Source organism: Meriones unguiculatus, chromosome 15 (assembly GCF_030254825.1).
Source record: "Meriones unguiculatus strain TT.TT164.6M chromosome 15, Bangor_MerUng_6.1, whole genome shotgun sequence".
Classification (NCBI taxonomy): Eukaryota; Metazoa; Chordata; class Mammalia; order Rodentia; family Muridae; genus Meriones; species Meriones unguiculatus.
Genome location: NC_083362.1, coordinates 28,512,752 through 28,656,930, shown reverse-complemented (window position 1 = coordinate 28,656,930; position 144,179 = coordinate 28,512,752).

The following is a 144,179-nucleotide window of genomic DNA, read 5'->3' as shown; positions in this document are numbered from 1 at the left end:
AACAATTAATAAATGGGACCTCATTAAATTGAAAAGCTTCCGCAAGGCAAAGGACAAAACAAGAGCTTATAGAATAAGAAAAGATCTTCATCCACCCTACATCTGATAGAGGGCTAATATCCAAAATATAGAAAGAACTCAAGAAATTAGACATCAACAAACCAATTAAAAAATGTAGGACAGAGCTAAGCAATCAGTTCACAACAGAGGAATCTCTAACAGGCTAGAATCCCTTATAGAAATGTTCACTGTACTTAGTCATCAGGGAAATGCAAATCAAAATGACTCTAACATTCCATCTTACATTGATCAAAATGGCTAAGATGAAAAAAACTCATGACAGCACATGCTGGTGAGGATGTGGAACAAGGAGTATACTCTTCCACTGCTGGTTAAAGTAAAAACATTACAACCACTGTGGAAATCAGTCTGGAGTTCTCTCGGAAAACTAGGACTAACTAGATCCACCTCAAAACTCAGCTATATCACACCTTAGCACATACCCAGAAGAGGCTTCATCATACCCCAAGGACACCTGTTAAACTATTTTATAGCAGCTTTATTCATAATAGCCAGAAACTGGAAACAAACTAAATGTCTCTCAACTGAACAATGAATAAAGAAAATACGGTACATTTACACAATGGACTACTACTCAGCTATTAAGAACAAAGACATCATGCAATTTTCAGGAAAATGGACAGAACTAGAAAAGATCCAACTAAGGTAACCCAGACCCAGAAAGACAAACATAGCATGTACTCACTTATAAATGGATATCAGCCATAAAGTACAGGATAACCACGCTAAAATCTACAGATGCAAAGAAACCAAAGAGGGCCTAGAGAAAGATGCTGAATCGCACTCAGAAAAGGAATTAGACAGACATCTGAAGTAGTTGCTGAAAGGAAACCGAATGAGAGAGACAGTAGGAAGTGCGGGGGTGAGGGAATGGGGAAGAGGAAAGAGAACAGAAATCGGTAGGAGAAGCATCTCTGGAACAGGGAAGACTCCTGTGAGTATATGGGGGTGACCCTAGCTGAGACTTCTAGCAGCAGGGGCTAAAGATTCTCAAGTGGCCACCTCCTGTAGCCAGGTAGGAATTCCAGTGGAGGGAGGAGGATACGATCCATAAAACCTTAGTCCCAATTTTTTTCCTGCCTACAAGAAATATAGGGGTAAAGATGGAGTAGAGATTGAGGGAATGGCAAACCAATGACTGGCCCAACTTGAGACTCACCCCATGAGAAAGAGCCAATAACTGTCACAATTGATGTCACAATAAATGTCACAATTGATATTCTGCTATGACTGCAGACAGGAACCTAACATAGCTGACCCCTGAGACGTTTCATCTAGCAGCTGATGGAAACAAATGCAGAGACCCATAGTCAAACAACAGGACAAGCTCTGGGAATTCTGTGGAAGAGTGTGAGGAAGGATAAAAGGAACAGAGAGGATAAAGGACACCACAAAAAACCCTAAAGAGTCAGCTAACCTAGGCCGAAAGGGGCTCACAACCAACCAACCAAAGAGCATGCATAGATTGGGTCTAGACCCCCTACACATATATAGCAGTTATGCATCTTGGTCTTCATTTGTGTCCCCTAACCATAGGAGTAGGGGCTGTCTATGACTTTGTTGCTACACATTGGATCCCTTTCCCATAGCTGGGCTGTCTTGTCAGATCCCCTTTGGAGTGGATGCAGTTAGTCCTGCTGAGACTTGAGGTGCCAGGGAAGATTGGTACCCCTTGTGGACCTCCCCTTCTTGAAGTAAAAGGACAATGGGAATAAGGGAAAGGGGCCATGAGGGCATGACCAGGAGAAGGGGAGGGAGAGGACTGGGATAAAGCTGTAAAGAGATTAAATTAATAAATAAATAGAAAAAATTAAAATACCTAATCCTCAAAATAAAAAGTATCATTCAGAAGTATCAGCTTCAAATATTGTATTTTCTGATGCTCTTGATTTTATATAATTGTCATACCTAATAGTATGTCTTTTTGAATAATATGTCTTTCAAAACACCTTTTCAATTAGTATTATTAGTAAAAAGCATAAGAACTATAAGGCTGAATTTTAAGAGTCACCTTGAAATAATCTAGAATCACTTGATGTTCTAGTTTACTTCTCTTTGCTGTAATAAACACCATGATCAAAAGCAACTTACTTAGTGGGGGTGGAATGTAAAATTTTATTTCATCTTATATTTTAAGAGAAAGTCAAGGCAAAGATACTAGATGCAAGATGAAGCTTCTCAGTGGTCAGCTATGTTAGGCTCCTGTCTGCAATCATAGCAGAATATCAGTTATGACAGCAGTTATTGGCTGTCTCCCATGGGGTGAGTCTCAACTTGGGCCAGTCATTGGTTTGCTATGGAGGAACATTGAAGACTGTATTATCTCTATGGCTTATTTATCTTGCTTTCTTATACAACCCAGTACCACCTGCTCAAGGAAGGAACCGCCAGCACCAGGCTGAGACCAATCAGCAGTGCTAGTACTAGCACATCAATCACTAATCATGGAAATGCCATCTCCTGGAATGGGCCTTCTATCAAATCAGATATTGATTGGTTACTCTCATAAACTTTGTGCCACAACTGCACTAGCATACCTTGTAGACAGAACACCACTTAATATTAAAAAGGTTATGGTTTGTTTGATGTTTATATTTCACCTTTGATTTTGTGCAGAGTATTTTCCTATACCAAAGATGCTAGAACATAGAGATGAAGGCTCTGTGTAGGCACCAGAATGACTTCTCGATGTTCAATGAGTTGTGGTGGTGCTGTCTTCAGCAATGGGGTCCTGTCATCAGTTTAGATACAAATCTGGGCAATAATCTAGGTTGTTTGTCTAGTGCTCTGTAGGGCTGGATTTGTAGACAGATACTGCTTAAATTTGGTTTTATCATAGCATGTCTTATCATTTCTGTCTGATAATTGTTATCATCATCATCACTATTATTATTATTATTTTACAATTTATTCAATTTATATCTTGGTTGTAGCTCCCTCCTCATTTCCTTCTGGTCCCACCCTCCCTCCCTCTTCCTCCCCTATCCCTCACCCCTAGTTCCCTGAGGTGAGAAGTCCTCATCCCCTACTATCTGACCCTAACCTATCAGGTCCCTTCAGAACTACCTGGATCCTCTTCCTCTATAGCCTGGCTAAGTAGCCCCACTAGGGAGAAGTGATCAAAGAATACAAAACCAACTTCCTGTCAGAGACTGTCTCTTCTCCCCTTACTAGGGGATCCACATGGAGACTGAGCTCTCTATGAGCTACATCTGTCCTCTCTATACATGGTCTTTGGTTGATGCACCCATCTCTGGAGTCACCCTGGGCCCAGCTTTTTTGGCTTTGTAGGTTTCCTTGTGGGATTCTTGTTCTATCTGGGTCCTTCTATATATCCCCCTTCTTCCATAAGACTCCTGTGCTCTGTCCAAAGTTTGGCTGTGAATATTCTGCATCTGCTTATATCCCCTGCTGGGTGGAGTCTTTTAGAGGACATCTGTTGTAGGCTCCAGTCCTGTTCTCTTTCTTCTACTGTTTCTAGTGCCTATCCTGTTTTCCCTTCTGAGTGAGAATGAACCATCTTCCCTCCTTAGTGTTTAGCTTCTTTAGGTTTATAGATTTTAGTATGTTCATCCTATATATATGGCTAATATATACCATGTGTGTGTTTCTACTTTAGGGTTACCTCACTCAGGATAATCTTTTCCAGTTCTACCTATTTGCCTGCAAATTTCATGATTTCCTTGTTTTTAATAGCTGAGTAGTGTTCCAATGTGTAAATGTTTCACAATTTCTGTATCTGCATTCTGCCTGGGCTGACATCTGTGTGCTCTCTTGGTCTATAGAACATTGATTGATTCAGATTCTTTTGGATTTTTAGAATCTTCTTCATTGAGGAGTCAGATGTTATTCTAATATATCTGCCTTTACATGTTACTTGGTCTTTTCATCTTTTAATCTCTTACTTTGTTCTGTATATTTGGTTTGGGGGACTTTAAGTGCCAAGGGGACTTTCTTTTCTGGCCCAGTCTATTTGGTGTTGTGTATGCTTTTTTGTGCCTTGATATGTATCTTCTTCAGGTTACGGAAATTTTCTTCTATGAATTTGTTGAAATATTTTCTGTGCCTTTGATCTGGGTTTCTTCTCCTTCCTCTTCCTGTTATCCTTAGATTTGGTCTTTTCATACTATCCCAGATTTTCTGGATGTGCCAGGACATTTTTAGATTTAACATTTTCTCTTAGTGCAGTATCCATTTCTTCTTTCTTGTTGTCAATGCCTGAGATTGTTTCTTCCATATCTTATACTCTGTTGGTAAGGCTGGCCTCTATGGTTCCTGTTTAAGTTCCTAAATTTTCCATTTCCAAATTTCCCTCAGTTTGAGTTTTCCTCTTTGGCTCTTTCTTTCAGGTCTTAATCTGTTTTATTATTTTTTTTCCCTGTGTTTTCATATCCTCTTTAAGGACCTCTATCACATTCATAAAGGCTATTTTAAAGTATTGTGTGGGGAAAAGAAGAGAGCAATTTTCAGACAGGGTTTCTCTGTGTAACAGCCCTGGCTTATTTGTAGACCAGTCTGGCCTTGAACACACAGAAATCTGACTGTCTCTGCCTCCCAAGGTCTGGCATTAAAGGTGTGCACTAAGGTTATTTTTCTTATGCTTCAACTATGTGGTAATACACAAGGTCTGGTATAGTAGGGTTACTGGGCTTTAGTGGAGACATGTTGTCCTGGCTGTTATTGTGTTTTTATGCATGTTAGTATTTTGGAACACAACCTGCTTCTCGGTTGCCCAGCAACCTATGATGGTGTCATGTGTCGCAGCCAGCCAGCCAGGCGACCACACCTGGAAGGCGTGGTTACCGTGCCCCCTTAAAAGGGCCAATCCAACATGTGGTCTCTCTCTTACCTTTACCCTCTCTTATTTTCTCTCTTTCTCTCTCTCTCTCTCTCTCTCTCTCTCTCTCTCTCTCTCTCTCTCTCTCTCCGTGCCCCCTTTCCCCTTCCCTTTCCCCCTCTCTTCCCCCACCATGTCCTGCTACCGACTTCCTCCATACCCCTCTAATAAACCTCTCGCAGGGAATATATTGGTTGTCCCCCTGCTTCATCTCTTTTTTAATTAATAACATTGGTGTGTTGCTGGGACAGGACAGTTATAACTGATTTTCTCTGCTCTGTCCCCCAAAGCTGAGCCCCAATGTAAATGCGTGGACCCCTTGGGTCCACGGTCACACAGCTGCCACTTGGTGCCCAATCCAGCACGGGGGCTCTCTGAGAGGCAGAGTGTTGCAGGTCTGGTTCTGGTTGGTGACTGGAGACGCCCAGCGCAGCCCCGGAGGTATATGTCGAGGGTGCAGGCACAAGCCGGGGGTTGCATGGCGCTGGGTGCTCAGAAGCAGTCCAGCTCCCGCCACCAGAGCGGCAAAGGCCAGCTCTGCCCCAGCTTGGATCTCTGTGCTGCAGCAGCGTGGTTTGGTAAGAGGGTAGCCCGCTCTACCCAGGTCCCCTGGGGGTAAGCAAGCCAAAAGGGACTGTGTGTGTTTGCTGTTCCGACGCTGAGCCTGGGACAATCACGCGACGCTAAAATCAATCTTAAAATCTTGGCGCTCCTCTCTGGGTAGGAAAAAAAAAACATCACTGTGGGGAAAGTTTTAAATTTCCAGAGGGATCCCTGAGCACCGCCATCTTGGCTTTGGGGAAAAATGGGCGGAACTATGGTTTCACCATGGGCTTTCACATGGCCAGTGCCATCCTAGGTCCGGGCAAAGAGGCTCCACCTCCTGTGTGCCGTTTCTGGCAGCCCTTTCCATGCACTCGCCTCTTCCCCACCAAGTTGCAGCGCCTGCCGCTAGTTGTCTGCTCTGCCCTCCTATGCACTTGCCCCTACTCCCCAAGCTGTTTCACTTCATGCTTCTAAGGCTTTTCCCAAGCTTTAAGAAAAAATTAAATAAATTTTTTTTCTCCCTGATTTCTGTACACTTTACTCTTTACTCCTATATTTTAAGTTCCTTATCTAATGCTTTATATAATTTATATAATTTTCTCATTGGGTTTGAATTTATAAGTCTTAACCATAATTAACTGTTTATCTTGTCTTTTCATTTCAAGTTGGTATGGATTTTTATAAAAATTCAAAGTTACATTTTACTATCTTATGATTCAACCCTGCTTCGAAATAAATTTTATATAATAATAAAATTTCAAAGTTATAAATATCTGTTCAAATTGAGTTGTTTTAAAATATAAGACTATTAAATTGCTTTATACTGTTCTGCTTAGGGGTTCATTATTACGCACAAATTGTTTACCAATATTTTAAATTAAGATCTATTAATTTTACAGGTATTATATTAAAACTGAGTCAATTTGCTACATCTCTACTATCAAAAGGTTAAAATATACTTGGTTAATTTTAAATCTGGTTTATATGGTTCTGCTAAATTGTTGGTCTTAAACTTATAGTTCAAGGGTTCATTATTATGTACAAGTTGTTTACCAATAATCTAAATTAAGATCTATTAATTTTTAAAAATATATTTATATTAAAACTGGGTCAATTTATAGTATCTCTGCTACCAAAAGGTTAATATAAGCTTGGTCTTGCTCTCTTAAAATGATGTTATTAATCTGTAGTATAGCCTTAGACTATTATAAGCTATAAACTTTTATGTTGGGAACTAAGCCCTGGGACCCTTCCTAAGAGCCTGGCCTGCCAGATAAGCATTGGAGGTCAGCAGGCCATAGTTTCTTACGACCCATTGTTCCCGAAACTGTTTGCTTTGGGACACATCCATGACCACAGATATTATCTTTGGGCCTTGTAACTCTTTAACCCACCTTCTTAGGTTGGGAACTTCCCACCAAGGGCCTTGGTATTTTTCCACTACTGCTCCCCTTTTCTCACCCCTCTCCCCCGCCCTGCCAGAGCCATGCTTTAAAAGAAATACCAAAGCTCAATAAAGCTGACACTTGACCGGCAACCGTCTGCTTGTGTCCTTTCTCTCTCTCGCCCATCTTTTCCAGGATTGACCCCCTTCGCCCCCAAGAATAACTAGGTCCGGCGGGTCGGGGCAGAGTGGCGCCCAATGTGGGGCTCAAAGTACGGGTCTCTCCGGACGGACCCTGAAGCAAGGAAGAAGGCCTTCGAAACCACACAAGCGTGATCAGCTCCCACTGACCCAGAGAGACTACACAACCTGGTAAGCTTTACATTTCCGTCCTATCGAGATGGGCCATTCTTTGTCTAAGGAGGCGTCATTCATTAAGGCCTCCCTCAGAGAGAGAGGAATACGGGTTAAAAGAAAAAGGGTTTAATTAAGTTCTTTGTTTTTGTGTTGGACATTTGTCCATGGTTTGCTATTGATGGGCCAGAGATAGGCCAAAAAGTGGGATCAGGTTGGAGCCTGCCCTCTCGAGGACCTTAGAGAAAGAGGTCGAGATAAAGATAATAATTATCCCCCTGTTATTACTGTTAATTCCCTAACTTTCCCCATTTTTCCCAAAGAAGGCCCTGACCAATTAGACCCCTCAGAGGAGAGTGATTTGAAAGAAGAGGCTTTAGGTCCCATAACCCTGATTGGCTGCCTATATTTGGCAGTGCAAGCAAATGTTAAGAGATAGTACATAAAAAAGAGCTGGTACCAAAAAGCCTCCTAAAGAAGAAATAGACCTCATCTCATTACAAAGTGAGGATGAAACAGAGTCAGGGGAAGAAACTGCTAAGTCTCATAGCCTACTTCCTTTGTGCTGCTTCCCTTCTGCCCAAAACAAAAAAGGTCCCTAGGTGGGCTGGGGCAAAGGGCATGGATCAGAGCTGTAGCACGGTGAGCAGGAGGAACAGGGACTCTACTTGTCTCCTTCCCACTCCCCTACCAAGGGCCAGGCTTGCGGAGAACTGGGTGGATGAGAACGCCCAAACCCTCAGAGGCCTAAGACCTGCCTCTGCCAGCTGCAGAGCTTAGCAGGACTGCAATTTACCCTGTCCCCTCCCACCGGCTTCAGCCAGTGTCAGCTTCAGCCAGCTCTTGAACAGAAACCAGAAAGATAGAGCCACTTCTAGTTTTAAAGATTAAATTGTGTTCACTGATAAATTCTGAATTTTTCTAGTTCTGACTGAAAATCATGGTTATGCTCTATATATTTAAATGTTTAAAAAGCAGGGACCGTGGTTGTTTTTTGTCTTTGTCTCTGTGTTTTGTTTTTGTGTGCCGGCCGTAAGTGTAACGTTTCTGTGCAATGATTGTATGTGTAGTATTTTCTGTTCTCTGTTCTAAAAATTCCTCAGAGCTTGAGGTGTCTGTATCTGGGTAGCAAGACGTGATCAAGGTGGTCACAGCTGCCAAAGTTCAGGGGGACGCCCCTAACTACATCAGCATTTTCAGTAAATTTGGCCAGCTGGTTAATGTTTTTCTTATCTGAATGTCTCTGTGCAGTATTTTTTCGTCTCTACCTTCTGTTTTCTGTTCTGAAAGGCCTCATGAAGTATGTGCCTATGTGCTTGTGGGGTCTATGAACGCATGTGTGTGGGTTGCCACGTGGTGTATGAGGTGCCTCAGTGCCTCGCCGCCATCTTGACTTTACCATATGGTTTATAATGTAATCACCATCTTGGTATGGAAAAAAAAAAAAGGAAACCTTAGTCAGATAATTTTCATTTCCTTCTAGGTTAAAAGGATGAGTTATTTTAAATTGGTATTGGTTTTAAAAATTAAATTGTTTGTACTGGTAAATTCTTGTTTTAAAATCTGGTTTTGACTTTTAAAATTATGGTTATGCCTTGTGACTTCTCTCCTACAAAAGGGGTACTTTGTTTTGATATTACAAAAAAGGGTTTTAAAAAATGTTTAAATGTTTAAGGCTATAATAAAATGTTTAAAGTTTATCAGGCATTTGGGTATGACAATAATTTTGGGTATTTATCAATTTTACTAAATGAAACACTGCCGTATTGATTGTCCTAATTGAAAACATTGCAGTTTTTAAAAATGTATCATATGGAGAGCTGTTTGTTAAAGCTGCTTTATGGAAAAACGTTTCCACCCTGTTCTTTACCTTGAGACAAAGAAAAGAGGAAGTTTCACCAAGTTCCTTAAAACTTGTTCTAAGTTCCCTAGAGTTTATGTGACCGTGGACCATCTTGTCTGCTACAGGGAAGTTATTTTAAAAAAGAATTTGGCAGTTTCAGAACTCCTCTTTGTATTAATGTAATTTGTTTTTGCTTTGCCTGTAAAAAGCAAACTGTGGACGCTGGGCTTCAGCAGGATCATGTTAGGATGAAAAGGATTTTGATGAGAATTTTTATGTTGTCTGAAAAGCAAGAAAGTAAGCATGTCTGGTTAAGCCAGAAAAAGGAAGCTAGAAACCTAAAGGTATATAAACGTTGCAAAAGGTTAATAAATGTATGTAACCAGAGGACAAAAACTGTATTGTTATAATTCATTTAAAAGGCTGGTGATTCTTCATTGCAAAATGTTTTCTTATGCTCTTTTAAGGGGAAAAAATTCTGGCTAATAGGTTTGGTATGGCTAAAATAATTTATACAGTTTAAGAGTGTTCTGTACTGTTCTGTTATGCAGTTGGTTCTAAAACTTATTTGAGCTCCATATATAGCCAAAGATGACCCTGAACTTTTGGTTGTGGGGGATTGTACACGTGGCTAGCCGCCATGATCATTCAGGGATAGAGAGTGTGTGGTGCTGTAGTTTTGCCGCCATATTTGTTCGGGGCTTACAGCTGAGTTCAGTTACACGTGGCCAGCCGCCATGCTGGTCCGGAGATAAAGAGGGTAAAGCCATGAATTTACAATCACTTTTTTTTTAGGTCTGAGGTATGTTCAGTCATCTGATTAGTGCTAAATGCCAAACTTTTACTGTTCAATTTCAATACAAGTGGTAGGAGCAGCAAGATTTAATAGCCTCTCTATAAACTGTATCTGATTAAAAGGTTTGCTTTAATTTTAGTTCAAAAAGAGCAGATTTAAAGTTATGCTAACAACTATAGTTGGTTAAGATGTTGAGCTATACCTAGTGTCTTTGCTTAGTTTTTTTTTTAAGGTTAAGCCTAGGATGGGTAACTAAAGCTGCCTTTATAAATTTACTTAAAATATAGTTCTAGATAGCATTCTCTTTTATAGAACATAGTTTAGAACAGATGATAAAAACAGTAACTCAGATACACTGGCCCTCAAGCTTGTCAGAAATCTAATAAATATGGCATTTTAACATATGTAAGCTTATTATGACAAAGTCCAACCTGTTGATGCATCTTTTCAAGTGTCTAGCACATCTGTGCAAATAACAGAGTTACCTGCAGTATTGGCTGTGTTTTAAAGTTTTAATAAACAGTCTTTAAACATTTTTACAGATAGTGGCTATGTAGCTTAGTCTTTGCCTAGGTTAGAGACTGCAAATTAAATTTAGACATCTTCTCCTGCTAAAATTATTTTTACAAATTCAAAATTTGATAAAAAAAAAAAACCTTTTCCTTTTACATTGGACATTTACAAGCTCATTCTAACCTTCCAGGACATTTAACTAAGGTAATTATAAAACTGACTTGTTTAAACAATGTCCTTCTTTGTGTTGTCCTTTTGCCTACTTCCCATCTTGGGGTCAATCCCTGTGGCCTTGTACCTAATGTTATTTGGCAAGTGGATGTTACACATATTCCTAAATTTGGTAATTTAAAATATGTTCAGGTTTTTGTTGACACTTATAGTGGGTTTATATTTTCCACACTCCAAACTGTTAAAGCTTGAAAAAATGTTATTGCTCATACGTTGTCAGCAATTGCTATATTAAAACTTCCAACACAACTTAAAACAGATAATGGCCCTGGCTATGTTAAAAATATGTTTTCAAAATTTTAAGAGCGGGCCCCCAGAGACATAAGCCTCACGTTGTTAGGGGATGAGGCACAGGGAAGTTCAGGGGTTGCTATCCTGGCTACTCATAATTGGATGAGGGATTAGGTAGCTGACTTTCAGGTCTGGTCAGTCCTGGCCAGACACCTGAGGAATATCTGGTCTTTAATTCACATTCAGAATCTCCTGCTAGTGGGGATGTGGCTACAGCCAAAGATGGAAGAGCAATTAGCTTCAATCTGTGTCTTCTCTGAGGAGCGAGCCTGAGAGAAGGTCAGGGGCTCTTCAGAAGAAGAATTGAGTCCATTTGGGTTGATTGCTAGGTAATGTTATCTCTCAAGCATAGACCTGGTCATTCTTCTTTGCAGAGTGGAGGTCTTTGCTTGCTCACTTCCTTATCTCTGCCCGAGCAGAGGACCAGAGTCCAGGGCGGTTACATTCTTCCGTACTCTGGAAAAGTACTGTGAGGCTTTAATTAACACTTTAATTAACAAGGGCCTGAAACTCAAAAATATGGACATTCAGCTGTGGAATGTTTCTGGCATATGGATACAGAAAGACAGTTTGCTACTGTCCTATGGAAAGATCCTTTGGACAACAAATGGCATGGTCCAGGTCCTGTCCTGATACGGGGCAGAGAAGCAGTTTGCATCAATTCTAAAGAGATAGATGCAGCCAGATGGTTGCCATTAGTAAAGCATATAGATAGTAATAATAACACTCATCAGTCCAGGGTAAAAAAATTACCCTGAGACCATATTCCTTTTATATCTCTTTACAGAAATGATGGAAGAAAAACAACTGTTTCCATGGACTGTGATCCTTTGCCTCCAGCTGATATATGTTCATGGTGGACTTAAGCAGCACAGGAATGGGCTCCTTCCCTATCTCCTTCCTTTTCTTGGTCCCCTGCTTATCTTATTAATAATTCTTTCAATAGGACCAGTTCTCTTCAACAAAATTACGGCTTTTATTAAACAGCAGATTGAGGCCCTAAAGGTACACACCATCCAGGTGCACTATCAAAGGCTAGAGATGGTCAGCCAAGACATGAATAGGCCTAATGCTAATCATCCCAGTGAGTTGAACCAGTTAGCCAGTGATGGGTAAGAGAATCCACAGTGGTCTTCTGTTCCCCTCCTTTTTTTGCCACGTAAGACAGGTGCTCAACCAATTGCTGCTGATGTATCCAGTGATGAGCTTAGCAAGGGTTGAAGACCCCAGATTCCCACCTAAGACAGGCACGGTTCCCTTGGGATTATGGCCTTGTAAAAATAAAATAAAGGGGGACCTTCTGGCACCTTGCTGCCCCCTAAATTTTGGCATCTTGCTTGACTGGACTACTGCCCGGATACAATAGTACATTCCTGGCTGACCTGGAGCTTTAGATAAGATCATCTTCCTGAAATATCTTAAATACTAATCTCCCTCAGGGCTTCCTAAGTAACTCTTCTGAGGAACTTTCCAAATTACCATTATTAACACATCTTGGTGGGCCATTCTGTGATTTCTAGTCACCTAGTAACCCTGCCTATGATGAATGTTGGATCTGTTTTTCTCCTACTCCACCATTCTATGAGGGGATAGCCATGATAAATAGCCCTGTCCCCACCAATGAAACTGCTGACTTACTTTGGCAGGCTCCCCCTGAGGGAGGCCTTACCCTTAGTTCGGTTTCGGGATTCGGCTACTGCCTTGTTGGGCCCAACATGCTCCCCCCGAGACCATTACAATCGGTCTGTAATCAGACAATTGTTGTCAATCAAACATTTTCTTATACAAAAGCCCCAAATAATACTTACCTTGCTTGTGCCACAGGACTTACTACCTATATTATTAATAAGGATTTTATAGATTGACTATTGTGTTGTTGTTATTCTTCCCCGATTTTTTGTCCATGACCCCGATAACTTTTTATTTTTCTATGATAATGGCATGCCTATAAAAAAAAAGAAAAAAAGAGCCCCTAGCTGCTATTACCCTTACGGTACTTCTGGGCTTGAGTGCCGCAGGAGCTGGAACTGGTATTGCCTCTATGGTCACCTCTCAACAACATCTCTCCCAGTTCCAATCGACTATTGACAAAGACTTGAGTGAACTCTGAGAGGGAGTTCAAAATCTTAAAGATTCTGTGGCTTCCCTTTCCGAAGTAGTTCTTCAAAACCGGCGAGGCCTTGACTTAGTTTTTCTAAAAGAGGGAGGCCTTTGTGCCGCCCTTAAAGAGGAATGCTGTTTTTATTCTGATAAGACTGGATTGGTACAAAACAGCTTAGATAAGGTCAAAAAGAGCCTAGAAGAATGCAAACAGGCTCGAAAACAACAAGAATCCTGGTATCAAAATTGGTTTGCCACCTCTCCGTGGCTTTCCACCCTCCTTCCCAGTCTCTTGGGCCCCCTCATGGGCCTATTCTTGCTCCTCTCTTTTGGCCCTTGGGCCTTTAATCGTCTCACAAACTTTGTTAAGAACCAGGTAAGCTCCGCAATCAAGCCCATCGGAGTCCATTACCATCGCCTGGCTGGAGAAGAAGAATCTGCCATAGAGCTTCCACCTGATGCCCCAGGTTCCCGCCCCCTCAATTTCTCCACCCGAATATCCCCTGGCCCAAGATGGAAGTTCTGGGGCTGCTCTCCCAACTAGATCTGGACCCTTTACGATTCTCACAATTGGCTAACCAATTTCGTTAAAATTAATTCAACATATTTAACAAATGTCTTGTAGCTCTTAACTCGGGGTTGGCCCTCATTCTTTCTGAGGAGAGTTAATGCGTTACAGTTTCACAAACTGTGTGGTCTGGTAAGTCAGTGACGGTTGTGTGCAAGTCAGTCTTCGCCCACCTAAGACAGGACAGCCTCGCAATAAGAGGAGGTTGCTCCAATGACAGGTAACAGCCAAGCATTGCCTTCCACCAGGCTCAGACCCCGTTTGTGCCCCTGATCATAATGAGGACTTATGCCCGCCATACTTGTTGATATACGCTGTCTATGGCCCTGGCACTCTGAGGGTTTTGTCCCATTGCACCAGAAGTGGCATAGACTGTCGACAATGATGGTGACGTCCTGCTTTGGGGAACGCGGCCTCCAAAACTTGCTTGTGTGGATAACCCCGAGTAGGCTATATAAATTGGCTCTTCCAAAATGCCTTTTTTATGCTCATTGAGAATCCTAAAGGGCCTCCTCATTTTAAAGAGATAAAAAGGGAGGAGATGTTGGGAACTAAGCCCTGGGACCCTTCCTAAGAGCCTGGCCTGCCAGATAAGCACTGGAGGTCAGCAGGCGATAGTTTCTTACGACCCATTGTTCCCGAAACTGTTTGCTTTGGGACACATCCGTGACCACAGATATTATCTTTGGGCCTTGTAACTCTTTAACCCACCTTCTTAGCCTTGGGAACTTCCCACCTCCCCACCAAGGGCCTTGGTATTTTTCCACTACTACTCCCCTTTTCTCACCCCTCTCCCCCGCCCTGCCAGAGCCATGTTTTAAAAGAAATACCAAAGCTCAATAAAGCTGACACTTGACCGGCAACCGTCTGCTTGTGTCCTTTCTCTCTCTCGCCCATCTTTTCCAGGATTGACCCCCTTCGCCCCCACGAATAACTAGGTCCCGCGTGTCGGGGCACTTTTATATATTAAATCATACAAAAACTCTTGTGCTCTCACTTTAATAAATTATATTCATGACTCTTAAGATTCTAACTTAGCAAGGACAAAACTTAAAGTCCTGGTTGATATTTACTGGTTAACAAATGCAGGTTAATAGTCATTTCATATAGATTTATAGTCCTGCAGATGCAAACATGGTCTCATTGCAATTTTTAAGAAACAGCTGAGGATGGTCATTGAGTCACCATATAGGAGCTGGTAAAAATTGAGCCATCCTGAAGGGGTCTAAACCTAGACCTAGGTGCGTTTGGAGACTGCTGGCGTTCCTGCAAGAAGTTTGCATAGCCAAAAAGTCTGTTCTGCCAGGTGACATTTTGAAATACAGCCAAAGTGGATGCTGGTCCTGCTGCTGCAACATACCAAAGCTGGCTGCTGGCAAACTGGCCTCTGGAAGTCAAAATGCTCCCAAGCAGGCTTGTCCTCTGTGCCCAGCCATGGAGGTTCAACCAGCACAAGAAGACAGACACTTCCAGCCTTCTAGCTCATTGGCCTGGTAGAGTACAGATGGCTCCTTGACTTAGCAACCTCCACAGCTCTCGCACAGGTCTGTTTTTTACCTCAGAATGAGGTCCCATGGACATATTGCCAACTTCTGTGTTGGGAGACTTCAGGTGCCTTCCTAGATCTCTTCATATGCAGGAGAACCAGGCCTTAAGCCTAAGTCCTAGAGCTGCTATTTTCAGGCCTAGACACAGTCCAGACTCAAGAAACAGGCCTAAATGAATCCTTTTACCATCCCTTTAGCTAAAGGACAATAAATGTTCATAGCAGTTTCAACTATGTCTCATGGTAAATAACTAAATACAAAGGTCGCTCTCAAAAACATATTTGAGAGATGTCTTAAGGTTAATAAATACAAGTTATACATGTTTGAGAGTCTAAAAATGTGTCTTAAGGTTGGTAATGCAACTTATAAATATTTGAGGGTTCTAAAAAATGTTTTAAGGTTCATAAATGCAAATTATAAAGGTTACAAGGTCTAAGGTGATTTAAGGTATTTTAAATAGGTAAAAAGGCTTAATATTTCTTCCTGTTGTTATGCTACTGTTGTATTGACTGTCCAGAGTTTTGACCTTTATTAATAGGGCTCTAATTTATTAATCTAACTCTGATACAAAAACATTCCACTATACCACTATTCCACTTTTATGGTCCTAAGCTCAAGATTGTAAGCCTCCATAATGTCCATGCTTATACTAAAGTTAAGATCAAGTGAGTTTCCCTTTTACTTCATAAAATGCTTTTGCCTTTTCAGAGTTCACCTTAAAAAATACTTATGCTATATACAAATATGTATGTCTACTGCCTTTTTCTCAATGCACAGTACAATTGTGATACTAACATGTCTAAAGCTTTATCTCCTTCTTAAAACTTAAAAGTAATTCTTGTAAGCTGCAGAAAGTCCACCTAAATCCACCTCTCAGGTCAATTAGACTCCAGATAAGTACTGCATTTATTGCCTATCTCAAAAGGTGGGACTCCTCCCCTTTCCCTGGTTTTGGGGCTTCCTTTCCTGGCTACCAGACTGCTGTTTACTGCATGCAACCACTGACTAGATTGGTGAGTTCACTCCATTTTCTCAGCATAAACGCCTTTCTTGGTAGGGGAAGCTTGACCACAGAGCTCTGGCAACTTCCTACTATCTTTTGAGATGAAGAGACCCCCCCTCAGCTGTAGCCTTAACTGTCTAGGTTTGACCCTCTATGCTGACCTTCATTTTAGGGCCTCACTCTCCCTTGGGCAGTACGTCCCCTCTCGCAGACAGTTCCTTCTCCCCGCTACTTGCTCATGGGAAGGTCCATGGTTCTTTCTCCCCCTCACTTGCTCGCTTGCTCATCTGCCCCCTCTCTCGCTCGCTTGTGGGAAGACCTAGCTAGGCAAACCATCATGCTTCGGCCATGCCACTGGGCACTGTGCCCTGGTCCCTGGCCAAGAGCTGACAAGCTATTGACCAGGTAGCACCCCTCTTGCTCAGAGTCACAGCTTCCCATTGGGATGCCTCTGGAAAGTTGGTGACTTCTCTGCCCCCAATGGGAGATGCCCTGATGCCTACACTCCAGATAGGATCTCCTCTGGAGAATTTTAAGTTTCTACACCTAGTGCCAGCTGGCACCAGGGACTCTAAGTTTACACGCTTCTGTAACCAAACCTCACCTCAATGACATATCAAAAACAAAGCCTTCTTTAAATATTGCCAGTGATTGAGTAAATAAAGGTTCCCCCAGGTAAACAGAGGTTTCCATGTACAAGCTTCATCTATCCAAACTTTTCAATGTATACCTACAGGATTTTCTCCCTACTCAACTTCATTTTTTGCCTATATATGTGTTTCAGTGTCCTGCCAGACACAGATGTTTCCTATAGCCACAACAGCGCCAAAGCAGCTACAGGTGTTCAACTCTGACCTCACAAACTTCCAACAAACTTCAGGTGTTCAGCACTGACCTCACAGACTTCCAACAAGCTGGACCTGCACCTTCCCTCCCAGCCATGGATGTTCTTGCAGACCCTGGAAAGCATCAAAGCAGCCTATTCTTCCTGGACTTGGCCTTTTGACCTCCCTACAACGCCCCCAGTGTCAGCAGAAAGTAGCCAGAAGAGAATCTATGCCCATTATTCACTTGTTGTTAACAAAAGAATGAAATGGTGTGCTTCAGGACCAGGACAAGCAGCAACAGGTTCTCCCAATGTTCCCCAGTCCCTACCTGCTGCCTTGCATGGCTGGCAACTCTCTCTCTTGATAACCCTCTACCCTAAATTTTCCAGGGCAGAGGCTTCCCTTACTCCTCATCTTGCAATCTGACCATTTTGTTGCTATAATTCTTTTCTCTCTCAACCTCTTGAATGACAACCAAGAGCTGCTTCCAATATGAGCCTAAAGTCATATACTTTAACTTACCTTATAAAAAGCAGCCAAAGCTCCCCATTTTTAATTATAGAAAAAGGATGGAGTGTTAGTATTTTGGAACACAACCTGCTTCTGGGTTGCCCAGCAACCTATGATGGTATCATATGTCACTAGCCAACCAGCCAGGTGACCACATCTGGAAGGCGTGGTTACCATGCCCCCTTAAAAGGGCCGATCGACACATGATCTCTCTCTTACTCTTACCCTTTCTTGTTTTCTCTCTCTCTCTCTCTCTCTCTCTCTCTCTCTCTCGGTGCCCCCCCTTTCTCCTTCCCTTCCCCCCTCTCTTCCCCCACCATGTCCTGCTACCCACTTCCTCCATACCCCTCTAGTATACCTCTCACAGAGAATATATTGGTTATCCCCCTGCTTCATCTCTTTTTAATTAATAACAATGCAGTCATCTAAACATCTGAATTTTAGAAGACTATAATTCTAAGCACTGATATCTGGTCTTGTCTTTATTAGGCAGTGTTTACTTTTCCCTTTGTGGTTCTTGGGAGACTCCTCTGACAATATATGGCTAGGTAAAATATTCTTCTGGGATCCTCATAGGCTTGAGCATTGGATGTTCAATGTGTTTCTAGTATTGGAAGTGTAAAATGTCTAGTAAAATGTGTTTCTAGGTATTGGAAGTGGAGACTTAAGAATGGGGAGGATAGGGACTAAGAGTGGTAAGGCTTCAGGGGGGAGAGAGGAATTCACAGAAAGGAGGAAAGCTATGTGTTCCACAAAGATAGACAGGCCATGAAGAAAGGCTGCAGCAGATGATCTGCTACAGAGCTGGGGATTGGACTGGAGGAATGGAAGAAGAGGCAAAGATGTGCAGAGTAAGCCAATCTATATCCCTGGCCAAAGTGCAGATCATCTTGACAATGTTAAATCAGGAGGGAAGATCAACTCATTATAGGTGGCATCATTCTATAAGGAGATACTGAACTTAATAAAAGTCGTGAACTAAGTGCTACCATGCATGAATTAACTCATTACTTTTGGCAGAGATAAGGTGACTAGCTCCTTCAAGTTCTTGCCACCTTGATTTCTCTGTAGCGTAGCGATGGGATATAATCTGGAACTGTGAGCCAAATAAACCTTTTCTCCCCTCTGTTGTGCTTTTCAGAGTATTTATCATAGCAGTTGGGAAAGAAGCTAAGACAAGGACTGTTTTTACCTACCGAATTGTAAGCCCAGAAGAAATGTAAATACATCTCACATACATATACATATCTAAATTATGGTTTTCAAAATGGCATAGTCTTTATTTTATCATCTATCTATCTAATTATCTATCATCTCTATGTATGTATGTATGTATCTATGTATCTATCTATCTCTCTAGTTTTATAGACTAGGTCTAGTTCTCACTGTAGTACCCAGGTTGATGTCAAGTTCCTGGCCTCAATCAAAATTCCATCCTAATGCTCCTGAGTACTAACTGACATGTTTTTCTAAATACAAAAAAAATATATATGAATTCACAAACAGCTTTCCATTCTGGAAACTTTTTCATCAACACCAGATATAGATGGTTAAACTACATGCAGAGTATTTTTATAGCAATATTCTACAAAGAAAATAGTTTTTAACTTAAAATCTTTTAGATAATGGTTATTTCCTCCATATTTGTTCATTCCTAGAGAAACAAGCCACCTCCATAGTTCCCACAAAAAAAAACTACCTTAAGAGGGCTGAGTCCCAGTAAATCTTAAAGTCTCCCACCACCTTTACACCACCAAACCTGCATCCAAACTTCCAACATGTAGATCCTACCAGAACATACCAAAACAATAATTAAGAGTAGCACACATTCATCTATAGAGAAAACAGATTAATTATATTTCTGCTCAATATATTTTTTAATCTAAGCTTTGCAATATAAATTAAAAAATCAAGTTTTCTGCCTGGAATAAAATTGTAACATAAGAAAAGACCCACATAGCATTCACCAGAAGCTTTCGTTCTTCCCTATTAGGTATGACAAATAATTCACACAGTAGGTAAGAAAAAAAAATGTAATTAAGAAACCCCATTCATAACTCAAGTGAGTCATCCTAGTCACTTAATTCCAATAAAATCCAGGATAGGCCCTGAAAGATGATGAGCTAGTAGGATGAACATTAGCCAATGGCAAGGAAGAAAAATTTTCATAAAAATACACCAAAATTCAAATAATAGAGCAGAGATGGGGACCTTTCTATGTAAGAAGGTGCCAGATCGAACTCTGAGGAATTTCATTAGTATGTGTTTATGTAAATAAATCTGTAAGTTTTAGTAGAAATAATGCTAATAAATTAGATGGACCTATATAGTAATACTCAATGTACACAAAATAATAACTTCTTTCAAATAAAGATCACTTTAAAGATAAAGTTTTAGATAAAACAGGATAATATTAGAGCATAAAGCAGTTGTTTTGAAGTTTGGGATAAAATGTTAGCAACATATAACAATTATCGAACGCTCTACTTAGCAAGGACAATATGAATAAATTTTACTTTTGACTGGAGTTATTCTCAAGACCATGGTGACGCACAGCCAGCATACTAGCAGGGGTCTCTTTCTTTTCATGTAAAGCCACTAATGCTATCATTGATTCCATCTCATTCTAATTACCTTCATTAGCATAAACTCCAAATACCAGAAACATCTGAATTAGGGGATTAAGTGAAACCTCAAAACTTCAACTTTCTCTCCTTGAATTCATAGCATGTGCCTCCAACTCATGCCTTTTTAAGTAAAACTTCCTCACAAGAAACTTTAATTTTAGCAAAGCTACTACTAACTAATATTATTAAAATAAAAACAAAATATTTCTTATATTTACTAACTTCTGTAAATGTCCAGTCTACATTTAAGTTATAAATTCCCTAGGAAGTGGGCCATGGATCTGAATAAATCTGCAAGCATCTATCTACCTAGCATGGAGAATGCCCTAACTCAATCACCAGCTTCATATAACTCTGGCATGGTAGCACATACCTACGAATCAAGCACTTTGGAAGTGAAAGGAAGAAAATCAGAAGTTCAAAGTTATCTCAGCTACATGATAAGTTCAAGGGCAGTCTGGGATATACAGCACTCTGCCTAAAGAGACAGATAGACAGACATACTCCCAACGGAGAAGTTTTCATTTTCACTCATAAAAGTATTTACCATGATGCCTGGACAAACCTCAGACCGTGTAAAGACTAGGTATGTGTTCTAACAGTTGCTCAAAAGATTCTATTTTATCATTGGTCAATAAATAAATAAATAAATAAAGCCCCAAAAAATAAAAAGTTGGTTTTACTTTTCTCCAAAAAAATAAAAAGTTGGTTTCATATGAATAGTTCAAAATGTTAAAATGTTCATATTATTTATTTAAAGCATGGGAGAGAAGACCAACTTTTTTTACTGTTTTATCTAATTGTTGTTTATTTTAAAAAGCTATAGGAATCACTGAATGTCAAACTAAGCACCCCAAAAAATTCATAGTGAAAGAAATTAGTAAAATTTAAAGAAAAAAGTAACCCAGAGGGGCACATACAGGTGTTTTAAAAAAGAATTGCCAGAGATAGCCTTGAAATAGATGAGAAAGAACACACATTTAATCATAGTGGTGAACTAGCCAAATGACACAGAAGTTTAATTCAAGGGGGAACACTAGGGGCTGGAGTGATGGCTCAGTGGTTAAGCACACAGCCCACTCTTCCAGAGGACCTAGGTTCAATTTGAAGACCAAGTTTTAATTACTTCGTCATTTTTTCAAACAACAGTAAAATTGACCCCAGAACTATGATAGATAGGTAAAAGAAAACTCAAAGAAAGGAAGGTAAAAGCAGTTCATGAAGTAGCTTTCTCTTCTAAGTACTAATAACCTGTTCCTTCAAACCATCCTTTTAAAGGGTCCTGGAAACACCACTCTTTTTTTTACAACACTACTGGATTAGTTCTTATATAACAATCTTTGAGCAATTTCTCATCCTAATCTCTCATTACAAATAAAAAGTGCCTATGAGAGATCAATCTAGAGTGATGACCTATGAAACAAGCCTAGAATTGTCTGGAAGGGTTATGAAAACAAGAAGAGCACAATGTGCTTCAAACAACAGAAGGCTGGTGAGGTCTCAAGAGTTATTAATCAAACTGACTGTCTTAAGTGAATAAGGAACATGACACAGGCCCTGATGTAAAGTATGGATTTTGTGTGGCAAAGACATGTCAATATAAGTTCATCATTTGTAATGAATTTATCAAATTGTGAGGCTGATATTTGGGGTAGCTACATATTATGTGAGCAGAGACTGTGTCCTTTTCTCTTAATGTTGCTAAGAATACAAAATTGCTCTAAAAATTAAATGTGTCTAAAAATCACTGGTCCAAATAGGACAAAAGATAGTGAGGAAAGTGATATCTTTCTATTTAAAAGTCATATGTATGTACTGAATTTTAATTATTTAAGGACCTTTTGTTTCAGTAGAGAGTTTCTTAGAAAATAGAACTCAATTATATATGGAAAGCCCACAGAAAAGAACAAAGAAATAAGTGAGGTTGTTCTATTCACAGACATTCATATGAGTCTTCCTGTAGACTGGTTACTGTCTATGTAGGTCAGCACTAGACCTACATAGTATAATCATAGCTCTTGCACAAGAGAAGATTAAAATATGATGACTTTTAGTTTCTAATTCTTTTAATGGTACAATACCTGGGATAAATACACAAAGAAAAAATTAAGACTCGTCATCTAAGCAAGTGAAGTTGACTTCCTTACATGAAAAAAGAAACCTAAGTGAACATATTTAAATGTAATTCTCTATGGGCATGATGACTATAGCTACAATTCCAGAACTCAGAAAGCTAAGGCAGAAGGAATATCTGAAGAGGTCAACCTGAACTAGAAAAATCAATTAACTAATTAATTAAATGAATACAACTTTTTGTTGGCTTTATGAATTCTAAAATGATCAATTTTCAACCCTCATCAATGTGAAAATTAGCAACTCATTTTCTACAATATACTTTCAATTTAATTAATTCTAAAGAGTAGAAACTTTAAAAAGTAAACTGGGATTATGGCTATCATAGCCAGGGTTCACCCAGTCTTCTCTAAAAGGTAAGCTAGACCACCAAAGGAAATGTAAACATTTACCTTAATTTCATGTTGTTTTATTTACTGTTCTCACAGTGCTAAATTAATATATTCAACTTATCTTTGAAAAGATTGACCATATTCAACTTATCTTTGAAAAGATTGACCATGGAAAAGAGTAAACATGGAGACCAGACAAAAAAAACATACTCACTTTGTGAAAATCTTACAGATTTCCAAAATAGTCTCTGACAAGACTGCCTCAGCACAACGTGGATCCCTGAAGTACACACCAAATTAAACTACAACTTCACAAACACTGGGCATGTTTTGGTACTCATTTTCCCCCCTTGCAGTCCTAAAGATTAAACCCAGCTTACTTGTACTACAGAAACAATCAAACCCTAAGATATATTTTCTTCCCGTATTTGAGACAAGTCTTGCTGTGAAACCTAAGAAAATCTCAAATTTGCTTTCTACTTCAGCCTCCCAAATACTGTAATTAAAGCCACATATCATAACACCTTGCTATATTTGGGCATTTTATACTTGCCATTTTAGTTTGTCTGGTGTGTGTGTTTGTATGTCTGTCTGTCTGTTTGTGTGTGAGTGTATATGAGTGTGTGTGGTGGGGGGTGCTCGCTGGTTGGTGTTAGACATTGAACCATAGACCCATGCACACTAAGTTTACTCTCTACCTCTCAACTACAACCCAGAGCCCCTTTTCTGAATGTGTGGCCTCCTGTGCCCTAAAACCAAGAACAGGTAATACAGCCTTTAAATTTCTCAAACTTTCTTATTTTCTTCTCCAATTTGAAATTCTTCTAAAGGCAGAGAGGAGGAGGGGATACTTACAGAAGCATGGTAACAGAAAAATTTTTTAAAGCACTTGTGTTTTTCCCAACTAGCTTCAGACAATGTTTGTAATACTTCCATGGTAAATACCCAGTTGTCACCACTATTCCTTTCTCGTGGATTAAGAGTTATTTAGGAATAAGTCCTATGATTCCATATTCACAAAGTCAAATAACACTAAGTCCTTAACAAGTGTTTCAGTGGAGGGGAGAGGGAGAAAACACAGATGAATGAATATATTTCAGACTTCACAAAATAAAGGTTTTTATCAATCTAGTCTGACTGCCCCCACTAAATCCACATTTTCAAAATACTTGAAGAAACAATACCCATATAAATGTCCACCTTTTCTTTTGCAATAGAAAGTTAGCCATATGTATTGACTAAAACAGAATGGAATACAAAAGTATATAACTATGTTATATATAGGCAGAACATGAAGATGTAAATTTGTTTTAGAAATAATCTGGTGGATTATGTGACAATGAGAAATAGTGAAAATGAAAATACAGAGTGGCAGAGGAACTAGAAATAAAACTTCAAAGAATATTTCTAGATCTTAAGCATCAACAAATTAAACAAGTGTTAATTATTCTTTATGTTCTCTACATAACTAACAAAAATTAAGCACAACTACCCTTTAACTTAAAGTATCTAAATTTTTTCAAAATAATAGTTAATTTTTACGCAGCTCTAAGTGCCAAAAATTCTAAGCAAAAATCTTCCCACCTCATTCAATCTTTATCATAATTCTTGGAGCTAAGTTTAATGATTCCTATATCTCCCATTGAAGAAACTAAATAGCTTGCCACATAGCCAGAGCCATAACTGTAATTATAATGCAAAAGACCTATTTTCAGAGCCTGAAATTTTTATCTTCAGTGTTATAAACATAACCCAATGGAAATATTTACTGTTACCATACAATGTACAGTACATTGACTTTGTATAGTATCCCATGAATTATACTGTTGATGGAAACAGTCTCCTATACCTTTGCTTTGCTCTACTTAAAAGGAACAGTGTTGTGAGATCACCAATAAAAGGCACACAATGTACAAGGGAAAAGGATGAAATCTGGAATATGTAAAAAACCTGCACTTTGTGTCCAATTTTAATAACTTCATTTTATGTTTGTAGGTACACATGAATGCAGGTACCCACAGAAGCCAGAGGCACTGTATCCCCAGAGCTGGCAGTGATGAGCAGAATTTGGGTGCTGAAAACTGAACTCATGTCCTCAATAGTACACCTACTTAACTACTTCAGCCCATGTCCGGATTTTGATTCTCTAATAACTGCAAAACAACGGGTGTTGGGGGGGAAAGCAAATTAAAATGAACACAAAATTGTTTACAACAGTATTTTATTCTTTATTGTACTCAAATTTTATGCATCTATTTAACCATGTTCAAGGACATATTTTTTAAAATTATGAACTAACTAGCTTGTAACCCACATGGAGAAAGGGTCACAAATAAATGATTATTTGTAGTCGTCAGATTATTTGTAGTATCCCACTTTGCTGGGATGGTGTCCTAAAAACTGAGTATAAAATGTAAAGGAAATTCCTTCTTTGTATACCAGTCTGCTACCAAAGAAACCAGGTCCCTCTGAAATCTTGTAAGATGGTTTAATTTACTGCCAGCCAGTAAACGTAGCCTCTAAAGCAGAATGCACTGTGTTGTAGGTAAGTCATTTAACTTTTTTACATGGGCAAAGTTGGCTTAAACTGTGGAGACCACAAAATTGGTCAAGTTACTCTTTTAATAGTGAAGATACAAACGGATATCTATAAAGAGTACTTCCTTTGGACTGCTAACTTTTACCATGTTTAGTTTTCCCAGAGAGGAAATGTTACAAAAATAAATTTAAGACTAGAAACGCGACCTAGGGGCTGGAAGGAAGGCAGAGATAGGGGAGGAATGCACCCTGTAATCAAGTGATTCCAGCCCTTCCTAGGCAATTTTCAAAGGGAAGAGTGGGAATGCTAGAGATCTTCAAAGTTATGCAGACAAGAACACCCGAGGGAGTTGGGGGAGGAGCTAGTTTCTTCTGCTGAGAAGGGAACCACACTTCTCACAAACCCTACACCAAAAGAACACCGTATCCAACACAGAACTAGGAACTGCCAACCCAATTTCTCCCCACCTGAGACAGCCTCTAAATTGGGCCAGCAGCGACGCTAAAATGCAGGAGAACCTGGATTTGCATGCACTCAGGTCCTTGGTGCAGGGAAACTTGTATTACTGATGGGCCTTCCTCTGTCAGAGCAACTGAGGTATGTCCCCCTTCCGTTCCACTGCTTCCAGCACCTGCTGTGAAAGGATATTGTGGGTCAAAGGGTTCCAAAAGATCTTCCTGGGAAAATATAATCTCACCATTGACAGTTTAAATTCATTTAAAAGTTTTTTTAATGTTTTTTTTTTGATGTCTGACACAAGTTTAAATATAACTTTCATTTTTTTCTTCTGTCAACTAGAAAAATACATTAATTTTGTAATGGCTTCATACATTGTCCAATTTCTAACCAAAGGTGAAAATTTCAACTTTCTTTCAACATTTGGGACGTTATGGTTTTTCCTCCCCACCCCCTTTTTTCATTTTGTTAAATAGCATGATGTTCTTTCATCCTGTTATTACTCCAGTCAAACCTGATGCACTATCCAGGGCTCAGAAAAATTCACAAACCATAATTTTCAATGATCCTGAGTTTTTTCAATAAATGTAAAGATTGTCCATAATCTATGGATTTTAAGCACAAATTCCACTAACAAAACTCTGCACTGTTAGGTGTGGTGTTCCACATTTTAATCCTTGCACTCTGGAGGCAGAGGCAGGCAGATCTCTGTGAATTCCAGGCCAACTATGTCTACAAGCTCCAGGCTAGCCAAGCTTCCTAGCAAGACAGACAGACAGAGACAGATAGACTGATAGATAATGCTCTGCACTGTAACATCCTATTTTCAATGATATTCAATCAGCAGGAGGAATCTAAACTTGAGGAGGGAAAGTATATTGACTTCATTGTGTAGTTATATGCTCCTAAATTCTGCAATTAATAATTGCTTATTAAATGGATAGTCATCTAAACAATGGCAATGAAATTCAGATTGTAATACTAAATTTTTCTGAAGGGCTGAAAATGTCAGCTCGGGAGGCTTGTCTAGCCAACTACACAGATAATATAAGCATAAAATATCCTTCCAAATTGAAAATGAATTATCTTAGTAAAAATATTTCCATGCATTTTGAAGAATTTAAGTTAGCCTGGGTATAACTCCATTTTGAAATAAAAAGCCATCTTGACTGGGAGCTGAATTCAGGTACCAGGAAATATCCCAGAATGTACACTTGGCAGAAAATAAAGTTAACTCTCCTAGCAACAGCCTCCAGGAAATAATACAGAATAAATACTTCATAGGAAATAGAGACAATCTCCCTGGCAATAATCAATGGGAATCAGTTGAGAATCGGGTGGGAAAATTCTCCCCAATGTTTCAGATATAGTTTAGAATAATAGCCATTGTGATTATGTGCCTTGGAGAAGGTCACTTCGCCCTCTAACTTTTACCTAATCCTGAAACGTCAAGGCATATGCCCCCCCGTTTGCTATCATAGAAACCTGTGCCCCCCCATTTGCTGTCATGGAAACCCCCTATAATTTACTCATGTATGAATCAGTAAACCCTGCAAACTCCAGCTTAATGAAAATTTATAAAAGTTAAAATTGCCAATAATTGGACTAAGCAAGTACATAAGTGAGTTGATATGAAGTAGTAAGAATTTAATATTGCTTCTGTGGCATGTCTTCAAGTACATAAACAAAATCTAATGGAGACAAAAATGAGCAGAGGGTTTTTAAGATACCCTTTGTTTCTTAAAATACAAAGAAAACACAGAAACTTCTCATTAATGGAGACCAAAAACATGCAAGTGAATGTAATTCATGATTTGGAATAATTTCAGATAATAATTAGTAAAATTGTAAGGTTCACAGATTAGATGGAGGTGATCACTGTTAATTTTCTGATTTGATAAACATTTGGTGATTGTTTAAAACATTTCCTAGTTCAACAAATTTATACCTTATAAAGCACTAAAGAATAAATGCACACACAACAGAACAGAAAATGAAAAATGTAACATATAGGGCATCTCAATGAATGCTTCCTACAAGTTTTTTCTATATACCATTTTTGCAATGTCTCTATAATCTGAAATTATATTAAAATAAGAGTAAGATGCATGATTAGAAATTTTAATGACTGAAAACACAAGAATATTCCTGTATGAGATAATTTGAATGGACCCTTGTAACTGAGTTTTCTCAGACAGTGATTAATGTGAAAGGTAGTGCCAACTTACCTCCAGATAAGAAACTGCAATACTACACACCTTTTCTTCTTTAATCTCATCCAAGGATTTAAAAAGGGCTAACATTATTAGGTACATTACCCCGGGCTCAGCAGCTGATCCTAGCATTGTGTGAGTTTTTCCAGTTCCAGTGGCACCATCTTCAAGTACTGAGTGTTTAATAAAAGGGTTGAGATCAATGCTTTGTGTTATAGTATTACTAAATCCACTCTAGTGACTAGTTCTAACCAGATATCCTGAAGAGAAACTAACTTTAAATCCAATAGATATCACCTGTTCCTACTTAGCTCTAATGTTATTTAGTGCCTTCCATATAGTCACAGGCAGAAACATCTACTCCCTCATTTGCTCTCAAAATACAATATCCATCTGCACCCCTCCATCACAGTATGACTACAGGGCATCCACCAAGGCAGGCAGCATATCCTGTGCTTTAGTTAATAACATGAAGCAGAGCATACAAACTTGAGCTGAATGAATTCCACAAAGGTAATTTATAAAATTATTCTTTACATGTTATTTCTGGCAAATAATTTATTTCCACAATTCTATTCAGTACCATACAGAAGTCATGCATTTCTTCAAATGAAGAAATCCAGTTACACATGCAAACACTCAATATCATATTCAGTTATCAGATTATCATATGTTAAATACCTATAAAATAGTTTTTGGAATGAATTAAGCTGGTGTTTTACTTTAGCTTACAAAAGAAGGCTTAAAATAGCTTAATATATTAAGCCAAAGAGAAAACAAAGAAAACAGTATCAACAGAGATTTCTTTTTATTTTTTTAAGCCAAAGGGAGAAAAAAAACCTCTAAGACAAAAGGAAGTTTTATGACAGCAAGAACATCTGGACCACTAACAATCAATTTTTTCTTGATCAAGAATCAAGAGTGCTAATTATCTGTGACAAACCTGAGGAAGGCAATCTTAGTGAAACAAGACTTACATCTATGCTTATGAAGAGGTTAATGGAGGAAGTAAATAAAACATGTAAAGATTTAGGGGAAGATATAATAAAACAGATTATGGTCATCCGTAAAGAAATACAGGAAGATGCAGCCAAACACTATTTGGCATTCAGAGAAGAAACGGTTAAATCACTGAAAGAAATAAAAGAAACAGAGAAATGTTCAAACAAACAGCTGAAGGAATTGAAGAAAAAAACAGGAAAATACAGTCAGACAGTTGAAGGAAATCAACAAAATGGCTCAAGATCTAAAGATGGATTTGGAAGAATTAAAGAAAACAAAAATGGAGGAAATCATGGAGAGGGAGCACCTAGGAAAGAAAACAGGAACTACAGAGGTAAGCATAACCAACAGACTACAAGAGATGGAAAAAAGAATCTCAGGTGTGGAAGATACAATAGAAGAAATCGATATATCCATCAAAGAAAATAATGAATCTAAAAAATTCCTGACACAAACCATCCAAGAAATCCGAAAACAAACAAACAAACAAAAAACATAAAAAGACAGAACCTAAGAATAATAGGAATAGAGGAAAAAGAAGATTCCTTCCTCCAATGCCCAGAAAATATTTTCAACAAAATCATTGAAGAAAATTTCCCCAACTTAAAGGGGATGCCTATAAGAATACAAGAGGCCTACAGAACACCTAATAAATTAGACCAGAAAAGAAAATCCTCCTGACACATAATAATCAAAACAGTAAGCATACAGAACAAAGAAAAAAAAACTATAAGCTGCAAGGGAAAAAGGCCAAGTAACATATGATGGCAAACCCATCAGAATCACACCTGACTTCTCAACAGAAACTATGAAAGCCAGAGGGGCCTGGACAGATATCATGCAGACCCAAAGAGAACACAGATGTCAGCCTAGGCTACTGTACCCAGCAAAACTCTCAGTCCTCATGGATGGAGAAAACAAGATATTCAACAACAAAAACAAATTTCAACAATACCTACACACAGATCCAGCATTACAGAAGATACTAGAAGGAAAAATACAACCCAAGAAAACTAACTACTTTCAAGAAATCACAGGAAATAGATAACCTCACTACAGCAAAACAAAAAGTAGACATACACACAAATACTACCATGGCCAACATCAATATCAAAGGATCTAACAGCCACTGGGCATTAATCTCCCTCAACATCAATGAACTCAATAATCCAATAAAAAGACACAGACTAACAGAATGGATATGTAAACAAGACCCAACAATCTGTTGCATACAAGAAACACACCTAAATCACAAAGATAGAAATTAGGTGAGAGTAAAGGGCTGGAAGACGGTTTTCCAAGCAAATGGACCCAAGAAACAAGCAGGAATAGCCATTCTAATATCTAATAAAGTAGATTTTCAACCAAAATTAATCAAAAGAGATAGAGAAAGACACTTCACACTCATCAAGGGAAACATCCACCAGGAAGATATCACAATCCTGAAAATTTATGCCCCAAATGCAAGGGTACCCACATTTGCAAAAGAAACTTTAATAAAACTTAAACCATACATAGGCCCCCACACATTAATAGTGGGAGACTTCAACACCCCACTCTCAACAAAGGACAGGTCAACAAAACAGAAATTAAACAAAGAAACAATAATTCTGACAGAGGTCATGAATGAAATGGACCACATAGACATCTACAGTACCTTTCACCCAAACTCAAAAGAATTTACCTTCTTCTCAGCACCTCATGGAACCTTCTCCAAAATAGACCATATAGTTGGTCACAAAGGAAGCCTCAACAGATATAAGAAGATTGAAATAATACCATGTATCCTATCTGATCATCATGGACTAAAACTGGACCTCAATGAAAAATAGCAAAAGGCCTACACACACATGGAAACTGAACAACTTGCTACTAAATGACAGCTGGGTCAGAGAAGAAATAAAGAAATTAAAGACTTCCTAGAATTTAGTGAAAATGAAGGCACAACATACCCAAACTTCAGTGCCTTCAAGAAGAACTTTGAAACATCTCATGCAAGCAAATTAATGGCTCACTTAAAAGCCCTAGAAAAAAAAAAAAAGAAGCAGACACACCAAAGAAGAGTAGACGGCTGGAAATAATCAAACTCGGGGTTGAAATCAATAAATTAGAAACAAAACAATTCAAAGAATCAATGAAACCAAGAGCTGGTTATTTGAGAAAATCAACAAGATTAACAAACCCTTAGCCACACTAAAAGGCAAAAAGAAACTATCCAAATCAACAAAATCAGAAATGAAAAGGGGGACATAACCACAGACACTGAAGAAATCCAAACAATAATTAGGTCTTACTTACAAAGTCTATATGGCACAAAATTTGAAAATCTAAATGAAATGAAAAATTTTCTCGACCGATTCTACATGCCAAAGCTGAATCAACATTAGGTAAACCAATTAGATATTCCTATATCCCCTAAAGAAATAGAAGCTGACATCAAAAGTCTACCATGCAAAAAACAGCCCAGGGCCAGATGGTTTCAGCCTGAATTCTACCAGACCTTCAAAGAAGAGCTAACACCAATTCTCTTCAAACTATTCCACAAAATAAAAACAGAAGGAATATTACCAAATTCATTCTATGAAGCCACAGTCACCTTGGTACCTAAACCTCACAAAGACTCAACAAAGAAGGAGAATTTCCGGCCAATCTCTCTTATGAACATTGATGCAAAAGTACTTAATAAAATACTTGCAAACCGAATCCAAGAACACATCAAAGATATTATCCATTATGACCAAGTAAGCTTCATCCTAGGTATGCAGGGGTGGTTCAATATACGGAAATCCATCAATGTGATCCACCATATCAACAAAGTGAAAAAAAAAAAAAAAAACACATGATAATCTCCCTAGATGCTGAAAAAGTATTTGACAAAATCCAACATCCATTCATGTTTATAGTATTTTTTCAATGCAGTTTATTCAGGAACCTTGAACAATCCTCGGACCCTGGGGAAAGCCAGCCCACAGCTTAAATAGCCTCTGGGTAGCCAACCCAGGCGTGCCACGTGGGCAATGCAGATAGGTCCACATACATGGAAGCAAGCCAGATCCTCAGCCTTAGCCAAATGTGGAGTTGTTCGTGACAGAGAGCACTCACCCTCGGGAAGGTGGAAGGCGGAAACCAGCTCCATCTTTAAGGTGCGGCATTACGCAGCTCTCGACAGTTTTAGATGCATCAGGCAAGAGTAGAGGTCTGATCTCTGATATTAGAAATAAATTGGGACTTTGTACTAATGTTCATTTAGGTGTCATCCACCCAAAGAGCATCAGACCCGTCCGATACCTTTTTCTCAGAGGCGGGACCTGGGGCATCAACCCGCATGCAATCAGACATGCTCTTCTCTGGGTCCGAAGCAGCTGACCCTGAGTGCAGTGCTTAGCCTCGCATCCTGAGCATAACATTTTGGTATGGGTGGATCTTGAGGAAGCACTATTCCTAGTTGTCTGAGAAAGTGCCAGATCGCTTTCCAGAGTGATTGTACAAGTTTACTTTCTCACCAGCAGTGGAGAAGGGTTCCCCTTTCTCCACAACTTCTCCAGCATGTGTTGTCACTTGAGTTTTTCATCTTGGCCATTCTCATGGGTGTAAAGTGAAATCTCAGGGTTGTTTTGATTTGCATTTCCCTAATGGCTAATGAGGTTGAGCATTTCTTTAAGTGCTTCTATTCCATTCAATATTCCTCTACAGAGAATTCTCTGTTTAGCTCTGTTCCCCATTTTTTAAGTGGATTACAGGGTTTGCAGATATTCAGCTTTTTTAGTTCTTTATATATACTGGATATGAGTCCTCTGTCAGATAAAGGGTTGGTGATGATTCTTTCCCAATCTGTAGGCAGTCGCTTTGTTTTGATGATGGTGTCCGGTGCTTTACAGAAGCTTTTCAGTTTCATGAGGTCCCATTTATTAATTGTTGCTCTTAGAGGCTGTGCTGTTGGTGTTCTGTTCAGGAAGTTTTCTCCTGTACCAATGAGTTCTACGGTATTCCCCACTTTTTTTTCTAGCTGATTTAATGTTTCTGGTTTTATGTTGAGGTTTTTGATCCACTTGAAATTCAGTTTTGTGCAGGGTGATAAGTATGGATCTATTTTCATTTTCCTACATGTAGACATCCAGTTAGAGCAGCACCATTTGTTGAAGATGCTATCTTTTTTCCATTGTATGGTTTTGGCATCTTTGTCAAAAATCAGATGACCATAAGTGTGTGGGTTTATTTCTGGGTCTTCTGTTCGGGTCCATTGATCCACCATTCTGTTTCTATGCCAGTACCATGCAGTTTTTATAACTGTTGCTCTATAGTACAGCTTGAGATCAGGGATGGAGATACCTCCAGAAGATCTTTTATGGTAGAGGATTGTTTTAGCAATTCTGGGTTTCTTTTTATTCCATACGAAGTTCAGAATTTTTCTTTCCAAGTCTGTAAAGAATTGTGTTGGCAATTTGATGGAAAATGCATTAAATCTGTAGATTGCTTTTGGTAAGAAGGCCATTTTTACTATGTTAATCCTTCCAAGCCATGAGCATGGGAGGTCTGTCTATTTTCTCATATCTTCTTCTAATTCTTTCTTCAGAGACTTGAAAATTTTTTTATACAAGTCTTTGACTTGCTTGGTTAGGGTTACACCAAGGTACTTTGTGTCATTTGTGGCTATTGTGAAGGGTGTTGTTTCTCTAATTTCTTTCTCTGCCCTTTTGTCCTTTGTATACAGGAGTGCTACTGATTTTTTTGAGTTAATTTTGTATCTGGCCACATTGCTGAAGATGTTTATCAGCTGTAGGAGTTCCCTGGTAGAGTTTTTGGGGTCACTCATGTATACTATCATATCATCTGCAAATAGTGATAATTTGACTTCTTTTCCAATCTGTATCCTCTTGATCTCCTTCAACTGTCTTATTGCTATAGCAAGGACTTCCAGCAGTATGTTGAAGAGATATGGAGAGAGTGGGCAGCCTTGTCTTGTCCACGATTTCAGTGGGATTGCTTTAAGTTTCTCTCTGTTCAGTTTGATGTTGGCTATAGGCTTGCTGTATATCGCCTTTACTATGTTTAGATATGTGCCTTGTATCCCTGATCTCTCTAAGACTTTAAACATGAATGGATGTTGGATTTTGTCAAATGCTTTTTCAGCATCTAGGGAGATTATCATGTGTTTTTTTTCTTTCATTTTTTTTATGGTGGATCACATTGATGGATTTTCATATATTGAACCACCCCTGCATACCTGGGATGAAGACTACTTGGTCATAGTGGATAATATCTTTGATGTGTTCTTGGATTTAGGTTGCAAGTATTTTGTTGAGTATTTTTGCATCAATATTCATAAGGGAGATTGGCCTGAAATTCTCTTTCTTTGTTGAGTCTTTGTGAGGTTTAGGTACCAAGGTGACTACGGCTTCATAGAATGAGTTTGGTAATGTTCCTTCTGTTTCGGTTTTGTGAAATGGTTTGAAGAGAATTGGAGTTAGCTCTTCTTTGAAGGTCTGGTAGAATTCATTCTGCGCTGAAGCCATCTGCTCCTGGGCTTTTTTTTTTTGAAGGGAGACTTTTGATGATAGCTTCTATTTCTTTGGGGGATATACTACTGGTCCTGATTCAACTTTGGTAAGTGGAATCGATCAAGAAAATTGTCCATTTCATTTAGATTTTCAAATTTTTTGGCATATAGACTTTTGAAGTAAGTCGTAATGATTGTTTGGATTTCCTCAGTGTCTGTAGTTATGTCGCCCTTTTCATTTCTGATTTTATTGATTTGGGTGGTGTCTCTCTGCCTTTTAGTTAGCTAGGCTAAGGGTTTGTCGATCTTGTTGATTTTCTCAAAGAACTAGCTCTTGGTTTCATTGATTCTTTGAATTGTTTTATTTGTTTCCAATTGATTGATTTCAGCCCCGAGTTTGACTATTTCCAGCTGTCTACTCCTTCTTGGTTTGTCTGCTTCTTCTTTTTCTAGGGTTTTTAAGTGGGCCATTAAGTTGCTTGAATGAGCTGTTTCGAATTTCTTCTTGAAGGCACTTAGTACTATGAACTTTCCTCTTTTTTTTTTGATAGTTTAGATTTTATTATTTTTTTATCAGTTACATTTTATTAACTCTGTATCCCAGCCGTGTCCTGCTACCTCATTCCCTCCCAGTCCCTCCCTCCCTCCCTCCCTCATCTCCACCGTGCCCCTTTCCAAGTCCACTGATAGGGGGGACCTCCTCCCCATTCATCTGATCCTGTTTTATCAGGTATCTTCAGGACTGGCTGCAAAGCGCTCCTCTGTGGCCTAACAGGAATGCTCCTCCCTTTGGGGGTCAAAGAGCCAGTCATTGAGTTCCTGTTAGAAATAGTCTTTGTTCCCCTCACTTTGCGAAACCAATTGGTTACTGAGCTACCACAGGCTACATCTGAGTGGAGGTTCTAGGTTATATCCATACATGGTCCTTGGTTGAATGTCAGTCTCAGAAAAGACCCTGTGCCCAGATATATTTGGTCCTTGTGGAGCTCCTATCCTTTCCCCATCAGACTAACTCCCCTTCTTTCTTATGATTCCCTGTACTCTGCCAAAGGTTTGGTCATGAGTCTTTGCTTTGAAAACACTGCTATATAGAGTCTTTCAGATGCGCTCAGTAGACTCCTGTCATACGTTCAATGCACATCCCTTCTGTCTTTCTAAATGAGGATTGATCATCTTACCCCATGTCCACTCAATTGATTATCTTTTTTAGGTGTATATATTTCATTATGTTTATCATATCTTATAGGTCTATATAAGTGAGTATATCCCATGTTTGTCTTTCTCCGTCTGGGATATTTCACTCAGAATGATCTTTTCTAGATCTTACCATTTGCCTGCAAATTTCATGATTTCCTCCTTTTTGATTGCTGAGTAGTATTCCATTGTATAAAATTACCACAATTTCTGTACCCATTCCTCCATTGATGGACATCTGGGTTGTTTCCAGGTTCTGGCTATTACAAATAAAGCTGCTATAAACATGGTTGAGCAAGTATCCCTTTTGTGTACTTGAACTAGCTTTGGGTATATACCTAGCAGTGGTATAGCTGGGTCTTGAGAAAGCACTATTCCTAATTGTATTAGAAAGCGCCAGATAGGTTTTCAGAGTGGTTGTACCAGTTTACATTCCCACCAGCAGTGGAGGAGGGTTCCCCTTTCTCCACAACCTCTCCAGCATGTGTTATCGCTTGAGTTTTTCATCTTGGCCATTCTGATGGGTGTAAGGGTGTCAGGGTAGTTTTGATTTGCATTTCCCTGATGGCTAATGAGGATGAGCACTTCTTTAAGTGTTTTTCTGACATTCAATATTCCTCTGTCGAGAATTCTCTGTTTAGCTCTGTTCCCCATTTTTTAATTGGATTACTTGGTTTGCTGCTTTTCAGCTTCTTTAGTTCTTTGTATATACTGGATATTAGTCCTCTGTCAGATAAAGGGTTAGTGAAGATTCTTTCCCAATCTGTAAGCAGTCGTTTTGTTTTGATGACGGTATCCTTTTCTTTACAGAAACTTTTCAGTTTCATGAGGTCCCATTTATTGATTGTTGCTCTTAGAGCCTGTGCTGTTGGTGTTCTGTTCAGGAAGTTGTCTCCTGTGCCAATGAGTTCTAGGCTGTTCCCCACTTTTTTTCCCAATTGATTTAGGGTACCTGGTTTTATGTTGAGGTCCTTGATCCACTTTGACTTTAGTTTTGTGCAGGGTGATAAATATAGATCTATTTTCTTTTTTCTGCATGTAGACATCCAGTTATCCATCAATGTAATCCACTACATAAACAAACTGAAGGAGAAAAACCACATGATCATCTTCTTAGATGCCAAAAAAGCATTTGACAAAATCCAACACCCATTCATGTTTAAAGTATTGGAGAGATCAGGGATACAAGGCACATATCTAAACATAGTAAAGGCAATATACAGCAAGCCTATAGCTAACATCAAACTCAATGGAGAGAAACTTAAAGCATTCCCACTGAAATCAGGGACAAGACAAGGCTGTCCATTGTCCCCATATCTCTTCAACATAGTACTTGAAGTCCTAGCCAGAGCAATAAGACAACTAAAGGAGATCAAGGGGATACAAAGCGGAAAGGAAGAGGTCAAAGTGTCACTATTTGCAGATGATAAGATAGTATACATGAGCGACCCCAAAAATTCAACCAGAGAACTCCTTCAGCTGATAAACACCTTCAGCAAAGTGGCAGGATACAAAATCAAGTCAAAAAAATCAGAAGCCCTCCTATATACCAAAGACAAAAAGGCTGAGAAAGAAATTAGGGAAACAACACCCTTCACAATAGCCACTAATAACAGAAAGTACCTTGGTGTGACTCTAACCAAGCAAGTGAAAGACCTGCTTGAGAAAAACTTCAAGTCTCTGAAGAAAGAAATCGAAGAAGATATCAGAAGATGGAGAGATCTCCCGTGCTCATGGATTGGTAGGATTAACATTGTGAAAATGGCCATCCTGCCAAAAGCAATCTACAGATTCAATGCAATTCCCATCAAAATACCAACTCAATTCTTTACAGACCTTGAAAAAATGATTCTCAGCTTCATATGGAGAAACAAAAAACCCAGAATCTCCAAAACGATCCTGTACAACAACAGATCATCTGGAGGTATCTCCATCCCTGATCTCAAGCTGTACTACAGGGCAACAGTAATAAAAACTGCATGGTATTGGCATAGAAACAGAAAGGAGGATCAATGGAACTGCATAGAAGACCCAGAAATAAATCCACATACCTATGAATACTCGATATTTGACAAAGAAGCCAAATCCATTCAGTGGAGAAAAGATAGCATCTTCACCAAATGGTGCTGAACTTTCCTCTTAACACTGCTTTCATTGTTTCCCACAAGTTTCGGTATGTTGTGTCTTCATTTTCATTGAGTTCTAGGGAGACTTTAATTTCTTTCTTTATTTCTTCCCTGACCCAGCTGTCATTTAGTAACAAGTTGTTCAGTTTCCATGTGTGTTTAGGCTTTTTGCTATTTCTCTTGTTGTTGAGGTCCAGCTTTATTCCATGGTGATCAGACAAGATACAAGGGATTATTTCAATCTTCTTGTATCTGTTGAGGCTTGCTTTGTGACCAACTATATGGTCTATTTTGGAGAAGGTTCCATGAAGTGCTGAGAAGAAGGTAAATTCTTTTGTGTTTGGGTGTAAAGTTCTGTAAATGTCTCTTAGGTCCATTTGATTCATGACCTCTGTCAGAGTTATTGTTTCTTTGTTTAATTTCTGTTTTGTTGACCTGTCCTTTGTTGAGAGTGGGGTGTTGAAGTCTCCCACTATTAATGTATGGGGATCTAGATGTGGTTTAAATTTAATCAATGTTTCTTTTACAACTGTGGGTGCTCTTGTATTTGGGTCAGGATTGTGATGTCTTCCTGGTGGAATTTTCCTTTGATGAGTATGAAGTGTCCTTCCCGATCTCTTTTTATTAATTTTGGTTGAAAGTCTATTTTATCAGATATTAGAGTGGCTACTTCTGCTTGTTTCTTGGGTACATTTGCTTGGAAAGTTGTCTTCCAACCTTTTACCCTTAGGTGTGTTTCTTGTATGCAACAGATTGCTGGGTTTTGTTTATATATCCATTCTGTTATCTGTGTCTTTTTATTGGAGAGTTGAGTCCATTGATTTTGAGAGAGATTAATGACCAATGACTGTTAGATCCTTTGATTTTGATGTTGGCTGTGGTCATCAGGTTGTGTGCTTGGTTGCTTTTTGTTTTACTGTAGTAAGGTTAATTATTTCCTGTGTTTTCTTGACAGAAGCTAATTTGGGGGGGTTGTATTTTGCCTTCCAGTGTCTTCTGTAATGCTGGATTTGTATGTATGTGTTCTCTTAGGGTCTGCATGATATCCGTCCAGCCCCTTCTGGCTTTCATAGTCTCTGTTGAAAAGTCAGGTGTGATACTAATGGGTTTGCCATTATATGTTACTTGGCCTTTTTCACTTGCAGATTTTAGTATTTTTTCTTTGTTCTGTATACTTACTGTTTTGATTATTATGTGGCGGGAGGATTTCCTTTTCTGGTCAAATTTGTTGGGTGTTCTGTAGGCCTCATGTATTCTTATTGGCCTTTCCTTTAACTTGGGGAAATTTTCTTCAATGATTTTGTTGAAAATATTTTCTGAGCCTTGGAGAAGGGAGTCTTCTTTTTCCTCTATACCTATTATTCTTAGGTTTTGTGTTTTCATATTGTCTTGGATTTCTTGGATGGTCTGTGTCAGGAATTTTTTGGATTTAACATTTCCTTTGACAGATACATCTATTTCTTCCATTGTATCTTCTACACCTGAGATTCTTTCTTCCATCTCTTGTAGTCTGTTGGTTATGCTTGTTTTCTTCCCTAAATTCTTCCTCTTTATTATTTCCTCCATTTGTGTTTTCTTTAATTTTTCTAGTTCTATCTTCAGGTCTTGAGTTGTTGTGTTTACTTCCTTCACCTGTCTGATTGTATTTTCCTGTTTTTCTTTTAGTTCCTTCAACTCTGTTTCTTTTATTTCTTTCAGTGATTTAATTATTTCTTCTCTGAAGGCCGCAAACTGTTTGGCCGCATCTTCCCGTATTTCTTTACAAATGGCCATAATCTCCTTGTCTTTAACTTCCTCCATTTCTTTACGGATATGAATGATCTGTTTGGTTTTATCTTCCTCTAATTCTTTACGTATTTTATTTGTTTCCTCTATTATCCTCTTCATCAGCATAGATGTAAGGTCATCTTCTTGATTTTCTATTATGCTGTGTTGTCCAGGGCTGTTTGCCCCTGAATGGCTGGGTTCTGGAGATGCCATATTGCTCTGTCTTTTGTTGGTTAAGCTTTTACGCTGACCTCAACCCACTGGGCTGTTTTAGGTGCTGGCTGTTATTTTCTGTGCTTCTTGGAGTCCTGAGGTAGGGAGAATCCCCTTGGGCGGAAGATGATTTTTCCTGAAGGAGTCCTCCTCTGCTTTTTTGTATGGTCACTGTATGGCCAGTGTTTCTCAGGAATTGCCACTGCTCACCTCAGGTGTATAGACCTGAGTAGTAGCTGTGGTCTTTGTTAGGCGGGGGGGGCGCTCTCCTCTTATCCATAGAAGTTCTCAATACCAGCTGCCCCAATGCTGGGTTTTTCATTATAAATTTAGTGAGCTGCTGCTGTTGTTACAGTTTTCCAGGTACAGTTCTCTTGATGAACCTGCTGATTCCCTAGCTGTGGGGTTTTCTCCCAACAGGGAAACTCAGTCTGTTATCCTGGGGCACAGAGTTCTGTCCGGGAAAGTGAGAGGAGAGTCCAGCAAGTCTCTGGGCCAGAGGCTGAGTGATCTGCTCTGGGCCTGGAGAATCTGCACCTAGGGTGAGTTGGCACCTGGGGGTGTCGCTCTGGTCTGGAAGCTGATAACTGAGGGCTCCATTCTGGTCTGAAGGCTGGGTTCCTCTCTCTGGACCGGAAGCTGTGTGTCCCTGTCTGGGAGGTACGGACACTGGGTGCAGCCCTCTTGAAGAACCAGGGATTTTCACAGTTTTGTCAATCTAGCTAGGGATAACTGGTTGATCCTTGGCACAGTATCTGAGGGCTGCTGTAATGGCTCTCTGGCTTTTATAGGTCTGAGGATGTCACTGTGTGCCCCAGTGCCCTAGGGTTACTCAATAATTGTGGCTGAGGACGGCGCTCCTGCCTGCAATAGAAAGCTAGAGTCTAGAGTCTGCGTGAATCCAGAAAGTCTTTTGGTGCTGGGTGTCCTGAGCCTTAGACCTGATGATCCCCCCGCTGTGGGGTTTCCTCCTGCCAGGGACACCCAATCTTTGCTTTGGGGACTTCCGTTCTGTCTGGGGTGGCGAGTAGAACCCACAGGCACAGATGCCCGCCCTTGGCTCTGCCTTTCTGGCCTTTGGGAGCCTGGGCATCTGCCTAGCCTGGGTAATTTTCCGGAGACCTTTTCAGGGTGGTGGTATCAGCTGAGTGCTCTGACATTAGAGCAGCTGTTTCCCTCCCTGTGGGTTTGCACCCGACAGTGAAACTCAGTCTCTGGTGCCCTGGGGCCCACAGTTCTACCTGAGGCGGTGAAGCAGGCTCGCAGGCAGGGCTCTGTGCCAGAGCCTGAGTTCCCTTGCTCTGGCTCCGGGCTGGCTCCTGGGTTGCCCGTGGAACCTGAGTCTTTTCCAGGGGATGTCTGGGTGACCTAAGGTCGGTCCCAATCATTTCCTGCTCCGTGGGGTTATCTCTGGACTGGAAAATCCAGTCTGTGATGTTGTGGGCCCACAGTTCAGTCTGGGACAGTGACCAGATCACACTGGTGTGTGGCTCTGGGCTGGGGCTAGCAACCAAGTGCCTGGCGGAACTGGGATCTCTTCTGCGGTTTAGCCAGGTAAGTTAAAGCTGATTGAATCTCCCACTGTGGGGTATCCTCTCACCTGGGAAACACAATCCCTTGTGTTTTATGGCCGCGAGTTCTGATTGCTGGTCACTGTGCCAATCCTGCTGTGCTGCTGCTCAGAATGAGAGTCCTCCTGGCGCTGCCATCTTACCCCACCCAAAAATATACACATTTTAAAATTACATTACCTTGGTTTAGAAGGGACCTCAGATAAGCTGATGTGATGTCTCCTCAACCTCTTCCTTTCCCCCTTTAAGAGTCTGAAGATGAGAAATGTGTCAGCCTGTGAGAAATGTCTATATAATATTTATATAAAAGGTCAAACTATATGACTGAACATTCACACATTACTTCAACCCATTGTGGAGGTTTCTAGTTTGTTTTTTTGTGTTCCATTTTACAGCTCTATGGGCCAAAGCTTGAAAATTTTTTAGTACTGATTCTAAATCACTTTAATAAGAAAAGTCCAGAATACCAAATCTAACATTATGTTTAATTTTCTCTTGCCTATTCTGAAAATAACAAAAAACTAATAGGAACACAAACATAAAACAGAATTCTGAGTTTATTGAAAGAACTAATAGACAATTTTATTATATTGTGAATAAATGCTTAGAGATATTTTTTTCAGTAACCCAATTTTTTTATAAGTTAATATGTATGCTCAACATACTCTCTTGTCCAGATTTAAAATCTGGACAGTCTCATAATTAATCATGATGCTATCCAGTTATACCTGTAAAAAAGTCAAAATTGGTGGACCAAAGTTAGTGAGATATAATGCCACTTGTGCTGTTTTTAACTATGTCAGTTATACTCATAATTTCTATTTTTCAGCAGTTGAAGAGCAATGTTCTTAATCATAACAGTCACATATCTCAATATGTAAAGACCTGTAATGTGCAGAAAACAGAGATATGTCTACTGTTTTCATTGATATGATAATTGTCTACAGTTCTTCACTTAAGGGGTGTTTCATTCCTTATTGTCCCAAAATTTAATATATTATTTGTTATAGTGGAAATCTGGTTTATTTGATTATTAATTATAACTGTGATTTTGCTATGGCCATGTAAGATGGAGACAGATTTTGATTTGTATCTTAATAAGTGTTTTCTCTGCTAGATTTTTATGTTGAAAGAAAAACTAAAAGCCTATGAAGAACAGAAAACCTTGACAGACAAAAATGACTGTGTAAAATTAGTACATTCAAGCACTCAAGATAAAGAAATTAAAAGGTAAAACTATTAAAATCTCATTTGGGGACTGTATGATTATAAAATGTAGCCTTCTTTTTTATTAATCATCACTTTTGTTATGTATCATATATGTATATCTATGTACACACAGTTGAAGTCAGAAAACTCATTTGTTTGTTCTTTGTATTTGACACTCTGGACATCAGCTCCATTGATTTTAGAGATGGGAAAACCAGAAGAAAAAACTAGTTAGGTCATCTGTGAAGTTAGTTTGTTTTGAACTGTGCTTTTCTCATTAGTACTTGTATAGTTTTATGAAAATTTGTTTTGTTTTTATTGATTCTATGTAGTATTATCTGAGTAAGCTTCACAGTGATGGAGAATGATAGAATAATATTTCCTGTCCAAGTTGACCCACTATCTATGTTGAACCCCTTAAGATTTATATTTCTTGCTCTGCTGCCTCCATGGTTAAACTTATAAGCTTGATTGAAGAAAAGTTCTTTTGAATATTATGGTATTGACTGCTCTCATTTTGTTTTTCTCCCTAAACTTTATTCAGAACATTGTAGATTTCTTGAGATTTAGAAGTGTTAATTTCACCTGATCACTACAATAAAAGAGCAATTGTTTCCTAAACTAAAGTATAGTAAAAACTCTCAAGTTTAAATTTTATTGAAATATTGTGTGAGTGTGTGTGTTGTAAATAGATAGGAAAGTATAGATGTAAGTCAGGAGGTAACTTTTCAGGAGTCAGTTTTTGCCTCCCACTGTGAGTTTCTGAGATTGAACTGAGGTTATGAGGTTTGTCCAGCAAGCGTTTTACACTCTGGACCATCTCAGTAGTCTAGAAATATCAGGCTTTGTTCTGGATTCTCGGGCTGTGTTATTTTACAATATCACATGTAATTCTGACAATTATTTTGCCAGTGACAAAAGGCAGTTTTGCATATCTCAGGTTTCCCTGTATGCTGCTAAGGTGCATGGGCACTAAGTATGCTTGCTTTTCCCATATGTTGAAATCTCCCAAGTAACCCATTACAATATTGATTTGTTGTTATTTTATTTGGAGTATAAATTTTTTATATTCCATCAATTTTTTTATGTTAAAACACGTATAAGTGTTTTCTTGTTCCTCATTTTTATTAGTCTAAGACAGCTTTTGTTCTAATGTAATATTACAGTTAGTATTTAATTTTGTTAAAGATGTTAATAATACTAATGTAATACAAGTTTCTTGAAAATTAAACTACCAATTTTTCAAAATTAAAGTGATTACTTTTATAAATTTGTCAATATTAACCAAGTGTAATTTGCCAACTAAATTGTAGCCCATCTCTCAAATATTTGGTATTTTGAGTCACGAGGATTCCAGTTTCAAGTCTAGCCTGGAAAACTTAGGATGATTGTATCACAAAAATTGAAAACATGAAAATAGTTGTTGTGATACAACTCAGTTTTGGAGTGCTTGCCTAGCATGTGTGAGTCTGTGGGTTCAATGCTCAGTACCATAGTTTTCATGGGGGAAATGAGGTGGACCTTTTTCGAGTTGATGGCTTTAAATCATATCTGTCGTTCTCTTGCACTCTCTCTCTTTCTCTCTCTTTCTGTGTGTGTGTATGTCCCTCTTTCAGGGTTTTTTTTTATTATGGGAAGGGAGGTTGTCTGTGTGAGCATATGTATGTGCACATAGCTACAGGTGTTCTAGGAAATCAGAAGCATTGGATCTCTCTGGACCACAGGCATAAGTGCTGGGAACCCAAATTGAAATCTCGCCAAGAGCTTTTTACAATTTTTGCAGTTTTTGCAATCTTTTTAGCACCTTAACTTTCTCTTCTGGTAAAATTATTTGGATGGCTTAAGCCATGAAATGATCAATTATTGATATATAAAATTATGTATCCTATAACCTTTGTCATTTCCCTCAGAAGTAATGGTCCTAGTATTTTATAATGCTCCTTTTAATATCAGTCACATTGTTACATGGTGCTTTTTAATACCATGAATAAACAAAATTTTGTTTTCCATAAAACTTTAATAATATTTTTGTATGTTTTCAAAAGTTAATGGAAAAATTCTAATTTCAATGTACTTGTGCTAGTGTAAAAATATTTTTTTTATAAATAACAAGTATAAAAATCAGTTATGACTCTGCCAAGGAAGTGATATCATCTAATTCATTGTGTCTCACCTAAAATCTTTATTGCAAAATTTGTTTTCTAGTTTATTTAGATGTTCTAAATGACTAGAAAATAATTACTACTTGGTCTCTTAAGATTTTTTTCTGTTTAATGTGTGTTTTTTTCTTTCTTTTTTTTTCTTAATTAACTTACTTATTTACTTTATATCCTGATCACAGATTTTTCTCCCTCCTCTCCTAAACCTCCTTTTCCCCTCCCCTTCCCCTATTCCCTTCTCCCTTTCCCTTTAGAGAAGTAGAGGCCCTGTGAATATAGCAACCCACTTTGGCATATCAAGAAGAAATAGAACTAAGCATATCTTCTATTGAGGCTAGACATGGAAGCCCAGTTAGGGGAAAGGGATCCAAGGGCAGGCATCAGAGTCAGAGAAAGCCTTTGCTCCAGTTGTTAGGAGTCCTACATGAAGATCAAGCTGCACATCTGTTGCATATGTATACAGGGCTTAGATCTGTCCTGTGAATGTTCATTGGTTGGTGGTTCAGTCTCTGAACTTCTATGGGCCCAGATTGTATAAAGTTATGTTGTGGTATCCTTGCCCTCTCTGGCTCCTCCAGTCCTTTGTCCCACCTCTTCCACAAGATTTTTATAGCTCCACCTAATATTTGGCTGTGGGTTTCTGTATCTGTTTCTATGAGCTGCTAGGTGAAGCCTGTCAGAGGACAAATATGCTAGGCTCCTATCTGAAAGTGTAGCAGTAATAGTGTAATAGGTAATATGTCAGTGGTTGGCTCTAGGATGGTTCTCCAATTGGGCCAGTCACTGGTTGGCCGTTTTTTCTATTTCTGTTCCATCTTTAACCCTGAGCATCTTGTAGACAGAACAAACTTTGAGTCAAAATTTGTGGGTGGATTAGTGTCCCCATCCCTCCATTGGAAGGCTGCCTTATTACAGGAGGTGACCATTGCAGGTTCCATATTCCCTGTTGCTAAGACTTTTGGCTAGGGTCTCCCTCATAGATTCCTGGGAATTTCCCTTGTCCTAGGTTTCTAGCTTGTCTCAGAGCTGCCCCTCCCCACCACCATCACTTCCAGTTCTCTCTCCCTCAGTGCTCTCCACACTTGATCTGTCCTCTTCCCCTTCCCATGCCCTCTCCTACCGAATTCCCTTCATTCATCCTCCTCATTCATCCTTATTTTTCTATCTGACTGAGATTCCAGCAGCCTCCCTTAGGTCCTTCTTGTTACTTAGCCTCTTTGTGTCTGTGGATTGTTGCATGGCTATCCTGTTCTTTATGGCTAATATCCACTTATAAGTGATGGTATCCTTTTCTTTACAGCTTTTCAGTTTCATGAGGTTTCATTTCTTAATTGTTCATCTTAGAACCTGAACTATTGATGTTCTCTTCAGGAAGTTATCTCCTGTGCCAATGCATTCAAGGCTCTTCCCTAATTTGTCTGCTGTTAGATTTAGTGTATCTGGTTTTATGTTGAAGTCTTTGATCCACTTGGACTTCGCCTCTGTGCAAGGTGACAAATGTGGATTTATTTTCATTCTTCTGCATGTAGACATCCAGTTAGACAATCAACATTTATTGAATATGTTATCTTTTTTCCATTGAATGGTTTTGGCTTCTTTGTCAAAAATCAAGTGTCCATAGGTTGTGCGCTTATTTCTCAGTCTTCAGCCTGTCTGTTTTTATGCCAATACCATGTGATTTTTATTACTACTGCTCTGCAGATCAGCTTAAAAATCAGAAATTGCGGTTCCTTTAGAAGTACAGGACTGTTTTAGCTATCCTGGATTTTTGTTTTTTGATGTTGTTGAGTATTGTTTTTTCAAGGTCTGTGAAGAATTGTGTTGAAATTTTGATAGAAATTAATTAAATCTTTAGATTGTTTTTGGGAAGACTGCCATTTTTACCATATTAATCTTATTGATCCATGTGCATGGGAGATCTTTCCATCTTCTGGTATCTTTTTCAGTTTCTTTTTTCAAAGACTTGATGTTCTTGTCATTTAAGTCTTCCACTTACTTAGAGTTACACCAAGATATTTTATGTTATTTGTGGTTATTGAGAAGGATTTTTCCCTAATTTCTTTCTTAGCCAATGCAGAAGGGCTAGTGATTTTTTTTAGTTAATTTGATAACCAGCTGAATATGTTTATTAGCTTTAGAAATTCTCTGTTAGAATTTGGGGGGTCACTTACATGCTCTATCATATCACCTGTGAATAGAAATACTTTGATTCTTTATTTCCAAATTTGTATCCCCTTGATCTCCTTTAGTTGTCTTATTGTTCTACGTAGAGAGTGGGCAGCCTATCTTCTCCCTGATTTTAGTGGAATTGCTTTAAGTTTCTCTCCATTTAATTTGATGTTGGATATCAGCTTGCTGTATGTTGCGTTTATTGTGTTTAGATATGCACCTTGTATCCTTGATCTTTCTAAGACTTTTAACATGAAGGGGTGTTTGATTTTTGTCAAAGGCTTTTTCATCATCTAATGAGATGATTTTGTGGTTTCTTTTGTTCAGTTTGTTTATATGGTGAATTACAGTGATTAATTTTCATATGTTGAACTATTCTTGTACATCTGGGAAGAAGCCTACTTGATCATTGATGTGTTCCTGGATTTAGTTCATGAATATTTTATTGAGTATTTTTGCATCAATGTTCATAAGGGAAATTGGTTTGGAATTCTCTTTCTTTGTTGTTGTTTGTGTGGTTAAGATATCAGAGTGACTGTGGCCTCAGAGAATGAATTTTGCAATGTTTCTTCTGTTTCTATTTTGTGGAATAATTTGAAAAGAATTGGTTTTACTTCTTTGAAACTGGTAGAATTCTGTATTTAAACCATCTGGCTCTGGGCCTTTCTAGAGAGAAGGGGTTATTGATGATTTATAACATTTACAAAATATTTAAACCTATAGGACTAAATGAGAAGGCCATAGGATCTGAGCTATTCCCTTCGTTCCATCCCTTGCCCTTAATGGTGTTTGAGCTGTTGGGGTGTCCTTTTTGGGTGCTAGAATTTTACTTGAACTATTTCTCCATGCTTTTGAAATCATTTCCCATCTATAAATTTAACAGGTTTTTTTTTTTATGAAATCTCTACTTTACGAGCTGGTAGCTATTTTTCTGTGTTTTGTTCTTGTTTTTATCTATAGTAATACTAGTTCCTTTTCATTATTCTTTGTTTTAAAATCGCTTTTGTTATTACACCTAAGAACTGAAAGTTAGAATAATTCTTTCTCAGTTATATGGAAATAACCTTTTCTTTAAAATTGATTAATTGTAGCTGGGTGCATGCCTTTAATCCCAGCACTTGGGAAGAAAAAGAAAAAGAAATATATATATATTTATTTATTTATATATATGTATGTATACACACACACACACACACACACACACATATATATATATATATATAAAGTGTTGTTACCAGCTTTTCTCTGGTTTGTCTATGTCTATATCTTGAGTATTCATCAGGAACTTGAACATTTTCTTCATATATCTCCCATGCATTTGTTACTAAAGGTTGTTTCTTTTGTTTGATTGCTTTTTCTTTAAGACAGGTTCTCACTGACTGTTTAGTTTTGGCATGCCTTGTACTCAGAGATCCACCTGCCTCTTCCTCCTGAATTTAAAGCATGCACTATTAACATGCATGGCCAGCTTTAGATATTTAATATTTTTATTATAAAAGCTGTTCTTAAATTTTTGCTCTATATTACATCTTATTCAGGAAAAAAATAATTTCCTTCATTATTAAAATGTCAGTATTTTGTTCATATCAGAACTTTAAACTTTAGGGCTGCATATTGATGTGACTTTAAATCTTGATGTTTCTATGTCTATAGAGAAAAACATACACCTATTTTGGGTCTGAAAAACAAAGCTCACAGTGTATTGAGGGTACTGACAGGCATGGTTTATTTATGGAATTGATAAAATTTTCACATTAAATGAAAATTCAAGACATCTTCATTACCTATCTAGAAACTCATAGTTAGCAATACTTTCTTTTTTTTTTAATATTTCTAATTTGGATCATTGTATTTTTTTTTCATCAATTACACTTTATTCATTCTGCATCCCCCCATAAGCCCCTCCCTCCTCTCCTCCCAATCCCACCCTCCCTCCTCCCTCTGCTTGCATGCCACTCCCCAAGTCCACTAATAGGGGAGGTTCTCCTCTCCTTTTTGATCTTAGTCTGTCAGTTCACATCAAAAGTGGCTGTATTGTCCTCTACTGTGGCCTGGTAAGGCTGCTTCCCCCCCCCCCAGAGGGAGGTGATCAAAGAGCAGGCCAATCAGATTATGTCAGAGGCAGTCCCTCTTCACATTACTATGTAACCCAATTGGACTCTGAACTGCCCTGGGCTACATCTGTGCAGGGGTTCTAGGTTATCTCCATGAATAGTCCTTGGTTGGAGTATGAGTCTCTGGGAAGTTCCTATCTCTAACCTTTCTTTCTGGTTTATTTTCTTTCCCCCCGTGTCCATGGTTTGATCTCAAAGCACAACAAATGAGAAATATTCATAAAAGCCAGTCCCTTACTGTGTGGATGGTCCTACTGATTGCAGCGTCCTTCTGTCAGTTCAAATCTCCCCTAAATTTGTGTGTGCAAGGAAATATTAAAAATACAATATCTTTATAATCTTCAAATGACAAATGGAAGGGGATGTAAATAGTTAAATCTTCCATATTTTCTCACCTAACAAAACTTCTAATCATTACCAATAAATAGAAGTTATATTTTATACTCTAAATGCATTTTCTTCGCATCTTGCTCTTGAAGTATGTTATGACATTGTCTACTTATTCACAACCATAAATATATCTAGTATGTAGAGATACTTTGAATTGTCTCTTTTATATCTTAAATATGAATGGGGGTGGTGAGGTAAAACTGTGTAGTAATCATTTTTTCTACTATTTTCCACAGAGAGAAACGATAAAGCATGTTGGTTGACTTAACTCAAACTGCAGGATTTTAAGTACATGAAAAAATACATTCTATTTGTAATATTTTGTTTACAATTGATATTATTTACTGAAGTTAATATTATATAGCCACGATAATATGATAAATTTATTATAGAATGTATAGATACTTTGATAGATCTTAACTTTTATTTTTGGAGATTTTGCTTTGTTTTTAAGAACTAATTTAAGTCAGGGCCATGAACAAGCTGGGCTATTAATCTACCGCTGTCATACTCCACAGCTCCTTGCTTGCTTGCTTACTTGCTTCTTTGTGGGGGAGGATGTTTATTGTTGCAGGGAGTTTTTTGAGACAGTTTCTCAGTAAATTGCCCAGGCTGCCTTTGAACTCACAGTGTAGCCCAAGCAAGCCTTCAAATTTCTCTGTTACCCCCAGTTGGCTAGTTAACTGTACAACACATTATCTTTAAAATTTTTAAATTATTCACCTGTATGAAATTCACCCTAGAATTCCATGAGTTACATATCTACTTTTTAAATCCAGATTTATAATTGATACAGTAACTTTATCCATCATTTCTAGTCAGAAGAAATGTTTATGGAAATGCATATATTAATCCCGATTTCACTCTAGAACTTTGCAATCTAATGCTTTGTTTTGCTTTGTTTCCCAGAATACCTCCTCCTGTATGCATTAGCAGAGGTGCTAGCAAAGGAAGAATCCTTGTCATAATTTTGTACCAAATTTCAATTAGATCTAACCCATTCATTAGTGTCTCCCTGTCACATGCACCCTGCTTTGCAGCCTATGACTCATGTTTGCAAACCACTGCATTCTGTTTTTATAGTAACATACATCCTTACAATAAATCTCTTAACATCTGCAACTATAAGCTTATGATAAATTCGTTCCTCTGAGTAAAATCACTAAGAATATGTGATTAGGCACATCAAAAAATGACCCCATAAAGTCTCTGCAATTTTTACAGGAAGGATTTTAAACTCATTAGTGACAAATGATATTGTCTCTTTTTATTATGTGTCTTTTGCCTTTACCCATACTTTTTTATTTTTATTATTTAATTCTTTTTATTTTTATTAATTGCAGTTTATTCATTTTGTATCCCTCATGTACCTCCCTCTCTCCTCCTCTCCCAATCCAACCCTCTCTCTTCCCACCCATGTCTCTCTCTCAGTCCACTGATAAGGGAGGTCCTCCTCCCCTTCCCTCTGATCTTAGTCTATCAGGTCTCATCTAGAGTGGCTGCATTGTCTTCTTCTGTGGCCTGGTAAAGCTGCTCCCCCTTCAGAGGGAGGTGATCAAAAAGCAGGCCAATCATTTCATGTCAGAGACATTCACTATCCCCATTACTTTGGAGGCCACTTGGACACTGAACTGCCATAGGGTACCTATGTGCAGGGTTCTAGGGTATCTCCATGAGTGGTCCTTGGCTGGAGTATCAGTTTCAGAAAAGATCCCTGTGTCCAGATTTTTTAGATCTGTTGCTGTCTTTGAAGAGCTCCTGTTTTGTTTTCTCCGGGTCCTACTATCTCTTTTTTTTCTTTTATTATTATTATTATTATTATTATTATTATTAATTACACTTTATTCATTTTGTATCCCCCCATAAGCCCCTCCCACCTCCCCTCCCGATCCCACCCTTCCTCTCCTTTCTGCATGCATGCTCCTCCCCAAGTCCACTGATAGGGGAGGTCCTCCTCTCCTTCCTTATGATCTTAGTCTATCAGATCACATCAGGAATGGCTGCATTGTCTTCTTCTGTGGCCTGGTAAGGCTGCTCCCCCCTCAGGGGGAGGTGATCAAAGAGCAGCCCAATCAGATTATGTCAGAGGCAGTCCCTGTTCCCATTACTATGTAACCCACTTGAAAACTGAACTGCCAGGGGCTACATTTGTGCAGGCGATCTAGGTTATCTCCATGAATAGTCCTTGGTTGGGGTATGAGTCTCTGGGAAGTTCCCTCTGTTCAAATTTTCTTGTTCTGTTGCTCTCCTTGTGGAGTTCCTGTCCTCTCCAGCTCTTGCTATTTCCCGCTTCTTACTTAAAATTCCATTCACTCTGCCAGACAGTTGGCCATCAGGCTCAGCATCTGCTTTGACAGTCTGCACGGCAGACCTCTGTGACAGGTTCCTAGGTTGTTTCCTGTTTACTTCTTCTGGCTTTCAGAGACCCTCTGTAGCAGGTTCCTAGGTTGTTTCCTGTTTTCTTCTTCTGATGTCCATCCTCTTTCCCTTTCAGGATGGGGATTGAGCATTTTAGTTAGGGTCCTCTCTTTTGCTTAGTTTGTTTAGATGTACCGATTTTAGTGGGCTTATCCTATGTTGTATGTTTATATGAGTGATTATAAACTGTGTGTGATTTTTTGCTTCTAGGACAACTCACTCAGGATGATCCTTTCCAGGTCCCACCATTTACCTGAAAATTTCATGATTTCCTTATTTTTCATTGCTGAGTAATACTCCATTGTATAGATGTACCACAGTTTCTGCATCCATTCTTCAGTTGAGGGGCATCTGGGCTGTTTCCAGCTTCGGGCTATTACAAATAAAGCTGCTACAAACATGGTTGAGCAAATGTCCTTTTGGTGTACTTGAGCCTCTTTTGGATATATGGCTGGATCTTGAGGAAGAGCTATTCTTAGTTGTCTGAGAAAGCGCTACATTGATTTCCAGAGTGGTTGTACAAGTTTACATTCCCACCAGCAGTGGAGAAGGGTTCCCCTTTCTGCACAACCTCTCAAGCATGTGTTGTCACTTGAGTTTTTGATCTTGGCTATTCTGATGGGTGTAAGGTGAAATCTCAGGGTTGTTTTGATTTGCATTTCCTTAATGACTAATGAGGTTGAGCATTTCTTTAAGTGCTTCTATTCCATTCAATATTCCTCTACAGAGAATTCTCTGTTTAGCTCTGTTCCCCATTTTTTAGGTGGATTACAGGGTTTGCAGATATTCAGCTTTTTTAGTTCTTTATATATACTGGATATGAGTCCTCTGTCAGATAAAGGGTTGGTGAAGATTCTTTCCCAATCTCTAGTCAGTTGCTTTATTTTGATGATGGTGTCCTTTGCTTTGCAAAAGCCTTTCATTTTCATGAGGTCCCATTTATTGATTGTTGCTCTTAGAGCCTGTGCTGTTGGTGTTCTGTTCAGGAAGTTTTCTCCTGTACCAATGAGTTCTAGGGTATTCCCCACTTTTTTTTCTAGCCGATTTGATGTTTCTGGTTTTATGTTGAGGTTTTTGATCCACTTGGAATTCAGTTTTGTGCAGGGTGATAAGTATGGATCTATTTTCATTTTTCTACATGTAGACATCCAGTTGGACCAGCACCATTTGTTGAAGATGCTATCTTTTTTCCATTGTATGGTTTTGGCATCTTTGTCAAAAATCAGGTGTCCATAAGTGTGTGGGTTTATTTCTGGATCTTCTGTTCTTGTCCATTGATCCACCATTCTGTTTCTATGCCAGTACCATGTAGTTTTTATAACTGTTGCTCTATAGTACAGCTTGAGATCAGGGATGGAGATACCTCCAGAAGATCTTTTATTGTAGAGGATTGTTTTAGCAATTCTGGGTTTGTTTTTATTCCATATGAAGTTCAGAATTTTTCTTTCCAGGTCTGTAAAGAATTGTGTTGGCAATTTGATGGGAATTGCATTAAATCTGTAGATTGCTTTTGGTAAAATGGCCATTTTTACTATGATAAGCCATGAGCATGGAAGAACTTTCCATCTTCTCATATCTTCTTCTAATTCTTTCTTCAGAGACTTGAAAGTTTTTTCATACTAGTCTTTGACTTGATTGGCTAGGGTTACACCAAGGTACTTTGTGTCATTTGTGGCTATTGTGAAGGGTGTTGATTCCCTAATTTCTTTCTCAGCCCTTTTGTCCTTTGTATACAGGAGTGCTACTGATTTTTTTAAGTTAATTTTGTATCCGGCCACATTGCTGAAGATGTTTATCAGCTGTAGGAGTTCCCTGGTAGAGTTTTTGGGGTCACTCATGTATACTATCATATCATCTGCAAATAGTGATAATTTGACTTCTTCTTTTCCAATCTGTATCCCCTTGATCTCCTTCAACTGTCTTATTGCTTTAGCAAGGACATCCAGCACTATGTTGAAGAGATATGGAGAGAGTGGGCAGCCTTGTCTTGTCCGTGATTTCACTGGGATTGCTTTAAATTTCTCTTCATTTAGTTTGATGTTGGCTATAGGCTTGCTGTATATCGCCTTTACTATGCTTAGATATGTACCTTGTATCCCTGATCTCTCCAAGACTTTAAACATGAATGGATGTTGGATTTTGTCAAATGCTTTTTCAGCATCTAGGGAGATTAACATGTGGTTTTTTCTTTCAGTTTGTTAATTATGGTGGATCACATTGATGGATTTCCGTATATTGAACCACCCCTGCATACCTGGGATGAAGCCTACTTGGTCATAGTGGATAATATCTTTGATGTGTTCTTGGATTCGGTTTGCAAGTATTTTGTTAAGTATTTTTGCATCAATATTCATAAGGGAGATTGGCCTGAAATTCTCTTTCTTTGTTGAGTCTTTGTGAGGTTTAGGTACCAAGGTGACTACGGCTTCATAGAATGAGTTTGGTAATGTTCCTTCTGTTTTGATTTTGTGGAATAGTTTGAAGAGAATTGGAGTTAGTACTTCTTTGAAGGTCTGGTAGAATTCTGCGCTGAAGCCATCTGGTCCTGGGCTTTTTTTGAATGGGAGACTTTTGATGACCATTTCTATTTCTTTGGGGGATATAGGACTATTTAATTAATTTACCTGGTTCTGATTCAGCTTTGGTAAGTAAAATTGATCAAGAAAATTGTCCATTTCATTTAGATTTTCAAATATTTTGGCATATAGACTTTTGAAGTAAGTCGTAATGATTGTTTGGATTTCCTCAGTGTCTGTTGTTATGTCACCCTTTTCATTTCTGATTTTATTGATTTGGGTGGTGTCTCTCTGCCTTTTAGTTAGCTTGGCTAAGGGTTTGTTGATCTTGTTGATTTTCTCAAAGAACTAGCTCTTGGTTTCATTGATTCTTTGAATTGTTTTATTTGTTTCCAATTGATTGATTTCAGCCCTGAGTTTGACTATTTCCAGCCGTCTACTCCTTCTTGTTGTGTCTGCTTCTTCTTTTTCTAGGGTTTTTAAGTGGGCCATTAAGTTGCTTGAATGAGCTGTCTCGAATTTCTTCTTGAAGGCACTTAGTGCTATGAACTTTCCTCTTAACACTGCTTTCATTGTTTCCCACAAGTTTCGGTATGTTGTGTCTTCATTTTCATTGAGTTCTAGGAAGACTTTAATTTCTTTCTTTATTTCTTCCCTGACCCAACTGTCATCTAGTAACAAGTTGTTCAGTTTCCATGTGTGTTTAGGCTTTTTGCTATTTCTCTTGTTGTTGAGGTCCAGCTTTATTCCATGGTGATCAGACAAGATACAAGGGATTATTTCAATCTTCTTGTATCTGTTGAGGCTTGCTTTGTGACCAACTATATGGTCTATTTTGGAGAAGGTTCCATGAGGTGCTGAGAAGAAGGTAAATTATTTTGTGTTTGGGTGTAAAGTTCTGTAAATGTCTGTTAGGTCCATTTGATTCATGACCTCTGTCAGAGACATTTTTTCTTTGTTTAATTTCTGTTTTGTTGACCTGTCCTTTGTTGACAGTGGGGTGTTGAAATCTCCCACTATTAATGTATGGGGATCTAGATGTGGTTGAAATTTTATCAATGTTTCTTTAACTCATGTGGGTGCTCTTGTATTTGGGGCATAGATGTTCAGGATTGTGATGTCTTCCTGGTGGAATTTTCCTTTGATGAGTATGAAGTGTCCTTCCCGATCTCTTTTTATTAATTTTGGTTGAAAGTCTATTTTTTCAGATATTAGAATGGCTACTCCTGCTTGCTTCTTGGGTCCATTTGCTTGGAAATTTGTCTTCCAACCTTTTTACCCTCAGGTAATGTCTGTCATTGTGCCTTAGGTGTGTTTCTTGTATGCAACAGATTGCTGGGTTTTGTTTACGTATCCATTCTGTTATCTGTGTCTTTTTATTGGAGAGCTGAGTCCATTGATGTTGAGAGAGATTAATGACCAGTGGCTGTTACATTCCTTGATTTTGATGTTGGCTGTGGTCATCAGGTTGTGTGCTTGGTTGCTTTTTGTTTTATTGTAGTAAAGATAATTATTTCCTGTGTTTTCTTGAAAGAAGCTAATTTTGTATTTTGCCTTCCAGTGTCTTCTGTAATGCTGGATTTGTGTGTAGGTATTGTTAAAATTTGTTTTTATCATTGAATATCTTGTTTTCTCTTTCTGTGAGGACTGAGAGCTTTGCAGGGTATAGTAGCCTGGGCTGACATCTGTGTTCTCTTAGGGTCTGCATGATATCCGTCCAGCCCCTTCTGGCTTTCATAGTCTCTGTTGAAAAGTCAGGTATGATTCTAATGGGTTTGCCATTATATGTTACTTGGCCTTTTTCACTTGCAGCTTTTAGTATTTTTTCTTTGTTCTTTATACTTACTGTTTTGATTATTATGTGGCGGGAGGATTTCCTTTTCTGGTCAAATTTGTTGGGTGCTCTGTAGGCCTCATGTATTCTTATTGGCCTCTCCTTAACTTGGGGAAATTTTCTTCAATGATTTTGTTGAAAATATTTTCTGAGCCTTGGAGAAGGGAGTCTTCTTTTTCCTCTATACCTATTATTCTTAGGTTTTGTGTTTTCATATTGTCTTGGATTTCTTGGATGGTCTGTGTCAGGAATTTTTTGGATTTAACATTTCCTTTGACAGATACATCGATTTCTTCCATTGTATCTTCTACACCTGAGATTCTTTCTTCCATCTCTTGCAGTCTGTTGGTTATGCTTACCTCTGTAGTTCCTGTTTTCTTCCCTAGATTCTTCCTCTCCCTTATTTCCTGCATTTGTGTTTTCTTTAATTTTTCCAATTCTATCTTCAGGTCTTGAGTTGTTTTATTTATTTCCTTCACCTGTCTGATTGTACTTTCCTGTTTTTCTTTTAGTTCCTTCAGCTCTGTTTTTTTTTTTTATTTCATTCAGTGCTTTAAGCATTTCCTTTCTAAAGGCCATAAACTGTTTGGCTGCAGCTTCCTCTATTTCTTTACAGATGGCCATATTCTGTTTGAGTTTATCTTCCTTGATGTCTTTTCATATCTTATTTGTTTCCTCTGTTATCATCTTCATGAGCATAGTAGTTAGGTCATCTTGGATTTCAGTTATGCTTGGGTGTCCAGGGTTACTTGCCCCTGGGTAACTGGGTTCTGGAGATGCCATATTCTTCTGTCTTTTATTGCTTGAGCTTTTACGATGTGCTCTACCCATTGTGCTATCTTAGGTGTTTGGGGTTATTTTCTGGTGGTTCCTGGGGATCCTGTGGTGGAGAGAATCCTTTTTGCAGAAAGCTGGTTTTTCCTGAAGGATGTCTTCTCAGCTTTTTGTGTATAGTCCCTGGATGGCTCATGTTTTTTCAGGAGTTGCTGCTGCTCACCTCAGGAATAAAGACCTGAGTGGTAACTGTGGTCTTTGTTAGTTGAGAGGATTCTCCTCTCACCCAGGGAAGTCCTGAAGACAGCTGCCCTGTTTCTCGGTTTCTTGCTGTAAATTTAATGATCAGCTGCTGTGACCTAGTTGGACATCTAGTTGGACATCTGTGCTGCAAATCTTTGTGCCTGTGTCTGGAGCACAGCTGAGTGATGGCGGCTCAGCCCCGCTGGTCTGCGAGACTTTTTTCAGGGAAGGACTGGGTGATTTAAGTCAATACAGTTTCCTTCCTGTCCTGTGGATTCTCTGGAGACAGGGACTCCCAGTCTCTTTTTTGCCCTGGGGCGCACTGCTCAGTCTCTGCCAGCTGGCTGGCTGCAGAAACTGCCTGTGTCTGGAGCACAGCTGAGTGATGGCGGGTCTGCCCCACCAGTCTGTGAGACTTTTTCCAGAGAAGGACTGGGTGATTTAAGTCAGTACAGTTTCCTTCCTTCCCTGTGGATTCTCTGGAGACAGGAACTCCCAGTCTCTTTTTTGCCTTGGGGTGCACTGCTCAGTCTCCGCCAGCTGTCTGGCATGCAGAAACTGCCTGTGTCTGCCTTTCCGGCCTTTGGGAGCCTGGGCGTCTGCCTAAACTGGGTAATTTTCCCGAGACTTTTTTGGGGTGGGGGTGTCGGCTGAGTGCTCTGAGGTCAGATCAGCTGTTTCCCTCCCTGTGTGTTTGCACTGGACAGTGAAACTCATTCACTGGTGCCTTGGTGCCCACAGTTCTATCTCAGGTGTTGAATCAGGTGCACAGGCAGGGCCCTGTGCCGGAGCCTGGGTCCCTGGCTCTGGCTCTGGGCTGGCTCCTGGGGCCCCTATGGAACCCGAGTCTTTTCCAGGGGATGTCTGGGTGACCTAAGGTTGGTCCCAATCGTTTCCTGCACCGTGGGGTTATCTCTCGACTGAAAATTCCAGGCTCTGATAGTGTGGTGCGCACGGTTCAGTCTGGGACCATGACCAGAGACACTGGTGTGTAGTTCTGGGCTGGGGCTGGTGGCCAAGCGTCTGGCGGAACCGGGATCTCTTCCGAGGTTTAGCCAGGTGAGTTAAAAGCTGATTGAATCCCCCACCGTGGGGTATCCTCTCACCTGGGAAACACAATCACTGTGTTTTATGGCCGCGAGTTCTGATTGCTGGTCACTGTGCCCATCCTGCTGTGCTGCTGGTCCGAATGAGAGTCCTCCTGGCGCTGCCATCTTGCCCTGCCTCCCTACTATCTCTTATTTAAATGAACCACCTGTGAAATATTTCAGTAAGCTGAAAAATAAATTTATTTCCCCGTTGCATAAGAAACCATATGACATATGGGATAGACATTTGAAAAGGAAGAAAACAGGTAACAGAACAGGAGCCTACCACAGAGGGCTTCTGAAAGACTCTACCCAGCAGAGTATTGAAGCAGATGATGAGACTCAACCAAACTTTGGGCAGGGTGCAGGGAATCGTAGGAAAGGGGTAGATAGAAAGACCTGGAAGGAACTAGAGCTCTACAAGGAGAGCAACAGAACCAAAACCTCTGGGCCTAGTGGTCTTTTCTGAGACTGATACTCCACCAAGGACCATTCATAGAGAGAACCTAGAACCCCTACACAGATGTAGCCCATGGCAGCTCAGTATCCAAGTGGGTTCCCTAATAATGGGAATAGGGACTGTTTCTGACATGAACTCAGTGGCTGGCTCCTTGGTCACCTCTCCCTCTCCCTGAAGGGGGAGCACCCTTACCAGGCCAGAGAGGAAGACAATGCAACCAGTCCTGATGTCACTTGATAGGCTAGGGTCAGATGGAAGGGGAGGAGGTCCTCCCCTATCAGTGGACTGTGGAAGGGGCATAGGGGAAGAAAAGGGAAGGAGGGATAAGGAAGGGGCTACAGCTGGGATACAAAGTGAATAAATTGTAATAAATAAAGAAAGAATAGAAAAATATTAAATTAAAAAAGGAACCATATGGATTTCCAGTTAGTATTTGTGTCTCAAAGAATTTATTTAAAACAGGGGAAGAGAAAAGAATTTTTTTCTTAATGCAATTATTTTTAGACATTCAGAGGAATTGTGAAACAAGAAATGAGTAGTTGTAGAAACATATAAATTGGTTCTCATGTTTCTTGTCTCTCCTATAAGTCATCTAATCTGTGCCCATCATCAAACTTTCATCCATTAAGTGCAGAGGTTTCAGGGGCACCTTCAAAGCCTTTCCGACCATTGCCAAGCCACAGGCAGAGTTCTAACCTTTCTTTTAACAGGCTTTCTGAGCCACACCTATGCAATTTCCAATGTTTTTTTTTCAATCTCAGAGGCTGCTTGCTGTTTCTCCATCCCACACCTTTGTCTATTGAGTCTTTCCCTCCACTAAAAGGCTAATGCAAACTTCTCTTTATGAAACTCTGCTTTCCTATAGTATGTCTTTCTTTATTTCCAGTACATACTTTTAATTTGAGGAACTTGGGCCACAAGTTATGTTTTACAAACTTACAACAATATCTTGTTTTAATAGCCTATTGGATTTTTTTCTAAGCAATTTTCTATCAAACTAATCTGACCTAGTATGTGTAGATGGTCCCTGTTTTTTTTCCCATCGAACCACAAGAATTTAAGTCATTTATTTTTGTGGTAGTAAGGATTTAACACAGACCCCTGTGCATAGTTACCTAACAATATCTACGGGACCATACTGACCAACTAACAGAAGTTAACCCATTCTTGGTGCTGGGCTTCTATTTTGTTTAGCCTCTGATGCCCTGTTACAATGTGACTCATTTTAACTCTTTCTGTGTGTATGTACATTAGGAAAGTTCAGAACAGTAGATTTCCATATATCTTTTTCAAAAGCGCTTTAGTCTTATCTTCCCAATACTCCATATCCCCCCTTTACCCTACAGTTTGCTCCCCAACTCCAGTTTAACCCTTCTTGTATCTGAATACCCTTTTACCTCTTTATATCAGTACATTCTATACTAGCCCCCTTCCTAATCAGTCCCTCCTGATGGTTCCTTTGTAATTTCTTGACATCTACAGGTATTCCGAGTGAAACACAACTTCAGTGCTTACATTTATAGTGAATTTATATCTTTTCAGAAACTTAAGAACATGATAGTCCCAGAAAATATTTTTTGTCTAACTTCTCTTTTAACTCTGTGAACTTACACACATTTTTAGGATAATAACTTCTAGTCATTATTCAGGAATAGACTAGTAAAATAATAACTACTTTATCCTGAAATTGAACTTTCAAGAAGATTTCTTACAGCTTCATGCAGATATTTTTTAAATGTGTCCTAAACTGCTAATAATAAGTATTACAAAGATTTACTAGATTTATTTTAGGCAATGCTTTTCTTTATAGGGATCTCCAAAATTCAAATAAATTTGGGAGAATCCACAACTATGAATGCATAGGACTTTTTTTGTTTTTATAGTTTATTTAAAACTCTTCAGCTTTCCATTCAGTGCTTATTTAAATCTGGCTCCTTGGACTGAGATAAAGAAGAACTGAGAAATCACCTGGGCCTCTTGTATTAACTGTCCATGTTGGTCACAAGTCTGCAGCCTGTTCAGTGAATAAATCCACATCTTTGAACAAGTCAAAAGTCATTTCATAATGAAGATGACAAACAAAAGGATCATACATAAAGAATCTCAGGGTCTGAATTTTATATGTAGATTTTAAATTAATTCTCCTGTTTTAGCTGTACCATGTATCTGCAAACATAACCTCATGCCTCTAGTTACCTAGACTTAAAAGATCTGGTTTCTTAACAGTTGTCTTCTTCCTCCTTTACCTCGGGCATTATTCCTAAGAATATGTGTAGTAGTCTCTCTCTCTCTCTCTCTCTCTCTCTCTCTCTCTCTCTCTCTCTGTCTCTCTGTGTATGTTTATGTGTGTTAGATGTTTTCATATGTATATTACATAAATCAGTCATTCTCCTAGCAGTGGCAAAATACATTGACACATTTCCTTCTCTGATTTTCTGAGACTCTTCCTCCTTTTCTGTTTGTGGAATTTTGCTTATGCTTTCATTTGTATTTGGTAACCTTTTGCTTTTTGGTCAAAAATATAATCATGATGTTTTCAAAATGTATATACCACTTCATTTAACAGATATTTTCTGTGTAACATATACTTAAAAGATGGTTTTATATAATGTAACAGTGAAATTAAAAATGTTCTGTGTTTTATTAGCTATTCTATAATTGATTAGTTCTATCCTTGTAGTAGGGACCCAACATTGTATAGTACTGAAGAATGTAGCTTCCTTTATATTTTCTTCCTAGGTGAGATGAAGTCATTTTAAGTATGCTTTTACTAATGAAAACCTGAGCATAGAAGTACATTCCTGTACTTCCCAGGAATTCCTGTCCCAGCTGCTCAGTATACTGAAACAAGAGGGTCATTTGAATATTCATTCAGTAGTGATATCCATCCCTACCTTCCAAACACCATTTTATAAGAAATTTGAATGTAGGCTGGCATTTGTAATCAGCCACTGATACAAAGAGATGATTTATTCCTTGTCTGAACTACTTTCCTTTGTTTCCTCTGTGAATAACAAGCAATCATTTCATGCTTTTATATATGTTATAGATATAATTTATATCACTTGTACCTAATTTGATTCTAACATGCTTTCCACAGCTATCCATCACTGATGTGACTACCCTATCCAGGCTGTCACTGATTTTTCACATGAGTTGTGAAGGTAGGTTTGTTAATGATTTTCCTGTTTCATCTCTTGCCCATTCATTTGTTTCATTCTGTTACAGGGTCTCGCTATATAGCTCAGACTAGCCTTGAATTTTCAAGTCCTCTTCTTCCTTAGTCTTCTGAGTGATGGGATTATAGACATGTACAACCTTTCAGACTTTTTATGGAGACATTGTGAAAGAATATAATCTGCTTTCAGTTTTCTTTTTATCACCTCTACAGGCTAAGTTTGAGCATTATCAAACCTTGATAGACAGCATTATCTCATTTGGTAGATAACATTTTCTCAGAGTTAAATACATCTTCCCTAAGGCAACTCTTTTGGAAATTTACTATATACTCTTTCTTCTGATGGGAAAGTACAGTGAATCATTTTTGTCAACACAGGCCTAGCATGGGCTTTCTAATAACTGTAACCTTGCATTTTTTATTTGTTGTACCTTCCTAAAGTATCAAAGTTAACTAAAATAATAATAATAACCATTTTATATTCTAAAAAGCTTATTCAAAGTGAAATGTCATGTATTAAGTGTTTTAAGCTTTCATTAAGTGGGTCTTAAACTTATGTATAGTTACAGTAGGTTGAATGTTTAATTTTTGTGGAAATGTTTAAGGATTGATTTTGTTTTTACTTCTCCTAAATATTTTTAATGAACTCATCAATCTGGGTGATCTTAAATTGAAATATTTTATCTAAATTAAATAAAATTGAAAACAAAAGAAAACTCTATCTCCTACATGTAGTAATTCAGAATTATAACTAAAGATATACCATTATGACATTATTTCTTTCTCTAAGCAGTTCTTATTCTGGTCATATAAAACTTGATGTTGAATCTATGTTTAGATTATCCCAGAAAACAGGTGTTATTTTTTTCTATCATTTGGAAGACATTGTTTGAAATATGCTATTTTAGAGATAACTACAAATTGACTATTGATAGAGTATTGTAAAATAAACTACCACCTTCTTATAAATTTATAATTCTTTGATTTGAAGCACTTTTTTTATTTCCAGAGCATTCGTTGAACCCCAAATATTACCTAGTCCTGGAAAATCCTTTTTCTATTTAGTGATACTATCTCCATTTTTTTGGCAAGGTATTAATGTGCACACTACTCAAAGTGAGTTACACAAGATCACTCACTGGGTCTTTGGTAAAACCAGAAATAGAATTCAAGTCTCTTGACTCCCAACTACCTTCTATATCCTCAATATAGTTTTCTGTCTATATCTCTGCATCTCTCGTGGGAAAAGAAATTAATCTCCTATTATTAGCCACCAAATTGGTGGTAGCAGCACAGTGGTGAAAAGTGACTCTCTTTGTGACATTAGTACAAAAATATCTGGTAATGGAAAATTTGACAAATGTCATGTTAAAGGGGGGTGGAAAATTATTTTAAGATCTAGATCTCATTTGTCTAGTTCTCAGAAAACTCAAATTCCTTAGTAGAATGAAGATCATTTTTTTCTTCCTGTTTTTTAAGTTGTATTTCTTAGAGGGTAATTGTCAACTATCATAATAAGAATAATACACATACTGCTGGTAATTATTATACATGTATTTTTAATTTAGCAGGAATTCTGAATTGCCTTCTTAAAATACATAGGTGCTATTATCAGTATTTAGGTAGTATTAACTAATAAAGAAAATATAATATCAATTGGGAGCTTTTCTTATTTTAAAAACGTGTGGAAATAATACATACTTTTATGATGAGTATATGCTAAGCTAATATATTTCATGTAAGGTCTCTTGAAGTTCATTACACTCAAGCAGGCAGAATACCAAATGTAAGATTAACATGGACAAATGTTATGTATACTGTCATTATTTGGATATTAATATTTGAGAAAGATTTATATGCTAAAATGCTGAGAGCATTTCTAGGTCTCTGAGAACTTTAAGTTCTAGTAGAACAATATGTTTCTAATTTTAAATCAAACACTAAAAATTTCCTTAGTGTGTTTCTGTTAATGATTATTAAAAACCCCTAATTAAAAGTATTGTGCAATCACAGTTGTCTTAATTGTATGCATTTTTAAAACATAGAATTTATTCATGGAAATGTCTGACAAATACAAAGTGAAATGGAGTTACTGCCCTCTAAACAAGATTTCCACTTAGTCCTAATGAGCTGGTTAGTATTCATAGCTGTACTTACAAATATTAACTTTTTCTTAACCCTAGGGCAGACATGAATGCTTGAAGTTGCTTATGAATTGGTAGTAATGGTATCTAAAGGTGGCTATACATAAAATCTCTTGAATTTATGCTAAGAATTTATACTCTAGATAGTAAATTTACTGTTAAAGCTTTTAGCAATTAACCATATTGTATTCCTTTCCTACTTAGTTATTATCTTTATGATTTCTATTAGATTTCTAATATGTTCCTAAGGATTTTATTTTTCTTAACTATTGAGATTTTTAGGATAATGATTGAGGCAACATTATTGAACTTACTAATTTTATAATTTTATTGCACAGGCACATCCTTGAGTGAACCTAACTTGCTTAAAATTACACCACAAAAAAGAGCCAGAATAAAATTATTTTCTTGTTCCTTGAATGTAAAACATACTCAGAAGTCTACATCGTCTGAAAATATACAGCTTAATAATTCTTTGAGCAAAGAACTTCAGCCTATTGTTTTTACCCCAGAGGAGTATAGAAAACCTTAAGAGCCCTCTCCAACCTTAACAAGACCTTTGCCACATACTGCAGATGTAATCAATGATAATTCCCTGAAAGCACTGTGTTAAGTAGAATCTCCTCTCAGCAACAGAACCGAGTATGAACAGGATTCAGACTCTACAATTATTATATGTGATGACATCAAAAGCTTGAAGAATAAATTGCCTGAACAAGAGTCACTACCAAGCAGCAAAAACAGTTTTCACAGGTACAAAGACAAAATATTTTATAATTCTCTTTTTTTTCCAAAGTCTTTCAAATGGTTAAATTTCTTTCTCTTCTTTGTTTATATTGATTTTATTTCATAGGTAAAGTGTCCTATCTTTGATATAAAAGTTGCTCGTTGGAGGCTGGAGAGATGGCTCAGAGGTTGAGGGCACTGGCTTCTCTTCCAAACATCCTGAGTTCAGTTCCCAGCAACCACATGTTGTCTTACAATCATCTATAATGAGTTAGGGTGCCCTCTTCTGGCTTGCAGGTGTACATGCAGATAGAACATTGTATAATAAATAAATTTAAAAAATTCTTCTTTCTCTCCCCCCTCCCAACCCCCAAAATAGGATGGGTTTGGAAAAGTTGCTTGTTTACTATATTTTAGTTGAGTATGGATTTACTAACCACTTCTTGAGATGAGAAATTTTATATTTTAAGTCAATTGACCTTGAGATATATTTCATTTGTTCTCTGTATTCTGATGCTATGTAGCCTAAGCCATCAATGAAAGATTACCTTGTTTCCTGATCGATGCCACATTTGAGGAATATCCAAAAGTCAGCATATTCAGACATCTAATTTATGATTGACTGAATGTCCTTTAAGCAAGCATTCAACTACATAACAACATTCAATCTAAATATGGTAAGAAAAATACTACATAATACTACATTCCTCTTTGCTATGAGGAATGCAGAAATGTCTTGACAACACTTTTGACTGGTATTTTTGAAAGGGAAAATGACTTTTGAGGGAAGTTTTATTACATAGTGCTATATTTTTCTGTATATGTTAATAGCAATGGTTTCCTAATTATAAAAGTACAAATCACTTTTTTCTTTGTAGGAAAATCAAATTTGTTCTCTTCAATCTTTCATTCTTAATATACAGGCTTTAGTCTTCTTCATTTTCAAGTAAGGATTCTAGGACTGTATCAACAAGCGTACCATCCTGCAAAGCAATGACAACTGCTGCAAAGAGGAAATGGAAATTAACAAGGTATGATTAAGTATGCACTGTTTCAGGCTCTGTATAAGATTATCTTCGTGATTTCATTTCCACAACTTGTTATTATTATTAGACTCTCACTTATTATTTAATCATCTTCACTAAGTGCTCAGTGAAGTCCAAGAATTTCCCTTGAAATTTACATAAAATATCCTATTTTTAGATTATTAAAAAATAAACTGAAAAGTCTTCCAGCTTCCAAACTGTCACTGTATTCTTACTTTTGTTCTGGTGACAATTGTTTATTTGTCCTGAATTTCTTTGTTCCTAGAGTTCAGTTGTTTTAATGAATTCAATGACGTGAAGAATCTCCTCAGTCTGACCATGACACTGTAACTCATAGTAGACCAAGCTACCAAGCAAAAACAATTTAGATTGTCATTGAATTAAAGCAGCTAAATAAAATACAACTAACAGCTTATTGAAGGCACTGGCAAGTAACCGTGATTGCCAGGACTTGAGAATGTAATATCCAAGAAAGCAGCATGCTACAGGAAGCCCATTTTAATTTACCACACCTCCTTTACTTTTGGACTTGTCAGTTCATAGCATAATGCTAGAGGCCAAACAAAAGAAACTTAAGTGATTGACAGTTCTCACTGAGCAAGGGACACAAGTTGTTCTTGTGACCTTTGCCTTTAAGGTGTCCCATCTTCTAAGTTCTGTTGAGAATCAAACTGACAGTAGCTCCTGAAAGACTAGTGTGTTAATCAGAGTTAATTTGATTCTTTGGTACAAAGGTTTCGAGTCAGAAGATATGGAAGAAGGGAACCTTTTAAAAACCTCTGGATTTTATTTGAAATTGGGAAGTGCTGTGTCCTAGGAGTAGAACAAACAAGAAATAAACCAGTTCTTAAAAGCCTGAAACAGATCTTAGACCAACTAAGTCTTTGCTTAAAGACACACAACCAAATGGCTTAAAGGAAGGAAACCAATCAGAGGAACAGTGATCCATAGATGATAGAGATAAGGATTAACAAATGTGACCTTTTGATTGTAGCCATGATTAATTTCAGCAGAATAGATAAGATAGAAGATTGGTAAAAGAACTGTATTCTGTTAATCAGATTGCTATCCTAGAACCACAAAGATAGATTTTGCTGAAATTTAAAACTTAGCCAACTAGTTTAATGGATTAACATAACAAAATAGAGTATTAGTGAACTGGAAGGTTGATGTATAGAAAAATGCCTAAACAAATAAAAGAAAAAAACAGAAAGAAACAAAAAAAGTGGAGGATATCTGTAGAACCCCACTATTTTCTAGAAATGAGTATTTTCAGTCTCCAAAAGAAAAGAAAGAATAGAGAAAATTGTTATTCGATAAGATAGTGACTAATAGTTTTCTAAAGCTGGTAAAGGCCATTAAATCAGCAATTTGAAAACGTACTAAAAATCACAAATGTGATTAATAAAATAGCTTAAGTTGTATGACATATCATAGGTATACTCACAATACGTACTAACTAAATACTAAATTTGAAATGGTCTTACTTTTTCTACCCCTTTTTCTTTCCAATAGTATACAGAGAAAAGTAGAACACCTAAAGTTAACTTTTATGAGTTTCTTATTTTCTTCCATGAACTTGTTGCATTTAGACCACAGGATACAAATTCATAATAGTGTAGTTATTCACACTTCATAAAATTTTTTCTTATAGGTGAATTTAGTATCTTCACTTGCCCTTTCAACACAGAGAACAAAGGAAAATTGAAGAATACAGACAAATTGATTTTATCTGTTTATCTGTGGCACTTTAATAAATGATACAGTAGTCCCCTCACCCCTTGGTTTTGCTTTCTGTGTTTCGGTTACCAGTAGTCAACTAAGATTTGAAACATTAACTTGAAAATTCCATAAATTAACAATTTAAACTTTCTTTGCATGCCATTCTGACTAATATGATAAGATCTTATGGTATCTCTACACCCTACTATGTCAGCCATTCCTTTATTTAGTATATTCATGCTATGTGTGGGGCCTTTTTTGAGCTACTTAGTAACAGTGTTTACAAGACCACCTGTGGCAGGATAAGCAGAGCTTGCGGTTCAAATAATACTTGCTTTGCATAACAGTTTTCCATGTACAGAAGACAGTTGATGCTTGCCGAAGTCATGAGCTGCTTCCTTTGGGCAAAAAGTGGAAGTTTATTATACTTAAATGTTTAGGGAAAAACAAAGCAAACTTCAGTCTTAAACCCATCCCCTGAGTTCAGGACCGCACTGAGTGGCAGTTTTGGAATAGTGTTTGTGGCCCAGTTCTGCTTTACTTTGCTCGGGTGTCCGTCTAAATTGTGCAGTTAGTCTGACCCATGCAGTTACTTTCTGCTTCACCCACTTCAGCACTACTTCATATTGTCTCAATTTTGTCATTCTTCTCATTAATTAATATTAAGTTTTCTGGATCTTTACATGCTTTCATGTTTTTATTAAAATTTTGCAAATGTTTATACTAAAAATGTTCTTAAAATGTAAATACATATTCTAAGAAATGTCTAGTTTTGTAAATTGTGTATTTGTAGGCCTAGATATGTTAAGGACTAGCACACGAGAAGCCAATACTGTGAAATAATATTACAGAATATAATATAGAATATGACTTGACTGTTCACAGACTATTAGCTACTACTCTATTACATTCCCTCTGGTATTAATAATTAGATCTTGCTATTAAATAAGATTTAAAAAGATTAATGCTAGATGTGTGCATAATTATTTTTTTTAAATCTTCCTTTACCCCTACTAAAGATAAATGGCCTTGAAAGCAATAAACTCTGGTATTTTCCAGTTAGCAGATTTCATGTACATATTTAGGGTATATATGTTCTAATATAGTTTTAAAATATTAAAACATCTGCTGTATACTTTATATACTATTCACAATTTTCTTCTTTAAAAAAAAGAAAATTAGAGCTAAAACCCCTAGATATTACAAAATGAGTTTTAACTGATAAAATTTAATCTTAACAATGTTTTAACTTTTTTTAAATCTTTAACATCATTGTATTTTCACTCCTTGTGACATATCTCTATACTGTGTATAGCAAGCAGTGCTTAAATGTTCATTGTGGCAAAGAACCTGGGAAATATTCACAGAACTTCTACCTGTACCCAGAATCATCTAAATTATATTGGCATCATTAACATCACAGATAATTAGATTTATTTTCTAAGTAATTTTAGTGCCTCCAATTACTTACACAGGATTTCACAATTATTATTTCTGTATTTGACTTCTTTTATCACTATATATATATATATATATATCATTATCATATATGGCACATGAATTAAAGATATTTTTGAGTGCCTTAACTAAATAGAAAACTTTTCCCACAAGTTCTCCATCAAATGCTTCTTTAAAATCCAATGAGAATCATGGATGTGCCAAACACATTTGAAAAGATAATTCAAGTGATAAGATCTTGCAAGAAAACAGACCAACAGTAGGTATATCTGAGCTGTTAATCTCATATTTAATTACATGACTGTCTGTCATATGAGCTCGGTTTTAGGTCTTTACAAATATCTCCTTTCATATTTTGTGGTTAGATGGGTATAATTTTTATACATCATAGAAAAGGAAACTTAAGATGCATTATAAAGCATATATTCAAGAGCACACAAATACTAAAGTAGAATAAGAAGTCAGGATCATATTTATTATTAGTTTTAGTATTTACAGTTTATTTACTTTGTATCCCAGCTGCAGCTCCCTTCATCATCTTTTCCCAGTCCTACCCTCCCTTCTCCTCCTTCCCTATTTTTTTTTCCTAGTCCATTGATAGGGGAAGTCCTCCTCTGCTACACTCTGACTTTAACCTATCAGGTCACATCAGCACTGTGTGGATCCTCTTCCTTTGTGGGCTGGCTGGGTCACCCCACCAGGGAGAGGTGATCAAGGAGCAGACAGCTGAGTTCATGTCAGAGACCGTCTCTCCAACTCTTACTAGGGAACCCATATGAAGACTGAGCTGTCTCTGGGCTGTATCTGCATAGGTGGTCTAGGTCCTCTCTATGCATGGTCTTTGGTTGATGCATCAGTCTCTTCAATCAACCTGGCCCCAGATATTTTTTTCTGTGTTGGTCTCCACGTGAGTCTCCTGTCCCCTTAGAATCCTTTTATACCCCCCTTCTTCCATAAGCCCTGGGTCTGCACCTAGAGGTGGAGACCTCAGGGAATCTGCTGTATTTTACATTGTGTTATTTTTGCCATGAATTCCAAGAGTAAACTTTCGTCAATAAATTGTTTTAGGTTAAATGAACAGTGAGTTTTGAATGATTATTTATTTATCGTTATTTCTTCTCTAGACTATGAAAAAAAACACCAAGAAAATAAATTCAAATTCACTTAGAAAATTTAGAAGAAATACTTCAAAAGAAAATGTACTATAAAACTGTTAATGTTGAGACTCCAAGATGGCGGCCAGCAAAGCGCACCATTTTGGAGAGGCAGAAGACATGAATCTCCGGAATTGGTGAGTGGAGAGTCAATCGAAGCTAGAATTTGGACTTTTGGGCTTTCTAAAGGAGAGGGGCCACCACAGAAACATGGAGTGCTTATAGATTTAGATCAGGCGTGGACTTCTCTGGGAAGGAAATAGGGCACTTCCCTTGTCCGGGCCTCCCGTGGGGAAACCCACGCACAGCACTAGGCAGTTGAGCGCAAAGCTCACATCCAGGAGATCAAGGCAGCAGAGACAGTGCTCCGGGCCCCTTACAGCAGCGCGCTGCTGTAACTACCCGTTAAACACCTGTCCCCTCCTTGGACACAGGTCCCACTCAGGGCCCTCTGGACCTGTGGAGCATCCCCTCCCCCATCCCGCTGACGTGATCCTCTGCTAGACTGCAGCAGGAAGTGCAGCGGAGCTCACGTCCCAAGCTGCCAGAGTGCAATAACCCCAGAAACCTCCTCACAGGAGGAGCGCAGGCCCAATCACAGAGCTCTAAACACTGAGCAATAACCACAGAGACTCAGATCTACAATACAATTCTTCCTGGATACCAAAACCGCAAAGCTCAGTGTCTGGGACCCAAGACGGGCAGAGGCAGGGAGGCAGAGCTCCAGACCCTGCAGCCTCAGTGGAGAGCAGTAATGACCTGCTGAACGCCACCACTCAGAGGAGAACACACCCCACTTAGGGCCCTCTTGCTGAGCTCTTGACCCACGGAACACACCCCCCACTACCACCACCACCCGGATCTGCAGGAGTGCATGCACTGCCGAAACTCCACCCCGCCAGAGCACACGCCCAATACAGTGCTAGCCGCAGAGACACAGATCCACAATACAACCCTTCCCAGACCCCAAGCCTGCAAGTGGCAGCACGGAATACATGGGGCTGCCCAGCCAGTGACTGTATGGGCCATCCAACCCTGCAGTGGCAGAAAACCAGCTGAATAGACACCAAAGACCAGCAGACCTTTAAAATCAATACTCACGCGCATTCTTCAACAGCGCTTGCAATCCCTTAGCGCCTGCAACAACTTCAGTGCCTGCAAAGCACCCCTCTCACACACTGAAGGCCTCTTCATTCACCAACACCCTGTCCCTTAGGACACACCCACAAGCTCAAAAACATGCTACCCCGCATTTGCCCTTCTGCACCTCTGAACTTTCTTTCTACAGGTATAGCTGAATAACCAACACACACACTGAAACCACTAGACCTCACCCATTTTCCTGAAGAATTCTCCAGATACCAGAGAAAAAACAGTCTGACCTGCAGAATCCAGGAACAGACAGTGAACACTACGGATAACCAAATAGCCAGAGGTCGGCGAAAAAACACAACCAACGCAAATCAAGATATCATGGCTTCACCGGCAACCTCCAAAATTATTGGACACTCCAACTCAGCAAAAACACAAAAAAATGATTTTAAAGCTATGATTATCCAGTTATTTGAGGCACATAAAGAGGAAACAAACAAATCTCTCAGAGAAATAGTCATAGAGATTCAAACAGTTAAAGAGGATACAAATAAATCTCTTAAAGATTTGGCCTCCCAAAACATGGAGTTAGTCAATTTATATGGAGCACGTCTCGCCCCTGGGGGCAATGGTCTCCTGAACCTACTCAGACCTCGGACTCCACCACTGCTAGTTCTAGAACTGATGCAGGATGTTCCAACGAGGGGGTTAAGACTTCTCATAATATCTCCTATAAACCCACACCTGTTTGTTTATATCCCCCATTTTTATTCATTATTAGCCAGATAGAACCAAGTAATTGTGGTAATGATACTTGCTTTTTTGCCCAATGCTGGAATGCTAGTGAATTTAGGTATGCCCTAGTTACTCACATGCCTCGCTGGGTGCCTGTGCCCGTTGATGCCCTCATGCTATGACTCTCTTCAGACAGAAAAGGGATCTTGGAACTACAGCCACCATTGTTACTGCCATCTCATTGACGGCTGTTGGAGCTACCACCATAGCATTAGCCATGAGTCATACTGTGCAGACTGCTCAGACCCTGAATAATCTTTTAGCCAATGTAGCTCATGCCTTAGATGTACAAAAAGGAATTAATGCTCAACTAAAAGGAGGTTTGATGGTGTTCAATCAGAGGATTGACCTCGTGCAGGAGCAAATTGATACCCTATGGCAAATAGCTCAACTTGGCTGTCAATGGAAGTATGCTGCACTTTGTGTCACTAGCATACAATATTAGAATTTTTCCCGTGCTGCAAATCTGTCTAAACAATTGTCTAGCTATATTTTAGGTAATTGGACTGGAGAATTCGATACTACGATGGAGCAGCTGAGAGTGGCCATTGTCACAGTAAATTCTACCAGAGTGGACACAGGACTAGCCACAGGATTATCATCATGGATTGCTGCAGCCATGAATCATCTGAAGGAATGGGCAGGCATGGGAGCATTAGCAGGCCTTCTGGTGTTGGTCTCCTTGGTTTGCCTGTGGTAAAAATGCAAGATTAGAGTCTCACAACAGCGTAATGCAGCCATGACCATTCAGGCCTTTACAGCCATTGAAGCAGGACAGTCTCCCCAAGCATGGGAGCTAAAATGTTATGCTCAGGATGCGAGGCTAAGCACTGCACTCAGGGTCAGCCGCTTCGGACCCAGAGAAGTGCATGTCTGATTGCATGCGGGTTGATGCCCCAGGTCCCGCCTCTGAGAAAAAGGTATCAGACGGGTCTGATGCTCTTTGGGTGGATGACACCTAAATGAACATCAGTACAAAGTCCCAATTTATTTCTAATATCAGAGATCAGACCTCTACTCTTGCCTGATGCGTCTAAAACAAAAAGGGGGAACTGTAGAGAGCTGCGGAATGCTATGCCTTAAAGATGGTGCTGGTTTCTGCCTTCCACCTTCCCGATGGTGAGTGCTCTCTGTCACAAACAATTCCACATTTGGCTAAGGCCAAAGATCTAGCTTGCTTCCATGTATGTGGACCTATCTGCATTGCCCACGTGGCACACTGGGGTTGGCAACCCAGAGGCTATTTAAGCTGTGGGCTGGCTTTCCCCAGGGTCAGATGATTGTTCAAGGTTCCTGAATAAACTGCATTGAAAAAAAAAAAGATTTGGCCTCCCAAATAGAAACAAAGAAAAACGAAGTGAACAAAGAAGCCCTTAAAGAAACACATGCAAATATAGCCAAACAATTGGAGGCAGAAGCAGAGGCACTAAGAAGAGGAAACAAACAAAAAAATAGAGACCATCTTGGAGACACAGGAATCCACACTCAAACAGATGAAGGAAATATTGCAAGACATGAAAACAGAATTAGAATCAATAAAGAAAACACAAACCGAGAAAACCCTGGAACTGAAGAACTTAGAGAAAAGAGAAGGAATCACAAAGGTAAGCATCACTAATAGAATACAAAAGATGGAAGAGAGAATCTCGGGTGCTGAAGATACACTCACAGAAATTGATACTTCTCTCAAAGCAAAAATAAAATCAGAAAAATCCCAAACATAAACCATCCAAGAAATCAAGGACACCATGAAAAGGCAAAATCTAAGAATAATAGGAATTGAAGAAGAAGAGGAGTCCAGGCTACAAGGTCCAGAAAATATTTTCAAGAAAATCATGGAAGAAAATTTTCCCAACCTAAAGAAAGAGATGTCTACAAACATACAAGAGGCCTACAGAACACCAAATAGACTAGCCCAGAGAAGAAACTCCTCACGCCACATCATAGTCAAAATACTTAATCTACAGAACAAATAAAAGATACTAAAAGCAGCAAGGGAAAAAAGGCCAAGTAACATATAAAGGCAAACCTATCAGAATCATACCGGACTTCTCATCAGAAACTATGAAAGCCAGAAGAGCCTGGGGAGATATCATGCAGGCCCTCAGGGACCACAGATGCCAACCTAGACTACTTTACTCAGCAAAGCTTTCAATCAACATAGATAGAGAAAATAAAATATTCCATGACAAAACTAAATTTAAGCAATATTTGAACAGCAACTCAGCCCTTCAGAAGATACTAGAAGGAAAATTCCAATCCAATGAAAACAAATACACCCAAGAAAACATAGGTTAAAGATAATTTCCAACAAAATTCAAAAGCAAACAAGCAATGATTCACAGTAACATCGCCAACTCCACAATAATAGGAAATAACATTCAATGGTCATTATTACCTATCAACATCAATGGACTCAACTCTCCAATAAAAAGACACAGACTAACAGAATAAGTGCAGAAACAGGAACCAACATTCTGCTGTGTCCAAGAAACACACCTATGCAACAAAGATAAATATTACCTCAGAGTAAAAGGCTGGAAAACAGTTTTTCAAGCAAATGGACCCAAAAAACAAGCAGGAGTGGCTACCTAATATCGAATAAAATAGATTTTCAACCAAAACTAATAAAAAAAGACGTAGAGGGGCACTATATTTTCATCAAAGGAAAAATTCACCAAGAAGACATCACAATTCTAAACATCTATGCCCCAAATACAAGAGCACCTACATTCATAAATGAAACATTATTAAAGCTTAAACCACACATTGATCCCAATACCCTAATAGTGGGTGACTTCAACACCCCACTCTCACCAAAGGACAGATCAACTAGACAGAAACCAAATAGGGAAATAAAAGCACTTACAGAATCCCTAAATCAAATGGACCTAATAGACGTCTACAGATCTTTCCACCCAAACTCAAAAGAGTATACCTTTTTTTCAGCACCTCATGGAACCTTCTCCAAAATAGACCATATAGTTGGTCACAAAGCTAGCCTCAACAGATATAAAAAGAATGAGATAATCCCTTGTATTCTATCGGACCACCATGGACTAAAGCTGGACATCAACAACAATGGAAATAACCAAAAACCTACATGCACATGGAAATTGAACAACTTGTTACTCAGTGACAACTGGGTTAAGGAAGAAATAAGGAAAGAAATTAAAGACTTCCTAGAACTCAATGAAAATGAAGGCACAACATACCCAAATTTATGGGACACAATGAAAGCAGTGCTCAGAGGAAAATTTATAGCACTAAGTGCCTTCAAGAAGGAATTTGTAACATTATATACAAGTAACTTAATGGCACAACTGAAAACCCTAGAAAAAAAGAAGCAGATATACCCAAGAGGAGCAGAAGGCTGGAAATAATCAAACTCAGGGCTGAAATCAATAAATTAGAAACAAATAAAACTATTCAAAGAATCAATGAAACAAAAAGCTGGTTCTTTGAGAAAATCAACAAGATAGACAAACCCTTTAGCCAGGCTAACTAAAAAGCAGAGAGAATCTATCCAAATCAGCAAAATCAGAAATGAAAAGGGGGACATAACTACAGACACTTAAGAAATCCAAACAATCATTAGGCCATACCACAAAAGCCTATACACCACAAAATTTGAAAATCAAAATGAAATGGACAATTTTCTTGATAGATTCCATCTACCAACATTACGTCAAGATCAGGTAGAAAGACTGAATAGCCCTATATCTCCCAAGGAAATTGAAGCAGTCATTAACAGTCTCCCCTCCAAAAAAAGCCCTGGGCCCAATGGTTTCACCACAGAATTCTACAAGACCTTCAAAGAAGTACTAATACCAATTCTCCTCAAACTATTCCACAAAATCAAAACAGAAGGAACATTACCAAACTCATTCTATGAAGCCACAGTCACCTTGATACCCAAACCACACAAAGACCCAACAAAAAAAGAGAACTTCAGACCTATCTCTCTTATGAATATTGATGCAAAAATACTCAATAAAATACTTGCAAACTGAATCCAAGAACACATCAAAGATATCATCCACCATGACCAAGTAGGTTTCATCCCAGGCATGCAAAGGTGGTTCAACATACAGAAATCCATCAATGTAATTCACCCCATAAACAAACTGAAGGAGAAAAACCACATGATCATCTCCTTAGATGCCAAAAAAGCATTTGACAAAGTCCAACACCCATTCATTTTTAAAGTATTGGAGAGATCAAGGATACAAGGCACATACTTAAACATAGTAAAGGCAATATACAGCAAGCCTATAGCCAACATCAAACTCAATGGAGAGAAACTTAAATCAATCCCACTGAAAGCAGGGACAAGACAAGGCTGCCCACTCTCTCCATATCTCTTCAACATAGTACTTGAAGTCCTAGCCAGAGCAATAAGACAACTAAAGGAGATCAAGAGGGTACAAATTGGAAAGGAATAGGTCAAAGTGTCACTATTCGCAGATGATATGATAGTATACATGAGTGAGCCCAAAAATTCAACCAGAGAACTCCTTCAGCTGATAAACACCTTCAGCAAAGTGGCTGGATACAAAATCAACTCAAAAATATCAGAAGTCCTCCTGTACACAAAAGACAAAAGGGCCGAGAAAGAAATAAGGGAAACAACACCCTTCACAATAGCCACTAATAACATAAAGTACCTTGGGGTGACATTAACCAAACAAGTGAAAGACCTGTTTGAGAAAAACTTCAAGTCTCTGAAGAAAGAAATCGAAGAAGATATCAGAAGATGGAAAGATCTCCCGTGCTCATGGATTGGTAGGATTAACATTGTGAAAATGGCCATTCTGCCAAAAGCAATCTACAGATTCAATGCAATTCCCATCAAAATACCAACTCAATTCTTTTCAGACCTTGAAAAAAATATTCTCAGCTTTACATGGAGAAACAAAAAAACCTAGAATCTCCAAAACAACCCTGTACAACAACAGATCATCTGGAGGTATCTCCATCTCTGATCTCAAGCTGTACTACAGAGCAAAAGTAATAAAAACTTCATGGTATTGGCATAGAAACAGAAAGGAGGATCAATGGAACCAAATAGAAGACCCAGAAATAAACCCACATACCTATGAGTACTCGACTTTTGACGAAGAAGCCAAAACCATTCACTGGAAAAAAGATAGCATCTTCAACAAATGGTGCTGGTCTAATTGGATGTCTACATGCAGAAAATGAAAATAGATCCACATTTATCACCCTGCACAAAACTAAAGTCTAAGTGGATCAAAGACCTCAACATAAAACCAGATACGCTAAATCTGTTAGAAGAAAAAGTGGGGGAACAGCGTAGCACTGATTGGCACAAGAGACAACTTCCTGAACAGAACTCCAACAACACAGGCTTTAAGAGCAACAATCAATAAATGGGACCTCATGAAACTGAAAAGCTTCTGTAAAGCAAAGGACACCGTCATCAAAACAAAGCGACTGCCTACAGATTAGGAAAGAATCTTCACCAACCCTCTATCTGACAGAGGGCTAATATCCAGTATACATAAAGAACTAAAGAAGCTGAAAAGCAGCAAACCAAGTAATCCAATTAAAAAATGGGGAGAGCTAAACAGAGAATTCTCTGTAGAGGAATATAGAATGTCAGAGAAACACTTAAAGAAATGCTCAACATCATTAGCCATTAAGGAAATGCAAATCAAAACGACCCTGAGATTTCACCTTACACCCATCAGAATGGCCAAGATGAAAAACTGAAGTGACAACACATGCTGGAGAGGTTGTGGAGAAAGGGGAACCCTCCTCCATTGTTGGTGGGAATGTAAACTGGTACAACCACTTTGGAAGTCAATCTGGCGCTTTCTCAGACAATTAGGAATAGTGCTTCCTCAAAACCCAGCTATACCACTGCTAGGCATATACCCAAAATTTGCTCAAGTACACAATAAGGACATTTGCTCAACCATGTTTGTAGTAGCTTTATTTGTAATAGCCAGACCCTGGAACAACCCAGATGTCCATCAATGGAGGAATGGGTACAGAAATTGTGGTATTTTTACACAATGGAATACTACTCAGCAATCAAAAAAGAGGAAATCATGAAATTTGCAGGCAAATGGTGGGATCTAGAAAAGATCATTCTGAGTGAAGTATCCCAAAATGAGAAAGACAAACATGGAATATACTCGCTTATATAGACCTAAAAGATATGATAAACATAATGAAATCTATACACCTAAAGAAGATAAGAAAGCAGACATGGGGTAGTATGATCAATCCTCATTTAGAAAGACAAATGGGATATGCATTGAACATATGACAGGAGTCTACCGCAGAAAGCATCTGAAAGACTCTACCTAGCAGTGTTCCAAAGTAGATACTAAGACTTATAACCAAACCTAGGCAGAGTGCAGGAAACGCAGGACTAGCCACAGGATTATCATCATGGATTGCTGCAGCCATGAATCATCTGAAGGAATGGGCAGGCATGGGAGCGTTAGCAGGCCTTCTGGTGTTGGTCACCTTGGTTTGCCTATGGTATATATGCAAGATTAGACTCTCACAACAGCGTAATGCAGCCATGACCATTCAGGTCTTTACAGCCATTGAAGCAGGACAGTCTCCCCAAGCATGGTTGGCTACCATAAAAAGCCAAAATGTTATGCTCAGGATGCGAGGCTAAGCACTGCACTCAGGGTCAGCTGCTTCGGACCCAGAGAAGAGCATGTCTGATTGCATGCGGGTTGATGCCCCAGGTCCCGCCTCTGAGAAAAAGGTATCAGACGGGTCTGATGCTCTTTGGGTGGATGACACCTAAATGAACATCAGCACAAAGTCCCAATTTATTTCTAATATCAGAGATCAGACCTCTACTCTTGCCTGATGCGTCCAAAACAAAAAGGGGAAACTGTAGAGAGCTGCGTAATGCCACGCCTTAAAGATGCAGCTGGTTTCCGCCATCCACCTTCCCGATGGTGAGTGCTCTCTGTCACAAACAACTCCACATTTGGCTAAGGCTGAGGATCTAGCTTGCTTCCATGTATGTGGACCTATCTGCATTGCCCACGTGGCATGCTGAGGTTGGCTACCCAGAGGCTATTTAAAGTGGGCTGGCTTTCCCCAGGGTCAGATGATTGCTCAAGGTTCCTGAATAAACTGCATTGAAAAAAAAATTTGGAAAAAAAAAAAGAAGGGGAGTTTGATGTGGAAAGGATAGGAGCTCCACAAGGACCAAACATATTTGGGCACAGGGTCTTTTCTGAGTTGGACACTCAACCAAAGACCATGAGAGGATAAAACCTAGAACCTCTGCTCAGATGTGACCTGTGATAGCTCAGTAATCAATTGGTTTCCCATAGTAAGGGCAACAAGGACTATTTCTAACAGGAACTCGGTGACTGGCTCTTTGACCTGTCCACCTCCCAAGGGAGGAGCAGTACTGTTAGGCCACAGAGGAGGACTTTGCAACCAGTCCTGAAAATACCTGACAAAATGGAGTCATATGAAAGGGGAAGAGGTCCTCCCCTATCAGTGAACTTGGAAAGGGGCAGGGAGGAGATGAGGGAGGGAGTGTGGGATTGGGGAGGGAATGAGGGATACAGCTGGGATACAGAATTAACAAAATATAACTAATGAGAATAATACAATTTAAAAAAAAACTGTTAATGTCTTTTGCCTGTTATTTGTCCCTTCAGAAATGTATTTCAAATCTGTGAAAGAAAGCCATCTAAAACCGTTCACTCAAATATTTTCAGCAAACAAAATAAAACTTTTTTATATTTAAAATAAATATAAAATTACAACAGATTATGTTTCCCATTTCTCCAACATTTGTTACTCTTGAAAAATCTCTGTCAACATGATGTCGGTTTGGTTTTATTTACCACAGCTTGGTTTAGGACATTGTAGAAAAAAATAAGAGTATAACATTGCCCTTATTATTTTCAAAAACAGGGAGATATTAGAAGTCACGGAATTAGAAGAAAATGTATTTGGTCTTCTGTTGTATGACAATATGTTGTTTTATTTATACATGTGATTTTGCTTTCTGAAACTTTGGTGTAAAAATATAGATATATGTGTAAATAACAATACCATAAGGTATTGTTTAAATACTTGCCTTAAATAAAATAATAACATTTTATTACTTCATGTATTAAAGATGTAGATATTGAAATGTTTGGTTTTCCAGTTTTATTGCAACCTCTTATATATTCTAAATGTTAATTTATATAAACATGAATTTTTGAATTTGTTTAAAATATTAGAATAAGATAACATGTAGCCAGAGAGATCTGTAAAACAATCCATAGGTTTCTTTTTTTAATTTTTTAAAAATTTTTATTAATTATACTTTATTCACTTTGTAGCCCCCATAAGCTCCAACCTCCTCCCCTCCCAATCCCACTTTCTCTCCCCCTTCTCCATGCATGCCCCTCCCCAAGTCCACTGATAAGGGAGGTCTTCCTCTCCTTCCTTCTGATCCTAGTCTATCAGATCTCATCAGGAGTGGCTGCATTGTCTTCCTCTGTGACCTGATAAGGCTGCTCCCCCCTCAGGGGGAGGTAATCAAAGAGCAGGCTAATCAGTTCATGTGAGAGGCAGTCCCTGTTCCCATTACTAGGGAACCTAGTTGGACACTGAACTGCCATGGGCTACATCTGTGCAGGGGTTCTAGGTTATCTCCATGAATAGTCCTTGGTTGGAGTATGAGTCTCAGGAAACATCCCTGTGCTCAGATTTTTTGGTTATGTTGCTCTCCTTGTGGAGCTCCTGTCCTCTCTAGATCTTGCTACTTCCCAATTCTTCCATAAGATTCCATGCACTCTGCCCAACAATTGGCCATAAGTCATCTGCTTTGATAGTCTGCAGGGGAGAGCCTTGCAGGCCCTCTGTGGCAGGCTCCTAACTTGTTTCCTGTTTTCTTCTTTTTCTGATGTCCATCCTCTTTGCCTTTTGGGATGGGGATTGAGCATTTTAGCCAGAGACTTCCCTCTTGATTAGTTTCTTTAGGTGTACAAATTTTAGTAGGTTTATCCTATATTATATGTCTATGTGAGTGAGTATATACCGTGTGTATCTTTCTGCTTCTGGGATAGCTCACTCAGGATGATCTTTTCCAGTTCCTACCATTTACCTGCAAATTTCATGACTTCCTTGTTTTTTATTGCTGAGTAATATTCCATTGTGTAGATGTACCACAATTTCTGTATTCATTCTTCAGTTGAGGAGCATCTGGATTGTTTCCAGCTTCTGGCTATTACAAATAAAACTGCTACAAACATGGTTGAGCAAATGTCCTTACTGTGTACTTGAGCCTCTTTTGGATATATTCCTAGAAGTGGTATAGCTGGATCTTGAGAAAGCACCAGATTGCTTTCCAGAGTGGTTGTATAAGTTTACATTCCCACCAGCAGTAAAGGAGGGTTCCCTTTGTCCACAACCTCTCCAGCATGTTTTTTCACTTGAGTTTTTCATCTTGGCCATTCTGATGGGTGTAAGGTGAAATCTTAGGGTCGTTTTGATTTGTATCTCCCTGATGGCTAAGGACGTTGAGCATTTCTTTAAGTGTTTCTCTGCCATTCTATATTCCTCTACAGAGAATTCTCTGTTTAGCTCTGTTCCCCATTTTTAATTGGATTACTTGGTTTGTTGCTTTTCAACTTCTTCAGTTCTTTATATATACTGGATATTAGCCCTCTGTCAGATAGAGGGTTGGTGAAGATTCTTTCCCAATCTGTAGGCATTCGTTTTGTTTTGATGGCAGTGTCCTTTGCATTACAGAAGCTTTTCAGTTTCATGAGGTCCCATTTATTAATTGTTGCTCTTAGAGCCTGTGTTGTTGGTGTTCTGTTCAGGAAGTTGTCTCCCGTACCAATGAGTTCAAGGCTAGGACAACTGAAGGAGATCAAGGGGATAGAAATCAGAAAGGAAAAAGTAAAAGTATCACTATTTGCAGATGATATGATAGTATACATCAGTGACCCCAATATTTCTAACAGAGAGCTCCTACAGCTGATTAACACCTTCAGTAAAGTGGCTGGATACAAAATTAACTAAAAAAAATAAATAAATAGTAGCCCTCCTGTATACAAAGGACAAAAAGGCTGAGAAAGAAATTAGGGAAACAACACCCTTCACAATAGCCACAAAAGACATAAAGTACCTTGGTGTGTCCCTAACCAAGCAAGTCAATGATTATATTAAAAAAAATTCCAGTCTCTGAAGAAAGAATTAGAAGATATCAGAAGATGGAAAGATCTCTGATGCTCATGGCTTGGCAGGATTAACACAGTAAAAATGGCCATATTACCAAAAGCAATCTACAAATTCAATGCAATTCCCATCAAATTACCAAAACAATTTTTTACAGACATTGAAAGAAAAAAATCTCAACTTCATATGGAATAACAAGAAACACAGAATTGCTAAAACAATCTTCTACGATAAAAGATCTTCTGGAGGTATCTCCAACCCTGATCTCAAGCTGTACTATAAAAACTGCATGGTACTGGCATAGAAACAGAATGGTGGATCGATGAAACTGAATAGAGGACCCAGAAATAAACCCACACACTTATGGATATCTGATTTTTGACAAAGATGTCAAAACCATACAATAGAAAAAAAGTTAGCATCTTCAACAAATAGTACTGGTCTACCTGGATGTCTATATATAGAAAACTGCAAATAGATCCATACTTATCACCCTGCACAAAACTAAAGTCCAAGTGGATCAAAGACCTCAACATAAAACCAGACACATAGGTTTCTTAATAAAAAGGAATGGTGATAAAATGTTTTAATCATTCCTGTTACTATACAGATTACACAGAGCTACAACCTAAGTACCTAACCTTATTCACTTGTCTGGTTTGGCCTACTTTTGTGATCAAAAGTACAAATTTTTATGCAGCACATTTTTACATTTGTGCCTCTAAGGAATCTGCATGCCCTACCTAACAGCCATACAACTTATGAGACTTCTTAAGGCCATTTCTTTAATTTAAAAATCTAACTGAGAAAGTATGAGACAGAATAATCTTCATAGCTCCTTCTGGATTCCTAGGAGTATAGTCAGAATCAGTCATAGAAAAGGCCCAATAATTTTTCACCATACTTTGTTTTTAGTTTTTTGATTGTGTTGACTGTTTTAAGAATCACTCTCAACATCTTTCCTTTCAAATTAGTTCAAGTAATTACATGTCTCAAAGGAAATCTTTTTACCATATGAATGACAGAAGATTAGAAAACGAGGCCCAAGATAGTTTAGTGTATAAGGGCACTTGCTTACCTAAGTTGATCCCTAGACCCCCAAATGTAGCAGAAAACCAACAGCAAGTTATCATCTGTTCCAAAAACCCACATACACAAACCAATGTAAGTCACTGTGTATACCTGCCATCCACCTCGTGCCTTAAGCTATGAAAGTAGAGATGATCACAGAAAAGTGTTTCCAAGATAGGTACAGAAGCACAAGTACACTGTTCTAAATTAAGAATGGAAGAACACATGGCAGTGTTCCTGTACTAACTTGAGAACAAAACAAAAAAGTGATATCTAGCAAAGTAGAGAAGAACACAGAAAACTGTTTCCAAGATAAATATAGAAGCACAAAGAACCATGTTGTGAACTAAGTAGAACAACAACAAAAAAAACACAAAGAATATTGTTTCCAAACTAAATAATGAAGAACTCATGACACTGTTTCTTCACTAAGTTGAGAAGAAAACAGAAGAGTGTTATCTAGCAAAGTAGAGAGAAGCACAGAACTGTATATGCAAGATAAGTTCAAAAGAACACAAACACTGTTTCTGAAGTAAATAGAAAATAATACATAGCAGTGTTTCCACACTAAATTGAAAAGAAAACAGAAGAGTGTGATCTAGTAAAGTAGAGGAGAGCAAAGAGCAGTGTTTCTAAGTAAAAAATGAACATAGAACAGTGTGTCTAAAATTAGTAGGAAAGAACTATAGCAGTGTTTCCACACTAAGTTGAAAAGAAAACAAAAGAATGTTATCTACCAAAGCAGCGAAATGCAAAGAGCACTGTTTCTATGATCAGTACCCAATGAACAAAGAACTGTGTTTCCAAACTAATTAGAAAAGAAAGCATGACAGTGTTTCCACACTAAGTTAACGGTTGGGCAGAGTGAATGGAATTCTATGTAAGAACTGGGAAATAGTAAGAGCTGGAGAGGACAGGGTCTCCATAAGGAGAGCAACAGAACAAGAAAATTTGAACACAGGGAACTTCCCAGAGACTCATACTCCAACCAAGGACTATTCATGGAGATAACCCAGAACCCCTGCACAGATGTAGCCCAGGGCAGTTCAGAGTCCAATTGGGTTACATAGTAATGTGAAGAGGGACTGCCTCTGACATAATCTGATTGGCCTGCTCTTTGATCACCTCCCCCTGGTGTAGAGGACAATGCAGCCACTTTTGATGTGAACTGATAGACTAAGATCAGAAAGGAGAGGAGAACCTCCCCTATCTTGGAGAGTGGCATGCAAGCAGAGGGAGGAGGGAGGGTGGGATTGGGAGGGGAGGAGGGAGGAGCTTATGGGGGTTGCAGAATGAATAAAGTGTAATTGATGAAAAATTTAAAAAAAAAGAAAACATAATAGTGTTCTTTAGCAAGAAAAAGAAAGGCTAACAGCATTGTTTCTAAGATAAGTACAAAATGAACAGAGAACAGTGTTTCTGAACTTAGTAGAAACAAACACAAAGCAGTGTTTATGAATTAAGTGAAGAAAAATGCACAGCAGTGTTTCCACACTAAGTTGAGAAGAAAACAGAAGAGTGTTAACTAGCAAAGGAAAGAAAAGCACAGAACTGTGTATGCAAGATAATATCCAAAGACCACAAACACTGTTTCTGAAGTAAGTAGAAAGAACACATAGCAGTGTTTTGACACTAAGTTGAAAAGAAAACAGAAGAGTCTTTATCTAGCAAAGCAGAATAAAACAAAAAGCAGTGTTTCTATGATAAGTTCAAATGTACACAAATATGTGTTTCCAAACTAAGCAGAAAAGAACACATAGCAGTGTTTCCACACTAAGTTGGAAAGAAAACAGAAGACTGTTGTCTAGCAAAGTAGAGAAAAATAAAGAGCAGTATTTCTAAGATAAGTACACATGAACACAGAAGTTTCATTTGTTTCTGAAGTTAGCAGGAAAGAACATAAAGCAGTGTTTCTGAGCTATGTTTAGAAGAAAACAAAAGAGTGTTATCTAGCAAAGTAGAACAAAACAAAGAGCAGTGTATCTATGATAAGTACAAATGAACTAGGAACAGTGTTTCCAAACTATGTAGAAAAGAATGCATAACAATTAAAAAGAAAACAGAAGAGTGTTATTTAGCAAAGAAGAGAAAGGTTAAGAGCACTGTTTCTAAGTTAAGTACAAAATAACAGAGAACAATGTTTCCGAAATTAGAAGAAAAGAACATAAAACGTTTATGAATTAAGTGTAGAAAAATGCAGAGCAGTGTTTACACACCAAGAAGAGAAGAAAACAGAAGAGTGTTATATAGTTAAGTGGAGAGATGCTCAGAAGTGTGTATGCAAGCTAAATTCAAAAGAACACAAATACTGTTTCCAAAGTAAGCAGAAAAGAACATGTAGCAGAGTTTCCACACTAAGTTGAAAGGAAAACAGAAGAGTGTTATCTAGCAAAGTAGAGAAAAGCAAAGAGCAGTGTTCCTATGATCAGTACCATTGAACAAAGAACAGTGTTTCCAAACTAAGTAGAAAAAAACACATGAAAGTGTTTCCACACTAAGTTGAGAAAACAGAAGAGTGTTATTTTGTAAAGAAAAGAAAGGCTAAGAGCACCATTTCTAAGTACAAAAGGACAAAGAACAGTGCTTCTGAACTGAGTAGAAAATAGCATAAAGCATTGTTTCAAATTAAATGAAGAAAAATGCAGAGCATTATTTCCACACTAAGTTGAGAAGAAAGCAGAAGACTGTTATTTTGCAAAGAAAGGCTGAGAGTACTGTATCTAAGATAAGTAAAAAAGAAAAGAGAACACAGTTTCCAAACTTATTAAAAAAGAACACTTAACAGTGCTTACAAACTAAGTGGAGAAAAACAAGAAGCTCCGTTTAAACACTAAGTTGAGAAGAAAACAGAAGTGTTTTAGATAGCAAAATAGAGAGAAGCACAGAACTGTGCTTGAATGATATGTTCGAAAGAACACAAACGCTGTTTCTGAAGTATGGAGAAAAGTACACGTAGAAGTTTTTCACACTAATATGAAAAGAAAACAGAAGATGTTATCAAGCAAAGTAGAAGAAAGCAAAGAGCAGTGTTTCTATGATCAGTACCAATGAACAAAGAACAGTGTTTCCCAACTAAGTAGAAAAGAACACATGACAGTGTTTGCACACTAAGTGGAGAAGAAAAGATAAGAGTGTTTATCTAGAAAAGTAGAGAAAAGAACAGAGCAGTATTTCTATGATAAGTTTAAATGAACACAGAAGAGTGTTTCTAAACTAAGTTGAAAATAACACATAGAAGTGCTTAAGAACTGAGTGGAGAAAAACTTGCTCTTTTTAAACACTAAGTTGAGAAGTAAGCAGAAAAGTGTTTTCTAGGAAAGTAGAGAGAAGCAGAGAACAGTGAATGCAAGATAAGTACAAAAGAACATGATGTTTCTGAAGTAAATAGAAAAGAACACATAGCAGTGTTTCTGAGCTACAATTAGAAGAAAACAAAAGCCAGTCATTGAGTTCCTGTTAGAAATAGTCCCTGTTCCCCTCACTTTGGGAAACCAATTGGTTACTGAGCTACCACAGGCTACATCTGAGTGGAGGTTCTAGGCTCAATGACTGGCTCTTTGACCTCCCCACCCCACAAGGGAGGAGCAGTCCTGTTAGGCCACAGAGGAGGGCTTTGCAGCCAGTCCTGAAGATACCTGATAAAACAGGATCAGATGAATGGGAAGGAGGTCCCCCCTATCAGTGGACTTGGAAAGGGGCACGGTGGAGATGAGGGAGGGAGGGAGGGAGGGAGGGAGGGACTGGGAGGGAATGAGGGATCGGGACATGGCTGGGATACAGAGTTAATAAAATGTAACTGATAAATAAAAAATAAATAAAATAAAATAAAATAAAAGAAGAAAACAAAAGAATGTTATTTAAAAAAAGTAGAGAAAAGCAGCACTATTAATAAGTATTAAAGAACAAAGAACAGTGTTTCTGAACTTAGTACAAAGAACACAAAGCAGTGTTTATGAACCAAGTGAAGAAAAATGCAGAGCTGTGTTTCTGCACTAAGTTGAGAAAAAGAGTGGTATCTAGTGAAGTAGAGAAGAGCAAAGAGCAGTACAAATAATAAGTACTAAGATAAGTACAAATGAATACAGAACAGTGTTTCCCAAGTTAGTAGGAAAAACATAAAACAGTGTTTCTGAGCTATGTTTAGAAGAAAACAGAAGTGTTATCTAGCATATGAGAGGAGCACAGAAATGTGTATGCAGGATAAGTTCAAAAGAACACAAACACTGTTTCCAAAGTAAGTAGGAAAAAAAAAGCAGTGTTTCCACATGATGTTGAAAAGAATACAGGAGTGTAACCTAGCAAAGTAGAGAAAAGCAAAAAGTAGTGTTTCTATGATCAGTACCAATGAACAAAGAACAGTGTTTCAGAAGTAAGTAGAAAATAACACATACGAGTGTTTTGAAACAAAGTTGATAAGAAAACAGAAGAGTGCTTTTAGCAAAGAAGAGAGAAGCTAAGATCAGTGTTTCTAAGAATTAACAAATGAACACAAAACAGTGTTTCTGAACTATGTAGAAAAGAACACAGGACAGTGTTTCCACCTAAAGTTGAGAAGAAAACAGATGAGTGTTATTTACCAAATTAGAGAAAGGCTAAGAGCTCTGTTTCTAAAATAAATACAAAAGAACAGAGAACAGTGTTTCCAAACTTCGTAGAAGAGAACACATAGCAGTGCTTATGAACTAATTGGAGAAAAATGCAAAGCTCTGTTTAAACACTAAGTTGAAAAGAAAACAGAAGAGTGTTAAGCATAGAACAGTGTATGCAAGATATGTACAAAAGAACAAAAACACTGTTTCTTAAGTAAGTGGAGAACGGATGACTGTGTTTCCATACTAAGTTAAAAAGAAAACAAGAGTGTTATCTAGCAAAGCTGAGAAAAGCACAGAGAACTGTTTCTCTGATAAGTTCAAAAGAACACAGAAGAGTGTTTCCAAACTAAATAGAAAATAACACATAGCATTGATTCCACACTTATTTAAGAAGGAAACAGGAGAGTGTTATCTAGCAAAGTAGAGAAGAACAAAGAGCAGTGTTTCTAAGATAAGTACAAATGAACATGAACAGTGTTTCTGAAGTTATTAGGAATGAACATAGAGCAGTGTTCCTGAGCTACATTTAGAAGAAAACAGAAGAGTGTTATTTAACCAAGAAGGGAGAAGCAAAAGCATTGTTACCATGATAAGTACAAATGAACTAAGAACAGTGTTGCCAAACTAAATATAAATGAACACAAGACAGTGTTTCCACACTAGGTTGAGAAGAAAACAAGAGAGTGTTATCCAGCAAAGAAGAGAAAAGCTAAGAGCACTGTTTCTAAGATAAGTACAAAATAAAAGAGAACGGTGTTCTGAACTTTAGAAGAAAAGAAAACAAAGCAATGTTTATGAACCAAGTGAAGAAAAATGCAGAGCAGTGTTTAAGCACTAACTTGAGAAGAAAACAGAAGAGTGCTATCTAGCAGAATGGAGAAAAGCCAGAACTATGTATATAAGGTAAGTTCAAAAGAACACAAACACTGTTTCTGAAGGAAGTAGAAAAGAACACATAATAGTGTTTCCACACTAAGTTGAAAAGAAAACAGAAGAGTGGTATCTAGCAAAGTAGAGGAGAGCAAAGAACAATGTTTCTAAGAAAAGAACAAATAAACACAGAACAGTGTTCCCAAAGTTAATGGGAAAGAACATATAGCATTGTTTCTTTACTATGTTCAGAAGAAAATAGAAGTGTAATCTAGTAAAGAAAAGCAAAGAACACTGTTTCTATGACAAGTACCAATTCACAAAGAACAGATTTTTCCAAACTAATTAGAAAAGAAAGCATGACAGCGTTTCCATATTAAGTTGAGAAGAAAAGTCTTATTTAGCAAAGAAGAGAAAAGCTAAGAACACTGTTTCTAAAATAAGTACAAAATAAGAGAGAATGGTCTTCTGAACTTAGAAGAAAAGAAAAGAAAGCAGTGTTTATGAACCAAGGAAAGAAAATGCAGAGCAGTGTTTCCACACTTAAGTTGAGAAAAAAAAAGAAGAGTGTTATCTAGCAATGTAAAGAGAAGCACAGAACTCCGTATGCAAGATAAGTTCAAAAGAACACAAACACTGTTTCTGAAGTAAGTAGAAAAGAACACAGAGCAGTTTTTCCCACACTGAATTGAAAAGAAAACAAAAGATTGTTCTCTAGTGAAGCAGAGAGAAGTAGAGAGCAGTGTTTTATGATCAGTACCAATGAACAAAGAACAGTGTTTCTGAACCAAGTAGAGAAGAGCACATGACAGTGTTTGCACACTAAGTTGAGAAGAAAACAGAAAAGTAGTATCTAACAAAGCAGAGAACAGCATAGAGCATTGTCTCAATGATAAGTTCAAATAAACACAGAAGAGTGTTTCTAAACTAAGTAGAAATCAACACATAGCAGTGTTTCCACACTAAGTTGAAAAGAAAACAGAAGAGTAGAAAAGTAGAGAAAAGCAAAGAGCTGTGTTTCTATGATAAGTACATATGGACACAGAAGAATGTTCCCAAAGTTAATAGGAAAGAACTTATAGTAGTGTTTTTGAACTATGTTTAGAAGAAAACAGAAGAGTGTATCTAGCAAATTAGAGGAAAACAAAGAGCAGTGTTTCTATGATCAGTACCAATGAACATAGAACTAAATAGAAAATAACACGACAGTCTTTTAAAACAAAGTTGAAAACAAGAGTGTTATTTAGCAAAGATGAGAGAAGCTAAGATCAGTGTTTCTAAGACAAGAACAAATGAACACAGAAGGGTGTTTCAGAAGTAAGTAGACAAGAACACATGACAGTGTTTCTACACTAAGTTGAGAAGAAAACAGAAGAGTATTATCTAGCAAAGAAGAGAAAGGCTAAAAGGACTCTCTAAGACTAGTACAAAAGAACAGAAAACACTGTTTACAAACTTTGTAGAAAAGAACACAACAAAGTGTCTACGAATTAAGTGAATAAAAATGCAGAGCAGTGTTTCCACACTAAGTTGAGAAGAGTGTTGTCTAGCAAAGTAGAGAGAAACACAAAACAGTGAATGCAAGATAAGTTCAAAAGAACACAAACACTTTCTGAAGTAAGTAGAAAAGAAAACATAGCAGTGTTTCCACACTATGCTGAAAAGAAAACAAAAGAGTATTACCTGGCAAAGCAGAGAAAAGCAAAAATCAGTACCAATGAACAAAAAAAAGTGTTTCTGAACTAAGTAGAAAAGAAGGCATGACAATGTTACCACACTAAGTTGAGAAGAAAACATAAGAGTGTCATCTAGCAAAACAGAGAAAACACAGAGCAATGTTCCTATGATAAGTTCAAATGAACACAGAAGACTGTTTCCAAACTAATTAGAAAAGAACACGTGACAGTATTTCCACACTAAGTTTAGAAGAAAACAGTGTGTTATTTAGCAAAGAAAAGAGAAAATAAGAGCAGTGTTTTTAAGACAGGTATAAATGAACACTGAGCAGTATTTCTGAACTAAGTTGAAAAGAACACATGGTAGTGTTTCAGCACTAAGTTGAGGGAAATAAAAACAGAAGATTGTTATTTTACAAAGAAAAGAAAGACCAAGGAGCACTGTTTCTAAGATAAATACAAAAGAAGAAAGAACAGTGCTTCCAAACTTATTGTTAAAAAAAGAACACATAGCAGTGTTTACAAACTAAGTGAAGAAAAACACAAAACTCTGTTTAAACACTAAGTTGAGAAGAAAACAGAAGAAAGTTATCTAGCAAGGTAGAGAGAAGCACAGAACTGTTTATGAATAATAAGTTTGAAAGCACACAAACACTGGTTCCAAAGTATGGAGAAAAGAACACATAGAAGTGTTTCCACACTCATTTGAAAAGAAAACAGAAGATGTTATCTAGCAAAGTAGAGAAAAGCAAAGAGCAGGGTTTCTATGATAAGTATGATAAGTACAAATGAACTAAGAACAGTGTTTCCAAACTAAGTAAAAGAGAACACATGACAGTATCTCTACACTAATTTGATATTAAATCAGAAGATTGTTAACTAGCAAAGTAGAGACAAAGACAAAACTGTGTATACAAGATAAGTACAAAAGAACACAAACACTGTTTCAGAAGAAAGTAGAAAAAACTTATAGCAGTGTTTCCACACTGAGTTGAAAAGAAAACAGAAGAGTGTTATCTAGAAAAGTAGAGAAGAACACAGAACTGTGTAGGCAAGATAAGTTCAAAATAACACAAACACGATTTCTGGAGTATGAAGGAAAAAAAACACATAGCAGTGTTTCCACACTAAGTTGAAAAGAAAACAGAAGAGTGTTATCTAGCAAACTAGAAAAGAGCAAAGAGCACTTTTTCTAAGATAAGTATAAATGAACACAGAACAGTGTTTCTGAAGCTAGCAGGAAAGAACATATAGGTTTGTTTCTGACCTTCATTTAGAAGAAATCAGAAGAGTGTTATCTAGCAAAGTAAAGGAAAAACGAGAGAAGTGTTTATAAGATAAGTACAAATGGACACAGAATAGTGTTTCTGAACTAAGTAGAAAGGAACATATGACAGTTTTTCCACACTAAGTTGAGAAGAAAATAGAACAGCAAAGAAGAGAAATTCTAAGATAAGTACAAGAACAGAGAACAGTGTTTCTGAACTTAGAAAAAATCACAGAGCAGATTTTACGAATTAAATGAAGAAAAAATGTACTTTTCACTTTCTGTACTTATCTTGGAAACAATTTTTTTGTGATCATTTCCACTGTGTTAAATAACACTTTCCTCTTTTGTACCCAGTTCAGAAACACTGCAATCTATTCTTCTGTATTTACTTTCAAACAATGCTCTGAGCTCTTCTGTACTTATCTTGGAAACACTTCTCTGTACTCTTCTCTATGTTCCCTAGATATCAGTTTTCTGTTTCTTTCTCAGATTACTTCAGAAACACTTCTGTGTGTTAGGGTTAGGATTAGGGTAAGTTTAGGGTTAGGGTTAGGGTTAGGGTTAAGGTTAGGGCTAGGGTTAGAGTTAGGGTTAGGGTTGTGTTAGGGATAGGGTTAGGGTTAGGGTTAATGTTAGGGTTAGGTTTAGTCCACAAACGCTTTGTACTTAGTTCACAATGCTGTTGTCTGAGTTTTTTACCTTGCAAACACTTTCCATTGCTCTTCTAGACTTTTATATATAAATCACTTTTTTGTTTTCTTATCAACTTACTTCAGAAACACTGCTGTATGTTAGGATAAAGGTTAGGGTTAGCACTGTGTTAGGGTTAGGGTTAGGGTTAGAGTTAGGTTTGTGTCAGTGTTAGGGTTAAGGTTAGGGTTAGGATTAGGGTTAGGGTTAGGGTTAGAGTTGTCCAAGGGTTAGGGCTAGGGCTAGGGCTAGGGTTAGGGTTAAATTTAGTTCAGAAATGCTGCTATGTGTTTTTTTGTATTGAGTTCCCGATGCTGTTGTTTGTATTTCTGTTCTTGTCTTGCGAACACTTTCCAGTGCTCTTCTATACTTTGCTGTATATCACTTTTCTGTTTTATTCTCAAATTATTTCAGAAACAATGCTATGTCTTTTTCTGTACTTAGTTCACCACACTGTTCTTTGCATTTCTGTTCTTATCTTGGAAACACATTTCTGTGCTCTTCTGTACTTTTCCAGATATCACTGTTCTGTTTTCTTCTCAACATGCTTCAGAAAAACTGCTGTGTGTTGGGGTAAGGGCTAGGGTTTAGTGTTTTGTTAGGGTTAGAGTTAGGTTTATGGTTAGGATTGTGCTATGGTTAGGGTTAGTGTTAGCATTAGGGCTAGGGTTTGCGTTAGGATTAGGGTTAGATTTAGTCCAGGAAGGCTGCTATGTGTTCTTTTGTACTTAGTTTATAATGCTTTTGTTTGTGTATCCTTTCTTATCTTGGAAACACTTTGCAGCACTCTTCTATACTTTGCTATATATCACTGTTCTATTTTCTTCTCAACTTAGTTCAAAAACACTGCTGTGTGTTAGGGAAAGGGTTAGGGTTGTGTTAGGGTACGTGTTGTCCTAGGGTTAGGATAGGTTTGTGGTAAGGTTAGGATTAGGGTTGGGTTTAGAGTTAGGGTTGTGCTAGGGTTTGGGTTAGGTTTAGGGTTGTACTAGGGTTAGGGTTAGGTTTAGGATTAGAGTTAGGGTTAGGGGTTAGGGTTGTTAGGGTTAGGGTTTGGGTTAGGTTAGGGTTAGGGTTAGGATTGTGCTAGGGTTAGGGTTAGGGCTAAGGCTAGGTTTAGGTTTGGGGTTAGATTTAGGTTAGGGTTAGGGTTACTGTTAGGGTTAGGTTTCAGGTTATGGTTAGTGTTAGGGTTAGGAGTTCGGGTTAGGGATAAAGGGTTAAGGTTAGGTTTGTGGTAGGGTTGGAATTAGGTTTAAGTTTAGGTTTGTGCTAGGGTTCGGGTTAGGGTTAGGTTTAGGCTTGTGCTTGGTTTAGGGTTAGGTTTAGGGTTAGGGGTTAGGGTTGTTAGGGTAGGGGTTAGGCTTAGGGTTGACTAGGGTTAGGGTTAGTGTTAGGGTAAGGGTTTGGGTTAGAGATAGGGTTAGGGCTTAGGGTTGTTAGGGTTAGAGTTTTTAGGGTTAAGGTTAGGGTTAGGGTAAGGAGTTAGTGTTAGGGTTAGGGTTTGGGCTAGGGTTATGGTTAGGCTTAACATTAGAGTTAGGGTTGGGGGTAGGGGTAGGGTTGTGCTAAGGTTAGGGTTAAGGTTAGGGTTAGGGCCAGGGCTAGTGCTATGGTTAGGGCTTTGGCTAGCTTTAGGGTTATGGTTAGGGCTAGGTTATGGTTATGGTTAGGGTGAGGGGTTAGTAAATAGGGTTGTTAGGGTTAGGGTCAGGGTTAGGGTTAGTGTTAGGCATAGGGTTGTTAGGGTTAAGGTTAGGGTTAGGGTTAGGTTATGGTTAGGATTGTTAGTGTTAGGGTTAGGGTTAGATTTCAGGTTAGGTTTACAGGTTAGGGTTAGGTTTGGAGTTAGGGGTTACGGTTTGGGTTAGGGTAAGGATTTGGGTTAGGGTTTGTCCTAGGTTTAAGGTTATGGTTAGGGCTAGGGCTAGGGAAATGTTTAGGGTTAGGGTTAGGGTTGTGCTAGGGTTTGTGTTAGGATTAGGGTTGTGCTAGAGTTAGGGTTAGGATTTTGCTAGTGTTAAGGTTAGGCTTAGATCTGTTTTAGGGTTAGGATTAGGGATAGGTTTAGGGTTAGTGTTGTGCTAGGGTTATGGTTAGGTTACAGTTAGGTTTAGAGTTAGAGATAGGGTTGTGCTAGGATTAGTGTGAGGGTGAGGGTTAGTGTTAGGAATAGGGTTGTTAGGGTTAAGTTTAGAGTCATGGTTAGGTTATGGTTAGGATTGTTGAGTTAGGGTTAGATTTAGGGTTAGGTTTAGGGTTAAGTTTAGGGGTTAGGTTTAGTTTTGGGGTTAGGGTAAGGATTAGGGTTACAGTTGTCCTATGTTTAGGGTTACGGTTAGGGCTTGGCATAGGGCTATGGCTATGGCTAGAGCATGGTTTAGGGTTAGGGTTAGGGTTAGTGTTGTGCTAGGGTTAGGGTTAGGGTTAGGTTTTGCTAGTGTTAGGGTTAGGGTTAGGGTTAGGTCTGTGCTTGGGTTAGGATTAGGGTTAGGGTTAAGTTTAGGATTGTGCTAAGATTATGGTTAGGGTTAGGTATTAAGATTGTGCCAAGTTTAGGGATAGGGATAGGGTTGTGCTAGGATTAGGGTTAGGGTGAGTGTTAGAGTTAGAGTTGTGCTAGGGTTAGGGTTAGAGCTAGGGTTAAGGTTCTTGTTAGAGTTCTGCTAGTGTTAGGGTTAGGGTTATGGTTAGAGTTAGTTTTAGGTTTAGGGTTAGGGTTAGGATTAGGGTTGTCCTAGGGTTAGGATTAGGATTAGGGTTAGGTTTGTGCTATTGTTAGGGCTGTGCTAGGTTTAGGGTTAGGGTTAGGTTTAGTGTAAGGTTTAGGGTTAGAGTTAGGGGTGCTAGGGTTAAGGTTAGTGTTAAGGCTAGGGTTAGTGTTGTATTAGGGTTAAGGTTAGGGTTAAGGTTAGTGTTAGGGTTAGGGTTGTGTTAGTGTTAGGGTTAGGTTTATTGTTAGGCATATAGTTAGGGGTGTGCTAGGGTTAAGGTTAGTGTTAGTGTTGTGCTAGAGTTAGGTTTATGGTTAGTGTCAGAGTTAGTGTTAGGGTTAGGGTTGTGCTAGGGTTAGGGTTAGGTTAAGAGTAAGGGTAAGGAATTAGGGTTAGGTTTAGGGATAGGGTTAGGGTTAGAGTTAGTGTTAGGGTTGTGCTAGGGTTAGGGTTTGGGTTGATGATAGGGTTAGGGCTAGGGCTTGTGCTAGGTTTAAGGTGAGGGTTATGGTTAGGGTTAGTGTGTGTTTTAGGGTTACAGTTAGGGTTAGGAGTAATTTTTACAGTTAGGCATAGGGTTAAGGTTAGTGATATGGTTAGGGGTTAAGGTTGTTAGGGTTAATGTTTTTAGGGTTAAGGTTAGGGTTAAGGTTAGGGTTAAGGTTAGGGTTAGGGTAGGAAGTTTGTGTTAGGATTTGAGTTAGAGTTATGGTGAGGCTTAACATTAAGATTAGGGTTAGGGTTGTGCTAAGGTTAGGGTTAAGGTTAGGGTTAGGAGTAAGGCTATGGCTATGGCTTTAGCTAGGATTAGGGTTAAGGTTATAGTTAGGGTTAGGTTAAGGTTGTGGTTAGGATTAGGGGTTAGTAGTTAAAGTTGATAGGATTATGGTTAGGATTAGTGTTAAGGATAGGGTTGTTATGGTTAAGGTTAGCATTATGGTCAGGTTAGGGTTATTAGGGTTTGTTGCCCTGGCCTCAGGGGGAATTCAATGGGTACATGAGGAGGGATGAATGAATGAAGGGATAAAAAGCACAAAGAAGGAGAGCAAGTCTAAGATCCAATCAAGCTCTCATTTATTTGAAAACTTTCACACAACTTTATAGGAAGAAGACAGGAAGGGAAAATACGTCAGCAGGGTTTATGGTCAAGAGATAGCAGGGTGGTTTATGATACAAAATACTGCAAGAATGTCTGCTAAGAGAGATACCACAAGAATGTTAGCTAAGATGTCTCAGGGTTAGGGTTAGGGTTGTGCTATGTTTGGGGTTTGGGTTTGGGTTGTGCTAGGGTTAGGGTCAGGGTTACGGTTAGGGTTTAGCCTAGGGTTAGGGTTGTACTAAGTTTAGGGTTAGGGTTAGGGTTGTGCTGGGTTTGGGTTTAGAGTTAGAGTTGTGCTAGGGTAATGGGTAGGGATAGGGTTATGATTAGGGTTGAGCAAATGTTAGGGTTAGGATTCAGTTTAGGGTTACATTTAGGGTTAGACTAAGTTTAGGTTTAGGGTTAGGGTTAGTGTTGTGCTAGGGTTAAGATTAGTGTTAGTGTTAGGATTAGGGTTGTGCTATGGTTTGGGTTATGGTTAGGGTTGTACTTGGATTAAGATTAGGGTTATGTTTAGGTTAGGGTTTAGGGTTAGGCTTAGGGTTGTGCTAGAGTAAGGGTTAGGGTTAGGCTTGTGCTAGGGTTAGGGTTATGATTAAGGTTGTGCTAGGATTAGGGTTAGGTTAGGATTTAGGGTTAGGATTAGGGTTGTGCTAGAGTTAGGGTTAGGATTAGGATTAGGGTTAGGGTTGTGCTATTGTTAGCTTTAGGGTTAGTGTTGCGCTAGGACTAGGGTTTGGGTTAAGGTTAGGATTAGTGGTGCTAGTGTTAAGTTTAGTGTTAGGTTTAGGATTGGGTTTTTGCTAGCATAGGTTTAGCGTTATGCTAGGGTTAGGTTTAGGGTTAGGATTAGTGTTGTGCTAGGGTTAGGACTTTGCTAGTGTTAGAGTTAGGGATAGGGTTAGATCTATACTAGGGTTAGGATTTTGGTTAGGATTAGGGTTAGGGTTATTGTTGTTCTAGGCTTAGGAATAAGGTTAGAGGTAATGTTGAGGTTAAGGTTAGAGGTTAGGTTTATGAGTTATATTTACAGTTAGGGTTAGGATTAGAATTAGATTTGTGCTAGGGTTAGGGTTAAGGTTGTGCTAAGGTTAGGGTGTAGGTTTAGGGTTAGGGTTAGGGTTTGGGTTGTTCTAGGGTTAGGGTTTGGATTAGGGTTAGGGTTAGAGTTAGTGTTGTGCTATTTTAGGGTTAGATTTAGGGTTGTTCCAGGATTAAGTTTAGGAGTGCTAGGGTTATATAAGTTTAGTGCTAGGACTAGGGTTAGGGTTGTGCTATGTTTAGGGTTAGGTTTAGCGTTAGGCATAGTTTTTGGAGTGTTCTAGGGTTACAGTTGTACTGGGGTTATGGTTAGGGTTAGGGTTAGGGTTAGGGCTACAGTTGTGCTAATGTTAGGCCTAGGGTTGAGCAAGATTTAAGGTTAGATTTAAGGTTGTGCTAGGGTTAGGGTTGTGCTAGGGTTAGGGATAGGGTTGAGCAAGTGTTAGGGTTAGGTTTAGTGTTTTGTTAGGGTTAGGGTTGTGCTAGGTTTAGGGTTATGGTGTGCTAAGGTCAGGGTTAGGGTTAGTATTTGGATTATGCTAAATTTAGGGTTAAGGATATGTTTGTGCTAGGGTTATGGTTAGGTTAAAGCTTAGTGTTAGTTATAAGGTTGCGCTAGGCTTAAGGTTAGAGTTAGGGTTAACATTCCTGTTAGGGTTGTGTTACTGTGTTAGGGTTATTGTTGTTTTAGGGTAGGAGTTAGGGTTAGGATTAGGAGTTACAGTTAGGGTTAGGGTTAGTTTAGGGGTTAGTGTAGTGTTAGGGTTAGGATTGTTAAGGTTAGTGTTAATGTTAGGTTTGTGCTAGGGTTAGGATTAGGATTAAGGTTAGGGTTGTGCTAGGGTTAGGGTTAGGTTTAGAGTTAGGTTTAGGGTTAATGTCAGTGTTGTCTTAGGCTTAGGATTAGGGTTATGGTTAGGGTTAAGGTTGTGCCATTGTTAGGGTTTGGGTTAGTGTTAGGGTTAGTGTTTGGGTTGGGGTTAGGGTTAGGGGTGCTAGTGTTAGAATTAGGGTTAGGGTTATGCTAGGGTTAAGATCAGGGTTACAGTTAGTATTTGGCCTAGGGTTAGAGTTGTGCTAGGGTTAGGGTTAGAGTTAGGGTTGTGCTACGTTTAGGGTTAGGGTTAGAGTTGTGTTAGAGTTAGAGTTAGGGGTAAGGTTATGGTTAGGATTGAGCAAGGGTTAGGTTTAGGGTTAGGTTTGTGTTAGGGTTAATGTTGTGCTAGCTTTAAGATTAGTGTTAGTGTTAGGATAAGGGTTGTGCTAGGGTTTGAGTTATAGCTAGGGTTATGCTAGGATTAAGGTTAGGTTTAGGGTTAGGGTTTACAGTTAGGCTTAGGGTTGTGGTAGAGTTAGGGTTAGAATTATTGTTAGGGTAAGTATTGTGCTAGGGGTTAGGGTTCGAGTTAGGGTTGTGCTGGGGTTAAGGTTTGGGTTAGGTTTAGGGTTGTGCAAGGGGTAGTGTTAGGGTTAGGGTTGTGCTATGGTTAGGGTTAGAGTTGTGCTATGGTTAGGGTTAGGGTTGTGCTAGTGTTAGGGTTATGGTTAAGGTTTTGCTACTTTTAGTGTTATAGGGTTATGGTGAGGGTTGTGCTAGGGTTAGAGTTAGAGTTATGGTTCTGGTTAGGGTTAGGGTTAAGATTGTGCTAGGTTGTTTAGGATTAGAGTTAGGGTAAGTGTTAAATATAGGATTTTGCTATTGTAAGGCTTAGGGTTAGAGTTATGGTAGGGTTAGGGTTAGGGTTGTGCTAGGTTTACTGTTAGGGTTAGGGGTAGGGATAGTGTTTTGCAAAGGTTAGGGTTGTGGTAGGGTTAGAGTTGTGCTATTGTTAGGGTTAGATTTAGTGTTAAAGTTAGGGTTACAGGGTTAGCTTTAGGATTATGGTTAGCTTTGTGCTAAAATTAAGGTTAGGGTAATGATAGGATTGTACCATGGGTAGGGTTACAGTTAGGGTTGTGCCAGGGTTAGGGTTAGGGTTAGAGGATTAGGTTTAGGGTTGTGCTGGGTTTAGTGTTAGGGTTAGTGTTATGGTTAGGGTTGTGCTAGGGTTAGGGTTAAAGTTGTGCTAGAGTTAGGGTTTAAGGTTAGGGTTCTGCAAGGGTTAGGGTTAGGAATAGGGTTAGGGTTAAAATTAGTGTTTTCTTAGGGTTAGGGTTAGGGTTAGGGTTAGGGTTAGGGTTAGGGTTAGGGTTGTGCTAGGATAAGGGTTAGAGTTAGGTTTAGGTTTAGGGTTAGGGTTCTGCTAGGGCTAGCGTTAGGGTTAGGGTTAGGTTTAGGTTTGTGCTATGGTTTGGATTAGGGTTAGGATTAAGGTTAGGGGCAGGATAAGTTTAGGGTTTGGGTAGTGTTTAGGTTAGAGTTAGGTTTATGGTTATGTTTGTGCTAGGGTTAGGGATAGGGTTAGAGTTAGAGTTGTGCTAGGGTTATGGTTAGGGTTTAGGTTATTGTTAAGGTTATGGTTTGGGTTAGGGTAAGGGTTATGATTGTGCTACTGTTAGGTTTAGGTTTAAGTTTAGGGTTATAGTTAGCTTTGTGCTAAAATTAGTGTTAGTGTTAGGGTTAGGATAGTGCTAGGGATTGGGTTAGGGTTAGGGTTTTGCTAGGGTTAGGGTTAAGGTTACAGTTAGGGTTGTGCTAGGGTTAGTGTTAGGGTTAGGGTTGTGCTAGTGTTATAGTTAGGGTTGTGTTAGGGTTAGGTTTAGGGTTCTTCTAGGGTTAGGGTTAGGGTTACAGTTAGGGTTGTGTAAGGGTTTAGGTTATGGTTGTCTTATGGTTAGGATTAGGGTTAGGTTTACAGTTGAGCTTGTTTTAAGGTTAGGGTTAAGGTTACGGTTGTGGTTAGGTTTAATGTTAGGTTTAGGTTTAGGGTTAGGGTTGTGCTAGGTTTTTGGTTAGGGTTAGGGTTATATTTGTGCTAGGGTTAGATTTATGCTTACGGTTAGGGATGTGCTAGGGTTAGGTTTTGGGTTAAAGATGTGCTATGGTTAGGATTAAGGTTAGGGTGTGTTTAGGGTTTGAGTTAGGGTTAAGTTTAGGGTTAGGGTTAGGGTTAAGGTTAGGGTTTTGTTAGGATTAAGTTTAGGATTAAGGTTGTGCTAGAGTAAGGTTTAGGGTTAGGGTTAGGTTTCTGCTAAGGTTAGAGTTAGGGTTAGGGTTATGCTAGGGTTAGAGTAAGGGTTATAGTTAGGGTTGTGATAGGTTTAAGGTTAAAGTTAGGGTTAGGTTTAGGGTTGTGCTAGTGTTATGGTTATGGTTAGGGTTAGGGATGTGTTAGGGTTAGGGTTAAGGTTTGGGTTAGATTTATGGTTGTGCTAGGGTTAGAGTTAAGATTAGGGTTGTGCTATGGTTATGGTTAGTTTTGTGCTAGTCTTAGGGTTAGGGTTAGGTTTAGGGTTATGGTTAGGATTGTGCTAGGGTTAGGGTTAAGGTTCTGCTAGCATTAGGTTTAAGGTTAGGTTCAGCATTAGGATTAGGGTTGTACTAATGTTAGAGTTAGGGTTAGGGTTAGGGAAGTGCTATGGTTAGGGTTAAGGTTACACTAGGTTTAGGTTAGTTTTAGGTTTAGGATTATTATTAGTGTTGTGCTACTGTTAGGTTTAAGATTAGGGTTAGTGTTACAGTTGTGCTATGGTTAGGGTTTTAGTCAGGGTTAGTGTTCTGGAAAGATTAGCATTAGGTTTTTGATTGTGCTAGGCTTATGGTTAAGATTAAGGTTAGGGTTTTGCTATGGTTAGGGATATTTTAGGGTTAGGGTAGAGTTTGGATTAGGGTCAGGGTTATGATTATGGTTGTTCTAGGGTTAGGTTTAGAGTTAGAGTTGTGCTACAGTTAGAGTTATTGTTAGGGTTAGGGTTAAGGTTGTGGTAGGGTTATGGTTATGGTATGGTTGTTAGGTTAGGGTTAGGGTTGTGTTAGGGTTAGGGTTAAGGTTTGGGTTACATTAATGGTTGTGCTAGGGATAGGGTTAGGGTTAAGATTGTGCTATTGTTAGAGTTGTGGTTATGGTTATGCTTAGGGTTAGGGTTGTGCTAGGTTTAAGGTTAGGGTTAGATTTTGTTTTAGGGACAATGTAGAGGGTTGGGCTTAGGGTTAGGATTGTACTAGGGTTCACATTAGCTGTTAGGTTTAGGGTTAGGTTTGTACTAGGGATACGGTTAGGGTAAGGGTTAGGTTTAGGTTTGTGCTAGGTTTATGGTTAGGGATAGGGTTGTGCTAGGTTCAGCATTAGGGTAAGCGTTGTGCTGGGATTAGGGTTATGGTTAGGGTTAGAGTTGGTTTGTGCTATGGTTAGTTTTATGGTTAGGGTAATGATTGTGCTATTGATAATTTTAGTGTTAGGGTTAGGGTCAGGATTAGGCTTGTGCTTAGTTTAGGGTTAGGGTTAGGGTTAATGTTAGGGTTAGGGTTAGGTTTATGATTAAGGTTATGGTTAGGATTAGGTTCAGGGTTTAGTGTTAGTTTTAGGGGTTAGGGTTAGTTTAAGGTTAGGTTTAGGTTTAGGGTTAAGGTTAAAGTTAGAGTTAGCGGTTAGGGTTAGGATTAGGGTTAGTGTTAGGGTTAGGGTCAGGGTTACGGTTGTGCTAGCATTAGGGTTAGCTGTTAGATTTAGTGTTAGAGTTGTACTAGGGATAGATTTATGGTTAGGGTTGAGCAAGGGTTAGGATTATTGGTTTGCTAGGGTTAGTGTTAGTGTTAGCTTTAGGGTTTTGCTCGGGTTAAGGTTAAGTTTAGGGTTGTGCTATGTTTAGTGTTAGGATTAGGTTTAGGGTTAGGGTTAACATTAGAGCTAGTTTTGTGCTGGGATTAAAGTTAGGGTTGGGTTAGAGTTGTGCTAGTGTTTGTTTTAGGGTTAGGGTTAGGGTTACCTTTTTGCTAGGGATGAGGTTAATGTTAGGTGTAGTGTTAGGGTTGTGCTTCGGTTAGGGTTAGGTTTAGGGTTAGGGTTGTAGTATGGTTAGGGTTAGGGTTAGGGTTCAGCTAGGGTTAGGGTTAGGATTTTGCTAAGGTTAGGCTTAGGGGTAAAGCAGTGCTATTGTTAGGTAGGGTTAAGGTTGACGTTAGTTTTAGTCTTCTGCTAGGGTAGGTGTGAAAGTGAGCATGAGGGTGAGTGTTACAATTGTGCTAGGGTTAGGGTTAGGTTTCGCATTAGATTTGAGTTTAGGGTTAGGGTTATAGTTGTGATAGGATATGGTTAATGTTAGGGTTAGGGTTAGGGTTAGGGTTAGCGTTAGGTTTAGGTTTTAGGTTAGGGTTGTATTACAGTTAGGATTAGAGTTAAGCTTGATCTAGTGTTAGGGATGGGGTTAGGTTTGTGATAGTTTTAGGGTTATTGTTAGGGTTGTGATAGGGTTAGGGTTGTGATAGGGATAGTGTTAGGGTTAGAAGTTTGTTCAGGGATAAGGTTGAGGGTTGGGGTTAGGTGTTCACATTAGCTGTTAGGTTTAGGGTTAGGTTTGTACTAAGAATAGGTTTAGGGTTAGGGTTGTGCTAGGGTTCTGGTTAGGGATATGGTTGTGCTAGGTTTATTGTTAGGGTTAGGTTTAGGGTTTGGGTAAGCATTGTGCTTGTATTAGGGTTATGGTTAGGGTGAGGGTTGTGCTGTGCTATGGTTAGTTTTATGGTTAGTGTTACAGTTGTGCTAGTGATAGGTTTAGTGTTAGGGTTAGGGTTAGGATTAAAATTATGGTTATGCTTAGTTTCAGGTTAGGGTTAGGGTTAGGGTTAGTGTTAGGGTTGTTCTAGGGATAGGGTATAGGGTTAGGTTTAGGGTTAGGGTTATGCTAGGTGTAGGGTTAGGTTAACGGTTAGGGTTGTGCTAGGAATAGGGTTAGGGTTATGGTTAGGATTAATGTTTTTCTAGGGATAGGGTATATAGTTACATTTAGGTTTGGGGTTGTGCTAAGGTTAGGGTTAGGGTTAAGGTTGTGCTAGGGATAGGTTTAGAGTTAGGCTTACAGTTAGGGTTAGTGTTTTTCTAGGAAGAGGGTATAAAGTTAATGTTAGGGTTAAGGTTATGGTTAGGGTTAGGGTTAGATTTAGGGTTAGGGTTAGCATTGTGCTAGGGTTAGTGTTAGGGTTAGTGTTGTGCTAGTGTTATTTTTAGGGTTACAGTTACTGTTCTGGTTTTGTTAGTGTAGAGTTATGGTTAGGTTCATTCTTGGTTTAGGGTTAGGGTTAGGGTTAAGTTAAGGTTAGGTTTGTTTTATGGTTAGGGTTATTGTTAGGTTTCAGCTAGGATTAGGGTACGGTTGTGCCTGGTTTAGGGTTAGGGTTATGGTTGTACTGTGGTTAGGGTTATGGTTCAACTAGGGTGAGGGTAGGGTTAGTGTTTAGGAATTGATTTGTGCCAGTGTTTGTGATAGGGTTAGGGGTGATCTAGGGTTAGGGTTACGGTTGTGCTAGGGTTAGTTTTAGGGTTAGAGTTATGCTAGAGATAGGGGTAGAGTTAGGGTTACAATTAGGGTTAGTGTTTTTCTAGGAATAGGGTATAGGGTTAGGGTTAAGTTTCTGCTAGGATTATGGTGAGAGTGAGGGTGATAATGAGGTTTACAGTTGTGCTAGAATTAGGGTTAAGGTTAAGGTTAGGGTTAGATTTAGGGTTGAGCTAGGATTAGGGTTGTGCTAGGGTTACTTTTCGGGTTAAGTTTTTACACAAGATAGCACTTTTCTGTTTTCTTCTTAACTTAGTTCAGAAACACCATGATGTGTTTTTCTATACTTTGTTCAAATGCTGTCTTTTGTATTTCTGTTCTTTCCTTGGAACCATGTTTATGAGCTCCTCTGTACTTTGCTAGACATCCCTTCATTGTTTTCTTCTCAACTTACTTAAGAATCACGACTATGTGTTTTAATTCAGAATGCTGCACTTTGTGTTTCTCTTCTTACCTTGGAAACACTTATGTGCTCGTCTCTATTATGCTAGATATTGCTTTTCTGTTTTCTTCTCAACTCAGTTCAGAAGCACTGTTACATGTTTTTCTGAATTTAGTTCACAGTGCTGTGCTTTACATTTCTGTTCTTACTTGGAAACACGTTTATGTGTTCTTCTCTACTGTGCAAGATATCACTGTTATGTTTTCTTCTCAACTTAGTTAAAAAAAAAAGACTGTACTTAGTTCACAATGTTATTTTTTGTATTTCTGTTCCACCTTGGAACCACGTTTATGTGCGCTTGTGTATTTTGACATATCACTTTCCTATTTTCTTCTCAACTTAGTTAAGAATGATAGCTATGGGTTTTTCTGTACTTAGTTAACAACACTGTTCTTTGCCTTTCTGTTCTTACCTTTGAAACTTGTTTATGTACTCTTCTCTACTATGCTAGACATCACTTTTCTGTTTTCTTCTCAACTTAGTTAAGAAATACCTTTACATGTTTTTCTGAACTTAGTTCACAGCACTGTACTTTGCGTTTTTATTCTTACCTGGAAACAAGTTTATGTGCTTTTCTATACTATGCTATATATAATTTTTCAACTTAGCTCAGAAACACCGTGATGTATTTTCCTACACTTTGTTCACAATGTTGTTTTTTGTATTTCTGTTCTTACCTTAGAAATAAGTTTATACATCTTGTCTACTTTGCTAGACATCCCTTTCCTGATTTCTTCTCAACTTAGTTAAGAAACACTATGTATTTTAGTTCAGAACGCTGTGGTTTGCGTTTCTATTCTTACATTGGAAATGCATTTATGTGCTCTTCTCCACTGAACAAGATTATCACTTTTCTGTTTTCTTCTCAACTTAGATCAGAAACACCACAATTTGTTTTTCTATACTTTGTTCTCAATGCTGTGTTTTGTATTTCTGTTTTTCATAGGAACCACGTTTATGCGCTCTTGTGTACTTTGATAGACATCCTTTTAGTTTTATTCTCAACTCACTTAAGAAACATGACTATGTGTTTTAGTTCTCCACACTGTGCTTTGCGTTTCTGTTCTTACCTTGGAAACACATTAATGTGCTCTTCTCTACTACGCTGGATATCACTTTTCTGTTTTCTTCTCAACTTAGTTAAGAAACACTGTTATGTGTTTTTCTGAACTTATTTCACAGCACTGTGCTTTGCATTGCTGTTCTTACCTTGAAAACACAATCATGTGCTCTTCCCTGTTGTGCAAGATATCACTTTTATGTATTCTTCTCAACTTAGTTAAGAAACAAGACTATGTATTTTAGTTCCAAGGCTGTGCTATGTGTTTCTGTTCTTTCCTTGAAAACACGTTTATATGCTCTTGTCTACTTTGCTAGACATCCCTTTTCTGGTTTCTTCTCACTTAGATAAGAAACAAGACTATGTGTTTTAGTTTACAATGATGTGCTTTGCATTTCTGTTCTTACCTTGGGAACACATTTATGTGCTCTTCTCTACTATGTTAGATATCACTTTTCTGTTTTCTTTTCAACTTAGTTTAGAAACAATGCTACATGTTTATCTGTACTTAGTTCACAAAGCTGTGCTTTGCATTTCAATACTTAACTCGGAACCATAAGATATCACTTTTGTGTTTTCTTCTCAACTTAGTTCAGAAACACCGTGATGTGTTTTTCTATACTTTGTTCAAAATGCTGTCTTTTGTATTTCTGTTCTTTCCTTGGAACCATGTTTATGTGTTCTTGTCTACTTTGATTGACATCCCTTTTCTATTTCTTCTAAAACTGCTGTGCTTTAGTTCACAACCTTATGCTTTGCATTTCTGTTCTTACTTTGGAAACACATTTATGCACTCTTGTGTAAATTTTCTGTTTTCTTCTCAGCTTAGGTCAGAAACACTTTTACATGTTTATCTGTACTTAGTTCACAACGCTGTGCTTTGTGTTTCAATACTTAACTCGGAACCACATTTATGTACCCTTCTCTACTGTACAAGATATAACTTTTATGTTTTCATCTCAAAGTAGTTAAGAAGACAAGACTTATGTATTTTAGTTCATAACCCTGTGCTTTGTGTTTCTCTTCTTCTTTAGAAACACGTTCATGTGCTCTTCTCTACTGTGTTATATATCACTGTTATGTTTTCTTCCCACCTGAGAGAAGAAAACAAGACTTAGGTATTTTATTTCACAAAGCTGTGCTTTGCATTTCTGTTCTTTCCTTGGAACCAAGTTTATGTGCTCTTCTCTACTGCACAAGATATCACTTTTCTATTTTTTTTCTCAACTTAGTTAAGAAAACAAGACTTATGTGTTTTCATTCACAATGCTCTATTGCCTTTCTGCTCTTTCCTTGGAAACATGTTTATGTGCTATTGTCTACTTTGCTTGACATCCCTTTTCTGTTTTCTTCTCAACTTAGTTAAGAAACACAAAAATGTGTTTTAGTTCAAAAAGCTGTGCTTTACCTTTCTCTTCTTAGTTTGGAAACACGTTTATGCACGTTTGTATAAATTACTAGACATCTCTTATCTTTTTCCTTCTCAACTGAGTTCAATAAGACTGTTACATGTTTTTCTGAACTTAGTTCACAAGGCTCTGCTTTGTGTTTCAATTCTAACCTTCAAAACACTTTCATGTGCTGTTCTTTACTGCGCAAGATATCACTTTTCTGTTTTCTTCTCAACTTACTTAAGAAAACAAGACTTATATGTTTTAGTTCACAATGCTGTGGTTTGCATTTCTGTTTTTCCCTTGGAAACACTTTTATGTGCTCTTTTCTACTACACTATATATCAATTTTATGTTTTCTTCACAACTTAGTTAAGAAAATATGACTTAAGTGTTTTAGTTCACAACCCTGTGCTTTGTGTTTCTGTTCTCACCTTGGGAACATGAATATGTGCTATTATTCTCTACTGCACAAGATATCACATTTATGTTATCTTCTCAACTTAGTTAAGAAAATAAGACTTATGTGTTTTAGTTAACAACACTGTGTTTTGCTCTCTGTTCTTACCTTGAAAAAATGTTTGTGTGCTCTTGTCTACTACGCAAGATCTCACTTTTCTGTTTTCTTCTCAACCTAGTTAAGAGAATGAGACTTATGTGTTTTAGTTCATAACACTGTGATTTACCTTTCGGTCTCACCTTGGAAACACATTAAAGTGCTCTTTTCTACTGCTCAAAATATCACTTTTCTGTTTTCTTCTCAACTTAGTTAAGAAAACAAGAATTATGTGTTTTAGTTCACAACACTGTGATTTGCCTTTCAGTTCTTGCCTTGGAAAGATGTTAATGTGCTCTTCTCTACAGCACAGGATATCTCTTTTATATTTTCTTCTCAACCTGGTTAAGAAAACAAGACTTATGTGTTTTAGCTCACAGTGCTTTGCTTTGCATTTCTGTTCTTACCTTGGAAACATGATTATATGTTATTCTCCACTGAACAAGTTATCACTTTTCTGTTTTCTTCTCAACTTATTTAAGAAAACAGGACTCATGTGTTTTACTTCACTATGCTGTCCTTTGTGTTTCTGTTCTTACCTTGCAAACACATTAATGTGCTCTTCTCTACTGCTCAAGATATCACTTTTCCGATTTCTCCTCAACTTAGTTAAGAAAACAAGTCTTATGTGTTTTAGTTCACAATGCTGTGCTTTTTGTTCCTGTTCTTACCTTGGAAACACGACTATGTGCTCTTCTATAATGCGCAAAATATCACTTTTATGTTTTCTTCTCAACTTAGCAGGCCTTCTGGTGTTGGTCTCCTTGGTTTGCCTGTGGTATATATGGAAGATTAGAGTCTCACAACAGTGTGATGCAGCCATGATCATTCAGGCCTTTACAGCCATTGAAGCAGGACATTCTCCCCAAGCATGGTTGGATACCATAAAAAGCTAAAATGATACGCTCAGGATGCGAGGCTAAGCACTGCACTCAGGGTCAGCCGCTTTGGACCCAGAGAAGAGCATGTCTGATTGCATGCGGGTTGATGCCCCAGGTCCCGCCTCTGAGAAAAAGGTATCAGACGGGTCTGATGCTCTTTGGGTGGATAACACCTAAATGAACATCTGTACAAAGTCCCAATTTATTTCTAATATCAGAGATCAGACCTCTACTCTTGCCTGATGCGTCTAAAACAAAAAGGGGGAACTGTAGAGAGCTGCGGAATGCTATGCCTTAAAGATGGAGCTGGTTTCCGCCTTCCACCTTCCCAATGGTGAGTGCTCTCTGTCACGAACAACTCCACATTTGGCTAAGGCCGAGGATCTGGCTTGCTTTCATGTATGTGGACCTATCTGCATTGCCCCCGTGGCACGCCAGGGTTGGCTACCCAGAGGCTATTTAAGCTGTGGGCTGGCTTTCCCCGGGGTCCGAGGATTGTTCAATGTTCCTGAATAAACTGCATTGAAAAAAATAAAAAATAAAAAAAAAGAAAAAAAAAAGAAAAAAAAAGAAAACACGACTCGTGGTTTAGTTCACAATGTTATGCTTTGCGTTTCTGTTCTTACCTTGGAAACACTATTATGTGTTATTCTCTATAGCAAAAGATATCACTTTTATCTTTTCTTTTCAACCTAGCTAAGAAAACAAGACTTATGTGTTTTAGTTCACAATGCTGTGCTTTGCGTTTCTGTTCTTACCTTGGAAACACATTAATGTGCTCTTCCCTACTGTGCAAGATATTGCTTTTCTGTTTTTTTCTCAACTTAATTAAGAAAACAAGACTTGTGTGTTTTAGTTCACAAAGTCGTGCTTTGCCTTTCTGTTCTTACCTTGGAAACACAATTATGTGCTTTTCTCTGCTGCTCAAGATATTAATTTAGTGTTTTATTCTCATCTTAGTTAAGAAATAAAAAAATTATGTGTTTTAGATCACAACACTGTGCTTTGTCTTTTGGTTCTTACCTTGGAAACATGAATGTGTGCTCTTCTCTACTATGCAAAATGTCACTTTTATGTTTTCTTCTCAACTTATTTAAGAAAACAAGACTTATGTGTTTTAGTTCACAATGCTTTGAACTAAACACAATGTGCTTTGCATTTCTGTTCTTACCTTGGAAAAACTTTTATGTGCTCTTCTGCACAAGATATGACTTTTCTGTTTTTTTTCTCAACTTACTTAAGAAAACTAGACTTATATGTTCACAACGCTGTGGTTTGCATTTCTGTTTTTACCTTGGAAACACTTTTATGTGCTGTTCTCTACTGCACAAGATATCACTTCTCTGCTTTCTCCTCAACTTAGTTAAGACAACAAGATTTATGTGTACTAGTTCACAATGCTATGCTTAGCATTTCTGTCCTGACCTTGTAAATACGATTATGTGCTCTTCTCTACTGAGCAAGATGTCACTTTTCTGTTTTCTTCTCAACTTAGTTAAGAAAAGAAGACTTATGTGTTTTGGTTCACAAAGCTGTGCTTGGTGTTTCTGTTCTTGCCTTTGGAACACGAATATGTCCTATTCTCTACTGCACAAGATATCACTTTTATGTTTTCTTCTCAACTTAGTTAAGAAAACAAGACTAATTTGTCTTAGTTCACAATGCTGTGCTTTGTGTTTCTTTTCTTACCTTTTAAACACAATTATATGCTCTTCTCTACTGAACAAGATGTCACTTTTCTGTTTTCTCCTCACTGTAGTTAAGAAAACAAGACTTATGTGCTTTAGTTCAAAAAGCTGTGCTTTGCCTTTCTGTTCGTATCCTTGGAAACATGACAATGTGCTCTTCTCTGCTAGGCAAGATATCACTTTTATGTTTTCTCCTCAACTTAGTTAAGAAAACAAGACTTATGTGATTTAGTTCACAATACTGTGCTTTGAGTTTCTGTTCATACCTTGGAAACACGTTAATGATCTCTTCTGTTCTGCAAAAGACATCACTTTTCCATTTTCTTCTAAATTTAGTTTAGAAAATGAGACTTATGTGTTTTTGTTCACAATGCTGTCCTTAGTGTTTCTTTTCTTACTTTTTAAACACAATCATGTGCTCTTCTCCACCTGGCAAGATATTACTTCTGTGTTTTCTTTTTACTTAGTTAAGAAAACAAAACATATGTGTTTTAGTTCACAATGCTGTGTTTTGCATTACTATTCTTACCTTGGAAATACGTTAATGTGCTGTTCTCTTCTGCTCAAGGTATTACTTTTCTATTTTCTTCTCTACTTAGTTAAGAAAACAAAACTTAGGTGTTTTAGTACACAATGCTCTTCTTTGTGTTTCTGTTCTTACTTTTTTAACATGATCATGTGCTCTTCTCTACTGGGCAAGATATCACTTTTATATTTTCTTTTCAACTTACTCCTGAAAACAAGAATTATGTATTTTAGTTTACAATGTTGTCCTTTGCATTTCTGTCCTTACTTTGGAAACAGGTTAATGTGATTTTTTTTCCTCTGGCTCAAGGTATCACTTTTCTACTTTCTTCTCAACTTAGCTAAGAAATAAAAAATTATGTGTTTTAGTTCACAACACTGAAATTTGTCTTTCAGTTCTTACCTTGGAAACACGTTCATGAGCTCTTCTCTACTTTGAAAGATATGACTGTTCTGTTTTCCTCTCAATTTACATAAGCAGGCAAGACATATGTGTTTCAAGTTACAATGCTGTGCTTTGCCTTTCTGTTTTTAGTTGGAAACAGGTTTATGTGCTCCTCTCTACTCTGCGAGATATCACTTTTATATTTTCCTCTCAACTTAGTTAAGCAGGCAAGACATAGATATTTTAGTTCACATTGCTGTGCTTTGTGTGTCTGTTCTTTCATATGAAACAGGTTTATGTGCTCTTCTCTAATGCATGAGACATCACTTTTCTGTTTTCCTCTCAACCTAGTTAAGCAAGCAAGACTTATGTGTTTTAATTCACAAAGCTGTGCTTTGTGTTTTTTTTTTTCTTTCATTGGAAACAGGTTTTATGTGCTCTTCTCTACTCAGCAAGATATCACTTTTCTGTTTTCCTCTCAACCTAGCTAAGCAGGCGAGACTTATGTGTTTGAGTTCATAACGCTGTACTTTGTGATTCTGTTCTTTTGATGGAAACAGGTTTGTGTGCTTGTCTTTAATGCCCAAGATATCACTTTTCTGTTTTCCTGTCAACCTAGTTAAGCACACGACACATATGTGTTTTAGTTCACAACGCTGTGCTTTGCATTTCTGTTCTTTCGTTGGAAACAGGTTTACATGCTCTTCTTTAATGCATGAAGTATCACTTTTCTGTTTTACTCTCAACCTAGTTAAGCAGGCAAGACATATGTGTTTTATTTTGCAACGCTGTGCTTTCCATTTCTGTTTTTGCCTTGGAAACGGGTTTATGTGCTCTTCTCTACTCTGTGAAATATCACTTTTTGTTTTCCTCTCAACCTAATTAAGCAGGCAAGACGTATGTATTATAGTTCACAACGCTGTGTTTGGTCATTCTGTTCTTTTGTTGGAAACAGGTTTATGTGTTCTTCTCTACTGCAGAAGATATCACTTTTCTGTTTTCCTCTCAACCTAGTTAGGCAGGCTAAACATATGTGTTTTATTTCACAACTCTGTACTTTGCCTTTCTGTTCTTTCATTTTTAAATGGATTTATGTGCTCTTCTCTACTGCAAAAGATATCACTTTTCTGTTTTCCTCTCAACCTACTTAAGAAGCCGACACATATGTATATGTTTTTGTTCACAACGCAGTGCTTTGCATTTCTGTTTTTACGTTGGAAACAGGTTATGTGTTCTTCTGTTCTTTCATTGGAAACTGTTGTATGTACTCTACTACATGAGATATCACTTTTCTGTTTTCCTCTCAAAAGTTAAGCAGGCGAGACGTATGTGTTATAGGTCACAAAGCTATGCTTTGAGTTTTTATTCTTATGTTGGAAACAGGGGGACTATGTGCTCTTCTGTTCTTTCATTGGAAATGGGTTTATTCTCTACTGTGAAAGATATCACTTTTCTTTTTTCCTCTCAACCTAGCTAAGCAGGTGAGACATACTTGTTTTATTTCACAATGTTGTGCTATGCGTTTCTATTCTTTTGTTGGAAATGGGTTTATGTCCTCTTTTCTGCAGCTCGAGATATCACTTTTCTGTTTCCCTCTCAATCTAGCTAAGCAGGCTACACGTGTGTTTTAGTTGCAGCACTGCATTTTACATTTCTGTTCTTTCGTTGGAAATGTGTTTAGATGATTTCTGTTCTTTCGTTGGGAAATAGATTACGTGCTCTACTACATGAACTGTCTATTTTCTGTTTTCCTCTCAACCCAGTTAAGCAGGCGAGACATATATGTTTTAGTTCACAATGCTGTGCTTTGCATTTTTGTTCTTACATTGGAAACAGGTTTATATGCTCTTCTCTACTGCTCAAGATATCACTTTTCTGTATTACTTTCAACCTACTTAAGCAGGTGAGATATATGTATTTTAGTTCACAACACTGTGCTTTGTGTTTCTGTTCTTATGTTGGAAACGGGTTTATGTGCTCTTTTGTTCTTTTGTTGGAAACAGGTTTATTGTGTTCTTCCCTACTGCGCAAGATATCACTTTTCTGTTTTCCTCTGAACGTAGCAAAGCAGGCATGACGTTTATATTTTAGTTCAAAATGCTGTGCTTTGCGTTTCTGTTCTTTAATTGGAAACAGGTTTATGTGCTCCTCTCTACTGCACACAATATCACTTCTCTGTTTTCCACTCAATCTAGATAAGCAGGCGAGACATGTATTTTATTTCACAACGCTGTGGTTTGTTTTTCTGTTCTTTCATTGGAAACAAGTTTATGTGCTCTTCTGTTAGTTTTTTGGAAACGATTTTTGTGCTCTTCTGTACTGCGCAAGATATCACTTTTCTGTTTTCCTCTCAACCTAGTTAAGCAGGCGAGACCTATGTGTTTTAGTTAACAATGCTCTGCTTTGTGTTTCTGGTCTTAAGTTGGAAACAGGTTATGTGCTCTTGGGTTTATGTGCTCTACTACATGAGATATCACATTTCAGTTTTCCCCTCAACATAGCAAAGCAGGCATGACCTATGTATTTCAGTTCACAATGTTGTGCTTTCCGTTTCTGTACTTGGTTAGAAACAGGTTAATGTGCACTTCTGTTCTTTCGTTAAAAACGGGTTTATGTGCTCTTCTCTACTACACAAGATATCACTTTTCTATTTCTTTCTCAATCTAGCTAAGCAGGCAAGAAATAGGTCTTTTAGTTCACAACGCTGTACTTTGCATTTCTGTTGTTAGGTTGGAGACAGGTTTGTGTGCTCTTTTGTTCTTTCATTGGAAACCAGTTCTTGTGCTCATCTCTACTGCGTAAGATGTCACTTTCCTGTTTTCCTCTCAACCTAGCTAAGCAGGCAACACATGTGTGTTTTAGTTGCAGCACTGTGCTTTGCGTTTCTGTTCTTTCTTTGGAAACGGGTTATGTGCTCTTCTCTACTGCACGAGATATCACTTTTCTGTTTTCCTCTGAAACTAGTTAAACAGGTGACACATATATGTTTTAGTTCCCAATGCTGTGCTTGCTTTTCTGTTCTTTCCTTGGAAACAGGTTTATGTGCTCTACTACATGAGATATCACTTACTAGTTTTCATCGAAGCCCAGTTAAGCAGGCGACACCTATGTGTTTTAGTTTACAATGCTGTGCATTGCATTTCTGTTCTTTCATTTAAAAAGGGTTTCTTGCTGGAGCCAGCCAGCAGAATCGAATTGTTCTTGAGTTGGGAGTGAGGATTAAAATTAATAAAATAACACACAGCACACAGGAGGCTTTTTTAAGAAGGTCCAGACTTGACAGCCACAGCAAAAAGTCTCTAGCTCTAGCAGCAACTCTCCTTGCTACAGCAAAAACTAGCAGCCCTAGCAGCCACTGTCAGCCCCCTTAGCAGTAACTGTCGGTCTCTCTTTTTATTGTAGAGTTTCTAAGCCAGAGTAGAAACATCTCAGAACAATGGTTTAATTTCCACGAGGAGCCTGAGGAAGAGGTGTGATCCTCACAAGCTATCCCACCTGCTGTCACAAACAAAAGGAGATGGACTTGCAAATTCTTCCCTGCCATTAGAGAAGGTCTGGTAAAAGCAGTCTCTCCTCTGATATTTAAATATCAAAGCAGCTGCCAGAGGCACCACTCCCGACAGTTTCTGTGCTCTACAGCACATGATATCACTTTTTGGTTTTCCTCTCAACCTAGTTAATCAGGCTATACATATGTTCTTTAGTTTCCAAAGCTGTGCTTTGCATTTCTGTTCTTTCTTTGGAAACTGGTTTATGTGCTCTACCAAACAAGAAATCAGTTTTGCATTTCTACACAACCTAGTTAAGCAGGCGACATGTATGTTATTTAGTTTACATCATTGTGCTTTGCGTTTTTGTTCTTTCTTTTGAAACACATTTATGTGTTCTTCTCTACTGCACAAGATATCACTTTTCTGTTTTCCTCTGAAACTTGTTAAGCAGGTGGCACGTATATATTTTAGTTCACAACACTGTGCATTGCATTTCTGTTCTTTTGTTGAAAACGGGTTTCTGCATTCTTTTTTACGTGTGAGATATCAATTTTCTGTTTTCCACTAAACATACTTAAGCAGGCAAGATGTGTGTGTTTTAGTTCCCAACAATGTGCTTTGTGTTTCTGTTCTTTCATTGGAAATGGGTTTATGTGCTCTACTGCATGAGATATCAGTTTTCTGTTTTCCACTCGATCTAGGTAAGCAGGCGACACATATGTTATTTAGTTTACATTTCTGTGCTTTGCATTTCAGTTCTTTCTGTTGAAACATGTTTCTGGGCTCTACTGCACAAGATAACAGTTTTCTGTTTTCTTCTAAACCTAGTTAAGCATGCTATACCTACGTGTACATAGTTTACATCACTGTGCTTTTCATTTCTGTTCTTTCAATGGAAACGGGTTTCTGTGCTCTACAGCACGAGATATCACTTTTCTGTTTTCCTCTCAACCTAGTTAAGCAGGCGACACATTTGTGTTTTAGTTTACAACACTGTGCTTTTCATTTCTGTTCTTTCTTTTTTTTTTCAATGCAGTTTATTCAGGAACCTTGAACAATCATCTGACCCTGGGTAAAGCCAGCCCACTTTAAATAGCCTCTGGGTAGCCAACCTCAGCATGCCATGTGGGCAATGCAGATAGGTCCACATACATGGAAGCAAGCCAGATCCTCAGCCTTAGCCAAAAGTTGTTTGTGACAGAGAGCACTCACCATCGGGAAGGTGGAAGGCAGAAACCAGCTCCATCTTTCAGGCGCAGCATTACGCAGCTCTCTACAGTTCCCCCTTTTTGTTTTGGATGCATCAGGCAAGAGTAGAGGTCTGATTTCTGATATTAGAAATAAATTGGGACTTTGTACTGATGTTCATTTAGGTGTCATCCACCCAAAGAGCATCAGACCCGTCCAATACCTTTTTCTCAGAGGCGGGACCTGGGGCATCAACCCGCATACAATCAGACATGCTCTTCAATCAGACATGCTGGGTCCAAAGCAGCTGACCCTGAGTGCAGTGCTTAGCCTCGCATCCTGGGCGTAACATTTTGGCTTTTTATGGTAGCCAACCATGCTTGGGGAGACTGTCCTGCTTCAATGGCTGTAAAGACCTGAATGGTCATGGCTGCATTACGCTGTTGTGAGACTCTAATCTTGCATATATACCATAGGCAAACCAAGGTGACTAACACCAGAAGGCCTGCTAACGCTCCCATGCCCGCCCATTCCTTCAGATGATTCATGGCTGCAGCAATCCATGATGATAATCCTGTGGCTAGTCCTGCGTCCACTCTGGTAGAATTTACCATGACAATGGCCACTCACAGTTGCTCCATCGTGGTATTGAATTCTCCAGTCCAATTACCTAAAATATAGCTAGACAATTGTTTAGACAGATTTGCAGCATAGGAAAAATTCTCATGTTGTATGCTAGTGACTCAAAGTCCAGCATACTTTCATTGACAGCCAAGTTGAGCGATTTGCCATAGGGTATCAATTTGCTCCTGTACGAGGTCAATCCTCTGATTGAACACCATCAAGCCTCCTTTTAGTTGAGCATTAATTCCTTTTTGTACATCTAAGGCATGAGCTACATTGGCTAAAAGGTTATTCAGGGTCTGAGCAGTCTGCCCAGTATGACTCATGGCTAATGCCGTGGTGGTAGCTCCAACAGCCGCCAATGAGATGGCAGTAACAATGGCAGCTGTAATTCAGAAAAGGATCCCTTTTCTGTCTGAAGAGAGTCATAGCGTGAGGGCATCAACAAGCACAGGCACCCAGCGAGGCATGCGAGTAAACAGCTAATAAATTTACTAGCATTACATCATTGGGCAAAAAAGCAAGTATCATTACCACAATTCCTTGGCTCTATCTGGCTAATAATGAATAAAAATGGGGGATATAAACAAACAGGTGTGGGTTTATAGGAGATATTATGAGAAGCCTTAACCCCCTCGTTGGAACATTCTGCATCAGTTCTAGAACTAGCAGTGGTGGTGTCCGAGGTGTGAGTAGGTTCAGGAGACCATTGCCCCCAGGGGCAAGACGTGCTCCATGTAAATTGACTAACTCCATGTTTTCCTCCACTTTTGAAGGTTATTTAAGGTTCTTAAATTATTTTCCCCTTTTTTACATTTTTCATCAATTACACTTTATTCATTCTGCATCCCCCCATAAGCCCCTCCCTCCCCTCCCAATCCCACCCTCCCTTCTCCCTCTGCATTCATGCCACTCCCCAAGTCCACTGATAGGGGAGGTTCTCCTCTCCTTTCTGATCTTAGTCCATCAGTTCACATCAAAAGTGGCTGCATTGCCCTCTACTATGGCCTGGTAAGGCTGCTCCCCCTCAGGAGGAGGTGACTAAAGAGCAGGCCAGTCAGTTCATGTCACAGGCAGTCCCTCTTCACATTACTATGTAACCCAATTGCACTCTGAACTTCCCTGGGCTACATCTGTGCAAGGGTTCTGGGTTATCTCTATGATTAGTCCTTGGTTGGAGTATGAGTCTCTGGAAAGTTCCCTGTGTTCAAATTTTCTTGTTCTGTTGCTCTCCTTGTGGAGACCCTGTCCGCTCCAGCTCTTACTATTTCCCAGTTCTTACATAAAATTCCATTCACTCTGCCCAACAGTTGCCCATCAGGCTTAGCATCTGCTTTGATAGTCTGTAGGGCAGAGGCTTTCAGAGGCCCTCTGTGGTAGGTTCCTAGGTTGTTTCCTGTTTTCTTCTTCTTCTGATGTCCATCCTCTTTGCCTTTCCGGATGGGGATTGGACATTTTAGTTAGGGTCCTCTCTCTTGCTTAGTTTCTTTAGATGCACAGGTTTTAGTGGGTTTGTCCTATGTTGTATGTCTATATGAGTGAGTATATACCATGTGTGTCTTTTTGCTTCTGGGACAACTCACTCAGGATGATCCTTTCCAGATCCCACCATTTACCTGCAAATTTCATGATTTCCTTATTTTTCATTGCTGAGTAATATTCCATTGTGTAGATGTACCACAATTTCTGCATCCATTCTTCAGTTGAGGGGCAACTGGGTTGTTTCCAGCTTCTGGCTATTACAAATAAAGCTGCTACAAACATGGTTGAGCAAATTTCCTTTTTGTGTGCTTGAGCCTCTTTTGGATACATGCCTAGAAGTAGTATGGCTGGATCTTGGGGAAGCACTATTCCTAGTTGTCTGAGAAAACGCCAGATTGATTTCCAGAGTGGTTGTACCAGTTTACATTCCCACCAGCAGTGGAGAAGGGTTCCTCTTTCTCTACAACCTCTCCAGCATGTATTGTCACTTGAGTTTTTGATCTTGGCCATTCTCATGGGTGTAAGGTGAAATCTCAGGGTTGTTTTGATTTGCATTTCCCTAATGGCTAGTGAGGTTGAGCATTTCTTTAAGTGCTTCTCTGCCATTCAGTATTCCTCTAAAGAGAATTCTCTGTTTAACTCTGTTCCCCATTTTTTTTAAGTGGATTACTTGGTTTGCTGCTTTTCAGCTTCTTTAGTTCTTTATATATACTTGATATGAGTCCTCTGTCAGATAAAGGGTTGGTGAAGATTCTTTCCCAATCTGTAGGAGGTCGCTTTGTTTTGATGACGGTGTCCTTTGCTTTGCAGAAGCTTTTCAGTTTCATGAGGTCCCATTTATTGATTGTTGCTCTTAGAGCCTGTGCTGTTGGAGTTCTGTTCAGGAAGTTTTCCCCTGTACCAATGAGTTCTAGGGTATTCCCCAATGTTATTTCAAGCCGATTTAATGTGTCTGGTTTTATGTTGAGGTCTTTGATCCACTTGGAATTCAGTTTTGTGCAGGGTGATAAGTATGAATCTATTTTCATTTTTTTACATGTAGACATCCAGTTGGACCAGCACCATTTGTTGAAGATGCTATCTTTTTTCCATTGTATGGTTTTGGCGTCTTTGTCAAAGATCAGGTGTCCATAAGTGTGTGGGTTTATTTCTGGGCCCTCTGTTCAGTTCCATTGATCCACCATTCTGTTTCTATGCCAGTACCATGCAGTTTTTAAAACTGTTGCTGTATAGTACAGCTTGAGATCAGGGATGGAGATACCTCCAGAAGATCTTTTATTGTAGAGGATTGTTTTAGCAATTCTGGGTTTCTTGTTATTCCATATGAAGTTGAGAATTTTTCTTTCCAGGTCTGTAAAGAATTGTGTTGGTAATTTGATGGGCATTGCATTGAATCTGTAGATTGCTTTTGGTAAGATGGCCATTTTTACTATGTTAATCCTACCAAGCCATGAGCATGGGAGATCTTTCCATCTTCTCATATCTTCTTCTAGTTCTTTCTTCAGGGATTTGAAATTTTTTTTCATACAAGTCTTTGACTTCCTTGGTTAGGGTTACTCCGAGGTACCTTATGTCATTTGTGGCTACTGTGAAGGGTGTTGTTTCCCTAATTTCTTTTTTTTTTTTCAATGCAGTTTATTCAGGAACATTGAACAATCCTCGGACCCCGGGGAAAGCCAGCCCACAGCTTAAATAGCCTCTGGGTAGCCAACCCAGGCGTGCCACGGGGGCAATGCAGATAGGTCCACATACATGGAAGCAAGCCAGATCCTCGGCCTTAGCCAAATGTGGAGTTGTTCGTGACAGAGAGTACTCACCATCGGGAAGGTGGAAGGCGGAAACCAGCTCCATCTTTAAGGCATAGCATTCCGCAGCTCTCTACAGTTCCCCCTTTTTGTTTTAGACGCATCAGGCAAGAGTAGAGGTCTGATCTCTGATATTAGAAATAAATTGGGACTTTGTACTGATGTTCATTTAGGTGTCATCCACCCAAAGAGCATCAGACCCGTCTGATACCTTTTTCTCAGAGGCGGGACCTGGGACTCTCTTCAGACAGAAAAGGGATCTTGCAACTACAGCCACCATTGTTACTACCATCTCATTGACGGCTGTTGGAGCTACAACCAGGGCATTAGCCATGAGTCATACTGGGCAGACTGCTCAGACCCTGAATAATCATTTAGCCAATGTAGCTCATGCCTTAGTTGTACATAAAGGAATTAATGCTCAACTAAAAGGAAGCTTGATGGTGTTCAATCAGAGGATTGACCTCTTGCAGGAGCAAATTGATACCCTATGGCAAATCGCTCAACCTGGCTGTCAATGAAAGTATGCTGGACTTTGTGTCACTAGCATACAACATGAGAATTTTTCCTGTGCTGCAAATCTGTCTAAACAATTGTCGAGCTATATTTTAGGTAATTGGACTGGAGAATTCGATACTACCATGGAGCAGCTGAGAGTGGCCATTGTCACAGTAAATTCTACCAGAGTGGACGCAGGACTAGCCACAGGATTATCAACATGGATTGCTGCAGCCATGAATCATCTGAATGAATGGGCGGGCATGGGAGTGTTAGCAGGCCTTCTGGTGTTGGTCTCCTTGGTTTGCCTGTGGTATATATGCAAGATTAGAGTCTCACAACAGTGTGATGCAGCCATGATCATTCAGGCCTTTACAGCCATTGAAGCAGGACATTCTCCCCAAGCATGGTTGGATACCATAAAAAGCTAAAATGATACACTCAGGATGCGAGGCTAAGCACTGCACTCAGGGTCAGCCGCTTTGGACCCAGAGAAGAGCATGTCTGATTGCATGTTTCCCTAATTTCTTTCTCAGCCCTTTTGTCTTTTGTATACAGGAAGGCTACTGATTTTTTTGAGTTAATTTTGTATACGGCCACTTTGCTGAAGGTGTTTATCAGCTGTAGGAGTTCCCTGGTAGAGTTTTTGGGGTCACTCACATATACTATCATATCATCTGCAAATAGTGATAATTTGACTTCTTCCTTTCCAATTTGTATCCCCTTGATCTCCTTCAACTGTCTTATTGCTCTGGCAAGGACTTCCAGAACTATGTTGAAGAGATATGGAGAGAGTGGGCAGCCTTGTCTTGTCCCTGATTTCAGTGGGATTGCTTTAAGTTTCTCTCCGTTCAGATTGATGTTGGCTATAGGTTTGCTGTATATCGCCTTTACTATGTTTAGATATGTGCCTTGTATCCCTGATCTCTCCAGTACTTTAAACATGAATGGATGTTGAATTTTGTCAAAGGCTTTTTCAGCATCTAGGGAGATTATCATGTGGTTTTTTTCTTTCAATTTGTTAATATGGTGGGTCACACTGATGGATTTCCGTATATTGAACCATCCCTGCATACCTGGGATGAAGCCTACTTGGTCATGGTGGATGATATCTTTGATGTGTTCTTGTATTCGGTTTGCAAGTATTTTGTTGAGTATTTTTGCATCAATGTTCATAAGGGAGATTGGCTTGAAATTCTCTTTCTTTGTTGAGTCTTTGTGAGGTTTAGGTACCAAGGTGACTGTGGCTTCATAGAATGACTTTGGTAATGTTCCTTCTGTTTCTATTTTGTGGAATAGTTTGAAGAGAATTGGTGTTAGCTCTTCTTTGAATGTCTGGTAGAATTCTGAGCTGAAACCATCAGGTCTTGGGCTTTTTTTGGATGGGAGACTTTTGATGACTGCTTCTATTTCCTTGAGGGATATAGGACTATTTAATTGATTTACCTGGTCCTGATTTAGCTTTGGTAAGTGGAATCGATCAAGAAAATTGTCCATTTCATTTAGATTTTCAAATTTTGTTCCGTATAGACTTTTGAAATAAGTCCTAATGATTGCTTGGATTTCCTCAGTGTCTGTAGTTATGTCCCCCTTTTCATTTTGGATTTTGTTGATTTGGATGGTGTCTCGCTGCCTTTTAGTTAGCTTGGCTAAGGGTTTGTCTATCTTGTTGATTTTCTCAAAGAACCAGCTCTTGGTTTCATTGATTCTTTGAATTGTTTTATTTGTTTCTAATTGATTGACTTCAGCCCTGAGTTTGATTATTTCCAGCCATCTGCTCCTTCATGGTGTGTCTGCTTCTTCTTTTTCTAGGGTTTTTAAGTGAGCCATTAAGTTGCTTGAATGCACTGTCTCAAATTTCTTCTTGAAGGCACTTAGTGCTATGAACTTTCCTCTTAGCACTGCTTTCATTGTGTCCCACAAGTTTGGATATGTTGTGTCTTCATTTTCATTGAGTTCTAGGAAGATTTTAATTTCTTTCTTTATTTCTTCCCTGACCCAGCTGTCTTTTAGTGGCAAGTTGTTCAGTTTCCATGTATGTGTAGGCTTTTTGCTATTTCTGTTGTTACTGAGGTCCAGCTTTATTCCATGGTGATCCGACAGGATACAAGGGATTATTTCAATCTTCCTGTATTTGTTGAGGCTTGCTTTGTGACCAACTATGTGGTCTATTTTGGAGAAGGTTCCATGAGGTGCTGAGAAGAAGGTAAATTCTTTTGTGTTTGGGTGTAAGGTTCTGTAAATGTCTGTTAGGTCCATTTGATTCATGACCTCTGTTAGAGATATTGTTTCTTTGTTTAATTTCTGTTTTGTTGACCTGTCCTTTGTTGAGAGTGGGGTGTTGAAGTCTCCCACTATTAGTGTGTGGGGATCTATATTTGGTTTAAGTTTTATCAATGTTTCTTTCACAAATGTGGGTGCCCTTGTATTTGGGGCATAGATGTTCAGGATTGTGATGTCTTCCTGGTGGAATTTTCCCTTGATGTGTATGAAGTGTCCTTCCCCATCTCTTTTGATTAATTTTGGTTGAAAGACTATTTTATCATATGTTAGAATGGCTACTCCTGCTTGCTTCTTGTGTCCATTTGCTTGAAAAGCCGTCTTCCATCCCTTTACCCTCAGGTAATGTCTATCTTTGTGACTTAGGTGTGTTTCTTGTATACAACAGATTGCTGGGTTTTGTTTACGCATCCATTCTGTTAGTCTGTGTCTTTTTATTGGAGAATTAAGTCCATTGATATTGAAAGTAATGACCAGTGGCTGTTAAATCCTTTGACTTTGATGTTGGCTATGGTCATACGGTTGTGTGCTTGGTTGCTTTTTGTTTTACTTAAGTGAGGTTATTTATTTCCTGTGTTTTCTTGAATGTAGCTCACTTTCTTGGGTTGTATTTTCCCTTCCAGTGTCTTCTGTAATGCTGGATTTGTTTGTAGGTATTGTTGAAATTTGTTTTTGTCATTGAATATCTTGTTTTCTCCGTCTATGAGGACTGAGAGTTTTGCAGGGTATAGTAGCCTGGGCTGACATCTGTGTTCTCTTAGGGTCTGCATGATATCTGTCCAGGCCCTTCTGGCTTTCATAGTCTCTGTTGAAGAGTCAGGTTTGATTCTAATGGGTTTGCCATTATATGTTACTTGGCCTTTTTCTCTTGCAGCTTTTAGTATTTTTTCTTTTTTCTGTATACTTACAGTTTTGATTATTATGTGGCGGGAGGATTTTCTTTTCTGGTCTAATCTATTGGGTGTTCTATAGGCCTCTTGTATTCTTATTGGCCTCTCCTTTAAGTTGGGGAAATTTTCTTCAATGATTTTGTTGAAAATATTTTCTGGTCCTTGGTGCAGGGAATCTTCTTTTTCCTCTATTCCCATTATTCTTAGGTTTTGTCTTTTTTATGTTGTCTTGAATTTCTTGGACGGTCTGTGTCAGGAATTTTTTAGATTTAACATTTTCTTTGACAGATACATCTATTTCTTCCATTGTATCTTCCACACCTGAGATTCTTTCTTCCATTTCTTGTAGCCTATTGGTTATGCTAACCACTGTAGTTCCTGCTTTCTTCCCTAAGTTCTTTCTCTCCACAATTTCTTCCATTTGTGGTTTTTTTTTAATTTTTCCAATTCTATCTTCAGGTCTTGAGCTATTTTGTTGGTTTCCTTCCCCTGTCTGACTGTATTTTCATGTTTTTCCGTCAATTCCTTCAGCTGTTTGTTTGAACAATCCACTGTTTCTTTTATTTCGTTCAGTGATTTAAGCATTTCCTCTCTAAAGGCCACATACTTTTTGGCTTCAGCTTCTTCTATTTCTTTTCGTATTTTATTTGTTTCCTCTGTTATCATCTTCTTGAGCATAGATGTTAGGTTGTCTCCTTGAATTTCATTTATGCTGGGGTGTCTAGGGCTATTTGCCCCTGGATAACTGGGTTCTGGAGATGCCATAATGCTCTGGCTTTTGTTGGTTGAACTTTTACGCTTTCCTCTACCCATCGGGCTATCTTAGTTGTTTGAATTTAGTTTCTGGTTGTTCCTGGACTCTTGTAGTGTAGAGAATCCCTTTGGCAGGAAGATGTCTTTTCCTGGAGGAAGCCTTCCCAGCTTTTTGGGTATAGTCCCTGGATGTCTGCTGTTTTTCAGGAGTTGCTACAGCTCACCTCAGGCCTAGAGACCTGGGTGATAACTGTGGTCCTGATTAGTCAAGAGGGCTCTCCTCTCACCGGGAGAAGTCCTGGGGGAAGCTACCCTCCTTCTGAGTTTCTTGCTGTAAATTTAGTGATCAGCTCCGGTAATGTGTGGTGGGTGATTACTGCTCTGGTGTCTTGGGGCACTCAGTTCTGTCTGTTTGCAATCTGCAATCTGCTAGACTTTCCCTAGGTGACCCCAGCAGCACGGTTTCTTCCTTCTCTGTGGTGTCCTCTCTGGACAGGGGTTCCCAGTCCCTGTTGTACTGGGGCGCATAGCTTGTCTGTACTGCTGAGCTGAGCGCAAAGCTCTCTGCGCGCGGCAGGAGCTCAGCTGTGATGTCGGCAGAGACTTTCCGGGGAGAGAGTGGGTGACCTGCGATCAGACCCGCAACCCTGCTTCCCCGTGGGGTCCCCCTGCAACTGGGACTCCCAGTCTCAGGTACCCTTGTGCCCACGGATCAGCCTGGGAAAGTGGCTGGGACCCTCCCGCTTGCGGTTCCAGCCCGGAGACCCAAAGCCCACGTTACCCGGGATTTCTTCCGGGTTCTGGCTGGGTAGCCGTGAACCGGATCCGACCGATTTCCCCGCCATGGGAGCCTCCCCTCACCTGGGAAACACGATCGATGTAGTTTCAGGGCCCCGAGTTCAGTCTCCTGGTCTCTGCATGGAAAGTGCTGTGCTGCTGCTCAGACACGCTGTTTTTCCGGCGCCGCCATCTTGGCTCCCCCCCCCTGTTCTTTATTTTGAAACGTGTTTCTGTGCTCTACTGCACGAGATATCAGTTTTCTATTTTCTTCTAGACATAGTTAAGCAGGCGACACCTATGTGTTTTAGTTCACAACGCTGTGCTTTGCATTTCTGGTCTTTCATTGGAAACGGGTATCTGTGAACTTCTTTACTTTGTGAGATATCACTTTTCTGTTTTCCACTCAACTTGATTAAGCTGGTGAGACACATGTCTTTTAGTTCCCAATGCTGTGTTTACGTTTCTGCTCTTTCGTTGGAAATGGGTTCATGTGCTCTTCTGCATGAGATATCACTTATCAGTTTTCATCTAAACCCAGTAAAGCAGACAACACCTATGTGTTTTAGTTTACAACACTGTGCATTGTGTTTCTGTTCTTTCATTGGAAACAGCTTTCTGTGCTCTACACTGTGAGATATCACTTTTCTCTTTTCTTCTCAACCTAGTTAAGCAGGGGACACGTATGTGATTTAGATTACAACGCTGTGCTTTGCGTTTCTATTCTTTCTTTTGAAACGGGTTTATCTGCTATACTTCACGAGATATCAGTTTTGCCTTTTCCCCACAACCTAGTTACGCAGGCGACACATATGTGTTTTAGTTTACATCACTGTGCTTTGTGTTTCTGTTCTGTCTTTTGAAACGGGTTTATGTGCTCTTCTCTACAGTGTGAGATGTCACTTTGCTGTTTTCCTCTGAAACTAGTTAAGTAGGCAACATGTATATGTTTTAGTTCACAATGCTGTGCTTTGCGTTTTGGTTCTTTCATAGAAAAAGGTTTTCTGTACTCTTCTTTACTTGCGAGATATGACTTCTCTATTTTCCACTCAACATGGTTAAGTAGGCAGAACATGTGTGTTTAGATCGAAACCATGTGCTTTGTATTTCTGTTCTTTCATTGGAAATGGGTTTATGTGCTCTACTGCATCAGATATCAATTTTCTGTTTTCTGCTTGACCTACTTAAGCAGGCAACACGTATGTTACTTAGTTTACATCACTCTGTTTTGCATTTCCTTTTTTTTTCTTTTGAAATGTTTTCCTGTGCTCTACTGCACGAGATATCAGGTTTCTGTTTTCTTATAAACATTATTAAGCAGGCAATATGTATGTGTTTTAGTTTATATCACTGTGATTTGCATTGCTACTCTTTTGTTGGAAACGGGTTTCTGTGCTATACAGACCGAGATATCATTTTTCTGTTTTCTTCTTGACCTAGTTAACCAGGTGACATGTATGTGTTTTAGTTTACAATGCTGTGTTTTGCCTTTCTGCTCTTTTGTTTATCTAGTTTCTGTGCTCTATTGTGCACTATATCACTTTTCAGTGTTCCTGTTATCCTAATTGAGTGAGCAAAACATATTTGTTTTAGTTTACAACACTGTGCTTTCCCTTTCTGTTCTTTTTTTTTTCCAATGCAGTTTATTCAGGAACCTTGAACAATCCTCGGACCCTGGGGAAAGCCAGCCCACAGCTTAAATAGCCTCTGGGTAGCCAACCCAGGCATGCCACGTGGGCAATGCAGATAGGTCCACATACATGGAAGCAAGCCAGATCCTAGCCTTAGCCAAATGTGGAATTGTTCGTGACAGAGAGCACTCACCATCGGGAAGGTGGAAGGCGGAAACCAGCTCCATCTTTAAGGCATAGCATTCCGCAGCTCTCTACAGTTCCCCCTTTTTGTTTTAGATGCATCAGGCAAGAGTAGAGGTCTGATCTCTGATATTAGAAATAAATTGGGAGTTTGTACCGATGTTCATTTAGAATCATCTGAAGGAATGGGCGGGCATGGGAGCGTTAGCAGGCCTTCTGGTGTTGGTCTCCTTGGTTTGCCTGTGGTATATATGCAAGATTAGAGTCTCACAACAGTGTGATGCAGCCATGATCATTCAGGCCTTTACAGCCATTGAAGCAGGACATTCTCCCCAAGCATGGTTGGATACCATAAAAAGCTAAAATGTTACACTCAGGATGCGAGGCTAAGCACTGCACTCAGGGTCAGCCGCCTTGGACCCAGAGAAGAGCATGTCTGGTTGCATGCGGGTTGATGCCCCAGGTCCCGCCTCTGAGAAAAAGGTATTGGACGGGTCTGATGCTCTTTGGGTGGATGATCCCTTTCTGTTCTTTCATTGAAAACATGTTTCTGTGATCTAAACTGCGAGATATCACTTTACAATTTCTTGTATTCCTAATTGAGCGGGCGACAAAAATGTGATTTAGTTTACAAAGCTGAGCTTTGCGTTTCTGTTCTTTTGTTGAAAACTTGTTTCTGAGCTGTACAATGCAAGATATCACTTTTCAGTGTTCCTGTATTCCTAATTGAGCAGGCCACACAAATATTATTTAGTTTACAAAGTTGTGCTTTACGTTTCTGATCTTTCATTGGAAACATGTTTCTGTGCTGTACAGTGCGAGATGTCACTTTTCAGTTTTACTGTATTCCTAATTGAGCCAGCAACACAAAAGTGATTTAGTTTGCAAAGTTGGGCTTTGCACTTCTGTTCTTTAATTGGAAACTTGTTTCTGTGCTCTAAAGTGCAAGATATCACTTTTCAGTTTTCCTGTATTCCTAATTGAACGGGCTACACACATATGATTTACTTTACAAAGTTGTGCTTTGCGTTTCTGTTCTTTTGCTGGAAACTTGTTTCTGTGTGGTACAGTGCAAGATATCATTTTCAGTGTTCTAGTATTCATAATTGAGCAAGCGACACAAACGTAATGTAGTTTACAAGGCTGTACTTTGCAGTTCTGTTCTTTCATTTCAACATTGTTTCTGTGCTCTAAAGTGCAAGATATCACTATTCAGTTTTCCTGTATTCCTAATTGAACAGGCGACACACATATGATTTAGTTTACAAAGTTATGCTTTGCGTTTCTGTTCTTTTGTTGGAAACTTGTTTCTGTGTGGTACAGTGCAAGATATCATTTTCAGTGTTCCTGTGTTCCTAATTGAGCAAGCGACACGAATGTAATGTAGTTTACAAGGCTGTACTTTGCAGTTCTGTTCTTTCATTTCAACATTGTTTCTGTGCTCTAAAGTGCAAGATATCACTTTCAATTTTCCTGTATTCCTAATTGAGCAGGCGACACAAATGGGATTTAGTTTACAAAGTTGTGCTTTGCCTTTCTATTCTTTCATTGGAAACTTCTTTCTGTGCTGTACAGTGGGAGAAATCACTTTTAAGTTTTCCTGTATTCCTAATTGATTGGGCGACACAAATGTTATTTAGTTTAGAAAGTTGTCCTTTCAAAACGACCCTGAGATATCACCTTACACCCATCAGAATGGCCAAGATGAAAAACTCAAGCGATAACACATGCTGGAGAGGTTGTGGAGACAGGAGAACCCTCCTCCACTGCTGTTGGGAATGTAAACTGGTACAACCACTCTGGAAAGCTATCTGGCGCTTTCTAAGACAAATAGGAATAGTGCTTCCTCCAGACCCAGCTATACCACTGCTAGGTATATATCCAAAGTTTGTTCAAGTACACAAAAAGGACACTTGCTCAACCATGTTTATAGCAGCTCTATTTGTAATAGCCAGAACCTGGAAACAACCCAGATGTCCATCAACAGTGGAATGGGTACAGAAATTGTGGTATTTTTATACAATGGAATACTAATCAGCAATCAAAAAGGAGGAAATCATGAAATTTGCAGGCAAATGGTTGGATCTAGAAAAGATCATTCTGAGTGAAATATCCCAGAAGGATAAAGACAAACATGGGATATACTCACTTATATAGACCTATAAGATATGATAAACATAATGAAATCTATACACCTAAAAAAGATAATAAATTGAGTGGACATGGGGTAAGATGATCAACCCTCGTTTAGAAAGACAGATGGGATGTGCATTGAACGTATGACAGGAGTCTACTGAGCGCATCTGAAAGACTCTAACTAGCAGTGTTTTCAAAGCAAAGACTAATGACCAAACCTTTGGCAGAGTACAGGGAATCATAAGAAAGAAGGGGGGTTAGTCTGATGGGGAAAGGATAGGAGCTCCACAAGGACCAAATATATCTGGGCACAGGGTCTTTTCTGAGACTGACATTCAACCAAGGACCATGTATGGATATAACCTAGAACCTCCACTCAGATGTAGCCTGTGGTAGCTCAGTAACCAATTGGTTTCCCAAAGTGAGGGGAACTGGGACTATTTCTAACAGAAACTCAATGACTGGCTCTTTGGTCTCCCCACCCCCGAAGGAAGGAGCAGTCCTGTTAGGCCACAGAGGAGGGCTTTGCAGCCAGTCCTGAAGATACCTGATAAAACAGGATCATGGAAAGGGGCACAGTAGAGATGAGGGAGGGAGGGAGGGACTGGAAGGGAATGAGGGATCGGGACACGGCTGGGATACAGAGTTAATAAAATGTAACTGATAAAAAAATTAAAAATAAAAAAAGAAAGTTGTCCTTTGTGTTTCTGTTCTATTGTTGGAAACTTGTTTCATTGCTGTACAGTGCGAGATATCACTATTCAGTTTTCCTGTATTCCTAATTGAGTGGGTGACATACATGTGATTTAGTTTACAAAGTTGTGCTTATTGTTTCTGTTCTTTCGTTGGAAACGTGTTTCTATGCTCTAAAGTGTGAGATATCACTTTTTAGTTTTCCTATATTCCTAATTGAGCGGGCGAAACAAATATTTAGTTTACAAACTTGTGCTTTGCGTTTCTGTTCTGTTGATGCAAACCTGTTTCTGTGTGGTACAGTGGGAGATATAACTTTTCAGTTTTCCTGTATTCCTAATTGAGCAGGTGACACAATGTGATGTAGTTTAAAAAGTTGTGCCTTACGTTTCTGTTCTTTTGTTGGAAACTTGTTTCAGTGCTGTACAGTGTGAGATATCACTTGTTAGTTTTCTTGTATTCCTAATTGAGTGTGTGACACAAATGTTATTTAGTTTACAAAGTTGTGGCTGTGTTTCTGTTCTTTCATTGGAAACTTGTTTCTGTGCAGTACAGTGCTAGATCTCAATTTTCAGTTTTCCTGTAATCCTAATTTCACAGGCGACACACAAGTGATTTAGTTTACAAAGTTGTGCTTTGCCTTTCTTTTCAATTGTTGGAAAATTGTTTTTGTTGGTACACTTTGAGATATCACTTTTATGTTTTCCTGTATTCCTAATTGAGCAGGGGACACAAATGCTATTTAGTTTACAAAGTTGTGCTTTGCCTTTCTGTTCTTTTGTTGGAAACTTGTTTCTGTATGGTACACTATGCGATATTACTTTTAAATTTTCCTGTATTCCTAATTGCCCAGGTGACAAAAATGTTTTACAAAGTTATGATTTGTGTTTCTGTTTTTTTGTTGGAAATTTGTTTCTGTGCAGTACAGTGTGAGATATCAGTTTTCAGATTTCCTGTATTCCTAATTGAATGGGCAACACACATGAGATTTAGTTTACAAAATTGTGCTTTGCATTTCTTTATTTTGTTGGAAACTTGTTTATGTGCGGTACAGTGTGAGATATCACTTTTCAATTTTCCTGTATTCCTAATTGAATGAGCGAAACACCTGTGGTTTAGTTTGCAAAGTCGTGCTTTGCCTTTCTGTTCCTTTGTTGGAAACTTGTTTTTGTGCGGTACAGTGGGATTTATCACTTTTCAGTTTTCCTGTATTCCTAACGGCGTGGTGACACAAAAGTGATATAGAATACAAAGTTTTGCTTTGCATTTCTGTTCTTTCGTTGGAAATTTGTTTCTGTGCTCTAAAGTGTGAGATATCACTTTTTAGTTTTCCTGCATTCCTAACTGAGCGGGTGACACAAATGTGATGTAGTTTACAAAGTTGTGCCTTACATTTCTGTTCTTTTGTTGGAAACTTGTTTTTGTGCTCTACTGAGGGAGATATCACTTTTCAGTTTTCCTGTATTCTTAATTGAGCGCTAGACGCATACGTTATTTACTTTACAAAGTTGTGCTTTGTGTTTCTGTTCTCTGGTTTGAAACTTGTTTCTGTGCGGTACAGTGCGAGATATCTTTATTCAGTTTTCCCGAATTCCTAATTGAGTGGGTGACACAAATGTGATGTAGTGTACAAAGTTGTGCTTTGCGTTTCTGTTCTTTTGTTGGAAATTTGTTTCTGTGCTCTAAAGTGCGAGATATCATTTTTAAGCTTTCCTGTATTCCTAATTGAGCAGGCAATACAAATGTTATTTAATTTACAAAGTTGTGCTTTGCCTTTCTGTTCTTTCATTGGAAACGTGTTTCACTGCAGTACAGTACGAGATATGACTTCTCAGTTTTCTTGTATTCCTAATTGGGAGGGCGACACACATGTGATTTCGTTTACAAAGTTATGCTTTGCCTTTCTGTTCTTTTGTTGGAAACTTGTTTCTGTGCTCTAAAGTGGGAGATATCACTTTTCACTTTCCCTGTATTCCAAATTGTATGGGCGACACAAATGTGATTTAGTTTAAAAAATTGTGCTTTCCAATTCTGTTATTTTGTTGGAAACTTGTTTATGTGTGGTACAGTGGGAGATATCACTTTTCAGTTTTCCTGTATTCCTAATTGAGCGGGCGAAACAAACACGATGTAGTTTACAAAGTTGTGCTTTACATTTCTGTTCTTTCATTGGAAACTTGTTTTTGTGTAGTACAGTGGGAGATATAAAGTTTAAGTTTTCCTTTATTCCTAATTGCGTGGGAGACACAAATGTTATTTAGTTTAGAAAATTGTGCTTTGCGTTTATGTTCTTTCTTTGGAAACTTCTTTATGTGCGGTATAGTGTGAGATATCACTTTTCAGTTTTCCTGTATTCCTAATTGAATGGGCGAAACAACTGTGATTTAGTTTGCAAAGTCCTGCTTTGCCTTTCTGTTCTTTTGTTGGAAACTTGATTCTGTGCGGTACAGTGGGATTTATCACTTTTCAGTTTTCCTGTATTCCTAAGGGCGCGGGTGACAGAAAAGTGATATAGAATACAAACTTATGCTTTGCCTCTCTGTTCTTTCTTTGGAAAATTGTTTCTATGTGGTACAGTGCGAGATATCACTTTTTAGTTTTCCTGTATTCCTAATTGAGCGGGTGGCACAAATGTGATGTAGTGTACAAAGTTGTGCTTCAAATTTCTGTTCTTTCTTTGGAAACTTATTTATGTGCGGTATATTGTGAGATATCACTTTTAAGTTTTCCTGTGTTCCTAATTGCGCGGGCGACAAAAATTTCATTTAGTTTACAAGGTTATGGTTTGCATTTCTGTTCTTTTGTTGGAAACTTGTTTCTGTGCGGTGCAGTGCGAGATATCACTTTTCAGTTTTATTGTATTCCTAATTGAACGGGGGACACACATGTGATTGAGTTTCCAAAGTTGTGCTTTGCGTTTCTGTTCTTTCATTGGAAACTTCTTTCTGTGCTCTAAAGTGGAAGGTATCACTTTCCAGTTTTCCTGTATTCCTAATTGAATGGGAGACACACATGTGATTTATTTTCCGAAGTTGTGCTTTGCATTTCTGTTCTTTTGTTGGAAAATTCTTTCTGTGCACTACAGTGGGAGATATCACTTTTCAGTTTTCCTGTATTTCTAATTGAGCGGGCAACACACATGTGATAGAGTTACCAAAGTTGTGCTTTGCGTTTCTGTTCTTTTGTTAGAAACTTGTTTTTGTGCTCTAAAGTGGGAGATATCACTTTTCAGTTTTCCTGTATTGCTAATTGATCGGGAGACTCACATGTGATTTAGTTTCCAAACTTGTGCTTTGCGTTTCTGTTCTTTCATTTGAAACTTCTTTCTGTGCTCTAAAGTGGAAGGTATCACTTTTCAGTTTTCTTGTATTCCTAATTGAGTGGGAGAAACACATGTTACTTAGTTTCCAAAGTTGTGCATTCCATTTCTGTTCTTTTGTTGAAAACTTGTTTCCGTGCACTACAGTGGGAGATATCACTTTTCACTGTTCCTGTATTTCTAATTGAGCGGGCAACACACATGTGATAGAGTTTCCAAAGTTGTGCTTTACATTTCTGTTCTTTTGTTGGAAACTTGTTTCTGTGTTGTACAGTGGGAGATATCACTTTTCATTTTTCCTATATTCCTAATTGAACTGGCGACACACATGTGATTTAGTTTCCAAAGTTGTGCTTTGCATTTCTGTTCTGTTTCTTAGTTTACAAAGTTGTGCTTTACATTTCTGATCCTTCCTTGGAAACTTGTTTCTGTGAGGGAAAGTGCGAGATATCACTTTTCAGTTTTCCTGTATTCCTAATTGAACGGGCGACACACATGTGATTTAGTTTCCAAAGTTGTGCTTTGTGTTTCTGTTCTTTCATTGGAAACTTCTTTCTGTGCTCTTAAGTGGGAGATATCACTTTTCAGTTTTCCTGTGTCCCAATTGAGCAGGCAACACACATGGGATTTAGTTTCCAAAGTTGTGCTTTGCGTTTCTGTTCTTTCATTGGAAACTTCTTTCTGTGCTCTAAAGTGGGAGATATCACTTTTCAGTTTTCCTGTATTCCTAATTGTGCAGGCAACCCACATGTTACTGAGTTTACAAAGTTGTGCTTTAAATTTCTCTTCTTTCGTTGGATACTTGTTTCTGTGAGGTACAGTGTGAGATATCACTTTTCAGTTTTCCTGTATTCCTAATTGAACGGGCGACACACATATTACTTAGTTTCCAAAGTTGTGCTTTACATTTCTGTTCTTTCGTTGGAAACTTGTTTCTGTGCACTACAGTGGGAGATATCACTTTTTAGTTTTCTTGTATTCCTAATTGAATGGGCGACACACATGTGATTTAGTTTCCAAAGTTGTGCTTTGTGTTTCTGTTCTTTCATTGGAAACTTCTTTCTGTGCTCTAAAGTGGAAGATATCACTTTTCAGTTTTCCTGTATTCCTAAATGTGCAGGTGACACACATGTTACTTAGTTTACAAAGTTGTGCTTTACATTTCTGTTCTTTCGTTGGAAACTTGTTTCTGTGAGGTATAGTGTGAGATATCACTTTTCAGTTTTCCTGTATTCCTAATTATGCAGGCGACACACAAGTTACTTAGTTTACAAAGTTGTGCTTTGCGCTTCTGTTCTTTCATTAGAAACTTCTTTCTATGCTCTAAAGTGGAAGATATCACTTTTTCACCTAATTGAGGGGCCGACACAAATGTGATTTAGTTTACAAAGTTGTGCTTTGCCTTTCTATTCTTTTGTTGGAAACTTGTTTCTGTGCACTACAGTGGGAGATATCACTTTTCAGTTTTCCTGTATTCCTAATTGAGCAGTCGACACACGTTACTTAGTTTACAAAGTTGTGCTTTACATTTCTGTTCTTTGGTTGCAATGTTGTTTCTGTGAGGGAAAGTGCGAGATATCACTTTTCAGTTTTCCTGTATTCCTAATTAAATGGGAGACCCACATGTGATTTAGTTTCCAAAGTTGTGCTTTGCGTTTCTCTTCTTTCATTGGAAACTTGCTTTGTGAGATACCGTGTGAGACATCACTTTTCAGTTTTCCTGTATTCCTAATTGAGCGGGAGACACACATGTTACTTAGTTTACAAAGTTGTTCTTTATATTTCTCTTCTTTCGTTGGATACTTTTTTCTGTGAGGTACAGTGGGAGATATCACTTTTCAGTTTTCCTGTATTCCTAATTAAGCAGTTGACACACATGTTACTTTGTTTACAAAGTTGTGCTTTACATTTCTGTTCTTTTGTTGGAAACTTGTTTCTGTGCACTACAGTGGGAGATATCACTTTTCAGTTTTCCTGTATTCCTAATTGAACTGGCGACACACATGTGATTTAGTTTACAAAGTTGTGCTTTGCCTTTCTATTCTTTTGTTGGAAACTTGTTTCTGTGCACTACAGTGGGAGATATCACTTTTCAGTTTTCCTGTATTCCTAATTGAGCAGTCGACACATGTTACTTAGTTTACAAAGTTGTGCTTTACATTTCTGTTCTTTGGTTGCAATGTTGTTTCTGTGAGGGAAAGTGCGAGATATCACTTTTCAGTTTTCCTGTATTCCTAATTAAATGGGAGACCCACATGTGATTTAGTTTCCAAAGTTGTGCTTTGCGTTTCTGTTCTTTCATTGGAAACTTGCTTTGTAAGATACCGTGTGAGATATCACTTTTCAGTTTTCCTGTATTCCTAATTGAGCGGGCGACTCACATGTGATTTAGTTTCCAAAGTTGTGTTTTGCCTTTCTATTCTTTTGTTGAAAACTTGTTTCTGTGCACTAGAGTGGGAGATATCACTTTTCAGTTTTCCTGTATTCCTAATTGAATGGGAGACACACATGTGATTTATTTTCCGAAGTTGTGCTTTGCATTTCTGTTCTTTTGTTGGAAACTTGTTTCTGTGCACTACAGTGGGAGATATCACTTTTCAGTTTTCCTGTATTTCTAATTGAGCGGGCAACACACATGTGATAGAGTTACCAAAGTTGTGCTTTGCGTTTCTGTTCTTTTGTTAGAAACTTGTTTCTGTGCTCTAAAGTGGGAGATATCACTTTTCAGTTTTCCTGTATTCCTAATTGATCCGGAGACTCACATGTGATTTAGTTTCCAAACTTGTGCTTTGCGTTTCTGTTCTTTCATTTGAAACTTCTTTCTGTGCTCTAAAGTGGAAGGTATCACTTTTCAGTTTTCTTGTATTCCTAATTGAGTGGGAGAAACACATGTTACTTAGTTTCCAAAGTTGTGCATTCCATTTCTGTTCTTTTGTTGAAAACTTGTTTCCGTGCACTACAGTGGGAGATATCACATTTCACTGTTCCTGTATTTCTAATTGAGTGGGCAACACACATGTGATAGAGTTTCCAAAGTTGTGCTTTACATTTCTGTTCTTTTGTTGGAAACTTGTTTCTGTGCACTACAGTGGGAGATATCACTTTTCATTTTTCCTATATTCCTCATTGAACGGGCGACACACATGTGATTTAGTTTCCAAAGTTGTGCTTTGCATTTCTGTTCTTTCATTGGAAACTTCTTTCTGTGCTCTAAAGTGGGAGATATCACTTTTCAGTTTTCCTGTATTCCCAATTGAGCGGGCGACCCAAATGTGATTTAGTTTACAAAGTTGTGCTTTGCCTTTCTATTCTTTAGTTGGAAACTTGTTTCTGTGCACTACTGTGGGAGATATCACTTTTCAGTTTTCCTGTATTCCTAAATGAACGGGTGACACACATGTTTCTTAGTTTACAAAGTTGTGCTTTACATTTCTGATCCTTCCTTGGAAACTTGTTTCTGTGAGGGAAAGTGCGAGATATCACTTTTCAGTTTTCCTGTATTCCTAATTGAACGGGCGACACACATGTGATTTAGTTTCCAAAGTTGTGCATTGTGTTTCTGTTCTTTCATTGGAAACTTCTTTCTGTGCTCTTAAGTGGGAGATATCACTTTTCAGTTTTCCTGTGTCCCAATTGAGCAGGCAACACACATGGGATTTAGTTTCCAAAGTTGTGCTTTGCGTTTCTGTTCTTTCATTGGAAACTTCTTTCTGTGCTCTAAAGTGGGAGATATCACTTTTCAGTTTTCCTGTATTCCTAATTGTGCAGGCAACCCACATGTTACTTAGTTTACAAAGTTGTGCTTTAAATTTCTCTTCTTTCGTTGGATACTTGTTTCTGTGAGGTACAGTGTGAGATATCACTTTTCAGTTTTCCTGTATTCCTAATTGAATGGGCGACACACATATTACTTAGTTTCCAAAGTTGTGCTTTACATTTCTGTTCTTTCGTTGGAAACTTGTTTCTGTGCACTACAGTGGGAGATATCACTTTTTAGTTTTCTTGTATTCCTAATTGAATGGGCGACACACATGTGATTTAGTTTCCAAAGTTGTGCTTTGTGTTTCTGTTCTTTCATTGGAAACTTCTTTCTGTGCTCTAAAGTGGAAGATATCACTTTTCAGTTTTCCTGTATTCCTAAATGTGCAGGCGACACACATGTTACTTAGTTTACAAAGTTGTGCTTTACATTTCTGTTCTTTCGTTGGAAACTTGTTTCTGTGAGGTATAGTGTGAGATATCACTTTTCAGTTTTCCTGTATTCCTAATTAAGCAGGCGACACACAAGTTACTTAGTTTACAAAGTTGTGCTTTACATTTGTGTTCCTTTGTTGGAAACATGTCTCTATGCACTACAGTGGGAGATATCACTTTTCAGTTTTCCTGTATTCCTAATTGAACTGGCGACACACATGTGATTTAGTTTCCAAAATTGTGCTTTGCGTTTCTGTTCTTTCATTAGAAACTTCTTTCTATGCTCTAAAGTGGAAGATATCACTTTTTCACCTAATTGAGGGGCCGACACAAATGTGATTTAGTTTACAAAGTTGTGCTTTGCCTTTCTATTCTTTTGTTGGAAACTTGTTTCTGTGCACTACAGTAGGAGATATCACTTTTCAGTTTTCCTGTATTCCTAATTGAGCAGTCGACACATGTTCCTTAGTTTACAAAGTTGAGCTTTACATTCCTGTTCTTTGGTTGCAATGTTGTTTCTGTGAGGGAAAGTGCGAGATATCACTTTTCAGTTTTCCTGTATTCCTAATTAAATGGGAGACCCACATGTGATTTAGTTTCCAAAGTTGTGCTTTGCGTTTCTGTTCTTTCTTTGGAAACTTGCTTTGTGAGATACCGTGTGAGACATCACTTTTCAGTTTTCCTGTATTCCTAATTGAGCGGGAGACACACATGTTACTTAGTTTACAAATTTGTTCTTTATATTTCTCTTCTTTCGTTGGTACTTTTTTCTGTGAGGTACAGTGGGAGATATCACTTTTCAGTTTTCCTGTATTCCCTAATTGAACGGGCAACACACATATTACTTAGTTTCCAAAGTTGTGCTTTACATTTTTGTTCTTTCTTTGGAAACTTGTTTCTGTGAGTTACAGTGGGAGATATCACTTTTCAGTTTTCCTGTATTCCTAATTAAGCAGTTGACACACATGTTACTTTGTTTACAAAGTTGTGCTTTACATTTCTGTTCTTTTGTTGGAAACATGTTTCTATGCATTACAGTGGGAGATATCACTTTTCAGTTTTCCTGTATTCCTAATTGAACTGCCGACACACATGTGATTTAGTTTCCAAAGTTGTGCTTTACATTTCTGTTCTTTCATTGGAAACTTCTTTCTGTGCTCTACAGCGGGAGATATCACTTTTCAGTTTTCCTGTATTCCCAATTGAGCGGGCAACCCAAATGTGATTTAGTTTACAAAGTTGTGCTTTGCCTTTCTATTCTTTAGTTGGAAACTTGTTTCTGTGCACTACTGTGGGAGATATCACTTTTCAGTTTTCCTGTATTCCTAAATGAACGGGTGACACACATGTTTCTTAGTTTACAAAGTTGTGCTTTACATTTCTGATCTTTCCTTGGAAACTTGTTTCTGTGAGGGAAAGTGCGAGATATCACTTTTCAGTTTTCCTGTGTCCCAATTGAGCAGGCAACACACATGTGATTTAGTTTCCAAAGTTGTGCTTTGCGTTTCTGTTCTTTCATTGGAAACTTCTTTCTGTGCTCTAAAGTGGGAGGTATCACTTTTCAGTTTTCCTGTATTCCTAATTGTGCAGGCAACCCACATGTTACTTAGTTTACAAAGTTGTGCTTTAAATTTCTCTTCTTTTGTTGGATACTTGTTTCTGTGAGGTACAGTGTGAGATATCACTTGTCAGTTTTCCTGTATTCCTAATTGAACGCGTGACACACATATTACTTAGTTTCCAAAGTTGTGCTTTACATTTCTGTTCTTTCGTTGGAAACTTGTTTCTGTGCACTACAGTGGGAGATATCACTTTTTAGTTTTCTTGTATTCCTAATTGAATGGGCGACACACATGTGATTTAGTTTCCAAAGTTGTGCTTTGCTTTTCTGTTCTTTCTTTGGAAACTTCTTTCTGTGCTCTAAAGTGGAAGATATCACTTTTCAGTTTTCCTGTATTCCTAATTGTGCAGGCGACACACATGTTACTTAGTTTACAAAGTTGTGCTTTACATTTCTGTTCTTTCGTTGGAAACTTGTTTCTGTGAGGTATAGTGTGAGATATCACTTTTCAGTTTTCCTGTATTCCTAATTAAGCAGGCGACACACAAGTTACTTAGTTTACAAAGTTGTGCTTTTCATTTGTGTTCCTTTGTTGGAAACATGTCTCTATGCACTACAGTGGGAGATATCACTTTTCAGTTTTTCTGTATTCCTAATTGAACGGGCAACACACATATTACTTAGTTTACAAAGTTGTGATTTGCCTTTCTGTTCTTTATTTGGAAATATGTTTCTGTGCACTACAGTGGGAGATATACCTTTTCAGTTTTCCTGTATTCCTAATTGAACGGCAACACACATGTGATTTAGTTTCCCAATTGTGCTTTGCGTTTCTGTTCTTTCATTGGAAACTTCTTTCTGTGCTCTAAATTGGAAGATATCACTTTTCAGTTTTCCTGTATTCCTAATTGTACAGGCAACACACATGTTACTTTGTTTACAAAGTTGTGCTTTACATTTCTGTTCTTTGGTTGGAAACTTGTTTCTGTGAGGGAAAGTGGGAAATATCACTTTTCAGTTTTCCTGTATTCCTAATTTAGCGGGCGACACATATATTACTTAGTTTACAAAGTTGTGCTTTACATTTCTTTTCTTTAGTTGGAAACTTGTTTCTGTGAGATACAGTGCAAGATATCACATTTCAGTTTTCTTGTATTCCTAATTGAGTGGTGGACACACATGTGATTTAGTTTCCAAAGCTGTGCTTTGCGTTTCTGTTCTTTCATTGGAAACTTCTTTCTGTGCTCTAAAGTGGGAGATATCCCTTTTCAGTTTTCCTGTATTCCTAATTGAGCGGGCGACACACATCTTACTTAGTATACAAAGTTGTGCTTTACATTTCTGATCTTTCTTTGGAAATTTGTTTCTGTGAGGTACAGTGCAAGATATCACTTTTCAGTTTTCCTATATTCCTATTGAGCAGGCTACACAATTGTGATTTAGTCTCCAAAGTTGTGCTTTGTGTTTCTGCTCTTTCATTGGAAACTTCTTTCTGTGCTCTAAAGTTGAAGATATACCTTTTCAGTTTTCCTGTATTCCTAATTGAGCGGGCGACACAAATGTGATTCAGTTTATAAAGTTGTGCTTTGCCTTTCTATTCTTTTGTTGGAAACTTATTTCTGTTCACTACAATGGGAGATATCACTTTTCAGTTTTCCTGTATTCCTAATTGAATGAGCGACACAAATGTGATTTAGTTTCCAAAGCTGTGCTTTACATTTCTGTTCTTTCATTGGAAACTTCTTTCTGTGCTCTAAAGTGGGAGATATCACTTTTCAGTTTTCCTGTATTCCTAATTGTGCAAGCAACACACATGTTACTTAGTTTACAAAGTTGTGCTTTACATTTCTATTCTTTGGTTGGAAACTTGTTTCTGTGAGGTAAAGTGCAAGATATCACTTTTCAGTTTTCCTGTATTCCTAATTGAGCAGGCCACACACATGTTACTTAGTTTACAAAGTTGTGCTTTACATTTCTGTTCTTTAGTTTGAAACTTGATTCTGTGAGATACAGTGCGAGATATCACATTTCAGTTTTCCTGTACTCTCGACACACATGTGATTTAGTTTCCAAAGCTGTGCGTTGCGTTTCTATTCTGTCATTGGAAACTTTTTTCTGTGCTCTAAAGTGGGAGATGTCACTTTTCAGTTTTCCTGTATTCCTAATTGAGCGGGCAAACCAAATGTGATTAAGTTTACAAAGTTGTCCTTTGCCTTTCTATTCTTTTGTTGGAAACTTGTTTCTGTGCACTACAGTGGGAGATATCACTTTTCCGTTTTCCTGTATTCCTAATTTAGCGGGCGACACACATGTTACTTAGTTTACAAAGTTGTTCTTTACATTTCTGTACTTTCGTTGGAAACTTGTTTCTGTGAGGTACATTGGGACTTATCACTTTTCTGTTTTCCTGTATTCCTAATTGAACTGGCGACACATATATGATATATTTTCCAAAGTTGTGCTTTGCCTTTCTGTTCTTTCTTTGGAAACTTCTTTCTGTGCTCTAAAGTGGAAGATATCACTTGTTCATTTTTCCAGTATTCCTATTAGAGGGGGCGACACAAATGTGATTTAGTTTACAAAGTTGTACTTTGCCTTTCTATTCTTTTGTTGGATACTTGTTTCTGTGCACTACAGTGGGAGATATCGCTTTTCAGTTTTCCTGTATTCCTAATTGAACGGGCAACACACGTGTGATTTAGTTTCCAAATTGTTCTTTGCGTTTCTGTTCTTTCATGGAAACTTCTTTCTGTGCTCTGAATTGGAAGATATCACTTTACAGTTTTCTGTATTATTAATTGTGCAGTCAACACACATGTTACTTAGTTTACAAAGTTATGCTTTAAATTTCTGTTCTTTGGTTGGAAACTTGTTTTTATGAGGGAAAGTGCAAGATGTCACTTTTCAGTTTTCCTGTATTCCTAATTGAGCGGGCAACACAAATGTGATTCAGTTTACAAAGTTGTGCTTTGCCTTTCTATTCTTTTGTTGGAAACTTGTTTCTCTGCTGTACAGTGTGATATATCACTTATCAGGTTTCCTGTTATAATTATTGAACAGGCAACACGTATGTGAATTAGTTTACAAAGTTGTGCTTTGCCTTTCTGTTCTTTCGATGGAAAATTGTGTCTGTGCCGTACAGTGCGAAATAACACTTTTCAGTTTTCCCGTATTCCTAATTGAGCGAGTGACACACATGTGATTCCGATTAAAAGTAGGGCTTTGGTTAGGGTTAGGGTTAGGGTTAGGGTTAGGGTTAGGGTAGGGTTAGGGTGAGGGTTAGGGTTAGGGTTTGGAATTCGGCGTTAGGGTTAGGTTTAAGCTTAGGGTTATGGTTATATCACTTTTCAGTTTTCCTGATATAATAATTGATCAGGCGACACGTATGTGAATTAGTTTACAAAGTTGTGCTTTGCTTTTCTGATCTTTCGATGAAAACTTTTGTCTTTGCCGTACAGTGCAAGAAAACACTTTTCAGTTTTTCTTTATTCCTATTTGAGTGAGCGACACACATGTGATTCCGTTTAAAAGTAGAGCTTTGCTTTTTGCTCTTTCTTTGTAAACTTGTTCTTTTGCTGTACAGTGCGATACATCACTTTTCAGTTTTCCGGTCTTCCTAATTGAGGGAGCGACACACATGTGATTTTGTTTACAGAGTAGTGCTTTGCTTTTCTGTTCTTTCGTTCGAAACACGTTCCTGTGTTGTACAGTGCGTTATATCAGTTTTCAGTTTTCCTGTTATAATAATTGAACAGGCGACACGTATGTGAATCAGCTTACAAAGTACTGCTTTGCTTTTCTGTTCTTTCATTGGAAACTTGGTCCTGTGCTGTACAGTGCGATATATCACTTTTCAGTTTTCCTGTATTCCTAATTGAGTGATGCGAAACACATGTGATTTAGTTTACAAAGTAGTGCTCTGCGTTTCTCTTCTTCTGTTGGAAACTTGTTTCTGTGATGTATAGTACCAGATAACACTTTTCAGTTTTCCTGTATTCCTAATTGAGCGAGCGACTCACATGTGATTCCATTTAAAAGTAGTGCTTTCCTTTTCTGTTCTATTGTTTGAAACTTGTTCCTGTGCTGTACAGTGCGATATATCACTTTTCAGTTTTCCTGTAGTCCTAATTGAGCAAGTGACAAACATGTGATTTACTTTACAAAGTAGTGCTTTGCATTTATATTCTTTTGATGGAAACTTGTTTCCTTTAGGAACAAGTTAGGGTTAGGTTTAGGGTTAGGGTTAGGGTTAGGGTTAGAGTTAAATTTAGGGTTAGGGTTAGGATAGGGTTAGGGTTAGGGTTAGGGTTAGGGGTTAGGGTGAGGGTTAGGGTTAGGTTTAGGGTTAGAGTTAGGGTTAGGGTTAGGGTTAGGGTTAGGGTTATATCACTTTTCAGTTTTCCTGTTATAATAATTGAACAGGCGACACGAATGTGAATTATTTTACAATGTTGTGCTTATCGTTTCTGTTCTTTAGATGAAAACTTGTTTCTTTGCCATATAGTTCGATATATCACTTTTCAGTTTTCCTGTATTCCTAATTGAGCGAGCGACACACACGTGATTTAGTTTAATAAGTAGTGCTTTCCTTTTCTGTTTTTTCATTCGAAACTTGTTCCTGTGTTATACAGTGCGATATATCACTTTTCAGTTTTCCTGTATTCCTAATTGAGCAAGTGACACACATGTGATTTAGTTTACAAAGTAGTGCTTTGCGTTTATGTTCTTTCTTTGGAAACTTGTTCATGTTAGGAATAAGTTAGGCTTAGGTTTAGCGTTAGGGTTAGGGTTAGGGTTAGGATAGGGTTAGGGATAGGGTTAGGTCGTTATGGTTAGGTTTAGGGTTAGGGTTAGGGTTATATCAATTTTCAGTTTTCCTGTTATAATAATTGAACAGGTGACACGTATGTGAATTAGTTTACAAAGTAGTGCTTTTCTTTTCTTTTCTTTCATTAGAAACTTGTTCCTGTGCTGTACAGTGCGATATATCACTTTTCAGTTTTCCGGTATTCCTAATTGAGTGAGCAACACACATGTGATTTCGTTTACAAAGTAGTGCTTTGCTTTTCTGTTCTTCTGTTATGTCACTTTTCAGTTTTCCTGTTATAATAATTGAACAGGCAACACGTATGTGAATTAGATTACAAATTGTGCTTTGTGTTTCTGTTCTTTCTTTGGAATCTTGTTCCTGCGCTGTACAGTGCGATATATGACTTTTCAGTTTTGCTGTATTCCTAATTGAGCGAACAACACATGTGATTTAATTTACTAAGTAGTGCTTTGCGTTTGTGTTCTTCTTTTGCAAACTTGTTCCTGTCCTGTACAGTGTGATATAACACTTTTCAGTTTTCCTGTTGTAATAATTGAACAGGCGACACATATGTGAATTAGTTTACAAATTTGTGCTTTGCGTTTCTGTTCTTTTGATGGAAAATTGTTTCTGTGCCATACAGTGCGAGATAACACTTTTCAGTTTTCCTGTATTCCTAATTGAATGAGCGACACACATGAAATTCCCTCTAAAGTAGTGCTTTGCGTTTATGTTCTTTTGTTGGAAACTTGTTCCTGTATTGTACAGTGCGATATATAAGTTTTCCTGTATTCCTAATTGAGCGAGTGACACACATGTGATTTGGTTTACAAAGTAGTGCTTAGTGTTTATGTTCTTTTGTTGGAAATTTGTTCCTGAACAAGTTAGGGTTAGGGTTAGGGTTAGGGTTAGGGTTACGGTTAGGGTTAGGGTTACGGTTAGGGTTAGGGTAGGGTTAGAGTTAGGGTTATGGTTAGTGTTAGGGTCAGGATGTTAGGTTTAGGGTTAGAGTTATATCACTTTTCAGTTTTACTGTTATAATAATTGAACAGGCGACACGTATGTGAATTAGATTACAAAGTTGTTTTTGCATTTCTGATCTTTCGAATGAAATCTTGTTTCTTTGCCATACAGTTCGATATATCACTTTTCAGTTTTCCTGTATTCCTAATTGAGCGAGCAACACACATGTGATTTAGTTTACAAAGTAGTGCTTTGCATTTCTGTTCTTCTGTTGGAAACTTGTTTTTATGCTGTACATTGTGATATATCACTTTTCAGTTTTCCTGTTATATTAATTGAACGGGCGACACTTATGTGAATTAGTTTACAAAGTTGTGCGTTGCATTTCTGTTCTTTCGATGGAAACTTGTTTCTGTGCCATACAGTGCAAGATAACACTTTTCAGTTTTCCTCTATTCCTAATTGAGCGAGTGACACAGATGTCGCTCTTAGAAGTACTGCTTTGCTGTTCTGTTATTTTGTTCGAAACTTGTT